The following is a 121,896-nucleotide window of genomic DNA, read 5'->3' as shown; positions in this document are numbered from 1 at the left end:
GAAACCCAATACAGTGTTGACAAGCTTTGCGCTGACAACAGGAGCGTGCACACTTCGAAATCCCATTTGTTTCTCTGCTGCATGCTAATCCCAGAGTTTATCTGTTTGAGTTTATTCCCTGAAGAAAACTCCAGACTTAAGATTTCATTCTTAATTCTTTAGAGAAAATTTCCATAGCCCGCACTAATAATCATAAAGAATTCAGCAGCAATGTCACCAAAAGCCCTCAGAAGATTGTTTTGTTCTCTCACATGGAGACAGGTTGGTAATGAACTGATAAATAGAACCTTGAAAAACCAAAATTTACAACACAATACTTGTCATTCAGACATGTTTCAATGTGATGGCTCTAATAATGTGCCTCCTAAGCATTTATTAGGATATAAATTTGGATTAAATAGACAAAGAAATATTTGGGTGAGAGAGAATCAGCTAAGTTTATCCAGACTCTCTCCTCTATCAGCAAACTCCAGGCTGTAAGGCTGGCTTCATGGCCACGAAACCCAGAAAACTGCTTTGGACCTTGTGTGCAGAAGGGCCCTGAGTCTGCTTTAAAGTTCTGCTGTCATCATCATGGGATTTTTACAATTTTACCTCTGAGCCTGTTTTTGTAAGTTAAATCTGAGGGAACAATGGAACTCGTCCCTGAGCAGAGCTATGTGCAGTGTGTATGTCTACTGTGCCTGGGTGCTCATCTGCGCACAGAACTTGGGATGCCCCATGAGCACAGAGTTCCAGTGGACCCACCATACGTGGAGCTCATGAGACTCAAAGGAATACGAGGTAGGTGGGTTACATGGATGACTGAGTAAGTGGGAATGCTGGCAGCCCCCAGCATGTTTTCCATTGGAACCAGAATTTGCTTCAAGCATAGAAAGAAGGCAGCGGCATTCTATGACATGAATGGCCAAGGAACCCAATCAAATGCTTTTTCACTCATGTCACTTCCTTCTATTAGCCAAACCCTTACAGAGAAATTCATGTCTTAAAAGAAAGAGAAAGATTGGGAAACCACAGTTCCTTTCCTTTTAGCTCTCCCTTACTCATCAATAAGCAGAGGTAGGGAATATTGGTAGAATGTGTGCATATTAAGAAGTTAAATTAAACAGTTGAATTAATTTGATGTGGCTTTGCCACTGTAATGGTAAGAACAAAATATATATGCATGTATGAGCTACAAAATATGACCTGTATAGTTTCAGTGGTTCTGCTGTTATTTTGCATTTAAACTGGCATCATCTATATATATATAAAATCCTAAGTGAACAACTGGTTGACTAGTCACTATGACACACACTGAGCACCAGGGGGAAGCTGCTCAATGCAGGAGCTTCCCCATGGTGGTCAGTGCACTACCACAGCCAACCTCCCACGGCTGGCCAACCTCCCATGGTCTCTCCCCCGAGCCAGCCACAGAGGGGGGCAGGCCAAGGGACTCCACCCATGCACAAATTTGTGCACCGGGCCTCTAGTATGATATAAAGATGAATTGTAGAAGATGGCTGCGCCCAGGTGAACACCTAGCCGCAGCCGCACACAACAATTTCAATAAAATACAACTAAAATATAAAACGGACATTGCCCAAAACTACAGGAAGGTTGACTGACTGGAAATTCTACAGCGAGAAGCAAGGAGAAAACCAGAAGGAGGCGCGGAGGAGCTGGAAAAGCCCAAGGTACGGAGACGTGGTGTGCGGAGAGGACGGAGCTGGAGAGGAGGGAGGCCGAGTGCCTGGCGGGCGTTCCCTAGCAGAAAGGAGATAAAACTCCGACTGTGCTGGGCCCCTGACTGCTCTGAAACCCAGTTCTGGGCCAGACCCCGGGGACTCAGGCTCAGCCATAGGGAGCCGGGCTGTAAGGCGAAGCCCCGGGGAGAGGCGAAAGGAGGTCCCGGAGGCGCGCACACTGCGCGCAGAGAAGGGATGGTCGGCTGTGCTGTGGGATTGCCCTGACGGGAAGGAGACCTGGGCTCCAGACTGCTCTGAACGCCACCTCCAACTCCACTTCCAACTGAACTGAACCCCAATACCGGGCTCATTGGGGGAGAGCATAGACTGTTTGGCAGCAGGCGAAAATCGAGGGCACCTTTCTCTCAGAGGCGCCGGCAGCAGCGAGCACTGAAGGACCCGCATAGGGCGGGGCTGACAGAAGCCAAAGCTGCAGGCTCCACCCTGAAACCCCGTCCCATCTGTAACTGCAAAATGCGACATCAAAATAGATCACAAACGAAAGAAATGGAGGACAAAAAGCGTCTGGATATAGAGTTCAAATCTACGCTTATAAGGTTTTTCAAGAATTTCCTAGAAAAGATGGATAAGGCCTATGAGGATATGAAAAGAGATCAACTAGAATTAATAAGGAGTCAACAAGAAATGATAAGGGATCAACAAGAAATAAAGAATACATTGTCTGAAATAAAAAATATTTTACTGAGTCCTAAAAACAGAAGGGAAGATCGCAAGAATCAAGTCAAAGATTTGGAACATAAAGAGCCAGAAGACACTCCTCCACAGAAGCTAGAAGGCAAGAGAATCCAGAAAATTGAAGATAATGTAAGAAACCTCTGGGACAACTTCAAACGAACCAACATCAGAATTATGGGGGTCCCAGAAGATGAGAGAGAGCAAGATATCGAAAACATACTGAAAGAAATAGTGACAGAAAACTTCCCCCACCTGGTGAAAGAATTAGACTTACAAGTCCAGGAAGCACACAGAACTCCAAACAAAAGGAATCCAAAGAGGACCACACCGAGACACATCATTATTAAAATTCCAAGAGCAAAAGACAAAGAGAGAATATTAAAAGCAGCAAGAGCAAAGAAGGTAGTAACCTATAAAGGAGCACCTATACGATTGTCAGCTGACTTCTCAACAGAAACCATGCAGGCCAGAAGGGAATGGCAAGAAATATTCAAGGTGATGAATAGCAAGAACCTACAGCCAAAAATAATCTACCCAGCAAAGCTATCACTCAGAATCGAAGGCCAGATAAAGAGCTTCACTAATAAAAAAAAGCTAAAGGAGTTCATCACTACCAAACCAGAATTATATGAATTGCTGAAGGGGGTTCTTTCAGAAGAGAAAGTAAACAAAGATAAAAATTATGAACAACAAATACGTAACTATCAACAAGTGAATCTAAAAACCAAGGAAATTAAAAAAATCTGATGAACAATATTAACTGTTGAACATAATAGAATCAGAGGTATGGAAGGGGAGTGAACTGACGATTCTTGGGGAAAAGGGGAGAGGGGGTGTTGGAAGAGACTGAACATAAACTGTGCACCTATGGATGAGGACAATGGGGAGAGGGGATAGGGCAGAGGGCGGGGTGGGAACCTGGTGGAGGAGAGCAATGGTGGTGGTGGTGGGGGAAAGGAACATTTGTAATAATATGAACAATAAAAACTTATTAAAAAAAAAGATGAATTGTAGAATGTATTCTAATAATTAAATTTTTCAAAATTTTTTAATTACAATGACATTACATCACAAATATAAAATACCATGACAAATAAAAAGAAAGACTGCAGGAGGAAAAAGCTTTATGTTTTAGTACCTTTAATGGCACATTTCCCTGCTCTTTGAACGAGGGGACCTGCATTAAAAAAATATAATTTTGCACTAGGCCCTGCAAATTATGTAGTTGGCCCTGCCTGGATGAGCCGGGTCTCCTCAGCCTGTTAGCAATGGTCAATTTCCTGCTCCTTCATTCTCCGTTCCAGTTGGCCATTCCTAGTTTTGCCCACTGCCTTATCTCTGGCTCTCTTGGTGGAGATTTGCCTCAGGATCCTGGAAGCATACAAAAGCTTCCCGATTAAGACAAAGTACTGGCTCAGCATTAAGAACTTTGAAGGATGCTAGTGCCCAGGATCAGACCACCAGATTTCTTGTTTCTGCCTTCCATTCCCAAAGGATTATGAATTTCTAATCCTTGCAGCCCCCCCCCCCCCCCCCAAGTTGTAAAATTGCTGCTTGCACTGACATTTGCTCTCAGGGTCTTCCTGTGTTCTACTTCTGCTGGGTCTGACCTTGAGGAGCAGCATATGCACCTACTCTGGACTGATCCTCTGACTCTAGATTCCAGGGTCTACCAGAACCAATGACTGCTTTACTTTTTAAAATTACTTTACTTTTTGAATAGGCCCTACATGCATATGGCACAAAAATCTAAAAAATATAAGAGTATATGATTAAAAGTAAAATTCCCTCTAAATCTTGTCTCTGACTCACTTGTGCTCATCTCTAAAGTCACTTATACATACTCTGATTAGTTTTTCATGCATAATCCAGGGATATTCTATGCCCATGTAAATGTGTGTTAATAAACACACACATATGTCTATACACATATACAGACAAATGTGTATATAAATATATATTAATATAGTATATGAATACACAGATATATTTGTTTTGAAAACCATGAATGCAGCATATGCACCTTATTTTTCTCAGTCAATAATATATCTTGAAGAGTTTTCCATATCAGTACATATTGGGTTAAATTATTCTTTTTATGCATTGCAGTTCATTGTACTCTTTGAAAGACATGTGGATTATTTCTAATATTTTGATATTTAAAAGAATGCTAAAATAAATTTCTTTTTTGCACATAATTCACACATTTGTGACTATTTCTTAGGTGTGGAATTTCAGGATCTAAGAGAATATAAAATTTTAATTTCAAGATATATCGACAAATTACTCTTCATAAGGTTTATCAACTTATATTTCCACCAACAAGGCATGCAAGTTTGTTTACTCCATTCCTTCACCAACACAGTGGGCCTTTAAACTTACTGATTTCTGTCACTCTGACAGGAGAAAAATAGATTTCCTAGGGTCTTTACTAATGACTGAACCTGCAGGATCATGGAGTGCTGATATAGCTGAATCTACTAGGTAATGTCAGTCTATAAGGTAGACTTCTATATCCTTATCAATACTTAGTACACTTAGACTTCTGATTCCAATAGATGAGAGAAAATAATGTTTCATTGTGGTTTAATTTGCATTTCTCTAATTACCCGCCTCTCTCTCTCTCTCTCTCTCTCTCTCTCTCTCTCTCTCTCTCTCTCTCTCTCTCTCTCTCTCTATATATATATATATATATATATATATATATATATATTTGAAAGAGAAATAGAAACATCAATAATGAAAGAGAATCATTGATCAGCTGTCTCCTGCATGCCCCACACTGGGAATCGAGCCTGCAACCCGGGTATATGCCCTGACCAGGAATTACACTGTGACCTCCATGCTGACTGGGCTTATCTTACTTTTAATGTTCTGACACTAGTCATTTATGAAATATGTGTGTTGTAAAAACTGTTCCTAACTTTGTAGCTTGTCTTTCTACTCTCCTTCAGATATCTTCCCATGAACACAAGTTCTTAATTTTAAATTTATTTAATATATCAACCCTAAACTTTATGATTTATGCTTTTTATGCTTATTTATAAAATTATTTTCTGCCCTATGTAATAATGGCAGATGCTTATACTACCTTTTAAGAAGTTTTATTGTTCTGACTTTCATATTGAAGTCTTTAATTTGCTTGGAATTGAATTTTTATATGGCAAGAGGTAGAAATCCCACTTCATATTTATGGATAAATAATTGTCTCATTATTTTTTATTGTGCAATTTATTGAATAATTTCCTCCTTTTCCCATGAATTTGCAATTCTCTTTCTATCATGAATTGCATATTCATATATGTGTGAGTCTGCTCTGGGCTATCTGTTCCCTTTTATTAGATAATTTGTCTCTACCTGCCCCAATACACACTATCTTAATTGCTATAATGTCATGTTAAATCTGTATAGCTCATAGGACCAGTTCCCATACACACCCTTCCTGCTATTCCATCCAAGAGGCTGTTGACTTTGCCTCTCAGATGGTGCCTCTTGCTTTATAGAATTATGCACTACTCTTGAGTTTGAGCTCTGTAGGTATCAGAATTTACTCCTAGCCTCTTTCAGCACCCATCTTGACCATCACTGCATCTGACTGTTCTTCCTTTAATGCTGTAGTTTGGGGTTATAGGCACCTCTTAGTTTCACTGAAGGTAGAATTTGTTTGTTTCTTCATTGTGCTTTTAGGTAACATTTTAGAAAAGAAGGGAAAAGTGCAACCTTGACTCAGCCATGTAAAACCTTCCCAATGGGCGTCTTACTTTGTCATTAGAACGGTCTCATCCTGGGCCTACCTCCTGCTCCACCCCACTTCCAGGCTTGTCTCCCTTGTTCTGGCTCAGCAAAGATTGTATTCCCAGCCCCTTGCCACCTGCATTGCTGACACTGACTGCTGGCTGGGGTTATGAAGAATGCCTCTGGGCATTGATCAGTGATGATAGATAATACCTTGCCCTTTGAAGGAAAAGTAAACGTGTCAGTACTTTTAGTTACTCTAGAGAAACCTAACAAATTACTGGAACATTCCTCTGGGATCTGAAAGCTCTGTATTTTTATTTTTATGTCCAGCAGTAGGAGAGCTTGCAGCTTTATCCTTGAGAAATGTTTAATCAGTTTCCAACCCCCTCGCTCACTTCATCCAGAGGCTCACACTCCAGGAAGTCCCTGTACTTCAAGACATCATATGCTAGCTGCAACACTCGGAATGGGTTCTCTAGTCATTTTCTCATGTGAATGCACGTCCATGGTTTCCTAAACTAGGACTAAGACAATCAAGACCATATTGTTATTATTTCTGTACGTAAACCACAGTCTAAATTTTAAAAAAGAATGAAAAGTTGCATAACTATAGCTGCTTAGCACTGTGGGCAGGACACTGGCCAGTCTGATAAGACTAGTCCATATTTCTTTCTTTGCCATGGTTATCTGCATGTCTTAATGGTCAATGGGGAAGGAAGGGTACTTTTCTCACATGTATCAGTGGTAGAATGCAGTGCTGAGGAGGACATGCTCAGGCGTCAGACTGTATTCAAACCCTGACATTGCTACCTAAAAAGTGAGTTTTTAAAAAATATATATTTTTATTGATTTGAAAGAGGAGGGGAGAGGGAGAGTGAGATAGAAACATTAATGATGAGAGAAAAATCACTGACTGGCTGCCCCCACTGTGGATTGAGCCCCAACTGTGACCTCCTGGTTCATAGGTTGAAGCTCAACCACTGAACCATGCCAGCTGGGTCAAAAAGTATGTTCTTAACTTCTCTATGCCGTGCTTTCTTCTGTAAAAAGGGGCTAAAGATGTCAACAATACTATCTCACAAGACGTTTTGGAGGAAGAAAGCAGATAATGGGTCTAGCAAGTAATACAGAGTAAACATATAGTAATGATAGGATGGGGCTGAATCCTGTCTTTTTAATGAAATATTAATGAGGAGGGTCCAGTTCTTAATAATGAGACTCAAGACAAGGGGATGTGGGGCAGAGGAACGTGCAGGTGCTGCCTCACTGAGGGCGCAGATCTCACAAACCTGCAGACTGTCTCAGTTGGCTGGCCTTGCTCAGGCAGCCAGTGTGCAAAGGCTCAGGCTGCCACCACACCAACATTAAAACTGCAGCTGCATCCATTATTGGCATAATTCTAGTAGTTTCTGAAGCACATTCTGATACATTTTTCTCTTTGCCCTTTCCAACAACCGCATGAGGAGAGCTTTGTCGTTCCCATTTTATAAATGAGACTTAAGTGACTCACCCAAGGTTGTGCTATTACTGGTAAGGAAGTGGAAGCTGTTCTCAAACTCAAGTCTTTTCCTTTTTAATGTGCTCACTTTATTAAACTGGCTGCTGAGTTATTTGGAGATTGAACATAATAGCCTCTAAAACACAATCTCCAGCGAGCCTCTCAAACTTCAGGGCTCGTAAAAATGACCGAGGGAACTTTTAAAAAATGTGGATTCTTAGGCCCCTGGCTAGAGAGTCCGAGGTTTAGGAAGGAGCCTGGGTATCAGCCATAGTAATGGGCCCAGGTGGCCAACAACATCTAGTACCCCCATCTGACCTTCACTGCATTTGGCTGCCCCTCCTCTAAGATTGTAGTTTGGGGTTATGTACCCAGAGTGAGGTGACAGTGTTCACAGATAGCCTGGGAAACTATACCTGCTGGGACTAGGGATGAGTAAGACAGACACAATCATTGCCCTCGTGGAGGTCGCAGACAGGTGTGAGAAACAGGCAGGAAACAATCCAGGGCCACACAGTGTGATAAGAGTGTTGTTTGTATTCACCTGGAGAATATGCCCATCTTGATCCTGCCTTTCTATGTTTTGGCTCGCATGTAGTTATATAAATATTCCCATATTGTCATTAGCACAATTTGGAAGAGACATCTAAATATATGCTTATGAAGACCTCATATTAGACTAGCCCAGATTTAAATTACATAAAATTCCTATGAACTTAACACATACCTATATGTGTTTACATGTGAAATTTTTTCTCTTCTGTGTATGTATATCATTTCCTTTACTTACTGTGAATAGTAGGAAATATTGTACTTCCCCACCATCATTTGGGAAGGTAAATACTAAGATCATATTTTTGATCAGTGAATTATTACTTGATTTTCACAACACTTTGATGAAATAGAAGAATACTACCTTTGTTTTACAGAGAGAAGGCAGTGGTTTGGGGAAGTTTTGGCTTGACCATTCATTATTACTGGGTCAATGGCAGACCTGGAAGCAAACCCTATCCTTCTGACTCACAACACAGGATTCTTTCAATTGCACTGCACAGCAAAACGAATCAGCAAGCTTTGAGCCCAGCTGCAGAGACTGGAAAATGCCTAACCTGGACAGGGCTTCTGCAACATAACTGTGGGAATCTGGTCATCCCCTTTTAGCAGTCCTCATCCATGACCTGCTCTGCTCGGTCCTTAAAGCTTGTTTTGAATATTAATGGCGGCAAGCTAGGCAAATTACAGGGCAGACAGCAGCAAATACACCAGGCCCATTAGGCATGAATGAAATGACCACTTTCAAAAGCTGTTATGAGCCTCAAAGGGAAACATACACATGGATAAAAGGAGCTCAAAATGTGCAGCTTAGAAATCCATCAAGAAAGCTTACCTCAGGCAAGGACTATGGCTTCTATCAGAGAGAGATTAAATGTCAGTATCTGTTTATCATTTTCTTGTCTTAATAGTTTTTTACCTTCCTTTCATAAGATAACAGTTAACACAAACATGTGGTTTGTTTTCTTTTTGAAAGTAAGCTAATTCTTTTCTTGCTCCATTTGATCATTTTTGTTTAGCTACCTTTGATATATATAAAATACTGGAGACAGTTAAAGCAAGGTTGATTGAATCGGTTAGCAATACATAGTTATTCATGGATAAATTCATTAGGGAATTTAAAGATAGTCCTGGAGTAAATGTCCAAAGCTGGCAATAAGCTCTGTGTGAATCTTCACATTACACCCAGGCAGCTGGAGAGCCAGAGTGCATGATTCCCTGGTTTAGAGGCAGCTTTATAGTAAAAAAAAAAAAAAAAAAAAAGCCGTTTTATAAAAATCAATAGAGTGACCACAGTTTCAAGTGCATTACTTCATTACTTCAAAGACACTAAGGGCCATAAATCAAACCCATCAGCTAGAAAATGATGATGACGTGACGCACAAACAGGAAAGCTTGGTATCCGCCGAGAAAGGGCCCGAGTCCTGATCGAAGGCTTCTGAGGAAAATGAGCAGTTGCTCTTTGTTCTTCTGCATCACTTTCAAGACAGTTTGTTCCAGTCTTATAAAGCAAAATATACAGTTTTGGAATCACTGACAGAGTTGGGAGGGAGAAGAATCCAATGATGCTGAAAGATTTGGCGAGAACTGTCTCCATTCAAACCAGCAGAGATTGGCTTGGCTGGGAGTGCGTTCACCAGCGCTGTACTTCCACACAGCACAAGAGCTGAGGGCATTCCAGAACTGTTAAGTAGCAAAGTTCCCCACGTGCTAATCAATTTAAATCTTGGAATGTCAGGGTTTAGAGAGTCTGCAGAAAACATCTAGCCTGACAGCTCACAACTCCCCTACAACACCATGTGATGCCTGCACGCTCATTCCCAGGAATTCTCTCTCCTCCAGGGCAGCCCACGCTGTTCTGAGGACAGAGCCCATTCCATTCCTGACTGGTAGGAAGTTCTGCAGCATAGTCCAGTTCCATTGCAGCCACGTGGCATCATCTCATGGTATCTGAAGATTGTCTTCATGTAGGTACCTCCCGCCAAGGTAAATATCATTTGTTTCTCCAACTGTTACTCAGCTTTCACGGTTTCCAACCCTTCACTTTTCTGTTTAGGTTTCACCAGACAAGCTCCAGTATTGTTCCTTTCACGAGGGTGGTGCTCACACTTGGACCATTCTGGTCAGCCTGACTATGCAGATCACAGTGGGACTAATACCTTCCTCATTCCCAGTATTTCATTTTGTGTTAATAATGAACAACTTTGGCTTCTAAATCCTACATATGATTCACATGAGTGAAATTACACTCATTTACTTATCCAATATGCATTGAGCACCCATGAAGTGTCAGGTGCTATGCTAGGTCCTGGGGATATATACAAGGACTCTATATTATTATAGGACAGGCTTCCATAAGTGCAGCTAATTAGAAATGGCATGAGAAGGGAGAGACAAAGGAGGGTTACCTAAGCCAGCCAGGGATAGTAGTAGCGGTAATAATGGTGGGACTGGAGGAAGCCCTGGAGGCTATGTGGTAGTTCTGGGAAAACATGGAGCTGGGCCTGGCTCCTGATGGCTGATGGGAGTAAGCAGGGAAGAGGAAGTGGGTGAGAATGGTGTTCTAGGTAGAGAAATTAGTAAGTGCCAAGACTCAGAGGCAAGAGAGAAAAATGAATAGCTGTAGGGGACTCTAAATATGTAAATATTAATGGTGGGGAGCACTGAGAGATGAAGGAAGAGGCTTATAGGCATGCCAAGGGGTTTGGACTTTATTCTGAGCACACTGGAAAAGCACTGGAGACTCTGTCCTACACAGGTATGGAAGGCCTGTAGGGGAACAGAAATGGAAAGCTCCCAGGCCCCTGTGTTGGCACAACAAGGATCATGAGTCTCAGGACACGGTCACTGGGCCTGGGTGCCTGGCTTCCTGGGAGCTTCCTTATCCAGCTTTATATGGTAATGCATGTAAGTTGTTTTGGGTGCTGCCCCCCCTGGGCATAGAAAGGGCAGTGAGCCTACCTTTCTTTGGTCCTCTAGCCTGTGGACTTCTCCTTCCACATGAGCTGCTAAGACCACATACTTCTGGTCTACCTCCATGCCATCAAAGAAAGGAAGTAGGGACTGTATCTGCCTGCATCCAAAAGACATTATCTGTATCTTTTGAACTGCTTGTTGGAATAAATAAAACTGAATCAAAGTCCTCATTCTTTTCCATTTACCACCGTAGACTTGACTCAGTGCCGTAGCCTAATCCAGAAGGGACGTGACAAATCTGACTTCCTGGATTGGAGACTGTAAACTTGTGACACATTTGCCTATGAACAATCAGGGGCCCAGATATGGGTGGGAAGAAGGCTGATGCTTTTCTTGACAGCAGAGAAGAACCAGAGAGGCAAAGGAATGTTGGTGAATGTTGTAGGCTGGAATAAAAAAGGCTCCTAAAAATATATTCACTTCCAAATCCCTGAAATCTGTCACTATTATCTTATATGGCAAAGATGTGGTTAAACTAAGGGTCTTGGAAGGAGATGCTTATCCTGGATTACAAGAGAAGCACCCTAAGTGCCATCACACGTGTCTCTGGCAGAGGAATCACTGACACACACCCACCACAGAAAGCGATATGGAGATGAAGGCAAGGAGTGTAGCGTTATAATTACAAGTCAAGGAAGGCCTGGAGCCACCAGAGACTAGGAGCACATCACTGAACAGATCCTTTCTCAGAGTCTGGAGGTGGTGTGGCCCTGCTGCTGTCCTGATTCCAGACATCTGCCTCAAGAATTATATGAAAATAAATCTAACTTATTCTAAGCCTCCAAGTGTATGGTAATTTGTCACAGCAGCCACATGAAACTAATACCGTGAGAGAATGGTTGCAGTGAGGGAACTGTCTTTTGAGCCTTAGGTACATGGAATGCAGGAAAATGAGCAACTTGTACTCAGGGGATCTGCTGGGGTAGAGAGGGACTATATCCTTGATAAATCCTGGCACCTTCGAGGACCACGACATAAACACCTTCATGATGGTACGGAGGCTAGAGGGGATTTGTTAACATGTCATGTGATAAATCAATTAATAGAACAAATAGTACCACTTGAAAACTACAACCAAGTCAGAACAAACCTGATGATGTGGTAATAAGAAAGCAACATTTCTGAAATCTGCACTTGTGCCTAAGGGACAGATGCACTTTCATACAGCTCAGTGTTATCTAGCTGCTCAGCCTCCTAGAGAATGATGAATTAGCTCCCTCAGTGATTTTAATCATGCACTGATTTTAGTCAGTTTGTATATATCAAATTTTAATAATCTTCAACAACTAATTTAGCAAGTTACTGTAAAACTTATTGGCGATACAAAGGAAGGTGTGTGGAATTGCTTGCCATTTATTTGTCTCTACGAGTCAAAGCAAGGACCTGTGGTTTGGGAGCAGTCTGAAGACGCGCAGGAGGTCTTTCATAATTCACAATAATTCTCCAGACTAATATTTTTGAATTAATTTGGAGTCTTTTGCTTTATCACTTCCATCCTTGTTGGGTCTGAGAGAGAATCATTGATCAACTACCTCCTTCATGTCCCACACTGGGGATCGAGCCGACAACTCGGGCATGTGCCTGACCTGGAATTGAACCTCGACCTCCTGACTCAAGTTACAAGTCACAAATTGTTTTTTGCCTATTCTTCGGTTCTCCATCTTGTCCACAAATATGTCATGAAAGACTGTTAGTTTCCTCAGGCATTATCAACTTGAGCTAATGTATTAATGACACCTAGTATTTATTAAGCACTGTACGTGGATACTTGTCCTTTGCTCTTTCAAACATCCCAGTTAGGAAGGTAACTTATGGGTGGAGATACTGTGAAGTTTAGGGGCCTGATAACTTGTATGAGGTCAGTTAGCAAGTAGAAGAGCCAGGCTTTGATCCTAGGCAGAAGGACTTCAGAAACCTTGTCCTTGCTCACTCTGCTGAATAAGGAGGAGAATAGGAAAGTGTGAGTCTGTCTTCATAACATTGACAGAGGAAAGGTGTTCCGTTCTTCCCTTTTGCACAACAAGGGCTTTCCAATGGGAGGCCCAGGCACCTCAGCCCAGCTGCGGTCTGCAGTCTGGCAGCAACTGCACAGCTCCTCAGCATGTGGGGACTTTCGGAACTCTCCAACAGTGCTTCTGCTCTCCCTGCGGAGTGGTTGCCTTCCTGGGCCTGGTGTGCCCCAAGCCCAAGATGCCAGGTCTGACACTTCCACTCAGAAAGACTCCACCTGCGTTTCCTGCGGCTGATCTGGTAGGGTCTTCCAGCTGTCACCTCAGGTTCTGGGGCTGGAAAACATCACATGGTCTCTTCCTTTCCAGAGAGCACTGTTCTTACACCCCTTTCCCCCATGGTTGAGGCTTCTATCTTCTTACCTTCTCCTGACTCTACGTCTACCTGTGCCCCCTCCCTATTCTCGTCTTTCTCAGTGTCTGCTTCTTTTTCCTTGTCCACTACCTGTCCCCCTCCCCATCCCATCCAGATTTGCTCCACTATTTTCTGGGGACCCTTGTTACACAGATACAATATTTGCACTAATATTTCATTTCCTTATCAGTCTAATAACTCAGTCTTCACAGCAAGTGTGGTCAGCCAGTCCATACTTGTTCTTACTATGAGTCTGTACAGATTCTAGTGATCCAGGCTTCCTTTTCTAAGCCTTCCCTTTTGAGAATTAATTTTATACTAAATCTTCAGTTTATAGGATTAATGTCTACAGTTTATAGAATTTCCACTTTTGACAAAAATCAGAACAACATTTGCCATCTTCATGCCTCTAGTCCGGTCAGTGGGTCAGGGGCATCATCTGTAGATTCTTTCCACGTTCTGGGAAGTTATTTTTATTTTATTATTTCAAAAAATATTTTTACTGACTTCAGAGAGGGAGGGAAAGGGAGATAGAAACATCAATGATGAGAGAGAATCATTGATAAGCTGCCTCCTGTATGTCCCACACTGGAGACTGAGCCCACAACTCTAGCATGTGCCTTGACCTGGAATTAAACCGTGACTTCCTGATTCATAGGACAATGTTTAACAATTGAGCCATGCCAGCCAGATGGGAAGTTATTAATGATGCCTCGAGACTTAACCTGTCTGGAGCAGATAGATCCTATCTGACAATCTCTACATCTACCTCATGCTCCTAATCCCTCTTTAAAACCACACATTTGTTCCATCCTTGTTGGGTCTGAAGACCATTCTCACTGACAGAGAAGACGAAGGCAGAATGACTGCTGGGGGCTGGCTCTGGTCATCCAGCTACACTGTGCCATGCATCCAAGTAAATAACTTGCATTTAGCGCCTGGGCTAAATTAACCCCTTTAGATTATAGCTGAGGTGACCAATAAGAACCAAAGCTAAAATTCAGGTTTCCTGTCTGCCAGTCTGTAGACTTTCCATTTTTGAATGAGGTTTTCCTAATGTAGACTCAAACTGAATAAACATAGACCAAACACATTTGGGACTTTAGATCTCAAAGCATTTTCCAGTTCTTTCTTATTTAAAGAACTTTATTTAGGGACAACCTGTCTCATACTATATAGAAAAACAATGCAATATTTAAATACTGGAAAACAGGAAAGATGATATATTAACATAAATCTAGGCATTATTGGGGTTTTAGCTATATCAACGGTCCCATTCTTGGAACTTATGAAGTAAATTGATAGGAAGCCCTCTAAAATCCTTTCTTTAAAATTCAGCTTAAAAAATAGCTAAATGCGGATATAAGAATTTATTTGATTATAAAAGCATGCACTTTAATAAACATGGTCATCTGCAAGACACTTCTGTCAGTATATGGGAGTAGTAAGGACTTTCTCAGTGGATGTGCCCTGGGGTTGATAGAAAACATGGACAAGTTACCAGTTATATGTGGGCTGATAGAGTTCCCAACAAAGACATTTTCTTATTGACTCCCATAAGAGGAACATTCAGGCTCATTGTGGCTGACGCTGTAGAGGACCTAGAGGTAGGTGGGGGAAGATTAAATCCTACTGGTGATAGCAAGGCTTCTGATCTCAGAGTCAGCAGGTAAGGGCTGCCCTACCATGACACCTCGGTTCAAATCAACCCCTTTCTTTGCAACCTATGGGTGAAAACTTCCATTGTGGTTGAATTTCATTCTTCAGTATTTATTGGCTCTTCAAGTAATGGGAGAGAACAATGGACTAGATTAAGAAATAAGCTGTGATTGCTGCAGCAGGTAGCATTTCTGTGAGGGATGCTCTCTGTTGCTGGGATGGAGGGGCCAAGAGACAAGGACTGAGAGCAACTTCTAAGAGTTGAGAAGTATTTCTTGGTTGACAATCAACAGGACAATGGAGACCTCAGTCCTACAAACTACTAGGAGTTAAATTATGCCAACAACCTGAGGGCACTTGGAAGAAATCATTCCTATTGGAGGCTAAAGATCAGGGCATATCTAGCTGACATCTTGATTTCAGCCTTATGAGACCCTGAGCAGAGGACCCAGCTAAAATGTGCCAGACAGCTGACCCCTGGACATAGGGTGATAATCAACTTGTATGGTAAGCTGCTAAATTTGTGGTAATTTGTTAAACAGCAATAGAAAACAAATGCAGTGTGTTCTAGGATTTTCCCTAAAGATAATTGGGTTTTACCAAGGTTCAGTTAACATTACTCTGAGCCCACTAGATGGATGAGGCACCTTTAAAGCATGGCTCAGTGACAGTGGAAAGCCGACCTGAGATTGAAAGTTGGTGAGAAAAACCGCGGAAAGCTTTAGCTATCACGACTGAATGAGTGTAGTTATTATGTGCATGGACATTGAATCTGGACTCCTTCACCTTGCTATCCATGGGGCATCAGTTAAGTTATTTAAGCACTTGTCCAAATAGGGATACAAATATTTTTCTTGCATCCTTGGTGTGCAGTTTTGTGAAATGCAGTGTTTAGCACAGTCCCTTGCACATAGCAAATATTTAATAAATGGTCAGTATTATCCTAATTAAAAAGTAAAGGCTTTGAGGATATTAAAGGACTGTGACAGCAAGAAGAAAAAAAGCAAGGCATGTACAGTGAAAAATGCATCTAAGCTTTGGCTCTGGGTCACCAGCTACTGCAGGTACTCAGCAACCAGATTTTATTCATGAGAAAACTTTCAAAGAGCCTGGAGATACAGCAAGTGGCTTCTTCTTCATCTTTTTTGCAATGAAATAGATTGCATCCCCAGGTTATGTGTCTATCACCCAAAGTCTATTCAGATTCTGTGCTTGTTTTGAATTTGATGCTCTGCCTATCTCAGTGACCCTGAGGCCATTCCAAAGGGAAGCTGAAACTACAGATGATCTAGAAGTAAAGGAACAGAGGCAAAGGGAGGTCAGTCATAAGACACGTCTTTCAAACCCCGTGGGCGGTCCTTCTGTTTGCCGGGCTGAGGAGAGCCAATGGCTCCCTGTTGCAAGGCTGTGGGCATCCTCACTAGCAATGAGAGCAGGTCTATCTCTTCGTAAGGGACTTTGGAAACAGAAAGGAGAGGGAAGAAAAAAAAACACACACTTGTTACCTATAGATTCTCCCCTAAATTTAGTTGGCCAAATGCATTCTATCTTCCCAACACTGGGAATGGGAAACTTACATCCATTAATATTTTATGTCCATATATTTCTAGATAAAATTTGGTTTTAATTTTGAATGAGATGTTTGAATGAGATTTAGTGAATTTTGTGTTCAATTTCCAAATAAAATATGCAAAAAGCATGTGTGTGTGTTTTAACTTATAAAAACTCTCTAAGATGTCAAATTATTCATTTCTGGCACTCAAAGACATTCGCTTTGTTCCAAGGGTATCTGTACGGTGGGTTGTATCTGTATGGATATCACATGCTAGTTTTTCTCTAACATCAACTAACAGGAATAGAATATAACATTTTCATCTTACACAGAATATTTATTGCATGGCGTCAGTCTTTAAATAACAAAACACATTGAGAACTGAGTATCCATCAATGACTAGTTTTTATTTTATTTGTCTCGTGTCTTCCCTAAGGCCTTGCTAGGGCCAGACACACAGTAGGGACCAATAAACATCTGTGGAAAAATGAAATATTTCAGACTCTCTTCTCCAAGCAGCAGGCTGGCCTGGTAGGAAGGGAACTGAACTGATCCAAGGCCTGGCTGCCAATGTCACGTGGCCTTGGCAAAGTCTTTTCCCCCTCTGGGCTGCAATTTCCTTGTGTGAAAAACAGGCTGGTTGGTCTATTCTCTTTCAGCTCTGATTATGGGATTTAACAAAGCAGGGAAAATCCCCTGAAGTAGGACAGCAATGCTTTTTATGAATATGCAAGAGAATAAACAGCCACACAACAAATAAGGCTTTTTTGGTGTGTGTGCGTGTGTGTGTGTGTGTGTGTGTGTGTAAAGGGGTGCTTTCCGTTGACAAATGCTTCGACGTTTTTGACAAAGTCTGCTTCAGAGATGTGAAAGAGCTATTGAAAGTGCTCCATTTAAAAATACCTCTTTTCTTCTCCCTGGAAAGCTGTCTGTTATCTACTGGCAATAATTTTATCTGTTATCTACTTAAGGGTACCATGTATTTGTGGGGATGTGAGTGTGTGTGTGTACATATGCATGCCATTACAATGCCTATTTGTATTGTTTTAATTATCATCAAGGGAATTGTCGCCATCAAATTCATGTGGCAACAGTTCACTCCTAGATCCTACCCCCCCCCCCCCACCATGTTTTATGCCTGAAAAGAAGGGATGTGGGAGAGGGGAAATGACTCATTTCCAGCTGCTTTTGTCCTCACGTAGAAAGCATAACAGGTTTCAAGAGCAAAAGAGGAATGTGAAGGGAAAGAGCAAAAGGAATCACTCTTTGAAAACTAATGGCAGGTGATAAAAATAAGTTACCAAAAGACAGGGCACCTTTTCATACCGAGCGAGCTTTGATTCCGACCGTGTGAGCTCTTGGAACAAGGGTAGAGAAACGAGGGCCTTGGTTATTTCAGCCTTTAACCACATACCCCAGGAAATCCTGCTGAACCCAATTACCAGGCATTTCACAGGTTTTTGTCACAGGCTCTGCCAAAGATGCCATCTACTCAGGTCCACCCAGCACTGACCTATTGGTTTCCTGACCTGCACAGGCACTCATAGGAGGCAGCCGCCTCCGCATCCACTCAGCTTGCCCGCCCCAGGCCCCAGGTTAGACTCACGGTGACACGGCTCAGATAGCTGACGGGTTAGCAGGACTGCAGTGCATCCTGAAAACGAGGTCACACAGGCTGCCGGCCCTCCTGCCTCTTTCGTGTAATAAGCCACTGGGAAATGCATTGAACGGGTCCACCTTTGAGAAGACACAGACAAATATATCATTTATTCACCAGCGTGGCTTGCACCTGGCCACGGAGAAGAGCTTTCAAAATGAAAAAGCATAAAACGTGATGCTGTGAAAGGGAACTATACGTCTCATGTTATTATATTTCGAATCAGGTCACTGGAAAGGGAGACCACGCTGCTTTCTTAGACAAACGGCTTGAGTGTAAAAGGGAGTCAGAAACTTGGAGGTGTTCCCCCCGCCTCTTGAGGCATCGATCCTTTCAGAGCCTTTGTTGGCTGGGGAGGATGAGAAGGACTCCTGTGAGGAATTCTGCAGCAGGGAAGGCCGATGAAGAGCACTCTGGGGATGGAGACAGGAGGCCTGGTGGACCTGCCGGACCTACGCATTACTAGCCCTGTCACCGGGAGCCGGCTTCTGGACCTCCATCTTGGCAGCCTCGTCTGTCAGGCAAAGGTGACAGCACCCTTCCTGCTCACCTCCCTCAATGTTTGGAAACTGAGGAGATAATACGTACAAAAGTCTTTGTGAACACTCCTCCCTACAACACTGCAGAGTGCGAACCAAGCACTGAACGCTGTTAGAACTACAAAGCCATTTGTGTATTATCACATTTTTGCATAACTCAGTGAAAGATTCTTAAAAAATAATATCCAGACTCTAGGACTAGCACTCAGAGAGACTGCAGTGACATTAATAAAGGCTCAGGTCCAACAAAACCATTTCCTTGCCTCATTCCAACCTTCCAGGAGGCGGAGGCTCGCAGTCTCTTGCCCCTGCTTGGGGCACTCACTGTACTCAGTGCTGTCAAGGGGACAAGTAAAGCTTCTCTTTCCTACGTCCACGTTTTGGACACTGACCTTGGAGATTTAGCTGGGCAATGTGTTCTTCAACCCCAGCCAGTAAGTTAACAGAAACATGCTCCAGGCTTTTAGGATTTGTTAGGATTATCATAATTGTCCTTTGCCTACAATCACTGGCCTCACAAAGCATAGTTTCATTTCCAAAATCGCCCTCCAGATTTCTAAGGCCTAATTTGGAGTGTCACGCAGATGTGCATTAAAAAAGAGACATTTTTGGAGGGAGTAGTATGAAATATGAAGTTTTATATGTTAACTCATTTTTTGAGCCATGAAACATTTGCAGAATGCTTAGATCCCTGTGAACTAAATGACAGTTTTCTATGTGCCTAATCCAGGCACTGAGTGTAGACATTGTGACTTGGGCAAAATAAAACATTGGCTAAAATAAAAGTCCTAGCCACGCTTTAAGAACATTCAAACTTAGGCGATAGAAAATGAAATTATAATAGTTTCAGAGGAACCTCACCATCTTTAAAGACAAGCCTTTTGAAACCAGAATTTAAATTTTTCTCATTAATAATTAAAAACAAAGTCTTATCTTCTGAAAATAGAAAATAAGCATATATAATTCCAAAGCCAGAAGCTTGAAAATATATGCTAGGAAAAAAAAGTTTCTTAAGAATCTGTTTTATAACAGATTCTTGGGTTGGGGGTAATCAACATTTGTTTTATTGACACTGTAGGAATTTAATTGCTTGCTATAGCCACTCTCCAAGGAATAATCAATTGGCCTTCTGTATTATTAAAATAGCTAATCTACATCCCAGCTTTGTCATCCTTTCTTGCCAATATGCTTAATAACATTTCTCCCGAAAGGAACATTTGCATACTCACAGTGTGTAAAGTATGGAAATTGGCACACAGAGCTATAGTTGGGGAAAAATATTACTTTGCCCCCTCCTTTGGAAGGGCTCCATTTGAGTGTAACTTGCATTAGTCTCTAGAATTACCCCCCGGTCACCCTCTGTGCCATCTGGAAAGCAGAGCACTCTGCTTTCTAATATGCGCACTGATGAATGTAGTTTCTTAGAAATTATCCCAGTCTCAGATAATTAAAGGGATTCCTCGCCTGGTCCCTCTGCTCATCTAAAAAACAGTTCTTAGTTGTAATTTGCAGAGCCCAAGTGGCTCCCTACAGTACTCACTGCCTAGCCCCTATGTCATACCAACGAGGAGACAAAGTATACCACCTGGGTGTGAAATGAGAAATCAGAGTTATGAGAGAATTCAGACCTTCTTTTAGGCCTTGTGCTAGCGAGTAGGTCACCTACACATTTAAGGCGGTAAGAGATCTAGATGTAGAATCACAGAGCTGGAGGGAAGCTTATAGAGTCCAATTCCTCACTTAAGGCCCCAAGTTAGGTGGCATGCTGGAGATCACAGGGAGGACATTGGTGGCTTTTTTTTTTTTTTTTTTCATGTAATGATTAACATTTCCTATTTTGAGACTTTAATAAGTATTTTTTTATTGATTTTAGAGAGGAAGGGAGAGGGAAGACAGAGAGAGAGAGAGAGAGAGAGAGAGAGAGAGAGAGAGAGAGAGAGAGAGAGAGAGAGAGAGAGAAATCAATGACGGGGGCAAATCACTGATCGGCTGCCTCCTGAATGCCCTCCACTGGGGATTGAGTCTGCAATCCAGGCATGTGCCCTAACTTGGAATTGAACTATGACCTCCTGGTTCATAGATTTACACTCAACCACTGAGCCACACCAGCCAGGATAGAGTCTTTGCTAATAAGTTACCATTAAGGAAGGAAAATATTCTATTTGAAACTCATCTAACCAATCAGCTCACCAAGCAACCAACCAACCAACCAACCAACCAACCATTCAACCAATCTGCAAACCTGCCCAAAGCTCCTGCTTATGCATATGGGGACATATTACATGTATCTCCACAGTCCTGTGTGCTTACAGAGAAGGGGTGAGTGTAGAGAGGCAGGGGGCTTTTCCTAATAATTTGTGTAAGTATCATGAGCATCATATAGGATACTAGTGAGCCGGTACATGAAATTCATGCACATTAAAAGGGAATTAATAAGAGGAAATATTTTAATATTGCTATTTGCCCTTTCTCTGTAATAGAAGTGTCAGAGATGAAAGAAAATTAGTAAAATGTATATGAAAATCTTCCTCCTGACAGAGTCTGGGGCATGCCATGGGAACCAGAGTCAAGTCCCCGCCCACCTACATGCACCTCAAAATCAAGCGAGACCCAGACCTGGCCAGCCCCACACCCATTGGGCTAGATCCAGACTCTGTCGACCCCAGCCCTATCAAGCCCCACTGGGTCGGGGGTATGGCCTCAGGTCACCTGGCCTGGTGCCAGGGTGGGGGGCACACCTTGAGGTCACCCATCAAGCCCCACATGGCAGGGGATGGGGGTGCGGCCTCAGGTCCCCTGGCCTGGCATGGGGCGAGGGCTCACCTTGAGGCCTGAGGTCCCCTAGCCCAGGCTGGGGCAGAGGGGTGAGCCGTGAGGTCCCTGTCAAGCCCCACCAGGCGGGGGGCACAGCCTCAGGTCCCCTGCCCAGCCCAGTGTCATGCAGCCTCAGGTGCCTGCTGATTACTCGTTAAGGCTTGTTACGGGAACTCGGCCTCCGCTGTGGGCACAGCCGAATTGTGTTACAGGATCCCTGCCTCCACTGTGGGTGCAGCCAGTTTTATTATAGCTGTCATGGTCAGTTTGCATATTCCCTCTTTATTAGATAGGATTACATTTCCTGCCAAGAGCATTCACTATTCATTAAGAATCAATTAACAATAAGTAGGTATAGAGAGCCAACAGAATAACTTTTCAAATGATTTTGAGATCTAGGTTTGCAGTTTCTATACATAGCTTTCATTCATGAATACCTGTCACCATTCCTAGCACTGCTATAAAGTTTTGCATTTCTATGTTTCAACTGGGTCTTTTGTTATAACTTATTCATTATAAGTAGGAACATAGAATTGGTAACAGATTAACACTTACAGTAACTATAATAATAACTGAATAAAGTCCATAAAAAGCACACATCTATGTATTTTCAATGACCAAAGTAAGAGTTGGTGCTCAAATTACCTATGATGTCATTATTGCACTTCAATATTTTTCAGTTTTGCACATATTGGATTATGCCCTGAAACAAAATGAAGCAAATCAACATTTGTTTCTCCTAGATGTATTCCTTCCCCCACTCCTTGTACCTCAAGGGATCACAAAATAACTTCTCTTAGTGTCTCTTTCAGTGTCTGTTAGTATCCATAGAAGTGCCATAGTGAAAACAACCTACTCCTTTCTATACCGTCTTTCTCACACAAACTGTTAACATTCTGTAAACTGGTTTAAATACTGGCACATATTTACCAAGTGCCTCTGTTTTCTCTAAGTTGGCACCAACTTCTTTGCTTGGTAGCCTTTATTTTCCTATCACGAACAAGAAGGCTAATAATAAATTTAAATAACAAAATATTCTTGAGAAGTCCAGTCTGCAACTGCTTAATTACTAGTCTTAAAATCACATCCCTACTGAGAATAAATGATGAATAAACAAATTACATATATAATCTGGCTTTCAAAAATAAACTTTAATGAGTTGTTTTTGGAAAAGCTATAAAACTCTGACCACCTCCCAAAGATACTGTTTTGTTGAGTATTTAGTGTTTGAAGTTAGCAAGTTTTGCAATAGAGATTTTTATAAAGCACTACATGTACAAGGATCAAAGACCACCTTAGCAAGACCATTGTAGTCAAAATCACAAATACTTTTGTGAGTCCCATTGCTCAGGAACTTTCATTATTCAAGTGTTTTCACTGATACATAATCATAAATAATTCATATGCTCTGGGGAGAAAACCCTGGGAAGAGGGAGGATGTTTCTCTCTTTCTGTATTTTTTTTTCCTCCCTGATCAGAGGATAGTGTAATTTAATCTGATATATTCTGGTTGTGGAGTGATTAATTTATGAAGAAATCAATAAATCCAAAATAGTCTGTCTTGAACAGCTGTCTGAACAGATGGAAGAATATGAGAGGGCCCTCTACTCTGCTCGTGGTTGTGGGGCTGAAGGGAAGAGAGAACAGGGAAGAAAGACAGCCACACCCTGGAAGGAATGAATATCTTGTGAATTCTAGTAGGAGCTCTGTGATTCTTTCCTCACTCTCCTCTGTTTTGCCCAAACAAACACTACTTTAACCTTCATTTCCTCTCTTTTTGAATTGGTATATTTACTAGGATAAAATAATTTTTTTTACACAATATAAAGCTATATAAGACATATTTAAGATTTAGAAAGTTTGTTTTGAATGCTGATTGCTCCATTATCTTCACAGTTTCTTTGTCTTGCTTTAAGGGGGAAATGCTGTCTCAAGCTGTAGAGATGGTAATGCAGGGGGTGAGGTGAAGATGATGTGCATACGGTTGTACTAATACCTTTCGAGCTTCCTACTGAAATTGTGTATGATGGTCTGGGGATCCTCAGGGATGCTCAAAGCCACCAGAGCCAGTGCACAAGGGTTCCTTTTTCTCCGCATCCTCTCCAGCACTTGTCATTTGTTGATTTATTGATGATAGCCATTCTGGCAGGTGTGAGATGGTACCTCATTATTGTTTTGATTTGCATCTCTGGGATGATTAGTGACTTTGAGCATGTTTTCTTGGCTTTCTGTATTTTTCCTTTTTTGAAAAGTGTCTACAGGTCCTTTGCCATTTTTTTTTTTAATTGGGTTGTTTATCTTCCTTTTGTTAAGTTGTATGAGTTCCTTGTAAATGTTGGCGATTAAATCCTTCTTGGAGATAACTTTGGCAAATATCTTCTCCTATGTAGTAGGTTTTCTTGTTATTTTGTTAATGGTTTCTTTTGCTGTGCAGAAGCTTTTTATTTTGATGTAGTTCCATTTGTTTATTTTCTCTTTAGTTTCCATTGCCCTAGGAGCTGTATCGGTAAAGGTATTGCTATGACAAATGTCTACTATTTTGTTGCCTATGGCTTCTTCTAAGATTTTTATGGTTTCCCATCTTTAAGTCCTTTATCTATTTTGAGTTTATTTTTGTGCATGGTGTAAGTTGGTCGTCTAGTCTCTTTCACTGCTAGTGGGAATGAAGACTGGTGCAGCCACTGTGGAAAAGAGTATGGCATTTCCTCAAAAAATTAAAAATGAAACTGCCATTTGACACAGTAATACCACTTCTAGGAATATATCCCAAAAAACAGAAACACCAATCTGAAAGGACATATGCACCCCTATGTTCACAGCAACACAATTTACAATAGCTAAGATTTGGTAATAGCCTAAATGCCCATCAGCAGATGAGTGAATTAGAAAAATGTGCTACATGTACACAATGGAATACTACACTGCTGTCAAAAGAAGGCATTCTTACCATTTGCAACAGCATGGATGGAACTGGAGAGCATTATGCTAAGTGAAATAAGCCAGTCAGTGAAAGATAAATACCACATAATCTCACTCATTTGTGGAATATAAAGAACATTATAAATAGATGAACAAAAATAGATACAAAGATGTATTGAACAGACTATCAAACTACAGCGGGAAGGCAGGGGGAAGGGTTGGGTGGGGGGAGATCAACTGGAGGACTTGTATACATGAACATAAGCATAATCAATGGATGCAAGACAGTGGAAGGGGGTGAGGGCATGTGCCAGGGAGTAGAGGAGGCCGGGAGAGGGGGAAAGTCAATGGGGCAGAAAAAAAGGAGACATATGTACTACTATTTGTAATACTTTAAACAATCCTATCTAATAAAAGAGTAATATGCAAATTGACCATCACCCCAATACACAAGATGGCTGCCCCCATGTGGACACAAGATGGCTGCCACAAGATGGCTGGCAGGGGAGGGAAGTTGAGGGCAACCAGGCCAGCAGGGGAGGGCAGTTGGGAGTACCCAGGCCTTCAGGGAAGGGCAGTTTGGGTGGATCAGGCTTATAGGGGAGAGCAGTTGAGAGGGACTAGATTGGCAGGGGAGGGCAGTTGGAAGGGAAGCAGGCCTGCAAGGGAGGGCAGTTGCAGGGGACCAGGCCTGCTAGGGAGGGCAATTGGGGGTAACCAGGCCATCAGGGGAGGGCAGTTAGGGGTAACCAGGCCATCATGGGAGTGCAGTTTGGAGAGACCAGGCATGCAAGGGAGGGCAGTTGGGGACAACCAGGCCAGCAGGGGAGAGCAGTTAGGGGTTACCAGGCCAGTAGGGGAGGGAAGTTGGGGGTGATCAGGCCTGCAGAGGGGGACAGTTAGAGGCAATCAGGCTGCCAGGGAAATGGTTAGGCATCGATCAGGCTGGCAGGGGAGTGGGTAGGAGGTGATCCAGCTGGCAGGCAGATGTAGTTAAGAGAAATCAGGAAGGAAGGCAGGCAAGCAGTTGGGAGCCTACAATCCTGGATTGTGAGAGGGATGTTGGACATCCCTCGAGGAGTCCCAGATTGGAGAGGGTGCAGCCTTGGCTGAGGGACACACAACTCCTCCACCCTTGAGCACAAATTTTGTGCACTGGACCTCTAGTAATAATAATAAAAAAAGATCCATCTGAGTCATTCTAGTCCACAAGATGAAAACAAAAATGACTGCTGGGTGGGGAGCAAGTGAAGGTGAACAATAAACCACACTTAGGTTCAAGAATAATGATGAAAGATAAATTTACTTGTGAGGTTTGGACTTACCTAATTCCTTGAAAATATTGACGACTCCTATTAGAAAGTATAATAGTGAGTCTATTTTCCCCTACTTTAGATATTAATCTTTCAGATGACACTATATTGAGATAAATGAGACTTCATAGGACTGGCTTATTGTATATTTATTACACCTAAATAATTGGTGAAATGCACTTCCACTCCTCAACTGAAACACACTAAATATTTTATATATTTTACATTTAAAATGGAAGGGTCCACTGGAGTTCTAGGAAAACGAACCCTGGATCATTTCCAAAAAGTGGTAATAACAACATTATGTGATCATTATAGTCATTTGTAAATATAAGTATGATAAATGCACCAGCTGCTTTAGGACTGGTGCATGAACTTAGGACTGTTGCATGTTATTAATGAGGGAAATGGTTCACTGAAGCACTTGGAATAATGTAAGATCTGCTTGGTTGTGACCTGTTAATTGATCAGAAAATCTAAGCAGAGTAAATCTAAATAATATCTTCCTACACAATAATTTAAAAACCACTTACTTGCGTCGCACATTAAGTTCCTTATTATTGATTTCAATACATAACAGAATGGGGAATCATTTAAGTGACTCTCCATTAAATGACATTAGCATCATGTAAGGTTTCAGGGTTCATCCAGAGGCATTATTCTCTGAAGACTATCTTGATGCCACAGCTGCCGGAGTGCACTTCCACACGGCAGTCAGATGTTTTTGCCACTTCCGTTTGTAACTTGATCTATTCATAGGGATGCATCATTATTCATTGTATTACTATAGTAATTTTAATTTAATAGTTTGGTCTGACCTTTGTTAGAACTTGCATGGAATAACTTATAGAACATTATAACAATAAAAATTGTAGATATTGTATTTCAGAATAATTAAAATTAGTGAAAGATATGTCAGGATTTTGTGTATTTTGAAAAGCCCAATAAAAAAATGGTTTTTCTTTTTTTCCAGAGTCAGTCAGGAAGCCACATCAATTCCTAATCTGAACATTAGCACCTGCAGTGCTAACAAGTCCAAACACTGACAGCACTGAGCGCTGAGAACAGATACCATAGATGGGCAGTCTAAGTATCTCCTACTTGGGCAACCAGATCTTTTCAGTCCTTCTGGGTCTAAAATATGAAGTTGTCTTCAGTCTTGTTTTAGCTTCCCCACTTAGTCTTTGCATATTGAGGCACATGGATGAAAAGATGATGGATTAGTTATTGTCTTAAATCATCTCTCTTCTTGGACTTCTTATACTCTCCATTTCAAACATGAGCAGTGGCCCCAGTCCCAGCTCTGTCACTTATTTGGTGATTGACTTTGAAGAAGATGCTTACTCTAACAGGCTCTCAATACCTTCCTCTGAAAATGAGGAATAAACGGGGGCATGAAGTGTCATATGGTCCCAATGTTTTTATGACTTTTTAAGTTTACTAGAAACCCAGTGCATGAAATTTGTGCACTTGGGGGGGTGGGTGGGGATCCTGCAGCCTGGTCTGCACTCTCTTGCAGTCCAGGAGCTCTGTGCTTGATTGCCCCATAGAGGGAGGTCCCAAACACCACCACTAGCTGGGTAGCCTGGGCTTCCCTCTTTGGGGCAATTGTGGGGCCTCCTGAGCAATCGCATCACACCCACCTTGGCAATGGTAGTCAGTGCTGGGTCACTGCAGTGCCCGAAACTCAGGAGGGACTGAGAGGTCAGCAGTTCAGCCTGCTCGCTAGTCCCCGCCCACCAGAGCCTGCTGTGTGCCCAGCCTGGCGTTTGGTAGTCCCTTCGGTTGTTTTGGACGTTACAGACCCTGGCTCATTATATATTAGGATAATTTACTAGAAGCCAGGTGCATGAAAATTCATGCACTGGAGGTGGGGTCTCTCAGCCTGGCCTGCCCCCTCTCACAGACCAGGAGCCCTCAGGGGTAGGAGGCAACCCAGTGATCAGGGGAAGGCAATGCCCCCATCCCACCTCTACTGCTGCCACTGCCAGCAGTGCAAGCCTTGGCAGGCCCTGGTTACCTGAACAACATCCAAAGCTTGCCTGCACCTCAGGTGTCAGCTGGGCAGCCACCATCTGAGGCTTGCCTGCACTTTGGGCTGTCTCTGGGTGGCTGGGGAAACTGAGGGGACTGGGGGACTCTGAGGCAGGTATGCGGAGTGGCCGGACCCATCTGGGGGCAGGCCCCGCCATGTTGCGTGCCTGCCACCCCAGTGGGGCTGAAGGGACTGGGCACTACCATCTTATGGTTGTGAGTGCCGCCATCTTTGAGGGAGTGGCAGTCAATTAGCATATTCCCTCTTTATTAGATAGGATGGGTTTTCACAATAATAAAATATTGAAAACTATTTGTTACAAAGAAATTGACTCCACTGTAGTTGTTCTCCAATCTCATCTCTTAAGAGGCTGAAGTTGGGAAGAATGTCTCCTGACACACCATCTCAATCCATTTGTTACTAGACTCCTCATCAGAGTTTCTTGAATTTTCTATTTCCAAGAGAAGCCTAGCCTGGAAACCAAGACAACTAAGCAATATGGACCCACTGGGTAAATATTCACCGCAAGGTACTCAACAACTGTACATATGCTAGTTTCTTGAGTGTTTATCATTGGTATAATTCCCAGTAAAACTGTGGGAGTTACATGTCACTATCTCCATTTTATAGATAATAAAGTGAGGCTCAAAAATATCAAGTGGATGAATTAAGGTGGTCATTAGACTACTCAAGCAATGCTGTTTCTATTTTACCAAAGGTGGTATTTATATATATATAAAACCCTTGTGTTGAGGGCTGCTCTGTTACATATGAAACACAAAGCTGGTAATTTTGTTTTAATGGGCCCAGCAACCATTCTCCCACCTCACCAGTTTCTAGCAATTGTGAATAAAATGTAATGCTAAGAACAGCAGAAAGAAATTGATAATCAACTAACAACTGAGATTTTGATCTGAATCTTCCTAATTACCTTTTAACACATTAAAAACAACATGAGCAGTGATGACCTCTCTGGAATGGAGGAAGCAATATTACTTTAGAAAAATTAAATGGTTTTACTTCAAATTGAATATTATGGCCACATATTGCATCTTCTCATTAAGTGTTAAGTGAACAACTGCTTTCATGGCTGTGAAAACAAGGAGGGTGCACAGTCGCTTTAATCAGAAGCTTGTATCTCTTCAGTGCTGAGCTCCCTTTGTCCTTTCATGCCAGCTCTCAGCTCTGGCTCTATTGTGCTCGGGACCAGCTTCCTGCAGCGTCTGATGCGCAGGCTGTCTGCTGAGTTCTCTATCCATCCTATGATGTATGTGCCATTGTGATCCCTGCTGTACATATGGGAAACCGAGGCACAGAGGAACAATGTCATTTGCCCAAAATCACAGAGGCAGTGAGAATTCAAGCCAACTTTTGACCCAGCAGTCTGGTTCCAGAGTTCAGATTCTTTTCTTTCTTTCTTTCTTTCTTTTTTTTTTTTTTTTTAATCCTCACCCGAGGATATTTTTCCATTGATTTTTAGAGAGAGTGGAAGAGAGAGGGAAAGACATAGAGAAATATCATTGTGAGAAAAACACATTGATTGGTGGCTTCCCGCACGAGGCCCGACCTGGCTCAGGCCGGGGAGGAGCCTGCAACCGAGGTATGTGCCCTTGACTGGAATTGAACCCGGGACCCTTTGGTCAGCAGGCCACCACTCTATTCAGAGCCAAACTGGCTAAGGACCAGAGTTTAGACTGTTAATTCTTCATTGTACTGTGCAGGCACATATGTACCTCTGATAGTTTCAAAAGATTTAAAAAAAAAAAAAAAAAGGCTTTAAATGTGAGGGAGAATTGATGTCAAATCCACTCTGACACTAAAATTGTAGGGTTATTTAAAAATGTGCAGAATGTTACAGAATCTTCTAAGGACTGTCATGCTCCTTGCTCCCAGTCACACTGTCTACAGATGCCACTCCATGGTCACGTGATGCCTCTAAGAATTTAAGCGTATGGTACACTTCACCTTAAACCTCTAGCTTTCAATCCTGAGTCAGTTCTTATAAAGAGATGGGAAATGGCTTCGAGGTCCCAGTGGAAGAAAAGGATGGTTCATTCTGCCTTCTCTTCTGAGTTTGTTTCTCTGCGAAGGTGACCAGCCATGACCCAAGGAGTGAAACTTCCATGGTCATCTATCTGGCAGGCACTCACAGTGGGCATGAGTGCAATTTGAATATAACTTGTGAAGTACAGTGAAAGAATATTCCTAGGGAAAAGGCTATGACACACATATATTTTTTATTTTAATGTTTAAAATTCAAGTTAACTCATAAAAACCAAGTATGGAAAAAACATATATTTTTCTGTCCTCACACCCTTGCCCCACTTGCTCAGTCCCCATCCTCTCCGGCCCAATCGCTGCTATTAGTTGCAATATACAGTCTTGCAGAGCTTTTCTTTGAAAATCCAAGCACATATTAATACTGCTTCTTATTGTATACCCATTTTTTATATAAATGGTAGCAGAGAAGACAGACTACTAAAATTTGCTTTTGTCACTCAGCAATAAATCTATAGTAGCTCTTTCCATATTAGTACATAAAGAACTTCCTTTCTTAAGATTATAATATCTATCTCTACATTTATACAGCTTCCCAGTGTTCTATTATGTGGGTACTCATCTACCATAATTTCTTTATTTAACCAAGTCCCTACAAATATGCATCTGTGTTTTTTTTTTTTAATCTTTTATCTTAAACAATAATAAATAACCTATATGCAGATAATTTCAGTGATGTTCAAATATATCGGCAGGGTAATTTCCCAAAGGTGGAGTTGCTGGACCAAAGACATATATATTTTTAATTTTGATAGATATTGCAAAATTGGTCTCCATAGGGATTTTACCAATTCACATATCCACTTGTGATGGTTGAGAGTGACTACATATTTTTCCACAGCCTCATCAAATAGCATCTCTGATGAACTTTTATATTTTTGCCAGTATAGCTAATGAAAATTGATAGATCAATTTAGGTTGCTCATCCTTTCATGTTAAGAGCTATTTGCATTTCCTTTTCTGTGAACTAGCTTTTCAGATTCTTTGCCTTTTGGCTCCTACTGAATTGAATTTTCCCTTGATCTTTATGTTAGCAAGTTGAGCTTTGTGTGTTATATTAGTAGCAAATATTTTTCTCAATTTATTTGCCTTGACTTTGCACCTTTTTTTTTTCTTTTGCTATGGAGATGTGCTCTCTTTTTTCTGTCTATCTAATAAAAATGCATCAATCTTTTATTTCATGGTATCATTAACTCCTCTTAATGTATGGTTACAAATATGAAAGAAACACCTGTGCAGAAGGTGGATACAAAATCATGAATTTTAACCTGCTCCAATATGTATTATATTTCCCCCCAAAGAAATTGATTTCTGCAGTGTGTGACTTGAAACTGCCAAGAAGGTTAATGCCCCAGGCTCTGGCTACAAAGTAGATTAAACCTGTGGAGTTATAAAGCCAAGGGATATTTATCATGGATTTTTGGAAGGTGCTACCCTCTCCCTGGAAGCCATTCTACATTCTGGCTAAGCTTTCAACCAAATGTTCATTTTGGGGAACAAAAAACAGGAGGAGAAGAAAAAGGCAGCTTACAGAGGAATTTGCCAACAGAAATGGAATCCTATTTTCTTTAACAAAAACCTTTGTGAGAGGTTTCAAGTAGGCTAGTCTTATTTTGACAAAACCAAGATTCCTCTTCAGATGATAATCATGGTAAAAGATGCTTTGCATATATTTAAAATGTAATCCTCACAACAACTTTAAGAGATAGGCACCACGAGAATCTCCATCCTGCAGACAAGATGAGGCTTGAAATGTTAAGTACTTACCCAAGGTTACATAGCTAATAGTGAGGGGCAAAGTGGAAAGACTCAAATCTCATCTTATTCCAAAGATCAGGGTCTTTTAAGTACAGTCCTAGTTGCCATAAAAAGGCTAGCCTAATTTACAAGGTAAAGCTGCCTTATCAGATAATTCAGCTTTTTTTTTTTTTTTTTTTTTTTTTTTTTGAGTTGGGAGACGTGACTATTTCTTTATCTACCAATGGTACAAAAAATCCCTGTGGTTAGTGTCTTCACTGGTTTTTTTTAACAGTAATGAAAAAAGGTGCTATTGTCACTGGTGGGGTGCCCTGTTCCCCCACTGGTTGCCAGTGGAAGTGAAGCTCTTGGGGTGCCACAGGAGTAAGAATTTCTGGAGTCTCGCACAGGAGGATGGAGTTTTCTGGAAAGTTTTATTTCTGTGGAATTAAACCCCAGAATTCCTAAGGTGCCATCTCCATCTGTTCCGCCAAGGAAAAAGTCTCATTTTTGTCTTTAGCAGAGTGAGCATTAAAGCCAGAGCCCCCGTTTGTTCCATGCTGAAGCACAGTCTAGCTGGCTTAGCTTGTGTCCCCGGCTGTAGTCCACTGCATGTGGGGTCCGCATGGCCATGGGCCATGGGGCCTCTAGGGCCACAGGGTTATGGAGGGGTAACAGACAAGTGCACGGAAGCAGGAGTGAAGCAAGAGGAGCAAGAGAGAGAGAATTTCTTTGTCTGGGGGATTTTCACTAGCAGCATAACCAACTAAACCTGCAGGATGTCTTGTGCTTGCAGTGGCTCTGTCCCCCTGGCCAATGATCTTTGTTTACAGGTTAGACTGACAGGCACCTTCCCTATATCACCCAGACTTTACTGATCATGCGCCCATGTCCCCCTTGGCTGGGCCTCTCCCATTGATCTGCAGGGAATGGGCCGGCAGTTCCCTGGGGAGTGTGAAGTTGCAGCTTCCTGGTAAAGATGCCCAGATGACCATTATTGTAATGTCTGGCCTTCCCTTTGCCTCTTTCCTATCATTAATATTAATAATGAGCTAGTTACAACGATGACACTATGAATGCATAAGCCGAAGCCCGAGTTACCTAGAGCTGTGGGGACAGCCACTGTTTTATCCACCTTTACGTCCCTGCCATCCAGTGCAGTGTCCGGTGCATACAGTCAATGATGTCTGATGAATGAACACTATAGGAATGAATGAATTCTCTCCCCAGTATCCTCTTATTTATCGAATGGATTGATTTTTAATTTACTTTTTGACTAGTTAATACATTTACATCGTTGAAAACCCAAAAGACACAAAAGAGTATACAGTAAACCCCCATTCCCACTATGCTCTATCTACCCAGTTTCCTTCTCCACAGGCGATCACATTATTGGTTTCTTGTGTATTCTTCCATAAATTTCAAGCAAAGGTAATAAAAAATTTTGTATATCCCTTTAACACAATCTGATTCTTAAAAACACGTATATTAATTTTAAAGATGTAAAAGCTTATTAAAATGTTTAACCATGTAGAAATGTAGGAAGAGAAATAACCTCTAAGATCTAAGTAATCCATTAGAAACATTTGGGGATATTTTCTTCTGTCTGATAGAATTATCAGGCACTCTTTAATTACTCTGTTCCCCCTGCTTCCCCCTAACTCCAGGTCTAATCCAGATGCTAGTAAGAAAGAACTAAGCAGCACGCTCTAAGAACGGTCTCTTATTGAATTGCTTTGAACTTTGGCCTCCGCAGTAGAGGAGCTTCTTCCTGGTGAGACACGGAGGCAACTATTACATGGTGACTTCCAGGACCCGAAGGTTCTTGCTTTCTGATACAAACTACGGCAGGGTAAGGACACAGATGACTGTTAGGTATTTTGTAGCAGATGTCCTGAGGGGCTCTTTCTGAAGAATCTATTCACCTTTTCAGAGATTCAGTCTGGAAGGGTGAAGACTGGAAGGGTGAAGAATTGAACAGCTGTAGGCAGAGACGGAGAACACTGTGCAGTTAGCCTGTCAGCCCTAAAAAAAAAAGAAAATCTGAGTCTGTGCGGAATAGCACAGTCCAGCTGGTGAGGAATGGAGAGAGGGATCAGTGCTGAACTCTGTATAATGACAGAGAATACTGACCAAAGCTGCGTCCTTAGCTTGTTTTTTGAACTAAGGGTTAGCTCAAGCTGGAGGCTCTCCTAGAGGCTCTAAAGGCCCCCTCGGGACTTCTGCTACAAAATACTTAACAGTCATCTGTGTCCTTACCCTGCCGTGGTTTGTGTCAGAAAGCAAGAACCTTCGGGTCCTGGAAGTCACCATGTAACAGTTGCCTCCATGTCTCACCAGGAAGAAGCTCCTCTACTGCAGAGGCCAAAGTTCAAAGCAATTCAATAAGAGACCGTGTTAGAGCGTGCTGACTAGTCCTTTCTTGCTAGCATCTGGATTGGAGTGACTCGTGATTTACATCCTCTGCCCTATGTAAATATGCTGGAATAGTGTATGCAGCTACTCTCTTTGAGAGTGTGTGAGTGTGTTTGTATTTAGACCACACATACAGACTTTTCATACAGTTAATATTTTCCATGACAAGTAGTGTTCAGCAGATTCCCAACTCATCACTTTTTTTTTTTCCCCCTTGGGCTGTTCTTTTTAAAAGATTTAAAATTTGATTTTTAGAGGGAGGGAGGGAGGTTGGGAGGGAGGGAGGGAGGTTGGGAGATATATAGAGAGATATCAATGTGAGCACAAAACATTGATTGGCTGCCTCCTACACACCCTCTATTGGGGATTAAGCCTGAAAGCCAGGCATGTATGCTGACTAGAAATCAAACTGGCAACCTTCCATTGCATGGGACGACACACAACCAACTGAACCATACCAGTCAGGACTGTTTGATTGTTTTTAAGAATGAGATTAAAAACCCATTTGTGTGTGGTTCACAAAGGTGTCTGGATCATAGAAATTTAAACACAATTGTGCTTCATGTAAGTGGACAGACCAGGTAAGTAGAAGCCCTTGCATATTACTAGTTACCCGGTGCACAGATTCGTGCACATTGAAAGAAAATTAATTAGAAGTTGGCTGGCTGGGTGGGACTGGGCGAGAGGGCTGGACACACCCTGGAACCTCCCATGGTCCCTACCCAGTGTCTGTGGAGTGAGCGGGTCCCTCTGGCAGGTGGAATCCCTTGACCTTGCCTGTGGAGATTGGGCAGAAATCGGCTCTCTGACATCTCCTGAGTGGTCCCAGAGTGCCAAAGGGCATTCTGCAAAGTTGCTGTGGTACCAGGTGTGGAATGCAAATGCGAGTGTGCAGTAAACCAGATTCAGGGCTGACAGTGCCCCAGCAACAACATAACCTATGGCCGAAGGTGGAATAAAGTGGTCCCATGAGGAACTGGGCTCCCTCTTCTTTGGTTTCAGGTTGTGTCACCTGAGAGCCACCACTGCCAAGTCACTGCACCTTGGCAGCTCCTGAGTTGCACATCTGCCCCCAGGTGCTCATCATAGCAACCTGTTGGATGGTGGGAGGGACACTTAGCATATTAGCGATATATATATATATATATATATATATATATATATATATATATATATATATAATCTTATGATAGTAGAGTCTGGTCTAGGCACACCACAAACCACACAAGCCTTCTCCAAGATTCTGTTTGGTAAGTCTTCTCTCTCTTAACTTTCAGCTTCAATGAACTGAGACTAATATGTTCAGTGAAAAGAGTTAAGACATTCTCCTTATTGTACGTTCGAGTGTAGAAAATACCCTTGCAGTAGATTCACAATGGGAATGTTACAAAGAAATTGCTTTCAATCTCCTCACCACTGCCCCAGCTCCCCTCAGAGCACAGTGATGGTTGATTTATTCCTCTGTCTGCCACCTTAGCCTATTAGAAATGTGACAAAGGCTGGAGACACACAGACTTACAAGGTGTCTGGCACATAGTAAGTGCTTACTTTTATACATTTGTTGAGTGAATATTGAATACATTTGCATTAAAAAAAAGAAATAGGACAGTGAAGAAATACAAATGTCACTCAGTGACCACATAGAAATGATGTTCTTTCTAGTCCATCCTCACCACCCTCACCCCTTGTCCTCTGGTCCTTTGAAATGAGATCCTCCTGGGGCTTCTGGTTTACTGTATTGAATTACTTCAAACTGTTCTAATTACCTCTGGAAGGTAATTATCTAATAATAACAGGTCTAATCACATTATTACTCTAAGAAAAAGATATTCTTCACCTAGCATCCAATATCCTCTGCAACGTACCCCACAAGTTTGTTTTCCCACTCTATGCTAAACTTGTGTCCTACAGTCCAATTAGGCTGCAATATTTCCCCATTTTCCAAGCAAATATCACATTTTCTGCATGCATCTATCCTCTATCATATCTATCTTTTTTTTCAACTTCTCTAGAGATAAGAATAATGTGAGGACCTCATTACCTGGAAATTCCAATTCAGTAAGTTTGGATTGGGTCTCAAGAACTTTTAAGAAATAAGTGGCATGGATGATTCCTAACATAAGATAAGTCTGGGAAACTTCCCTGAGCAAGCAGAGCCTCTTACACATAAGTGCTCAATAAATATCTGTTAAATAAATCCAATTTCCTGTGCAAGAATCAGCAGTTGGACAGACGAGAGGCAGTCACATATGTACAAGAAAACACTGTTCACCTTGACCACTAACAATACTGTCAGAGTAGTTTAATGACCCTCAATGAAGATAATAATTTGAATGTTAGAATAGTAATTCAACTTGGATGAATATATCCTTTTTACTATATAGCCTGTGAGCACAGTCATGAAAAACTGAGTAGGTACATTCAGAAATGTTCAAATAAAGTCATACATTTCCCTGTAAGATAACCAGTCCAATTCCATAGTGTATATATATAGCTTAAAAAGCAGAATCAATGTCACCTCAGAATGTTGTCTCATGATATGTGGGGAAGAGCTGAAGACAAGTTTAGGAAGAAGACCCACTGATCACACTGCCATTCGGTTTTGACCTACTGGATTTTATTCATCCTTCTTATGTACATACACTTGACCTTCTTTTCTTCAGATGTCTTTTCTTTACAACAGGAGTCTGCACACTGTCTTCTGTTCTTGTGTCCTCTGACTTCCACTCGCACCTAACAACTTCCAACTTTCTCCAAGTTACTGCACTCAAATTACTGTAAGAGGGACTTTAATAGGTCCATGTAATCCCCATTTCTTTTCTTTTGTTATTTAGGAAGAACTTTCATACTAGTCTTCTTTCTAGGTGGCTGGAACGCATACACTAACTATCCTTTACCAAGTGTCTTTGTGACTTTGAACATAGGGAGGGCTGTGTTCTAAGCATAGCCTTGAGGCCTTGGCCTCTACTCATCAATGATAACTCAAGGGACATTTTCTTGGCAAACATATTTCCCTACTGTATGTGTGTGTATAGATGTGTGTATTTTTTGAAGACACATGCAAATCCTTAAAGTACTTAAATCATTAACTAAAAATAATGTTAAATAAATAACATTATCAGGCCCACAGGTACATAGAGATAAGCAGGGCAGGCATCCATGAAGTATTCTGGATTTTACTGTTGTCTTTCTCTTACTTATTTCTTCCTGCCCTTTGAACATGATTGGGAGGACCCTCTCACATTATTGTTTGCAAGTCCAAGGCAGAGAATTGGTAGAGCACCACTAAGTGCATTTGAACTAAGTGCTTCAAAGACAGAGGAGTTTGAGACAGAGAAGGGAGAAGCATGGGGCTATGTTAGTTGACAATGGCTGCTGTGCCATGTTGAGGATGGGATCACATTGGCCACCAGATTACATCTCCTGGAAATCTGGTTGCACCTTGTCCAAACCCACTTCCTCAACTTTGTGAGTCTCGCTCAGAGTTGTCCCAGGGTTTCATCTTAGTTCTTTGTCATTCTCTCTATGCCTCCTCACTCCTACAGGTCTACAGGTGTTGCCTCAGTCTTGGCCACATTAGTTTAGATGCAAAGCCCAGTCCTTTAAACGGTTTTTGTTTTTACAATTCCTTTGATTTTAAACATTGCAGAAATTTTAGTAATTTTTATGAGAATTTCGTGGTTGCAGGGAGGGGTTTGAATCAGGGTGTGCTCAGCTGTCCACCATCTCCCTGGCTCTTCCCTTCCCATCTCTCTTTGGTGTAACTAGAAAGAAATTTTATCCCCTAGTCTCACGTGTTTTTTCCTACATTCAGGTCCCCTCAAAGGTGTATTCACATATCTCCTTGTGCGCTAGGGATGGTTTCACATTTGAGGTGGGATTGGACAGCAGCATCAACCTTCATGAGTTATTAATCAAATAATTCCTTTCCTACTAAGTCACCTTTAATTGCTACTAAATGATGGTCTGCGCAAATGTATAATAGAGATGAGGATGCAACAAAGATGAAACAATGCAAAAGGGTCTTGAAGTTAGAGTCAAATTAGCAAGTGAAAAAGGTAAGCATCAATGAAACTATTAAATAAAATATATAGTTATGAAAAGAGATAGATATGAAGAATATTGGGAGAAAAGGATATGATTTCATTGTATCATTGTCTCAATTAATTCTATAAACTAACATTTGTGCCCATCTCAGCTTTTTAATCATTTCCAAATCTCCTGTCATCTCTCTCTCTTTTTTTAAACTGGGTGTCTTTTCTCCTAGATAATGTTTTAAATGTGATAAATAAAATAATTTCTTATCATGTAAGCTTTCTGTATTTTTTAAAATGACAGTGAATGAATATCAACTTTGAAATAGTATACAATTTGATATCAAAAAGATTTGTTTTAGAATATCTTTGAAATAGTACACAATTCGATATCAAAAAGATTTGTTTTAGAATATAAGTTGAACAGATCTGGTAACAGATGGTACAGCATCAGCGAAAGGCATTAAATGCATCTTTAATTGGTATTAAATACCTCCCTTTTCTGCAGGGAGCAGAGGAAAAGGGAGATTCACAAACACTGCAATGACTTGATTGTCTGAGCATAGCCATGGTGCCTTTTTTGTTTATAGAGATGGCATATGTTTTTTCTCATCATTAAACGTCCACTAAATTGTGTTGAAACCTGAAAGAAGATTGTAAGCCAAAACCTGGAGTGTGAAGAAAATAGAAAATACACGTGAGTGGGAAAACCAGCTTGGTTTTCTGGTCCTAGCATTGTCACAGATGGCGTGAACTTTGCTAAAATAATACACTGGTCTCTGGGTACTTGAGTTTTTTCATCTCTAATGGGTAAAATCTCTGTCTCCTTATCACAGAGGGCAAATGAGAACTTGGAATGGTCAATACTAAGAGCTCTTTAGTTTACAAATTTTTCCCCTTAAAATTGGGCTATCACGAATCATCAAAATTCTGAAAAGCTGTGATATGAAAGGCAAATTCAGTAGCCCAAACAGAGTTAAACTCTGTGATGCTCTATGTTAGGGGTGTCGAACTCAATCAGAGAAGGGGCCAAAATCTAAAATCCAGCCTAAATCGCAGGCCGAATGGTTTACTGAACAGTCATAAACTGTCATTTTGATGGAAACGCAGCGGAGTGCAGTAATGACAGCACGGTGCGGGCCACATTGCAAGGCCTGGCGGGACGGATTTGGCCCGCGGGCCTTGTGTTTGACACATGTGCTCTAAGTTAACATAAAATGATGCAGATTTGGAATTTTAGTCATAAAATGTTCAAAATGACTTTATGGTCATAAATTTGAGATCAAATAAGGAAGTTTTAGAAAATGAAGTAGGCTAGCTCAGTTGGTTAGCAGGTACTCCCCATCCATATTCAATCCCCAGCCAGGATACATACAAGAATCAACCAATGAGTACATAAGTAAGTGGAACAACAAATCTCTCTCTCTCTCATTCTCTCTCCCTCTTTCTCAAGTCAATTAAAAAAAATAAATGAACTAGATTTTCAAATTATAGGTGTATGTTAGTTTTTCCTCTTTATTTTTAACTAAAAGCCCAGTGCACGAATTTGTGCACCAGTGGGGTCTGTTGGCCTGGCCTGTGGGATCGGACCAAAACCAGCTCTCTGACATCCCCTGAAGCGTTCTGGATTGCAAGAGGGTGCAGGCCAGGCCGAGAGACCCCACTGGTGCACAATTGGGGCCAGGGAAGGACTTGGGATGTTGGTCAGCCAGGGGAAAAGTCGTGTGAGGGTCCTAGGGCATGCCCAGCTCATCTCGCTCAATCCTGATTGGCCAGACCTTAGTAGCAAGCTAACCTACCAGTTGGAGTGTCTGCCTTTTGGTGGTCAGTGCACATCATAGCAGCTGCTTGATTGTCTGCCCCCTGTTGGTCAGTGCATGTCATAGTGAGTGGTTGAGCAGCCTTAACATGTCATTAGCATATTATGCTTTGGTTGGTTGAACAAATGACCAGACAACCAGACACTTAACATTTTAGGCTTTTATTATATAGGATGATCTCTGTACTCAACTTTTCCTTTCAGTAGTATTCCTAGGCTGCCAGGCCTTAAAGTTTCCTTTATATCTTTAAAAATATATATATATTTATTGATTTCAGAGAGAAAGGAAGAGGGAGGAAGAGATAGAAACATTAATGATGAGAGAGATCATTGATTGGCTGCCTCCTGCATGCCTTCTACTAGGGATCGAGCCCACAACCAACACATGTTCCCTGACCAGGAATTGAACCTTGACCTTCTGGTTCATAGGTCAGTGCTCAACCACTGAGCCATGCTGACTAGGCTTCTTTTAACCTTTTAAAAGGAACTAAAGGCAATTGAAAATTAGGGTTATAGATTCAGTGGTTTGGAAAGAACTTGGATTTATTTTCTTTGCCTTGGTAAAACCAAAATCTCAAATTAAACACAATGACTCATCATTATAATTATATTAAAAGGTCTAGTAGTTTTTTAACCTTCTGACTATCCAAATAAAACCAGAAATTTAAAAAAAAATCTCAGATATGGTTTCAGGAAAGAAATTCTCAGCAGAGATATTTTAATTAACACTAATCTGTAGAAAAGTAAATGACAAAAATGATTAATTAATATTCATGGACTATATTTCAGCTCATCTAAAATGATTACTGAGCAAGAATAGTGGAATTTGCTTTTATTTTTTTTTAAACAGGACATAATTTACCTTTTATTATTTAAAACTGCCTAACAGCATATCTGCAAATAAACAGTATGTATTGACCAGATGCTGGGTGCAAAGTAGCATTTCTGCAAATGTTAAACCACAGATTAGGACATGATCTTGAAAATTCTAGGGTCATTATTCTCTCATAAAATTATGTAAAAGAATTAAATTAGCATCTAATTTAAATGCAAATCAAAGAGTTTTAGTTATACCTGCCAAGATATAGGATTACAAAGGGAAGCATTTCCACTAAAGGGCTTATTATTTTCTATAGAAATCAATATGATCATAATTTACCTACAGACACTCTTTCAACTAAATCAAACAAAACAGGAGGTACACAGGTTAGTCCATAAGAACCACTCAGAACCATTTAAACAGTAACATTTTATTATGTCCAACCAGAAGATAAAATGTTCTCACCAAAGTAGAAAGGTTTGGGTTCTGACCCAAGTTTGGTCCTTCATTTCCCACTGTTTGTAATGAGGGTATGTATGCTCCTCAGAGCCCTTCAGTTCCCATAAAGTACGCACAAAGTGTAAACTGTCAAATCACAGAGCAGCAGAGGAAGCAGGGGCAGAGAAACCTACACACTATCATTAAGCCAAAAACGCTATATATTTAAGTGACTATCCCATGTATTTATTAAGTGAATATTATGTTTAGCTTCTTGTTCTTAAAGAACTGAGACAAGTAGGGCTTAATATAGCAGTAGTTATACATGGAATTTAGGGGCAATTATTTTTTTTCTAATCATGATTTCCTTTGAAGTTTAAAAATATATTTAAATATAAGCAAGACTCCTCATGAGCAAAATACACCAGGAGCACACTATCTCCTATGGAAGATAAAAATTTGCATGCTGCACTCTTTACTATGAATTCAAATCATATTAGGAAAATTCTTTGCTATTTCCTGAACTCATTTGGAAGAAACATATGTGCCCTATTTAAGTGGAATCCCACCTGAGATAATAGCTATTTATAATTTGTGTTTCTATGACACTTGCTTCAGAAGATGCAAGTTAAATGTGCTTTAGCATTTATGAGTAGAATTTCTCAGAATCATAGGGTGGATAGTAATAGAAATGAAAGCTTGAGGAAGGTTTAAGGATTAACTAGGGCAACACTCTTCTCCCCTCTTCCTCCTCCTCACTGAGGCTCAAAGGTATTAAAGGAATTAAGTGATTTTTCTCAAGATTACACAGGTTGTCAGGAGCAGAGCTGAAACTAGAACCAACGTTTTTCTCATTCTGAGGACAGGCACTTTTCCTTATGGCTCTCTGCTTCAGTAGTGCAGCTCCCAGGGCACCCAGCAGTACTTCTCAGCAGGACTTCTGCATGAATCACACATGATTGATTATACCTCTCCCCAAAGCGTGCAGAGCTGTTACTGGGAGATGAGGAGACCTCAATTCTTGTCTTCTTGAAGAAAAGATTTCAATCAAGAGACAAAGCGTAGAAAAGCAAGCAAGAATTCATTGACCACAGCAAAAATATACTTAGGACAGTGAAACAAGGAAGGGCATAGAAGAAGCAACAGGAAAGCCTAAACTGGGCTGCACTGCCTCACTGGGAAGTCAGAAAGAAGGGGGCCTGAGAGATAGGTTCAGGGGTTAGTCTGGGACAAGCTACCACTGTTCATTGCTGCCCTGGTTGCAAATCTCGTGGGGTCCCTTAGAGGTTAGGGGTTACATTTCTGGAAATGGCACAGGCATGCTTCCTGGAGAGAGTGAGGCGACCTTCATTTTCAGGGGTTTTAAAGCCTGAGCATCTGGGGGAGATCTTTGGGGCAGATCAACAATGTTCATCAGCGTTATGCTGAGATTTATTCTCTTAATTTGTCTGTCTTTGGGCATGGTTGGCAAATGGCACCAACTGGGTTTCTGTTATCCGTCTCCTTGAGTAGAGTGATTTAAGCTCGGGTTGGGGAGGAGAAGTGCAAATCATTTACTCTTAAATGTTCCTGGTTTAGAGAATATAAGATTTCCTAGATGGCTACAAACTGCTGATTAACTATCTGACTTAGTTTCTCTATTCCGTTTGTCCTGAAATTCCTAGCTTCTTACTATTCTATTTCTATTCCAGGGAAGATACATTTTCTTTTTTCATGGAGTGTCATTCAGAAGTTAGAAATCACGTGGGATCATCATGGGAATTGGCTGTGTGGCTTTACTCTTTTCTTTTCTCCTTAATCAGTGCTATTATTTTTTTTGGATGGCCAATGTTCTTGCCACATTACCTCAACATTTGAACTCATCTATATTCCATTTAAGGAGACAAGGCCACTGATCGTGAATTTGCCAATGCAGCAATGCCAACTTGCTATAAAAGTCTCTAAAAGTTTGCCCTTAATTTCTGTACTTAGAGTTTGCAAATCGGCCCTGGTCTATGGATCACTCTTTAGTACCACAGGTCTAAGAGATGCACCTGTAAATAAGTTGTCCCAAAATAACACAGCAGGGACTCCAGGATCCTTTACTCCCCTGGGCTTCTCCCCACTCCACCCTATGCCCAGCAGATGACACTTTCTCCCAAACAAAGCAGGAGCCATCTGGGACCAGGTCTCTGTTCACTCCCTCAAAGCAGGGCACTTAGCAGCACTATAGCCAGCCACTGAAACTGAATATGGGCTTCAAGATCCTGATTTTAGCATCTGTCAGCAGATTCCAGCTGTGCTGTTAGTGCAGCACAGGCAGAGAAGCCACAGGAGGCCCGGGAGCATGGCCCTCACTCTGGGAGAGGGAGTGGTTCTAACTCAGGGAAAAGTCACATGTTACAGGGTGGGGCCTCAGAGAGGTCCTCTGGGATGGGGATGGGGATGGGATGGATGGGATGGGATGAGGATGGGAATGGGGATGAGGATGGGGATGGGGATGGTGATGGGGATGAGGATGGGGATGGGGATGGGGATGGGGATGGGGATGGGGATGGGGATGGGGATGGGGATGGGGATGGGGATGGGGATGGGGAATGATGTCTGAAAAACTTCTCAACACTGTAACCAGAGAGATATGCACCACTGATATCTTCAGCTCCACCCTGAAAGTTGCTGGGGAGATTTCTGACTTCTTAGAAAGTCAGAGATGTGAGCAATCCACTATGTGAGCAGTGACTTTATTTATTTTACTTTTAAATAATTTTTGAGCAGCGACTTTTAGAGTGACTAGACAAGACACCAGCTCCTTGTCACGGAAGGTGAGTATCAGAGCGACTAATGCCTTTTGGAAGTCAAGGAGGTGAGGAGTGCGTAGGAAAAGTGGAGAGGAACATGTGGAATTTAAATCACAGCCTCTGCAACTGGACCCTGGGCTCCAGAGTGAAGAAAGCCAGCTGCATTAAGCACAGATCCCGCTAGACATGCTGGAGAAAACCAACAACCGGAGCGAGGTGTTAGGATCCGGCAGGATGGCCTCTTGGGCACCATCCGTAGCTTCAGGCAGAGTCTCCTCCCCAGTGACCCAGTCTGTTGGAATGAGAGTAAGACGGTTGGAGGCAGACAACTTTGTAGCTCACATCCTTGTTGTCCAACTAAAATGGGATTGAAATTTCAGAGGAATTGACTTGTTCCCTAAGGAAATCACTCTTATTTGGAGTCTTTGACTTGGTATTGCTTAGACCCATTTTAGAGACTCAGATTGTTTTGGACATATGTTTATCAGGATGGAGGCTTTCCTGGGAGTCCACAGTTGCACAGGCTGGGGCTGAGGAAGGGGAGCTTGATCACTGTCTGCCCTACACAACTGATGAGGACAGGGGCATGACTGATAATAAGTAAGGAAGAGTAGATGAGTCCTATCCCAACAGAACTCTGTTGAAGCTGTTTGCTGTTTTTCATTTCTTCTCATATTCCCGATTTTTCACTGGGAACATTTCCACTGTGCCTGAAAAAAGATCTTTTAGTATTTTATTTAATGCATGTCTGCTGAAGAGAAATTTTCTAGCCTTGTTTCTCTGAAAATGTTTAACTTTTACATTCATTTGTGAAATTTACTTTTATAGTATATAGAATTATAGGTTAGCAGTCATTTTCTTTTAGCACAAATATTTTGTTTTATTTTCTTTTGGCTTCTATTGCCAGTTCTTATAATAAGAACTAAACTGCCCGTCTAATTGTGACTTTTTGGAAAGTAATCAGTCTTTTCTCTCTGTTTTTGGGATTTTTTTTCCTTTGCATCTGACAGTTTTACTATGATGTGTTGAAAGAAATGTTTTTGTTTATTCTGTTTGGGATTTGCCATACTTCTTGAGTTTTTGGCTTGAGGTTTTTAATCAATTTTAGAACACTTAGTTGTCAACTTTTCAAATACTGTTTTTAACCCACTCTCCATTGTCTCTCCTCCATTTGCACATATGTTAGAACTTCTTATTGTGTCTTTTATGTCTCTTTCCTCTCTTGTATATTTTTTCATAATTTTTTAATTTCCATAGTTCATTCTGAATAATTTCTTACTTATTTCCTAGTTCATTAATTCCTTCTTCAAATGTGTTTAATCTGCTAAATCCATTCCTGATTTTTTTTTATTTTGGTTTTTATATTTTGCAGGCTAGAATTCCATTTTGTTCTTTCTTTGTATAGCTTCCAGAGCTCAAAAATTCTCAGTTTTATCTTTTATCTATTTCAAGAGAAAACCTTATTTGAAAGTGTATGATAACAAAAATATTTAATTCAAGCTTCTTTGAGTGAAAACATTGCATTTTTTTTGGCAGGAATTTAATTGTGTTGCTTTATCTCCTTGTAGAAATTGTTATATAAAAATATTGAAGTATAACATTTAAACAGAAAAGTGCAATATAGGTATATAGCATGTAAAATTTCCACAGACTAAACTTTACTACTTGATCAAGTAACTTTTACCTTGATTGAGAAACATCATTACCAACACTCCAGAAGCTGCCTTTGAACCTTTCTAGAAAGTACTTCTTCCTTCTCTCCTCCTCCATCCACCTAAGAATAACTACTATTCTGTCAGCTCATGGCACAGATGAGTTTTACCTGATTTTTAGACTTACATGAACAAAAAAGAAAATATTTTTTTCTGTTTTTTTTTCTTCTTCTTTACTTAACATTATGTTCGTGAGATTCATCCATACTATTTCATGTAGTAACTATGGTTTGTTCAGTCTCACTGCTATTTAGTATTTCCTTGTGTGATTATGCCACAATTTATTTAGCATTCTATTATTTATAGTGTTCATTTTGGATCTTTAACAAGCAGTGTGGCTCAGAACATCCTTGTATATATATTTTGGTGAATACTGCCTAGTTACTTTTGATCGAGTTCTAGAGAAAACTGTAGTAAAATATGACACTTAGGATGGTGTTATCTTTCTCTAGAGAAAAATGTGCATTTGCTCCTGCCTAGAACAATCTTAATCTTAATCTAAGAGATAGTGATGATTCTAAACAGAGTTTCAGTCAGTCCTTGTAAGGAAGGGCCTGTTTATGACTGGTTCTCTCCTGTTCTTATAGTGCTGGCCTTTGATTCTTATTCAAAGTTAGCCCCATTTCCCCCAGTCCTCATTCCCCTATCTTCTCACAGCAATTATGGCTCTGTTTGGGCTTTCTGGTTCTTAGCTCACCCCTCTGGAAGCAGCAAATGTCCCCAGGAGAAAAGTGGCCCCACATACTGACCTCAGCCATTGAGGTCTGTCTCCTTCCATATACTGATACGTGATTCTTCATTGTATTATTAGTTTTTTGATACATTCAAGAATTTTTTTGGTATATTTTCTAGTTACATTCATTAGGCTGATACATCTAATTTCCTGGTCCTCTCATTCGCTTTGCCACCTAGTATTTTTTTTTTTAATCTTTCTCTACTGAAACAGTTCTTGGCAATGTCACTAATAGCTCTCATTTGTCCAGTTCAATGGGAAATTTTCAGCCCTTACCTTACTAGATCTCTGTATGTTTGATCCCATAGATGCCTCCTTCTTTCTAAAACTCTATTTCTTGCTTTTTATTTCTCAAAGGCTCATTTCTGATTGCCTACTACTTTGCTGGTTACCATGTCTCAGCTCTCTCTTTCAATGCCGTCCCTTAAATATTTCATTCCTTAAAATCTCAACCTTCTACACTTTGTATGGGTGAGCCATTTTTATAACTTAAGCTGCCACCAATATGCTAATGTCCATAAGATCTATTCTTCCAAACTTCAGAGCAGTATGTCCTCCTTCTTATACATTCCCAGTAGATATCCTATTGCATTTCAAACTCAACATGTTCAAAACAAAGCTCATCACTTTCTTCAACTTCTTTAATAACATCCCCCATTTCAGGAAATGCCTCATTATCTTTTTAGCTGTTCAAACCCGAAGTCATCTTTTCCCCTTCCCATTTCCTTCATTCTACCAGTAAGTAATTCAGTAGATTCTATCTTCAAGTACACATATAGCTTGATAGTTCAAAAACATTTGAGCTCAAATATGTGTTTGATTGTGAGACTAAGAAGTTAATAAAACACATGAGAAGAGGCTCGGGAGGTATCCAGACTTTAAGGATAAAACTTTGTGAGAGTGCTATACACATGGGCTTTTTCACATTTTCTTTTTTTTTTCCCCTTTTCTTTTTTTCTCCCCCCCCCCCCACCCCGCCTCCATACTGAACAGCCCTCTTCAGTGCTCACAGACCAAGGATGAAAAGGCTGGGCAATGGTGTGAGGCTGCAACTTCCTCTGGCATGGGTCCATCACATTTTCTAAACATTTCAGGATGCTGCTCTTCAGTCTCCAAAGGTTAATATACTCCCCATGTCTGCCTGCCCACATACTTTAGCTAAATACATACTCATCTCTTAGGCATATATTAATTCTTACTGTTCACCCCATTTGAATCATTGACTCAGTTCTATGTATATTGAAAGCCTAAAAATACCAAGTTTGTGTATATCTCACAGGTATGTGTGCAAAAAGTATCTGTGCATTGATTAAGTCTCTTCCTTTTCCTTTATTAAATTCTTATATTGCGTCTACCACAGCATTCACCATGAATTGTATGGTGTCTTATGTTTGCTCCCTGATTGTTTCAAGTGCATCAACATCGTCTTCACAACTTGAGAATTAGCTTCCTGGGGGTAAAGACCTATATCTTCCAACCCATGTATCCCTTTGTGCCTAGCATGGGGCTGAACGGCAGAAGGCACCTGGTAACTATTTATTGTTTGACAGGATGAATGAATGTATGAGAAATTAAAATCATTGAAAACTTGTAGGATTATATCTGATTCATAAAGGAAGAAAAAACTTGCTGAAGTGGAAATTGCCTTCTCTGCATTTCTAAATAAGCACCAATAAACATGTCATGACCTCTTAGCAAAACCAAGCATTATCCACAGTTCTTGCTTTTAAGAACTTGTAAATGGGAGCAGAGGATGGCTACACATCAAAATGGTTACTGGTGTAAAATCAGTGTCTTCTAATATACTCACTCTTGTAAAGTGCCTTACAGCTTCCAACTGCTTTCATATTCATTATGAAAGTGATTATGTTTGGGGAGATATGATCACGTAAACAAGTAGTGACATGACTGCTTCTAAAAAATTCTTTTAAGCCAATTTAAGCCAATGAACACTGATTACCATAATATATGAAAGAAATCAAGCATTCACTGGAAATGGATTCTTTATCCATCATGTGGAATTCGTGTTAGGCCCATGGGCTGCCTGGTGCTAAAGAAGGAAGACTGAACCAGGAATCAGAACTCCTGGGCCACACCTCACCTCTACCAATTGCTATTATATCTTGAGTAAATCACTTAATATCCCTCCACCTTAGTTTTTTCATATGTTGCAAAGGATGATTAATAACATCACTGGCAAATTTTTAATCTTATTCATCCAATATGACACATATGAAAGAATTTCATAATCAGCCAAGCACCAGCAGTGCAAGAGAGTTATTGCTGGGAGACTAAATCAGCAGCAGGGCTATTTTATATATTTATTTATTTATTTTTTAAATCAGGAAGGCAGTCAGAGAAGGTGAATGTTTGTGAGGAAGGCCTGTGCGGCCACATGGCCTAGAAATGAATCCCAACTCTGCCACTTCTCAGCTGTGTGACCTTAACAACCTTCTCATTCTCATCTATAAAATGGAATTACAATGATAGGCCTTACCTCACGGAATTATTGTGAAGATAAGTAAGTGCATGCAAAGCAATCCCATTGCCTAGCACAGAGTAAGAGCTACATTGTCATTAGCTGTTATTATTCTTGCTAATTTCATGCATGATCTTACAAACAGGTAGTTGGAGATGTTATCACCTAGTTGAAGAATAAATAGCCCATTAAGCAATTCATTTTCTGATCTATTAGCTATGTTTCCAAGGACATAGGCTAAATCTTTGTCCACATGAACTTCTATTTTAATAGGATGGAGAGAGACAATGAAAAAACAAATAAATACATTAGAAAATGACTAAAACGACGGATTGGGAAGGTGCTATGAATGTAATGAACAGTGTGTGAGGCTGCGGTAGTTGTGTGGTCAGGGATGGCCACTCTGAGGAGAGGATGTTCATGCCAAGGCCTGAAGAATGGGAAAGAACCTGTCATTAGAATAAGTGGGAAGAGAATGCTGAGGCAGTGTTCCAGGGAGGGTAGGGGCTCTGAGACCTGGGAACAGAAAGGAGTGACATGGCTGAAAGGCAGTGTGGGTTGCAGAAAGCATTCAATAAGGCTGAAGAGAAGGGTTAGTTCACATGAGGCCTTTTGGGCGACGGCAAGGAGATGGATTTTAGTTCATGAATAGCAAGAAACCATTGGAGTATTTTGTTCAGGAAAGACATCAAAGAAAGCAATATAGAATATTGAAGTTTATACGCCAAAGGCCTTTGCAGAATTAAAAAGTGAGCATTTAAATGATGAGCAACGATTTTACAATAAATTATTTTGCTTGATTAGCAGGTTTTGATGACTTTACATCGGTTTTCAAAATAAATGTACAGCTGATTGAGACCAGGACCTTAATTGAAAGTAATATTTTGGATTGGTCCCTTATGGCCCCTAGATGGTTACTGCAGCTCCTGTCAATACATATACAATACAGGCAAGAAGAAAAGAGGAAGTAGAGAGGGGTGGTGCCAGCATCAGGGAATCAGAGACTTGTTTGGACACACATAGAAGTCTTTGGCTTGAACTATGTCAAAAGACTACATTAAATTTTTTTTTTTTAAGTCAGAAAGACCATCAGAGGGGTGAAATTTTTACTTTTAGCTCTTAGAGTGAAGGGAAAAAAGTAAAGTAAAAATGGGTTTGAGTGAGCCATCCTGTGTTATTTTTTTCACAGCAGGGTTCTTTCATAATTTCAGTTGTCCCTAGAGGTGACAAGATCTATGGCAGATTCCAGACTGCTGCAAGTTCTTGGCATAAAAAAATTACAACTGGCAATGGTTATCTTGGGAGATAGTTAAATAAATTTTCCAGCTGACTATGAAATCTAAAAGTGAAGGCAAACATCTGTATCAAGTAGTAAATAAAATTTAAGGATTGACTAACTTCCATAATTGATCCCAGGTTTATGTGATTAAAGTCACACATGCAGGTATCCATTTAAATGACCTTTCACTTGACAGGGTGAGACACTTGGCTTCACTTAGCTGAATAATAAAGCATCCCGAGGCACACGTACAATGGCTCAGAGTGAGCTGGGCCCGTTGCCTGAACCTCAGCTCGTGCATTTTCATGTAACTTCAGGGTATTGTCCCCGCAATTTATTCTTGTATAAAGAAGATGCAAACTCTCAGATTTATAGTGTCTGAAAAACACATTTAAAGGGAAAAGAAAAGCAGGTAAGGGGCGAGGAGAACTAGAATAATTATGAATCCTAGACAATGTCCTTATAGAACAATGAAGTGATTTGGCAGGAAGCTGATAAATACAACTTTAAAAACTCAAACTTGATTAGTCCGGGAGTACAGTGAACAGTGTAATGCAAAGATAGGAAATGAACTTGCACCACTTACTACTACTGTGTTCTCTTGGCAAGTCTCTTCAACTGTAAAACAAGGAAAATAAAAGGTCCTGTAACAGACAGTCACCATTTGGCCCCACAGTGACCCAATATCCGTTAAATTCTGAGGGTTTCCTAAAAAAGGTGAGAAACATGGTCTCTTTCCCCCATGAAAAATATTTCCTATCTTTATCTCATGGAAGCCAGAACCCCAGGCAGCAAAGAGATTTTGCAGAAAATAATTGCTGATTGCTTCACAAGAGTACTGCTAGTTCTTGAGGGAGAGGCCTAAAGAAGTGGACAGTAGTTTTGAAAGGGGTTGAGTTCAGGGCGTGTCTAGTGGTGACTATCTACGGAGGTTTGAAATGGGGACAGGGAGTGTGAAAAGAAAGAAGGAGGGAGGGAGGGAGGGAGGGAGGGAGGGAGGGAGGGAGGGAGAGAGGGAGAGAGAGAGAGAGAGAGAGAGAGAGAGAGAGAGAGAGAGAGAGACCAATTGGTTGCCTCCCATGTGGGTGATTGAACTTCCCCAGAACTTGGGTATATGCTCAGACCAGGATCGAACCCGCCATCTTTTGGTGTACAGGATGATGCTCCAACCGAGTCACACCAGCCAGGGCTAAGGAGGTGGTTTTGAGAGTGGGGTCTTGGCCATGCCTTTGCTCACTTTGTTCCTCTTGATCCTGCTTCTTTGTTCTTCCTTTAGATTTCTTCAAAAAATCCACTTGCTGTCTGAGTTAACTGGTGAGTTTTCGATATTTGTAACAGGAAAGTCTAATTCACACTGGAAGGCTGTAGTGGATGTGGTGACTGTGACGCTGACAGGGCCAGGAGAGATGGCGGCCCTGCCTGCTGCTCTTTCCGGGCTGCCTCAGCAGCGGGGAGCAGCTCCTGCTGGATGGTTGCCAAATCTCTGCTTCCTCTTGTGCTTCGCACCATTCACACACTCGTACTGGTAAACGTTTTAAAAAACCTATCTCTTTGGGATGTTCATTCTTACAAGCATTTAACAATGTTGCTTGGGAATCTTTAGTCACTCCATTAAAAGGCTCCTTTTGGATGTGCTTCAGTTGTCTGGGTTAACGATAGTGATTCTTTAGAGTGCTTTTAACTACCACAAAGTTCATCTTTATTGTGTATAAAGCTGGTATTTCTTCAGGCAATGAACTAGCACAGTTATTGAAAATATAAAAAGTGAAATTAGATTAGCCTTAGCTAATCTTTCTTAAGTTTGAATAACTAGGCCTTGTACTTTTAATTTATTTTAATTTATTTATTTATTGATTGATTGATTGATTGATTGTTTGATTGATTGATTTTATTGATTTTTCACAGAGAGGAAGAGAGAGGGATAGAGAGTTAGAAACATCGATGAGAGAGAATCATTGATCAGCTGCCTCTTGCACACTTCCTACTGAGGATGTGCCCGCAACCAAGGTACATGCCCTTGCCCGGAATCGAACCCAGGACCTTTCAGTCCGCAGGCCGACGCTCTATCCACTGAGCCAAACCGGTCCCAGCTAGGCTTTGTACTTTTTAAAATTCAATACCTATTTGGCGATTACATCCATCTCAAATTTATGGGGAAGGGAAAATAGCATATATTGAGCTCCTACAATACACCAGGCACTGTGCCATGCACTTTCACATCCTCTTAAAATTTTCTTTTATTGAGGCACCATTGACATATAACATTATATTAATTTCAGGTGTATAACTCATATACGCTTCACAGAATCCTGAAGATTATACAGCACTATCTTCATTTTATAGCCTGTAATCTGAGATTATATTATATGAATAATAAAATTAGCTTAAGGTCACCCAGCTAAGAAATAGTGACAAAGGGATGCTACTCTCATTTGTCTAATTCTAAAACCCATGTCTTTCATTCATCTCATCATTAAATATTCAGTATGTACCTAATCTATACCAGGGATATGGCTAAATTATGAGTAGATATCTCTTCTATCAAACAACTCATTGACTAGAAAGGGAGATGGACCCATTTCACTTGCATCGCGGGTGAAATGCCAATAATATACCATATACAATACAGTGTGAGTAAATAGAAAGGTATAGGGGAGGGGCTTAGCTGAAATGGTGGCCACGGAGGACTTTACTAATAAGTAAAGACTGAACTGAGGCTAGAAGGAAGATTAGGGGCTGGCCAGGTAGAAAAGGGAAAGTGATGAATCTACCTTCCTAACTATCTGTCTACCTACCTACCTACTACCTACCTGTTCTGACTAAATGTTTGTGTTGTTCCAGATTCATATGTTGAAGCCCTAAGCCCCAGTGTGGTTGTAATTGGAGACAGAGCCTCGAAAGAGGTAATTAGGTTAAATGAGGTCAGAGAATTATCAGATTCAGAGCTGGAATTGGCTTCACTTATCATGTAATTAAATGGTCTCACTTTACAGCTGAAGAGACTGAGGCCCATAATGTTCAATGATTTGTTTAAAGTTGCTCAGTAATTACAGACTGAGACCCAACTAGAAGCCATGCTTCTCTGAGCCATGCCAGCACAGCCAAGGGTTCAGCAAGCCTGAGCAGGGGCGAGGAAGGATGGAGAAATGATAGACAAGGAGAAAAGGCTGGATCTAGGTGAATCTTCTGTGCCTGGCTGAGGCCACAGAACAGATCCAGACTGCAAAGCTGATGCTTTATTTATAATCAGGGACAAACAAGGTAATTTACAATGTTGTTGTAAGTTTCACTTGTTTTGGCAGCACTTGCTGCCCCTCCCACAGCCCACTAGCTCCCCAGGAAAGATCTAGGGAGCAGTCATAAGATCAAGCTTAATTATGCTTAGAGGACTGTGCCCTCCAAGTTGGGACTTGTTTTCGACTTTGCCAGCAGGACAGTCTGAGGCTTAACCCTATAACTGCTTCCTACAATTCTCTGACTCTTAACTCAGTATTTTCTGGATCACACGGTGGAGATGTCTTGATCCAGGCCACATATGCTTACACTATAGAATACAGTTTCCCATCTCTGTGCAGCAGTTAGAAAGAAAACACATTTGTTTGTTCAAAGCTTAATGGAAAATGATATTCCTCATGCTGAAAACGCTTATGCTAGAGATGTTTTTACAAAATATATGTCTCTTTTATGATTCTGTGCTTGTTTCTGACTTTGAAAACAATATATTTAACTAAGGGACACATTATTTTTACTTGCAATCTTTCCATAAATTTTCTTTGCAAGCATACTTTTAGTGTAGACAGTTCCATTTTTTCTTCAAAAAGTATTACTGTTATCTCTTATTTTTCCTAGCCTCATATACATTAACAGGAGGGTCTGCTCTTAGAAAAACTTAATTTATTCATTTGCATTGCAGATGAAATGCCACTTTATGTCGAACCAGTTTCTCCCCCAAAGATTCTGTTTACATGATATCCCTTATTTCATGTGCTATTTCCTCATGATCAAGAGAAAAAGAAAATAAGTTGCAGTTGCCATAAAATCTGTTAAACTCACCACATGCATGCCAAACTCAACACATGCATGCCCAGCAAGCCACATCCTCTGGCAATTTGTAGCTAATATGAAATGTAAGTGGTATCCTCACGCATTACTAACGTTATAGAGGATGAAGTAACTAAAAGCAAGCAAAGAAGATGGTAGTTTAGTGGGGAGGAAATCCATCAAGTGTCGGCCAGGGAGAAAAGATTTGAATTCCAAAGTGAGATATAGTAAGTAAGGGATGAAGAATTTTCCTGGACCCCACAAGACCTTTGTTGAACGAATCTGTCACAGCAGAAATTGAGAGTGACTGGGGAAACTGAAAAAAACAATTGAAAGGGGAAAACAGAAGCTGCAAATTGGCTTCTCTTGGCTCTTCACATGGGGTTGTCCCCTTGTGCACTGCATCTGTATTACCTGTACTTCTTCATAACACCTACCGCACTCCGGAGCAATTGTTTAACGTCTGCCTTTCCCTGCCTTAGTTCAAACCCCTTCTCTGCACTTTACTAGTCATGCGATTTTGGCTGAGTGACTTAAGAGCCTTGACTCCTCAGTTTCCCCATATTACATAAGAGTATTTACATCATAAGGTTAGTATGTGTAGAAGCTCAGCGCATAGCCTGGCCCAGGGTTAGACCACACAGGACAAGGACTGCTCCTGTCTTAGGTCCCACTTTATTTGTAGTGTTTTAGCAGCATGCCTGGCTCATTATAGAGCCTTGATAAATATTATTCACTCACAGGCCCTGGGCCCAGCAGCTTTCTAAAATAGTTTCAGGCCGAAACCGGTTTGGCTCAATGGATAGAGCGTCAGTCTGCGGACTGGAAGGTCCCAGGTTCGATTCCAGTCAAGGGCATGTACCTTGGTTGTGGGCACATCCCCAGTAGGGGGTGTGCAAGAGGCAGCTGATCAATGAGTCTCCCTCATTGATGTTTCCAACTTTCTATCCCTCTCTCTTCCTCTCTGTAAATAATAAAATATATTTAAAAAATAAAATAGCTTTATTCTCCGCTGTCCCCTAGATAAACTCAGGAAGCGGTCAGCCTCTGTGGAACTTCGGTTTTCAACTCAAGGAACCTTTAAGTGGATGGTGTTCTTCGATTGAAAGTGGGTTCCCACACACATGTGCAAGATACAGATCTTGAAACATAGAAATCCATACTTGAAACCTATATAATCCTATTAATCCGTGTTACCCCAATAGATATATAAAAACACTAAAGAATAAAATAATTACTATCTGACCCAGCAATCCTACTCCTAGATACATACCCAAAAGAAATGAAAATTAAACAACCTTATATGCAAATGTTTATAGTTGCACTACTTATAACTGCCGAAAGGTGCCCATCAACGAAAGTCAGGATAACCAAAATGTGGTATTATGTGGTAATGGAATATTATTCAGGAATTAAAAAAATAGATTATTGATACATGCTACAAATGGATGGATCTGAAAACATGACAGTGAGAGAAAGAAACCAGACACAAAATTCTGTATGATTCCATCTCCATTCCATTTCCATAACAGACACATCTATAGAGACAAAAGATTAGTGATCGCCTGGGTCTGGAGAAGTGGAAAGTGGGGGGAGGAGGGGTTGCAGAAATGTACAGGTTTTCTTTTTGGTGAAAATAATCTAAGATTGATTATGGAGGTAGTTGCACAAGTCTGTGCATGTGCTGGAAACCTCTGGATTGTATACATACAATGCAATGTTATTTAGCCATGCAAAGAAGTGAAAGTCTTTTAAAAAAGAATAAATGAAAATGAGTCCCAAGGGCTGGCTTGACTGTCTCCAAACACCTCCCCTGGGTGGTGTGTGTATGTGTGTGTATGTGTGTGTGTGTGTGTGTGTGTGTGTGTAATCTCTGCTATTCAGGTGAAGGTGACAGTTTATGTTCACCTTGTCTACAGGGGACCATTTGAATTTCTGCACCACACTGGGAGTTTCTCTCTGCCTCATGAGCATATCCCCACTTAAAGTATTTAAAGAATTTTAAATTTTTATTTTATTGCTTAAAGTATTACAAAGAGTAGTACTTATTTCTACTCTTTTCCCCCCTCATTTACCTTCCCTTGGTTTTCCCTACCCCCCCCCCCCCCCAGTATCTTGCATCCCCCTCCCCCCGCAATGCTCCCCAGCCTTCCTGCTGTATTTTGACAGTCTGTTCGATGCTGCTCTGCCTCTGATCTATTTTTGTTCACCAGTTTATAATGTTCTTTATTTAAGTGATACAGTAATAAGCTAAATTGCACAGGAAGAATTCTGATGCAAGTTTCCTGCCCCACTTTCCTTACTCCACATCCTGATTTATAGAAGTAACCATGTTCTTCGCCAATTTCCTTTTCTTGTTTTTTTAAAAAATGTGTTTTTATTTATATTTCAGAGAGGAAGAGAAAGATAGAAACATCAATGATGAGAGATCATTGATTGGCATCCCACACTGGGGATCAAGTCTGCAAACCTGGCTTGTGCCCTGATCAGGAATCAGACCACGGCCTTCTGGTTTATAGGTTGATGCTCAACCACTGAGCAACACCAGCTGGGCTTTACTAATTTTCTTTTTTAGTAATCATTCCTATAACAACACATTCCACATAAAGCTCGCTTGATGTTTTTTGTTTTTGACTTTAGGCAATACTTGCTGATTCCCTACTATAAAGATAAGGCTTTGCGTTCCTTATACTAAAGTTCTTTATTACCATCTCAGTGTTTGGTAGTTTTATTTTATTTATTTATTTAAAATATATTTTTATTTTATTTTTTAAAGTATATTTTTATTGATTTCAGAGAGGAAGGGAGAAGGAGGGAGAGAAAGAAACATCAATGATGAGAGAGAATCATTAATTGGCTGCCTTCTGCACACTCCCTACTGGGGATCGAGCCCACAACCCAGGCATGTGCCCTTGACTGGAATTCAATCTAGCAACCCTTCAGACCACAGGCTAATGCTCTATCCACAAAGCCAAAGCAGATAGTAATTTTAGTTTTTAAGTGCACTTCTATTCCCTGAAAAATGTTTCTACAGGGTCAGTTTTTAAATAATATATATATAATTTACCTTGGTCTTTCTCTTGTATGAATGTTAATACCAGGTAATTCTCGCCACTTACGTGTCACACCTGCTTTGTGACAGTAGGTGAGTGTCCTATAGGGCACTGCTCTGGGCACACTGTGTGCACGCTGGTCACTGGGGTGCAGTCAGGGTGCTGTGCAGGAAGGACACTGGATGAAAACGTCAAGTTGTCCAAACGCCAGAGTAAGAACAGCTTTCCTGTGAAGGCCCCAAAACCCACACCTGAAGCCATAAGCTTTCCCAAATGATTGATTCTATTTCTGTAGAAAGGAGCCCTCTCTTTCCATAGGGGTCAAATGTGCCCTCCGTGCTCTTAGTGCTGCAGGGGGAATGAGGCACAAAGGATGAGGACTGGGTTGGGGAATCTGAAGTGCACTTAAAAATTAAAACTACCTATAGCAACCTTCAGTGACACCCCCTCTCTCCCCGCATTTCAGCCATCTCTCACTCTTGTTATGCAGCAATAGAGAACTAACATGTGTTCAAAAGTTTACGCATGGCCCAAAAGCTAATGTAACCCCTGTGAGTGATGGAGTGAATAACTGAGCTGGAAAACAATATCAGGCTCATTAGAGTATAGTTAGTAGGTAGAACCAGACTCACAACCAGACTCACAGCCAGTGAAATATGAGGTTTGCAGGTATAGGCCAAGGAATATGTACTTCTGAATGTGCTGAAAAGAGTCAAGTTTAAAAATCATTATAAATGGAAGCATAAAGACATGAGCATGATAAGCTATCACACTGAGGCTTTAGTTAAAGAAGTTAGATTGGGATCAACAGAATATTACATGGCCATTACTGACAACCACCACCTTCAACCCTGGAGCTGTGAGAAACACAGAGCCCATTTAGTTAGACCCTTTCCTGCACAGAGAGAAAGATGAGACATAAAGGGGTTAGTGTTGCCAACCTCAAAGCCACATCTTAATCCCACTAAGCCCATTAGACTGTAAATGCAGACAGCCCGAAATCATTTTACAGCATCTCTGCTCCAGCCTTCCTCGTTACACGTTTGATTCATTTCTAAGGACGAAAGTGTAAATGTGCTTTCAGGGTGTTGATTGTTCAATAATTTATGTAAGGCTGTAAACACATTTCAGCACATTTGAGAAACAGGTTTTACTTAATATATTTTTTTTCTGTAGCATAGTCTCTAAACAATTCTGGCCAATTAAAATCTCTTGTGATCAATAGTCTTGCCATTTCCAGCTTTTATCATTTTCAGAAAAACCTATCCTACAATGTACTTCTTACCATGTCATCATGACTAAGAATTATCTTTCTACTATTTTTGTCCATATTGCAAAATATGCCAAAACCATTTCCTTTTGTCAGCTAGAACTCTATAAGACCACCATTTCTCTTATAAAATATTATGTCTTCCATCATCATTAATGTCATCTATCTCCTCTTTATGGTGTTTATGCTTTCTTATAAACAGAGTTCTTTGATATTTTGAATCCTCTCTGCTACCATTTCCTTATTTTAACTATGTCTCTGTAATATCAAGGATATAGCACATTTTTTGTGTGTTTCCTTTGGAGAGATACCTCAGAGGAATCAATCTTAATACATTCCTCTAGCAATGGCTAGTGTAATAGACATTTCATTTTGGAGTTTCCCTTTTTTCTCTTATCTCAGCATTACTTTTTATTTTTCCCTTTTGCATTTGCCTGTAGTTATATTCCTGGCATCTGGGCTCTGTTTTTCTGTATTTCTTCTCTTTCTGTCATTAATCTAAATAAAGTCAACAAAGTTATGTCCTAGATTAATCACAGGATTCCAAGGTTAAAGGGATGATAAAGGTCATCCAGCTCATAACCAATCGGAAGCTTGAATTTCCTTGACAATATCTGTCAAATGTTTGTACCAGCTGTGTTTGAACAATCACCAATTCCCAAGTTTATTCCCATACGTGCAGCTCAAGTTTTAGAAAATCCTTCCTTATCCTGGGTCAGATCTGTACTGTATCAAATTACCTTTTTACTTTGCCTTACTGGTAGCCTTTCCTCAATATTGAATACACAATGGTGCTATTTTCACGTTTCCTTTTTCTTTTGGCTCTTGCAATAGGCTTCTTCACTATTTAAAAATCTACCTGCTACTCTTTCCTCTTTAACGAACATGGTTTAATTCGCATGTTATAACTTGTTATTTTATAACTAATTAGAAGGGTTATAAATGAAAATTATATAAAAACATATCTGTTTAAGTTATTATTTTTTAAAGAAATGATCGTATGCCCTGAATGAACTAAGATTTGTGATGGAGGGACAGAACAGCCTCGTTACAAACTGTCTAGTTTTCCTCTACTATTATAGTGTTTATTGGTGCGATTACACATTATCACACACATAGCCGCTTAAACATCACAAATTTGTTATCTCGCAGTTCTGTAGGTCATAGACCTCCTGGGGCTAAAATCAAGATGTCAGCGGGGTGATCTTCCTTCACGTAGGCTCTGTGTCCTTGCCTTTTCCAGCGGGTAGAGGCTGCCTCCATTCCCTAGCTCTAGGCTCCTCCCTCCATCTTCAAAGCAGTAGCTGCAGGTCCTCACACCACATCACTCTCATCTGCTTTCTGCAGCCCGTTTACACTTTGAAAGGACCTGTGTGATTAGACTGACCCCACCTGGATAATTCAGGATAATCTCCCATCTCAAACTGAGTCAGATCTGCAAAGTCCCTTTTTTCATGTAGATAATATATTCACAGATCATGGGGATTAGGACACAAACATCCTTGGGGGCCATTACTATGCTGCTATAGCCACTTTACCTGAAATTTTTGTGATTGCCACCAATAGACCTAGACGTGCCTTATTTGACTTTTAAACTCACTGAACTAATAGCTCTTGTGCACTTACTGATTAAAAGGTATTATGTTAAATACCAGAGGCCTGGTGCATGAAAATTTATGCACTGGAGGTGAGGAGTCCTTCATCCCAAACTACTCCTTCTCATAGTCCGGGAGCCTTCAGGGGTGGGAGGCGACCTGGTGATCAGGGGAAAGGCAATGCCCCCATCACACCTTTGCTACTGCCACTGCCAGCAGCACGAGCCTTGTCCAGCCCTGGTTACCTGAGCCTCAGGCGGCTTTGGGCGGCTGGGCAGCCACCATCTGAAGCTGCACCTCAGATGTCAGCTGGGCAGCTGCCATTCAAAGCTTGCCTGCACCTCAGGCCGGCCTTGGGCAGCTAGGGGGCTGAGGGTCCTAGGGGATTCTGGAGGTAGGCAGGTGGAGTGGCTGGACCCATCTGGGGGCGGGCCCAGCTGTGCTGCGTGCCTGCCACCTTGATTGGGCTGAGAGGACTGGTGCTGCCATATTGTGACTATGGGCACTGCCACCTTTGAGTGCATGGCAGTCAATTAGCATATTCCCTTCTTTTTGGCTGTGGGCGCTGCCATCTTGTGAGGGTGTGATGGTCAATTAGCATATTCCCTCTTTATTAGATAGGATTATGAGAAATGCCAGGAGAAATAAAAGTTATGTTGTGTAAACCATCTCTATTGGACACAAATCTTGCACACCCTCTCCAGATTTCCTAATGATGCCCCTTCCCTCTCTCCTGCACTGGCTGGCCCTCTACTTTCGGACTGTAGGAAGTGGGTCTGACAGTCACGAATAGGAGCTGAGCATTTACTAATGAAACCCTAAAGTTCATGGGAAGGAGCCTCCCGTGGGGGGTAAACCTTGATAAAGGGGAAAAGGAAGATGGAAAGCTGTGACTGACAATCCCCTCTCCTTAGCCTGGCACGTGGACTACTCCTAGCAGTTTCTTCTAGACAACTCTCTGGAGCAGTTCTGCTTGCAGAGTGAGCGCATCTGCTGAGCAACTTCTGTGTTTGTTTCTCCACAGCCAGTTGTGAAGCAGCTGCCAGGGCAGTAACACTTTGCATCATGTTCTCCTTTGCTTTCTTTTCTTTTCTTTTCTTTTCTCTTTACTTTCCTCTCCTCTCCTCTCCTCTCCTCTCCTCTCCTCTCCTCTCCTCTCCTCTTTTTTTTTTCTTTTCTCTTCTTTTCTTTTCCCTTTTCTTTTCTTTTCTTTTCTTTTCTTTTCTTTTCTTTTCTTTTCTTTTCTTTTCTTTTCTTTTCTTTTCTTTTCTTTTCTTCTTTTTCCTTTAAACTCACTGCCCTTGGCTTGCACTTCTGAAATAAATTGTTAGTAACTTAAACCTCATTAAGGCTCTGCTTTCTAGAAGACCAGGACAAGGCACTATTGAACCAGGCTTTCCCTAAGTATCATGAAATATGAGACAAATTTTCCAAACCCAAGAATGCCCATTTAAATTAAATGATAGCCTTACAGTACAATAGTTCTCCCTTATCTTCAGGGGATATTTTCTAAGACCCCCAGGGGATGCCTGCCCAGTTAATAGTATTGAACCCTATGTATATACTATGTTTCTTTCCTATACACACATAACTTTTCACTTAAGAGAAGCACTTGACGGCTTCTCTTTGGCATAACGGAATTGCAGCATCACTACTGTTGTGCTTTGGGTCCGCTATCAAGTAAAACAAGTGTTACTTGAACACTGAGGAGTGGAAAATTACTGACCTTGCCTGGAGGGTAGAAAGTTACTACTCCCTCCCCCTCCTGGACCTGAAGACCAAATCAACAGTCTGGGTTAGTCAAGGCTGAAGGCCAAATCAACAGTCTGGATTAGTCAAGGCTAAAATAACAGAACGAACCAAGAGATTAGGCCACCTGGCCGATGCATGCAACCACAAGGTTAAGCAATATAGAAACTAATCAGCTTCAGCCCCGTGGACCTCCACCCCCTTGTTTGAAATGTGCATAAAAAAGCTGGATTTGTAACTGCTTGCTGCTGTTGTTGCCTGCTCCTTCCTGGCGGCAGCAGCCCAGATTCGAATCTGAAATAAAATTCTTTTGCCTCCTCAAATTGGACCACTGAGGAGTTTGTTCCGGAATTACTCGAGTTGGGTGGGCATCCGCGTGCGGGTGGTCTCCACTTCACAACAAACACAAGCACTGTCACCACAACAGGACCTCTGATATCAGAGACAGCTACTAAGTGACTGACAGGTGGGTAGCGTATACACAGTGGATATGCTGGACAAAGGGGTGATTCACATCCCAGCGGGCAAGGGGTGGGGAAGTGGGAGATTTCATCAGTTAAAAATGTATGAGTTATTTATTTCCCCTCTTCTCTATTTAATATTTTCAGACCGAGGTTGACTGTGGGTAACTGAAACTGTGGAAAGCGAAGCCTAGGGTGAGGGGAGACTACTGTACTGGTAAGAATTAGTCTAAAAGGTAAACTGTAAGAGATATACATTGAGGGAAAGTTTTTAAAGAAACCCTATAGACATGCCTTCTTTTTCATAGATTTTGCTCTCGCTGAACCTCGTGTGTTATGAATCACTACTTCCCCTTGGCTTTTCATGAGGATGACATTCTATTATAATCCCTCCTGTTCTAAAACAATGATAACAAATGCACTCACTTCTGCAGGCAGCAGGCTTGCTGAAATCCCTATTTTTTTTTCAAACAATGCAAGAATCCTGAATTTGGAATGAGGATTTGAGTCCTGGCTGCTTAGTTTACTGGATGTATAAAATGCACAAATTGCTTTCAGAAAAGGTGAGGAAATGAAGGCTCAGAGAGAATTAACTAGTGTAAAATAACATCAAAATGTAGACTTTTTGCCTAGTATCAAATAAATGGCTTTTATCAGATTTTCTTACAAAGCCTGTCCTGGTGTCTACAAATGTCACCCTGCATATGCCTCCTTTGACTAATTGATTATCAGCTCTCTTCAGTGTCTCTCTTGTCTTCCCAACCAGTTTGTCGGAGCTTGTGGGCAGGTTCGCTTAGCCTTTGTGATTTTTCCCACAGCGTCCATCAGGGTGTCTTTTATAAAGCAGACATCTGGGAATGGTTGATTTATTATTGGAGATGACTTGCATAGTCAATACTGAAACTCACTGAGAAACCTTTAATGTCCTTTCTATGTCTGCATAGTGATCAGAGAACGAGCTATTCAACAACACAAAGAAGTTCTCTGCAGCCTGACTTTGACACATTTCTATTCAGTTCTGAAGATCCCCTGGACATGACCAAGTGGGGGATCATAGGATATAGTTATATATCCTATAGTTATATAGTTATATATCCTATAGGTTATATAGTCATGTTCTGCATGTTCAAATGTCACCTGTGCCCAGTAGAAAGGGAGAGCAGAATAAGTACACAGGTTGCCTGAGGGATGTTCCTTGTCTTATTATACGACACAAACTCTTCCGGAGCACTTCTTCCTTTCACTTTATAAAAGTTGATCTGAGAGCCTACAGAACTGAAAAGAATATGTATTTGCCATTTTTTTAAATTTCTCAAAAATAGTAATTCAAATCATATTAATCTCAGGTGATATTTACCTTGGTTAAAGTGTGCATGTTAAAGCAGATGGTTTTCTTCTAGTCAAAGTGGGATTGATAGATAAGTTTTAAAAATAGTCAGATCAGCCTATACTGCACATCAAGCTATAAAAATAGAAGCCAGGTCTATGCTTGACAGATTCCAAAGATAGTCTTCGGTATGATTAGCTGTAATACTCACAGTCTTGCAGGTCTCTTTAATATTAATGAACCACTGATGTCAATGTGAGAAACTGTGTAATGAGCATGGGAACTTTTAAGTATAATCACCCAGGCAGCAGTAAGATTTACACTTCGGGTTTTTCAGTAATTAGAGAAATACTCATGAATAAGCATATGTTAAAATACAACCATTTTATAGGACATAGTGTTGCATGTAGGCTAGCACAAGACAGATAGATGACTGTTCCAAATCTGGAGTTGTTACTTTCCCTGAACTTGTTCCTTGGTCAATAGATTGAGAGCATATCTATCTCTACTGCAAGGCATCCAATAACTTCTATATCAAGTGCCCACAAGTGGTGAAGTCTGTTACTCTCTGCATTACATCCAGGGTTAGCCTTTCAAGCCACGTGGCAGCATACATTATTGGATTATGATGTTCTAAGTATTCACTGCTGATGAAGAGTCAGAAAGAATGAGATTCATTTGGATTGTATATTCTCTTCATTTCTGTCTTACTCCCACTCTCATACATCAGGGTTGCTTGGAGGCCTACATCAGAAGTTGCTTAAAGACATTCTCCTCCTTGATTTTGAGGAAGGCTAAATTATTTGAGTGTTTTGTTAGGAGTCTCCTAGGAGGGAGGGAGAGTGGCAAAGCCCACAAGGCTAGTTCAGGCACCTTCTGAGCAGCCCTACTGTATGCTCCAACCAACTAAGCCACCCAGCCAAAGCTATACATATTTTTAATGAAAATATCATCTTGGTCCCTGGCTGGGTAGCTCTGTTGGTTAGAGTGTTGTCCCATTATGCCAAGGTTTTGGGTTCAGTCCTGGTCAGGGTACATACAGGAAACAACTAATGAATGCATAAATAGGTGGCACAACAAATCAGAGTTTCTTTTTTTTCTCTCTCTCTTTCTCCCCTTCCTCTCTCTAAAATTAAAAGAAAATCATCTTTCTGTCAAAACTAGTTTGGCTCAGTGGATAGAGCGTTGGCCTGCGGACTGAAAGGTCACAGGTTCGATTCCAGTCAAGGGCATGCATGTACCTTGGTTGCGGGCACATCCCCAGTAGTAGGTGTGCAAGAGATGGCTGATCGATGATTCTCTCTCATTGATGTTTCTAACTCTCTATCCCTCTCCCTCTCTGTAAAAAAAAATTAATAAAATATATTAAAAAAAGAAAATCATCTTTCTTTACAAATTGTTTTCACACCTGTTTTGTTTCTCTTAACCTATTGTGATCATCTTTCTTTGTGAATAAATAAGCCTATTTGTACATCATAATTTGTAATGATTAAATGGCATTCCATCATATGGATATAAAATATTATAATTATTATAATAAATGTATTTATAATAATATATTCTTTATAATAACATGTTTATTATAAAGGTATTTATGAATTGATACACATCTGCATATTTGTCTGATTATCTATAATAATAAAAGCATAATATGCTAATTAGACTGAATCTCCTTCCAGATGTCCTTCCAGATGACCTTCTGGATGAAGCCAGGGCTTTGAGGGAAGCCCAGGTCCCAGGTGTCAGAGGGAAGCTGGTGCAGGCAGCCAGGGGAAGGGAGGCCTATTCTTGCATGGATTTTGTGCATCGGGCCTCTAGTCTTAAAATAATTGTAAAGAATGTAAAAATAATAATTTTAAAAATAATTTTAAAATTAAAATAACAGTCGAAACCGGTTTGGCTCAATGGATAGAGCGTCGGCTTGGGGACTGAAGGGTCCCGGGTTCAATTCCGGTCAAGGGCATGTACCTTGGTTGCGGGCATATCCCCAGTAGGGGGTGTGCAAGAGGCAGCTGATTGATGACTCTCTCTCATCGATGTTTCTAACTCTCTATCTCTCTCCCTTTCTCTCTGTACAAAATCAATAAAATATATTTAAAAAAATAAAATTAAATTAAAATAACATTATTATCTTAAAGTAAATTTATGGCTGTGGTCTTTGCTCATAAAGATACATGTTTTGATATATATTGCTCAAAATTTGTCTAGAAAATCCACCTGTGCATATTCAACTCCCAAATGTATAAATTTACCTACTTCTCCACATTATTAGCTTTAACTGGGTATATTCTTTATATATTTTCCAAACTGGTAAAAAAAAAAAAGGTACCTCTTGGTTTAACTTATCTTTCTTACTTACTAGTGAGGTTGATCCTATTTTATCAAGCTTTTGGGACAAATGTGGGTTAAATTTTAAAGTTTGGTTGATTTTTGAGTGATGCAGGCTAAAGCAGTAGACTCCACCAGTTCTAAGGAGGCTACCTATACCTCTCCTAATTGCAGTCTATTATCCCCCAAACCCCCTTCACAAAGGTAACTGCTTTCATCATTTCTATGGTAATTGGTATCTTGCTCTTTTTGTGGTTATACCACAAAAAGTATATACCACTTCTGTGGACATTCATAAACAGAGAATTCTTTGCTTGCATTTGAGCTATACATGAAAAAACAACAACAACACACACACACACACACACACACACACACACACACACACACACAAATGCATGCTTCCTTCTGTGGCTAGCCTAGCCTGTTTGGCTCAATATTGTGCGTATTGGCTCACTGGTAGAACCACTGCCCATGAAGGAGAAAGGGAGACAACTTTGGTGAGTGTGAGGACTCCCTACTGGCTTAGCAAACACTTTCCTGCAACTGCACCGAAGTCAGTGATTCTTCTGCCAATTTCTTCCTGCCTGTCTTCTTCATGCAGTTTGATCTGCATGGTGGTCCAAAGGTTCTCCCCACTTGTATTCATTTCCTAGGGCTTCTGTAACAAATCACCACAAAGGTGGTTGCCTCAAACAACAGAAATTTATTGTGTCACAGCTCTGGAGGCTGAAAGTCTGAAACCAAGGTGTCAGTAGAGCTGTTCCCCCTCCTAAGACGCTAGGGGGACAATCTTCTCTTGTTTCTGTCACCTTCTGATGGCTCCACAAGTTCCCTAGTTTTTTTCCTACATAATTCTAATTTTTGTCTTTGTCTTCACATGCCCTTCTCCTTCTCTCCCCCCCCCCCCCAAACTCCTTTGTCTTTTTCTTATAAAGATACCTGTCATTGAATTTAGTTAGGGATAGCCTGGAAGAGGTAGGGTCATTTCAAGATCCTTAACTTAATTACATCTGCAAAGACTCTTATTTCAAATAAGGATTCTGAGGCATGGACATATTCTTTTGGGGCCCCAGTGAAGTCATCATTCAATCACCTTCCTTGGGTCCCTCCCCTTTATCCTTTATGTGTGGTACCCTAATATATCTATGCATGTCTATTCTCATTTTAGCATCTGCTTATTTATTTATTTTTTAATCCTAACCTGAAGATATTTTTCCACTGATTTTTTTTTTTTTAAGAGAGAGTGGAGGAGAGGAAGGAGGGAGGGTGGGAGAGAGAGGAAGACATCACTATGAGAGAGACTCATTGATTGGTTGCCTCCTGAAAGCATTCTGATTGGGCCAGGGATTGAACCTGCAATTGAGGTATGTGCTCTTAACTGAGAATCGAACATATGACCTTTTGGTCTGCAGGCTGACACTCTAATCACTGTGCCATACTGGCTAAGGTACACTTGCTTCTTGAAAGACCTGAACCAGCACAAATTACTGAGCACAACAAACAACTATTGCATTTAGGAAAGGCCTTAGGGAGTGATGTACTTAGACTGATTCAGATCAGACCCCATGAGGGAGAGGAGGCAAGAAGTTAGAATGGGTAGGAAGAATTTTACACTGAGGTGATTGCCCATTAAAGGAATTCTGAGCCTCACAGGCAGATGCTGGTGTAGTACAGCAGCTGGGCTCAGTCATTAGCCGGGTGTAGCAGCCTAAAGCAAGGGTGGCCTAGGCAAGAGTGTGTGCAGTATCTGGTATGGCCTATTAAGCATGCTCTCTGCAGCAAAATATCCGAGAAGCTCCTTATCACAGTCTACCCCTTGCAACGTGCAGATCTATTTTCTACCCAGCAGAGACTTAAGAGGGGCAGATTATCTCTTAAGGGCAGACCAGAGTAAGCCCCTGTCTCTGAAGCTGGTCTCAGGGCCACATCTGGTACTCATCCCCCTCTCCTATCCATTCTAAAGTCCCATCATCCTCTGCTGTCATCTCAGCAGGTCCCAATGGGTGGCCTATCTTTGGAAGGTATGATTCAAACCTTTATTCCTGAGGGAGCTGAGCCCTTGGTGATCATACCCTTCTCAGACCAGGATCTCAGCACAAATGCATTCATAATATAATGGTGCAAGAAAGAATTGCCCTTCACTTGGCTCCCAGACCCATGTATTCTGCCTGTGGGGACAGAGTACCATATCGGAGGCCTCTGATCTACTGTATCATGAAGGATCGATACCGCAACTTTCAGAGTGTTGCCTCTGAGCTGGCACTTTAGCCTTGTCCTTAAAATGTCATTCTTGTTCTCTTTGAGGCTGGTTGGCCTGGTGTGTGCTACAGCCAATGGTGATGGGCATACACTCCTATTTCATTGTCAAGAAGGTAAGTGTGCAATAGTCTCCATTTACTCACCCTTCATGATTTATTGTCTGCTTTCTGCGCCTTAATCTATGTCACAGGAAGTAAACCATTTGGTATGACATCACCAGGTTGGATTCAGGCAATGGGAATGATGTGGGTGGGGAGAAGCAGCATGAAGTTGAAGGGAAAGTGAAGAAAACACTTAGAATACATTTTTTTCCCTGCCAGAATCTCCTGCTTTGGTATAAAAATTATGCACGACTGTGTCCCTCTATATGCTTTCATAGCTCCCGCTCTCATCAGATTCCAATTTCACTATTTCTTCAGGATGGCAACTCTTTCCCTCAATGCTTTTCTTAAGCTTGTCCATAATTGGACACCATGCTGTGTGGGTTCCATGACAGGAAAGGCAAAACCATCCATGTAATAGGTAGTTGTCCCTGTGAGGGCGAACCAAGGACATTTCCAGAATGGGAGGGGTCCAAACTACTAGTCAACTTGCCATCTAGTGACCAGTTGGTCTCTTTTAGGGATATACCATATTAGGGGTTCAAATTGGTTTCTGTTGCTAGCAGATTGGGCATTCAGAGGCAGCAATAACTAGGATGACTTTGGTAATTGAAAGTCTATTGGGCCCACATGCATCTTCCACTCCATTTGTGGCCCATTATGTCAGTTCTGAGGTGGTTGATGATGTCATGGGCTGGGTCATTTTGTATTTGTGGTTATTTACTGCCTCTTCTCTCTGGGGTGTGTCAACACGTGGCACAAAAACCTCCACACTTTGTGCCCACTGCCATATGCCCAGCCCTATGCTTCTTTCCCAGTCCTTCTTGCTTGAAGAATGTAGTAAAATAGCATCCATTTGGATGAGCTGTAAGGTCAGGCCTGTTTCTAACTGCCCAGGAAACGGCCAAGAAATTGCAATCTCAACCTTATGTTTGCATTTCCCCAGGCCAATTTGCCAATTTCCCCAGGCCACCTGCGTGTGGTTTCTGCCTATAAAAGCTTGTAACTAACCTCTGTTCAGGGCTCTCAAGCGGCAGTCTTTTTCTGGACTGCTGCTTGTGGGTCCCTGCGCAGCGCTTGGAATAAACCTCCTGCTCTTTGCATCAAGACTCGGGCTCTGCGTTTGATTTGGGGTCGCCGCTCATCCTTTGGACCGGGGGTCTTTCAGGCCTTACAGAGCAAAGGTTAAAAAAAAGAAAATTCTAGTCTTAAACAAAGTTGAATAGTTCAAGAGACTATTACGAACACAATAACAAAGGTTGGTAAGTTTGATTAAAGTTGTGATTACTAGTACTTAAGATTTAGAAATCTCTCTCTCTCTCTCTCTCTCTCTCTCTCTCTCTCTCTCTCTCTCTCTCTCTCTTTCCTTAGAAAGCATTGCCAACCTTATGTCAACAGAGAAAGAAAGAGACGGGAAATATTTCCTGGGTAGTTACTAGGCTTGAATCCTCGTTCTAGCTAGTCATTGTCAACCTAGGCACAGGAATGAATAAGACAAAACCAGAGCAGAGTACGAAGCTCTAAGAAATGTGTGAAGCCACAGAAGATATGACCTGAATTTGAGGCAAAGAGCTCTCAGTGGTAACTGCAAAATGAAAGCAAGAAGGATTAGCCCACTGTTTTAAACCTCTCTCTGCTTACCAGCTAGAATAGAAGCCTTCTGTGCTTTTGGAATATGGAAGCTTCTGGTTTGAGGAATATGCCATAGGGATCCTGCTAAAGGCCTTATGAAAAGGCACAGTTGGAGCAAAGAGCCTGCTGACAGCTGAGATTTGAATTTCAAATGTAGGAATTTCGGAAAGAAAAACAGTCTTAGCGCAACATAAATTGCTTCCAAACACTCAAAGACACAGCAGAAAGGGCAACAGAAAACCCCATGAGGTAAAATAATTTTGATAAGCCGTTACAAAATTCTATTCTCTTGTTTGCATCCCTCATGTCCCCACTCCAACCCCCTTCAAGTAACCAAAAGAAGCAGTGAAATTAATTGAAACTGTGTGGGAAGTTTCACGAAACTCTGAGCAAGGAGGTGCATTTGAAAACTAGATGCCATGAGTTAATTAAGTCTCCATTGGGGAAATATCCCCTAGGGAGAGAGAAGTTGGTAATTGAGTGTGAAGTCAGGCAGTCAACCGGTATATATAATACTTAACTTATAAAGGTGGAAGCTGTGTCCTGTTACGCATAGCTTTAAAATTACGCCTAAAGGTCAAATAAGGTGCATGCATAGCAATGAATCACCCCATGTTTTGTCATCAGAACCTTCACTTTAAGCCTGAAAAAAGAATCCACTGGGGCCTCTGTGTGGCTGAGGTCTGAGAAATGTCACTGTGTGTGTATATTTACATATACATTTGCATTTTCATTTACCGGTACATCTTCATCTACATCTACATCTATCTCTACCTCTACTTCTACATTTTCATCGACATCTCTTAGGGGCAGAAACAGAATATTGGAAACTAATTATAATTAAGAAACTAGAGGCCTGATGCACAGCCCCCATAGCCCCGGCTTTGTCCGGAAGGTTGTCTGGAAGAATGTCTGGAAGGTCGTTCCACTGTTTGGCCATGCGGTCTAATTAGCATATGATGCTTTTTATTATATTAGATATTAATCATGTTTTGTTACCCATGATGCTCTGTTCTGATCAGAAAGCACATTTTCACTTGGCTGGGAGTTGTATGCCCTGGGACATGGGAGCTAACATTGGAATGCAGTCCATCCTCCTGTCCTGAGAACTGCCTATCATTATGGAAAGATTTACAGCTTCGTGGCTGAGACATTCTAGTCCTGGAGACACCTGCTCTTTACCACTCCCAGCCCTTATTAACTGTAATGTGGTACTTGGGCACCTGTGCCCCCTGGCACCCCCCCTCCCCACATCTGCTCTCTGTAACCCCACTCCCACCCCCAACCTTCATTACTTGCAACCTGTAATGATTATCCAGTGCTCACTTTCCCATAACTGTAATTCCTACTTTCCCACGCAATCTTTGTCCTTGTACCTGATACAAGCAGCTGGCTTATAGTGGGGTGCAGAGCAGATTTTTGTGGACAACCACTACTCTCCCATACTGCCGGCATTATGGGGATAAACGCTCATATATGATTCAACCCTGACTCTGCTCAATTGGCTGAAGTAGTGACAGGCAGCCTGGACCCCTTACTTGTCTGGTTACACTTATTCCTATACCAATATCTATACTTCACATGTTTCAAAACCATCGGAAAGTTAGTTCTTTTTATAGAAAGGGAAATACAATTTTGTGAGCCACATCTGAGGAACCAAGTAAAATGAGTTTGCTTTAGAATAGATTTGAAATGCCCAGGCAGATCGCTGCTTTTCCAGGCCTGTTTTCTTTGCACTTAATGTATCCTACTGGTGACACAGTCAAAGAGCAAGTGTTGGGTTCCTGGATTTCAGGCTGCAGACCTATTATTCTACCAGTGGGAAATAGGTTTTCATAGTCTTATTACAGAAGCCAAATTGCTTCATCCCCAGAAGCCAGAAGATTTCACCAGCTAGCAGTGGGGAGTCCATACAAAGTTGTGATTTGCAATCTGAATCTAATTTCAAACCTCATCTCAAAAATGATAATTAATGTATTGAAGAAACTCCCTATACCATTAGTTAGCTTTCTCCCAAATTCTTTAGAATTTACGTGTAGTCAATTTCATAAAGAAGATTAGAGTTTAACCACTATTTCACACATTCTTTTATTTTGAAAATACTAACCATGGTAAATACTGGTGAAGGTCCACTGTGCATATTAAGAAACAATTCATCACATTATCCAAAGGAATGAGTACTTTTAGAATTTTACCAGCTTAAGAAAAAAATTGTGCCTTTTAATAAAAGTGGAAAATTTGTGTGAATTCATCCTTAAAACAGACTGGTAGGAGAGCACTGTACCAAAGTGAGATTGAATTTAGGGGCTGTCACTCCCGTCGAAGGAGAGAACGACGTGTATGAGAAAGGTCACACGGATCTAAGCTTTGGCTCTGCTCATCCACATACACCCCTTCCTAAAGCTGAATTAATGAGCTGGCTACTGTCTCCAGCTTCCCAACCGTAACAAGCTCACAGCAGAGCAAAGGAAAAGAGCAAGGGAATTCACAACTTAGAAATGTCCTCCTGCAACTTGAAAGGAGCTCCGTAGGCAAGACAAGGTCAGGATTATTATTAGACAAATAAACACACCTCCCTTCAGCAATGGAGCTTGGAAGTGAGGGTATAGGGCTAGCCTCCTCAAAAAGAAAGTGGCAAGCACTTCTTCTTTTCAACTTCTGCACTTCCTGTTTGATTTCTGGAGCTGTTAACAAATGAGAATTGGTCAGCTTGTGTGTGTGTTTTTTTCTCCTGCCACATCTTCCCAGCCTCTGCTGAAAGTAAAAGCAAAAAAGCTGAAAAATAATCACAAGTTGAACAGAAGGCAGGAATTGAGTCTGAATAATTTACCAGCTGTTATCCAGTCTGGATAACAAAAGCCTGAAGGACACAAACCATGGTAGAGATCTTGGGGGGTCTGAAACTTACTAGTACACAACTTGTGAGGGTGGGGGGTGTTCTTTTAGGAAAAGAAACCCACTTATCCTACCTTATAAAAGAGTAATATGCAAATTAACCATCACTCCTCTCAAGCCACGCCCACCAGCCACACCCACCAGAGGATCATAGCGAGTATGCAAATTAACCCCAACCAAGATGGCTGCAGTTGAGAGGCTTGGGTTTCCCCAGCAACGAAAGCCAAGCTTTCCACCTGCCTTAGCTGGCCTAGGCCTCCACTCAAGGATATAAAGTTTCAATTATAGAAGATACATAAAACCAAACAGAAATGGCAGCAGCTGGAGTGAACAGGGGGCTTGGCTTCACTCCAGGCTACAAAGTTTCAATTGTAGAAGGTTAATAAATTCCAGATACCAGGGCCTCCACTTGGGTCACCAGGGGGCGTGGCTGGCCTGCAAACCACCACAGGCCCCTTGCCCAGGCCGCCCCACACCCCAAGGGAACCCCACCCTGATCCGAGGTACCCTTCAGGGCAAACCAGCTGGCTCCCAACCATGCACCAGGCCTCTATCCTATCTAATAAAAGAGTAATGTGCAGATTGACCATCACTCCAACACACAATAGCTGCCCCTATGTGTTCAAAGATCCTGCCCCCATGTGGACACAAGATGGCCTCCACAAGATGGCCAGCAGGGGAGGGCAGTTGGGAGGCACCAGGCCTGCAAGGGAGGCAGTTGGAGGTGATCAACCCTGCAGGGGAGGACAGTTAGGGGTGACCAGGCTGGAAGAGAAGGAAAGTTGGGGGCAAACAGGCTGGTAGAGGAGCAGTTAGACATCAATCAGGCTGGCATGGGAGTGGTTAGGGAGTGATCAGGCTGGCAGGCAGAAGCAGTTAGGGGCAATCAGGCAGGCAGGCAGGTGAGCAGTTAGGAGGCAGCAGTCCTGGATTGAGAGAGGGATGTCCGACTGCCTGTATAGACCCGATCGCACTAGTGATCCCACTAGGACCCTTGAGGGGTCCCGGATTGGAGAGGGTGCAGGCTGGGCTGAGGGACACTCTCCCAGCTTGTGCACAAATTTTGTGCACAGAGCCTCTAGTGAAATCAATAATAAGTATGAAAGTGCCTATTGAGAATGAGAAATCACAGGAATTACAATTTTTAAAAGTTGAGAAATACTTTTGCATCTATGGCTGGTCATTTTTCTGTTCAATTCTTGTCTGCTCTCACCAGCAGCAGAGAGGCTGTTGTGAGGACGAGCTATATAATTTGCCAGACCCAGTGCAAAATGACACTCCACAGTCCCTTCATCAAAAATTAAAGAATTTCAAGATGACAACGGCAGGCATTAAACCAAGCTCTGGGCCCTTCTGAGTGTTGGGCCCTATGTGATTACACATAGCATATACTCATGACACTGGTCCTACCTGCATCACAAATTACAGGAAAATGGTATAAATAATACACTATTTTTATTAATTATGGACCTACCTCTATGATATGTTCTTTCTACGTTTATTTCGCTGCAAACTCTTTGATGGACACTTCATAAAATGACTGTTTTGTAGTATCTTTTTCAATAGAGAGACATAAAAAATAATTATGTCTTCCTGTTAGCATGTTTGATTGAAATTTGCCTTTTTTTTATTGTCAGCTTAGAATAGTTTATTTCAGCATCACAATTCATTACTGTTTGTATTTTAGAATTGTTGTCAAGTTGGGGGAAATCACTGCTAAATTTATTCCCCACAAGAACTGTGAGATTTGTTTTCCACCGATAGACTCTGAGCCACCTCACGCTTCTGGTGCCAGACTCTCCAGGACACGTTCACATCACTGTATAACCTTCTCTCTGTCATGACCCTGGGAAAGCTGGCACAGAAGTGGGTGGTGGGAGATTCCGCGAAGCCATTCCTTCACAAGAACAGCTAGCAATAATATGGAAGTGCCACCTCAAACTAAGTGATGCCTAAACTTAAGTTTCTCTTGCTTGGAGTCCAAAGATACCCAAGGCCCCAACACCAACAGAGAGGAGGGAAAATATGATGGAGTTTCAGCAAGGGTGGAAAGTCAAGGTGGAAAAAGAAAGAACTCAGAGCTGATCATTGTTAAAATATCTCACTTTTACAAATTTTATAACATGTGACATGGATAGGGCCTGTGTGAGCTTAACCCTCATTAGCCTCTTAGTAAATCTACTTCTAATGGTAAAACACACCACATGGACAACTGGCAATCTACCCAGTCGGAACAAAACATTATGCCAGCCACAGAGGAGAGCAATGGAGCTGGCAATGACACAGGCTGGGCAAATGGTGACTATTATCTTCGCTGGAGAACAGGTGACTTTTAAATTCTGCTCACTTCTGTGTTTTTAGGTGCATGTTGCCACTTAGGTAAGAAAGCAGACAGCAGTGGCCTGATGGATAATGAAACTCATTGTAAAGTAAGACAGATGAAAAGAGGCTATTCACTGATTTGAAGTAAATGGCCACTTCTGGACAGATCATTTGGCATTATTTCTAAAAAGGTGCTTGTACATTTATGATAAAAAGTGCTTCCCAGAAAACAAAAGTTCTGTTCTGAAAGGAAACATTTTATTCACACCTTTATTGGGCTGAAAGTATAATAACCAACATTGCTTCTTGGAAAAATACCTAATTTGGCAATGCCCACTTCATGTCAGTTAGACAATAGGTATTTTATAGAGCTGAAGAGTCAACGTGGGTCGCAAACTTTGGTTTCATAATCCAAGTTCCAGAGACAAACAAGACAATAGGCCATAAAACAGAGGGAAGAGACTAGGCTAATATGCAGCAGTGCTGACTGTGTCTTTAGAGTCAACTTTCAATTCTTTATGCCAAAGAGAGGAGCAGTGACAAAGAAAATGGAAACTGGATATATGTCCAGATGGTCAGCACCAAAGCCTCACTCTCTGGGGTAAGTCTGATGGCCTCTTTTTCATGCTCATCCTTCGTGATCTCTCAGACACCTTTGAGACTGCTGAACTTCTTCAGCTTTCTGTCTTCGACTTTGCTGTCCCCACACTCACTTTAACTCCTCTGTTGGCGAGCTTCCTGTTCCCTCCTCTCCCTCTGCTCTCCTCTATGCCTTTTCCTTGGCTCTTTCACTTTTCTCTTAACATCCTCAACACCGGATTCTCTCCCTCCAGCCCTCATCTCTTCCCCACTCTAGTCTCATCTGACTGGCCCACTGGCTTTTCACACCCCAGCATGCCTGAAGTCTTCCTTCTGCTATTGCCATCCCCATCCTCTTAGTCCCCCCTTTTCAAAGCCTTCTCTGACTCTTCCAATTTCGACTTCTGAAATCTCCCTCTCATCTCTCTTTTTCTCTCCATCTCCAATAGCATCATCTTAGTTTAGTCCCTCATCACTGTCTCACTGATTATTTTTTTAAAAAACCACACCCAATCTCCTAATTCATTCTCTCTGCTTTAATAGCCATCCTTTAAAACTATTTATTTTAAAATAACAAGATTAAATTAATCTTTTAGATATTTCCTCTAAGTACACCTAGAATATTAGACTCCACTGCTCAAATGCTTCCCACAGCTCACCACTGCCACATTTCATATAGTATCAAATTCCTTGGTACAACCTTTGGGGCTTTTCATAATTTGACTTCAACCCCCCTTTCCAGCATTGTGTCACAACTCTTCCTCACTCACACCTTGACTTAGTGAAGGAGGAAGAAAGAAAAAATGTACAACACAAGTGCCCATGGGGACAATTGAGGCCTGACCAAATTTTGTATTTCCTCCTCAAGCACCAACAAATGTTTTGATGAGAGATTTAATGAGAAAGGACATGTAGCTAAGTTAATGGCTAAGGAAATAAACAGAGGGGCAGGGCCAGCAATGAGCACAGATGCTCTTCAATGGAATGAGCTGGATACACAGGCTGTCCTCACCAATGGAATGTTTAAAGCCCTTGGAAAAAGCAATACTTCAGTTAGTGAAGGCAGACTTTGCAAATGTCCCTCGTTCTTGGAATACCAAGATCTTATACAAAGTATGATTAGTGGACTAACAATTTCTGCCTTTCTTTAGGAAAGACAGAAAAATGCTCGAGAATACCTACCCTGACAAGCTTTCCCTAGATCTCTATTATCTCCTTTGCACTGATATTTTATGTCATCTCTTATGGAAAGCTAATTTTAAGGCCGTTTTCACCACATTACTTTTTTTTTCTCAGAAGGAGCTCTGATCATTTGGGGACATAAAAGGAAGTGAGGAAAATGCATTAGGCAAAACTAAGGCTAGGATATTAGAAAAAAAATGGCACTATAATACAACACAGATAAAAGTCTCTCTTCTTAAATTATTTTTCCTGTTAACTTATTGAAGAAGAGATATAAGTTAATATGTATTCTATTCTTAAATACTCAAACTCTATTTTGTTTTACCTGATCTATTATATCAATTACATTCATTTAATAAATGAAATGTTTTTGCCGAAGCCGGTTTGGCTCAGTGGTAGAGCATCGGCCTGCGGACTGGAAGGTCCCGGGTTCGATTCCAGTCAAGGGCATATGCGTTGGTTGCGGGCACATCCCCGGTAGGGGGTGTGCAAGAGGCAGCTGGTCGATGTTTCTCTCCCATTGACGTTTCTAGCTGTCTATCTGTCCCCTTCCTCTCTGTAAAAAATCAATAAAATATATTTTTTTAAAAAATAAATAAATGAAATGTTTTTAATAAACACTGTCTTTATAATTATTCAGAGTGTGCATACATTTTTGGGAGACACCTTATACATATTCACACATTTTCATACCATTCAAAGGAATAAGATGAATGAGGACAATTTATTTTTTTTATTTTTATTTTTTTAAATATATATATTTTATTGATTTTGTACAGAGAGGAAGGAAGAGAGTCAGAGAGTTAGAAACATCGATGAGAGAGAGTCATCGATCAGCTGCCTCTTGCACATCCCTACTGGGGATATGCCCTCAACCAAGGTACATGCCCTTGACCGGAATCGAACCTGGGTCCCTTCAGTCCCCAAGCTGACGCTCTATCCACTGAGCCAAACCGGTTTTGGCAAATGAAGACAATTTAAAGTTATTTAAAATCTACTGATATATATTTTCCACTGACAATAACTTCTCTTAGTTTTAGATACATTGGATAAAATATATTAAATAAAATAAAAAGTGATAACAAAACAATGGATACATGTAATAAATGAGGTACAAATAATTTTAGGAGAGGACATTTTGGTGTAATTTAATTGAATGAAAGATATTTTATCATTTTGAAAAGCCATATATATGCTTTAAAAGTTAAAATATAATGTTATTAATTGAATTAAAATAAAGCCCATTAAAATGTTTTCAGATTTAATCATTTAAACATCTTAAAATAATTTCAAAATTAAGAACACTAAAGTAGTATATAATTATTTAGACCTTTTAACCACAGCAAATTAGTTTACCAATATTAATTAAGTCTCCTATTGCCATTAGAAGTAAATTAAGAATATTATTAAATTGGTTTTACAAATGGATAAATTGAGACAGAGAAATATCAAGTGAATTTCTCAAGATTACAGTCAAGTCAATGGAAACTGGAGCCTGTGGATTTTAACTTATACTTGTATCTTCCTAATGATCATTAAAGAGTGTCTTCTCCCAAGCATACCTGTTAATGATATTAGTGACATAAAAATTTTAAAAGATATATTACTTTTGAGAATCATGTTTCTTCTGATTAACTTTTACAAAATAGTTCAGAAGAGGAAAAAATACTATATCTCTCATGCAAAGTAATAAAAATATTTATAAAATCATTTAGATACATAAAATAGCTTTTATGATAGAGAGGATAGAAAATACTGACTAGTATAAGAATAGGTAAAAGTGAAGACAAAAATTAAGGAAAGCCATGAATCATTTCCTTTTGATTCTCTCTGTCCCTGAATATCATCAGCTCATGCTTATCCAGGCTTTGAGTTCTTTTATAGTTTCTGATCACTTGGGGATTCCTTTTCTGTCTTTCTGCCCAATGCATGAAATTTGTCAAGAGTAGGCCTTCCTTCCTCTGGCTGCCAGCACCTGGGACCTGGGCTTCCCTTGCAGCCCCGGCTTTGTCCAGAAGGCTGTCTGATCTAATTAGTATATTATGCTTTTGTTATTATAGATTATTATGGATGTCTTTTGCAAATATTTTCTCCCATTCTGTAGCTTGTCTTTTTATTCTACTGACAGTATCATTTGCAGAGCAATAATTTTTAATTTTAAGAAGTCCAACTTATCAGTCATTTCTTTCATAGACCAAGTTTCCAAGTTTTTCTATGTTTCTTGTTTTGTGACCTTTAAAAAAAGAAATATGCTCTAATGCTTTGCTTTGATATTCAGAAATGAAGGCAAATTATACCTGTTTTAGTCATAAGGTAAGTGCATACTATCAGAGCTTACTAGTAGGAAGGTGAAAAGATGTGAGAGGTGGCAAAGATCCTGAAACAAAAAAGGGAGAGGGACTAGCTAGATAACCAGGAGGAAGAGGTTGACATTGCCTCCAGGCTAAGCCACTCAGACCATCCAAGCAAAAGCAACTCTTCTTCATATGTACATGTAGCTATGCACTGACTCATCATGTTGCTTAGTGATCAATACAAGGGAAAAGACAAGGGAAGGAAGTTAAGTAGATCTTATTTATCTTAGATTTCTAAAATATTTAAACTTTTAAATCCATATAAATGCAGAAGATTTCAGGGTGAATTAACCTTATGTGTTTTCATAGTTAAGTTTATTTTTAAGTGTCTAAATAGTGTTGAGCAGAATTAGGAAGTTTTATATATTTGAACACTTGTAACTTGGCATATAAATCTATGACCAAAACAAAAGATGCCATCCTTAACTGTTGACAATAATGCTGTTTCTGCAATATGTAAATTTACGCCATTATATATGAGTTATGCTTCTCTCTTTTTTAAAAATTATAGTTTACATTCAATATTATTTTATATTTGCTTCAGTTTCCCAGAAGTTATGCCTCTCTCTGATGCTTTGTCAAAACCAAGATTACTTCTCATAATGAATAATTTATTATCAAAACAAGAGGTGATTTTTTTTTAGTATCCATTCTTTACACGATGTTTAAGCATGTTTTTTAAATGTGGCAGGTATTTAAAAAATATAAATGGTACAGATTTGAAGAAGAGTCTCAAGAAAGAGATCTTATCGCTACTATTCTATACCATGATTCTTTACTTAAAGGCTTAAGCTTACATAAAGGTGAAGAGAGCACCTCTCTATTGATTTTAGGAAGGAACAGAGAAGGAGACACAGAAACATCAATGACAGATGGCAGAGTATCATTGATCAGCTGCCTCCCACACGCCTCACACTGTGGATCATGCCAGGAACCTGTGTACGTGTGTGACCTGGTTCACAGGTCGATGCTTAACCACTGAGCCATGCCAGTTGGGAAAGAAAGCACCTGACTTTTAAAATAATTTTCTTTGGGAGGGGGTGCAGCATAATATAACCCTAAATTGAGCAAATTCAAATTCACCAGGATGTTAGACCTTTGAAAAACAAACAAAACAAGAAAAGCCACTAAGACTATATTTGCATTCCACAGCACTGTCTCCCTGGAAACCTAGAAGATAAAACGGTCTTTGTTCTCCCTCTCAGCTCAGATCAAGTTCCTCTGGGTACCCATTTTTATAACACCCTGGACCTTTGCCTTATGGCACTTAAGCACAGTTGCAATGATAAACTTATGATATTAATGTTTAATGCACCTTTAGACTAAAAAACCCATGAGCACAAAGATGGTGGTTTGTTTTGCCTTTGGTTGTATTTCCAGCACATAGCCTAGTGCCTGGCTCTTAGTAGGTACACAATAGATATTTTTGAAAGAACATATGAATATATTATAGAATTATAAATTGGTTGCACTATATCATGCAGTAATACTTATAACTGAGACAACTTCTGACACAAATATAAGAAATACAGCAACTTTTAGAATACAAAATTATTGACTATTACCTCATAATCTTCATAGTTGATTTGAGATCCTTTGTGGGAACCAATTTGGCAAGGGCAATGACTGTCAACGGTTTTTGTTTTTTTTTAATGTATTAATTCGACTCTTTCTGCATTGTGTCTTTGCTTACTTTTCTCTGTATTCAAAGTCTATTATTTATTTTCTCTAAAGATAACAATGCAATAGCTTCATGCAAATAACACCTTTAAGTTACTAAGCTTTTGGTGAACAAATACAGAAAAAAGAAACTAAAAGAAAAAATCTATTGTACATTCTTTTTTTAAATTTGGGTATGAAATCTTTTTTTTTTTTAATTTTCTTTTAACATGTGAAGCACTGTAGGTGCTATTTACAATTATGTATTTAACAATTTAATCTCTGCAAAATAATTTTCTTTGAGACATTTACCTAGCACAAAATTATGTTTAATCTATATAAATTTGTCTATTGAAGCATAGCTTAATTCAATATCTATCCCTGAAAGTATTTAAATTTAAACCTTGGATTTACTGTGCCATTATAGTCTCTTCATCACTATCAATAAGAACCTGCACAATTCAAAAAATATATTTAGAGAGAGTTCTATGGAAAAAACAAACAAACATGTTTTCAAATGACTTCCAAAATCTTACATTTGAAGAAAAATATGGAAGCTGAGATGAAAAAAAAAAAGAACACTGTCAGGTTGTAACATGCTGGACAGATGAAAACAACATCCACTGCAATGGATAAAAATCATAACATGGAGGTTTTGGGCCCAAGGATTTAACCCAGATAATTACACAATGTAAGAAAGAAGATATATTAAAAAAAAAAAAAAAGCCTACAAACAACAAAAAGATATTTTGAAAAAACTGATACTCGACCTGATATGCAGGCTTGATACTTCCTGGAGAGAATCATCTTCATCCTTCTCTGGATCTCAGAAATGTGTCACACTATGAAGAAAGATGCAAAGAAGCTTAATTTGCTCAAAATTTAAATTTAAAAATTATTTAGGTCCGTTACTCGGGAAAGCACAATATAAATTTCTTGAATGTTTTATTTTAGGGAATTAAGTGACTTCAGGTTGCTATTTGTTTCCTAGGTTTCCATCATCACTGGCCAAATCATCCTAGTGGGGCTAGGGTTGAGCACTTTTATCCTGAGGTCCTTGTAGTAGGTAGCCTTTCAACAGATAGGACCAGATCATCAGCAGAAGGAGTTAGAGCAGGCTGCCCATACCGGATGCTTTGTCTCATGGCTTATTACCTTGAGAAGTTGCTTGGCTAGCTTTGAAGAGATCCGAAGTTTACATAAACCCTAATAGCCTAATTTCATTATTAAAGTTGGATAGAATACAGGTGGTCTCTGGGGCCTGAATAAACTGGTTACAGAAGTAGGGCTTACTATTTGGGTTCTTGTGGGGATGGCAAAGACACTCTCAAATCTTTGGGTCAAAATAGTATGGGTCTCAGAAATGCAGTTTGCTCCAGGGCTCTCTGAGGGGAAATAACTCTCCAGGAGAGTTTGGGGTGTGGCAGCAATGTGTCAAGTACATGTTTCTTAGGTCAAGGAATGTTGTTAAGGCAATTATATGACATCTTTTTATAAAAGGAAGAAAGATTGGGGAATTATACATATCTCACAAGGATTGGATGATGACAATTTAATAGCTTTTGCAAGTGCTTTCAAAAGTGTCCAAGATACAGGATGTCCAGCTGCAAGATTTTTGTTGTTATTATTAATAGCTAAGATTTTTAATGAATGAATTTTGAAAATGGGCTATAAAAGAAAAATATACCTCTAGTATAATTTTTATAAAAGAGGGATGGAATACAATACCTGGATTCGACCCTTGGCTTTATATAAAATCAGAAAAATAGTGAAAATAATATTATATTATCCTTAAAAATAATAGATTTTTATGAAAAAGAAAACATACTGGGGAAGAAATTAGTAGCACAGAACATCCATATTACATTCAGGAGATCCCTTTGTTCTGTGTAAACAGCTGGCCTTTCATTCATTTGCAGATCTTGGACTAGAGAGATGTTTAGTATGCAATTAGTTAAAAATGACCAGGTTTTTAAAAAATTCAATTGACTTTCTACTGGTGGACACTGCCCAGCATCATTAAAGCCTCCTGCAGTTGTAATTTCACTGTCTCCCCATGAGCCCAAACAGCTGCAGAAGCTCTTCATCAGAGCTTTGAGCTTTGAAACAACTATGAGAGTCTGAGGAGCAACGGGGAAGCTCACAGACTGTGTGTTGATGAGAGATCCAAACACCAAGTGCTATAGAGGCTTTGGATCAGCGGAGGAGGTGGATGCAGCCATGAATGCAAGGTTGCACGAGGCGGATGGAAGAATTGTGGAATCAGACAGGCTGTCTCAAGAGAAGATTCTCAAAGACCTGGTGCCCACTAAACTGTGAAAAAGATTTTAGACTGTGGTGTTAAGAAAAGACAATGGAGAATATCAGCTAATGGATTATTTTGAACAGTAAGGGCAAATGGAAATGATTGAAATTAGGACTCACTGAGGCAGTGGCAAAAAGAGAGGTTTTGCTTTTGTAACATTTTATGACCGTGACTCTGTAGACAAGATTGTCACTCAGAAATACCATACTGTGGATGGACACAACTGGGAAGTAAGGAAAGCCCTATCTAAGCAGGAGACGGCCAGTGTTTCGTCCAGCCAAAGAGGGTGAAGTGTTTCTAGAAACTTTGAAGGTGGTCGTAGAGGTGGCTTTAGTGGGAATGACAATTTTGCTCATAGAGAAAATCTCAGTGGTCAAGGTGGCTTTGTTGGCAGCCACGATGGAGATGGATATGGTGGCAGTAGGGGTGACTATAATGGATGTAGTAATGATGGAAACAATTTGGGGCCTATGAAAGGAGGAAGCTTCGGAGGCAGAAGCTCGGGCCCCTATTGTGATGGAGGCCAATACTTTGCCAAACCACAAAACCAAGGTGGCTATGGCGGTTCCAGCAGTAGCAGTAACCATATCAGTAGCAGAAGGTTTTAATTACTTCCAGGAAACAAAGCTTAGCAGGAGAGGAGAGCCAGAGAGTGACAGGGAAGCTACAGGTTACAATAGATTGTGAACTAAGCCAGGCACAGTGGTGAAAGGGCCTGGCAGCTACAAATAAGGAGGATGTTGAATTTCATGTGCTCTCTAATCCCCTTCTTCTCTAAATACTTTGTCATTCCAGATCTCTGGATTAGGATGATTATGATGCATCTCAAGTGCTTCTAAGGAGCCGTATGAGTGTGGGAGCAATTAATTAGTTGTCAAATATATATGGCAGCAAGAATTGTTAATCTGAGTTTCACAGAAATTGTATTGCCCTAGACACCTTACAAAATTAGATAAACCCAAGCACTGAAATAATGATGTTGTTCATTCAAAGAAGCTTTTAAAACACTTTTATTGCAGACCAAAATGGTTAAAATTCAGACCTGGTTTCTAATTTAGGAGTAGGGAGAGGGTTTCTTAGAAAATGGGAATGACTAGGTAGTAATAACACTTTTTTCTAAGTAAAAGTCAAATCATCATAGTGATGAGTTCATAAACATCTCAGGGTGTCCCAGGGAGGTTTGATAAAATGAAGTATTACCCCCAAAGTGAATTATACAGTATAATTAATATTGAATAAGAAAATGCAATATAAAATTTTTAATCAAATAGAGGTTCCAAACATTTTTTAAAGGAGCCACAAAATGTTTTTCAGGTAAAGAAGAATTTTTGGATCTAGATAAGTCATAATACCTATATATTTGTGAAAAATTAAGTTTTCATGCTTGTGGTATTAATAAGCCTCTAAAAAAGATGAGTTGAACATTACTGAACCCTTAGTAAATGTAACTAATAAAACTGAAACATGAGAACTGTCCTAAATGAGCAATTTTCCCATCAAGTACAGTATAATCAGATTCCCACTCGTGTGTGTCATTGCCTGTGCCAGACCATTGCACAGCCCTCAGTGGAAAGTTAATATCAAACGAAAACATTTGCTCTCTCTGTACTCATGACTTCTATTTAGTTTCTTGGAAAAATATACATTTTTTTCCTTCTAGATCTCATGATAGGTTTATCTACCAATCTACGCTCCCCTCCCCTCCAATTCTTTTAATCAATTGGTTTACAGGTATGTTAGTGACATAAAGACACATGTATTGATATTATGCCAAGTTCTCATTCTCTCCTTACAACCAAATAATAAAAGAAAACTAACAGTGCCTGGTAGTAAGTCTACTTGAAAACCAAACCCCCCTGCTACTTCTATGGCTCCAGTGAATCAAACACCCAATTTGATGGATGGGCATTTGTTCTTGGTGACTCAGAGATCACTTTGAGGCTTTAGAGCTGGCGAGAATCAGAGAGATCATATAGATGAGTGGTTCCCAAAACTGACTGTTTCAGAGTTATAAGAGGAACTTTTAAAAAATCCACATTAGAGCTCATTCCATATCTACTGGAGTCCCTAGGCTTGAAACTGGCAATTTTCCATGGTGATTTGGGGACCGGTGATCTTGTTTCACATATTTATATAAAAGGGGTCTAGAAAGATTGGGGTTGTGTATCATGAGCAAATTTAGAGTAAACTGAGTTAAATGATTCATCCTAGGGTTGGTTAGTAACAGAACTAAGACCAGAGTCCAAATATCCTTGATTCCCATTTAATTTTCACTCCACTAAGCATTTCTATGGCCAATATAGCACAAAATTTGTACTTATTTGTGAATAGAAGTGTCCAGAAACAGACACACACACACACACACACACACACACACACACACACCATATCTTTAGGGATTTCTAATAGCCTTTGGCACACCTTTGTTCAGTTACACCCCTCAACATTTTAATCACCACCTTGACAGAGTTCCATGAACTCCATCTTCTTTTTGGCTGTGAAACTCAGTTTCCTTTTAAGGATTCCAAAGACCATTCATCTGTTTTCACTCATTTTCTGCCAAGGCTGTTAATCACCGGAGGGCTGATCATTATGTTGCCTCACCACCTTCTGTTCTGTTCCTTTCTTCTAATCTGGTGATATTTACATCTCCTCTACGTACTTTCCAAGTGGTTTATTTTTCCGCTTATTATTTTTATATCCTTACATGTTCACTTGACCTTTGAGATATTTCTTCAATTTGATTTTGCATTTCACGGATTTAGTTCCCCCTAGGGACATTTTTTTTGTCCTTCTGAATATCATACACACACACACACACACACACACACACACACACACACACACACACATATATATATATATATACATATATATATATATATATATATATATATATATATATATATATATATATATTCTTTATGCTATAAAGAATTGGTTCATGTGATTATGGAGACTGAGAAGTCTTAAATCTGCAGTTGGCAAACTGGAGACCCCAGGTGCTGGATCTGAAGGCTCACCTACCAGGAGAGCCAATAAGTAAGTTCCAGTCCAAGTGTGAAAGCAAGAGAAGACTGATGTTATGGCTTGAGAGTAGTCAGGCAGACAGAAATAATTCATTCTTATTCAGTCTCTTATTTTAATCAGGTCTTCAAAGCATTGCATGAGGCCTACCTATATTGGGGAGGGCAATCTTCCTTACTCAGATTTTGATTCCAATGTTAACCTCTCACAGAAATACCTTCACAAACATACCCAGAATAATGCTTAACCACACATGGCCCAATCCAATTGACAGGTAAAAGTAGCCATCACAAGTCCACTCCTGGTCAACTTGGAACTCATATGCATCTATCTGTACTCAATCTCAGTCTACTTATACCCTTAACTTGTCTATGCTCAATCTCTACATAAAGACAGTAACAGGGTCATCATTCTGCCTTGCATGATACAACCAGACTGTGTTCAACTGGACACACACTAAGCCCTTCCACAGAGGAGTCTGCTTCCTTCCCAGCCTATGCTTTACTAGGGATGAAAATGGAGAGTGCCAATAGCTGCTTTTGAACACAGAATTTGATTCTTTTACTATAGGGTAGTGACTGTAATAGATATGCTGTTAGTATTCACTCTAAATACAATGAAAAAAAAAGTGGTTACAGAGTTTACTAGGTCAGTATGCCGTCAATTCAAATATAGGCTGTCGTCACCCTTTGGCTGTTCTTTCACAAGTACCTCTTTACTGTATCCCCATTAATTGCCAATGTTTACAATCACCTGGTCCAAGTAGGACTGCTTCCCCTGTGTGGAGCCCCCACAAGCTGACAGTGGCAGCAGCTAAGACTGACTGTGTGTCTGTCACAGTAAGATGACCTCTACTGTGCAGTGGGGAGGTCAATATAAACAGCACCCGGGGTGGTTCCAGCAGAATCAGTGGGGCTGCATGCTCCCCAACACACACAGTCAATAAGAGTGTGCCATGTATTGGATCCCAGCTGGATGACAGTGCTGATTCAGTGAGGACTCCTGAGTTCCACCTATGCCCCTTCTTATTTCTTCTGTCCCTCCACTACATTTGCAACCAATTCTCTGTTACAATTGTGTTTTAACATTTTTATTACTAATCACTCCATTTGAAATAACCAGAGATCTGTCTCTTTCCCTGGCGGAAAACTGACTGATGGTATTCAGGTAATAAAACTTTTAGAAAATAATCTTGTTTATAAATAGACTCTGTTAAGATAGGAAAATGAGAAGACTCTTCATAAATTCATCAAACAGAACTACGGGTCTTTAGAGCCATGTTTGATAGAAATTCCTCCACAAGCTGATTCTTTTTTTCTGTGGCCCAGTTTAATTGTAAACTCACCCTGTGGAAGACAGTTGTGCAGTTCTTCAAATTGCATATTTTCCCTGTGTTCCTTTCCCCCCAACTTGGTAACTGCCTTTACCTCGCATTAAGGCTGTTCAGTGTGAGATCACTGCCTAGCTGACAGCCTGCACTCCAAAAAATGCAATATAATAAAAGCCTAATATGCAAATTGTCCCCTTGACTGGGAATTCAACTGGGAGTTCATCCACTCACTATGACATATGCTGACCCTCAGGGGGCAGCATGGAACATGGCAGGCATCAGAAACATGACACTGGCAGCAGGTGGGCATTGCTGGCCCAATGGGCCCCGATAAGAGTGGGACCATGATGGGATGGTATAGCAGGTGACCAGCAGTGGCAGTGGGGGCAGGGCTACCACCCCCCAGGTGCTGAGGGAGCTGGGTGGGGCCTGATGACTCAAGCAGAGGGGGCGCATGAGGGTCTGGGGGCCCAGGTGCTACCCAGGGCCCAGAGGTCAGCTGGGACCTGTCCTTCCATGCCAGATGCTTATGCTTCAATTGCCGGCCAGGCCTAGGGATTGCACCCATGCACGAATTTTGTGCACCGGGCCTCTAATAATGAAATAACAGAAAACACAGAATCAGTCATTTACACCCATCTATCACTTATTGATATAGCAATGACCTTTATAGCATGGTAATCTTCACTAGTTATTTTCTTTATAAGCATTTAATTTCTAACTTGGAATTAAAACGTTTTCGCATTAAAGGCCTTTTAGGCATCAAGATATTTTTCATCCGTGCACCCTCCAGTGGATCCCTCCAATGGTACTACATGAGTTACTGGCAATGTAACTGCTTTTGTGTTTGTGGCCCCTGATATCCCAGAGAAGACTGAAAAGGTGCTAATGGTGCCTTTTTCTTAACCATTCATTCATTGATTTATTCATTCATGGAAACAAATATTTATTTATTTATTTAAATATGTTTTATTAATTTTTTATGAAGAGGACGGGAGAGGGATAGAGAATTAGAAACATCATAAGAGAAAAACATGGATCAGCTGCCTCCTGAAGACCCCCTCACTGGGTATGTGCCCACAACCAAGGTACATGCCCTTGACCAGAATCGAACCTGGGACCCTTCAGTCCATCAGCTGACGCTCAATCCACTGAGCCAAACCAGCTAGGGCAACAAATATTTATTGATTATATATAACTAGAGGCCTGGTGTACAAAATTCATGCATGGCGGGGGGTAATCCCCTCAGCCCAGCCTGCTTTCTCTCCAATCTGGGACTCCTTGGGGGATGTCCGACTGTCGGTTTAGGCTTAATCCTGGGAATCGGGCCTAAACCGGCAGTTGGACACCCCACCCCTCTCACAATCCTGGACTGCTGGATCCTAGTCACTCACCTGCCTGCCTGCCTATCACCCTTAACTGTTCCCCCCGACTGATTGGTCACCCCTAACTGTGCCATCTGCCGGCCTGATCACCCCTCACTGCCTCTGTGTACCAGCCTGATTGCCCCTAATTGCACCCCCCTGGTAGCCCCTAACTGCCCCCACCCCCTGTCGGCCTGGTCATCCCTTACTGCCCTCCCTGCCAACCTGGCCGCCCCCAACTGACCTCCCCCCGCCAACCTGGTTGCCTCCAACTTGCCCCCCTGCCAGTCTGGTCACCTCTCATGGCGCCCCCCTCCCCTGCTGGCCTGGTCACCTCATGCAGCTTGCTGTTCAGTCATTTGGTCATCCCTCACTAATCACCCTTCTGGCTGGTTGTAAGCCATCTTATGAGGGTGTGAGGGTTAATTTGCATATCGCCTCTTTATGATTTAGGATAGGTACTGTGCCAGGCACTCTAAAGATAACTGTGATTAAAATAAAATAAATGACACAGAGTGCAGGGTGAGGCAAAAGTAGGTTTACACTTGTATGTATGAAAAAATGATACAATAATCTATAATAATAAAAGCATAATATGCTAATTAGACCAGAAGCCCTTCCTTCTGGATGAAGCCACAATGGGCAGGGGCTGAGCCCCTTGCATAAATTTTATGCATCTGGCCTCTGGTCAATAAATAATAATATAAGAATAAACTCGCCGAAACCGGTTTGGCTCAGTGGATAGAGCGTCGGTCTGCGGACTGAAAGGTCCCAGGTTCGATTCTGGTCAAGGGCATGTACCTTGGTTGTGGGCACATCCCCAGTGGGGGGTGTGCAGGAGGCAGCTGGTCGATGTTTCTCTCTCATCGACGTTTCTAGCTCTCTATCCCTCTCCCTTCCTCTCTGTGGAAAATCAATAAAATATATTTAAAAAAAAAAAAAGAATAAACTGTTCAGCTCATGTGGCTCAGTGGCTGGTCATTGACTTATGAACCAAGAGGTTACAATTCAATTCCCAGTCAGGGCACATACCCAGAATGAGGGCTCAACCCCCAGTTGGAGGTGGGGGGGGGCAGTTGCAAAAGGCAGCCAATTAATGGTTCTCTCTCATCATTTAATGTTTCATCTCATAAAAAGATGTTTCTATCTTTTTTTCCCTCTCCTTTCCTCTCTGAAATCAATAAAAATGTATTAAAAATAAAAGAATACTCTCAACTGTAAATCTACTTCTGCCTAACCCTGTATAATAGCCACAAAGCAGTAGATCTGCCACTTGAAGCTTTAGGAGCTTGAACAAGTGACCTCATCTATCGTGCGAGGGAAACTAGTACGTACTGCAGTGAAGTGTGCCCAATTCTCCAAATTGCTATGGGCACAGCATTTTATATTCCTTTATGCCCTACCTTGACTCAATATTGAACTGCTTAGTAAACCCAGAATTGAACACAATTCCTTCTTTATCTCTCTCAGATTCAGAGTGTCTTAATCCTTCATTGTATTTTTCATATACAGAGATTTCTGAGCTTCAAGATGCATTTTGTATTTTTTATATATTTAAGATTATATGCAGTTCTATTTAATGATGTTTTTCTTTATTCTTTGTCTTTAAAGATTTTTAAATTGATATTTAGAGAGAGAGAGAGGAAGGGAGGAGAGAGTGAAACAGATGCGACAGCAAAAGATTGACCAGCTGCCTACAGGGGATCAAGTCTGACACCTGGGCATATATTCTGACTGGGAATCAAACCGTCAACCTTTCAGTGCATGGGTCTCCTTCCAACCAACTAAGCCACACTGGCCAGGGCTAACAATATTTTTCTAACACAAAGATTCTTGTCCTTATATCTTAGACCTCATCCCTATGCTTTTCTGTATAATTTCTACCTATGATACTAAAGTTTTTTACAAAGCTGTGTCAAACACATTCTCTTCGATAACAAAGATATTCCTGTATAAAAATCAGTTTGCCAAGATAATAAGATAATGCTAATAACCAGAGAATCTTCATAATAAAATGTCATCTTTAACATGTGTCAATACAAAATACAAGCTAAAACAGTCTTTATATCTGGTATAAACTCAACTTTCTGCCTTATCACCCAATTTACCACATCTTAGATTTAATATATAATTGCCAACTAGGATCTGGGGAAATGTAGGTGGCAGCTGTATATTCAAAGCTTCCCAAAATAGCCTTAAAATAATAAAGGAATGAAATAAAGTTTAACTGCTTCTGGGGATATTTACATAACACTTCTCATTTTCTAAATTAAAATAAATGTCTCCTCTGTAGTACAGACCACAGTTATGGATTTTTATAGATATTTGACATCACGTTGATATGCCAAAATAGACTCTGTTTCCCTGTATTTGGATTTGTGCTTTCAGGCTATTATAGTCAGGGAGCCACTGAAAGCCGAGCCTGAGAAAAAGGCTTGTGTTCAAGTAATTTATGTGGGAAGGGAGCTTGGAAGTGAAATGGGAAAGGAAGGAAAACCCAGGCGAATATACATCCCTGAGTCAGCACTGCTGTGGGTGGCTGAAGCTTAGTGCCGCTGGGACCTTTTGGGCAGCATGTAAGATGCTTCCCAGATTTACTGCTCCAGGGGCGAATGGGAGAAGCAGTTGTCCATGTCGGCCTTCATTGGCTGAGGTTGCCCATGTGGTGCTCAGTGCCCTGTGGGATCCTCATGAGCGTAAGTGCAGCTGAGCGGGCACCCATGCAGGGCGCAGGCTGAAGGCTGGAGGGAGAGAAGCCAGCCCTGAAGAGCTGTCACCGGGGCTGGGGTTGCATTCAAAAGAGGCCTCGGAGGCCGTGGGGCCAGGTACCAGAGTGTTCAAACACGCTGCCAGCATTGAGTTGAGAAAAGGATTTAGGTCAAATAGGACAGAAATTGTTCTTAAGAAAAATGATCCCATTTGAAGACTGCGCACTTTCCCTGACTGCTAATATCTGTATTCCATGCTTGGTATGAAGACAACTTATCAGAGCTGCAGTTATCATTGGGTTACTTAATTAAATATCATAAATCTGATTTTTAGCACTGGGTAGGGTGATTAATTCTGTATTCCTGAATCTAGCCTTGCTTGAAATACACCCCTGGGGCACCTTATTCTTACATTTGTAAATTATAAACTCAATGAATCTAATATTTTGCTGATAATGGGTATACAATACACAAAGACTTTCTTGCTTGGATATTGTCCTTAATAGCAATTAGGCTGGGGGAAATGTCCTTTGTTATGGTCCAGGCTTACTAGTATAGTTCAGCTTAGTAATCATAGAGTTATGAGAGTAATATAAATGCAAACCTTTATAAATGTGAAGAAAACAATTATAAAAATGAAGAGTGAAAACTGGAATAAAAAGATATGGTGAGGAAAATGATCATTTTCCAAGAGATATATAAAAGAGTGAATTTAGAGGAAAGCATACAGAGTAAACCCTTGCACTGACACATCACGAAGATAGTCTGTGTTACTTTGACTTTTATGCCACTCAAAGTCCTCAATGGCTGCCTGTGTTTTTTTTAAGACCAAGCCCAAAGCAATTCCATAAGTGGGCCCCAGTCTACCTTTCAAACATGTTTTCAGAACTCACCTACAGGACTACTCTACTCCAGACTACCTGGTCTGAGCATGTCACAAAAACTAATGCATTTAATCCGCATGAAATGCCTATGAGGTGCACACAGGTAAGGCTTGCTCCAGCTCATCAGCTAATAAGTGGTAGAACGAACATTCAAACCAAGTCTGTCTCCCGAGTCTGGGTTCCTCTCCATCAAATGCATGGCTGGCTGGCTGCTCTCCAAACGTGCCTAGCTACTACTACACTGAAGCTTGGCTTTCTCTCGTGTAGAATGTGCGCCTCCCTCTTCTCTCCCTCTTCCCTCCCTCTTTAAGTGCCACTGTTCCTTTACGGTGGAAACCAAGTCCCATTTCCCACCAAAAAAACCTTCCATGACTATAATGGTCCCAACCATCTCTTCTTTGGATTTATAGAATATTTTTAGTTGGAAGAATTCATTTGGCACCTGTCACCTATTACCTTCACTGCAAATTACCTCTGTGTGTATGCACAGGGGTACATTTATCCCTTGTCTAGATATACCATCATGGAAGACAGGCCAGACCAATTGTTGGCAGAGTTGAAAAGCAGACCAATCCTTCAGAGCAGAACCTCAAAGAGGACAGGGACATCGGTATGATTACCTCTTGGGTTTCTTGTAGTACCTCTTGCCATGTACACTTTGTGCATAGTTATATTCCCTGACTTGAATTAAAATCGAGAAATGCAATGATTTGAGCTGCCATGGTTTCATTTCTAATATTTGTTAAAGTGAAAGTTTAATATGTGTTTCATATTCAAAATAAATGCAGATTGGCAATTTTAATACCAGATATGACAGGTAATTTTAAAAGTGCTGAGAATTGCAGGGTGGTAGTAGAAATGTTTTTCTATTCTCCTTTTACATATAGAAACTGCACTTTCACAGCAACCTTTCAGTGTCCACTAAAATAGCATTAGTTATATGTATGCAGGCATAAGTATTATATAAATAAAAAACACATACACATTTTCAGACACAGCCTTTCGGTGATTTTCGGAGGGAAAGGTAGAGAGCAATTGTGGAAATAAGCAAAAATGGTATCTCTTGCCTGTTTCCTACCTGATACTCTTGGTCCCAAAGCTAGTTTGTTTCTCTTTGCTCTTGGAATCAGCATTTCCAAGGGAAGGGAAGGCAGGTGACCTTGGGAAAGGGGCAGTGGATTTGGGAGGATGCTCTCCTCACATCAAATCACTGGTCTGAATCTCAGCCCCTTCCTGTTTTCCTGAAGCTTAAATGTACTGATTGAGCCCCATCTGTTGAGAATGACAACGGAAAGCACAGGGACCACAGTCCGTGCTCCTGTCCTTTGTCTTTGAGTTGCATTTCCTTTCTCCTTCACTGGGCAACTTCCTGGGCAGAGGGCCAACCAACCCATAGGACCCTGGTAGCAGCTACAGTTAACTTCTACTTTGCTAAGAAATGGCTCCCTCTATGGTAGTTTCCAGACGTCACAAATAAATATGTGGCAGAATCTTTAGGGTTTTCTATGTACAGTATCATGTCATCTGCAAATAATGACAATTTTATGTCTTCTATTCCAATTTGTCTAATTGCTAGTGCTAGGAGTAGTGAAAGTGGGCATCCCTGTCTCATTCCTATTCTTAGGTGAAATGGTTTTAGCTTTTGCCCATTGAGCATGATGTTGGCTACAGTTTGTCATATAAGGCTTTTATTATGTTGAGGTATTTTTTTTTTCATAAAAAAAAAGGGTGTTGTCAAATGATTTTTCTGCATCAATTGATATGACTGTGATTTTTGTTTCCAATTTGTTTATGTGATGTATGACGTTTATTGATTTTCGGATATTGTACCATCCTTGCATCCCCGGGATAAATCCTACTTGGTCATAGTGTATGATCTTTCTGATGTACTGCTGGGTCTGATTTGCTAGAATTTTGTTGAGGATTTTGGCATCTATGTTCATGAGGAATATTGGCCTGTAATTATCTTTCTTTGTGTTGTCTTTATCTGATTTTGGTATTAGGGTAATGTTGGCTTTGGAAATAGCCTAAGTGCCCATCAGCAGATGAGTGGATTAAAAAACTGTGGAACATCTACACAATAGAATAATACACTGCTGCAAAAAAGAAGGAACTCCTACCATTTGCAACAGTATAGATTTGAGAGCATTATGCTAAACAAAATAAGTCAGTCAGAGAAAGATAAATATCACATGATCTCACTCATTTGTGGAATATAATGAACATAAACTGATGAACAAAAACAGATCCAGAGATAGAGAAGCATCTATCAGATGCTCAAACCTTAGAGGGAAGGCAGGGGAGGGAGGGGATAAGAGAGAGAGATCAACCAAAGGACTTGTATGCATGCATATAAGCTTAATCAATGGACACAAACACAAGGGGAGCGAGGGTATGAGTGGGGGTGGGTGGGAGTAGGGACACATATGTAATACCTTAACCAAAGAGAGAAAAATGAATAAATATGTGGCAAAGACTCCTTTCCTCAACTGATGTTAGATTATGTTCCTTTTCTTTTAGTAGTTCCTCTCAAATTATATAACCTCTTAGGTAAAATAAAAAATAAACACTCCTGAGCACAGGGTCTGAGCATCCACATTTTCCCCACATGTCCTCTTGTAGGAGAAGCTGGTCTAGAGAGAGAATGGTCTTGTAGCTGCATGGGATGAAACAAATGTAATTCCAGATCTTTAAATGTCAAGTACCATCAAAGGAGTAAGAGAATTTACTAGCTTTGCACACATTTGATAACTTGTAGGAAATTAAGTTATTGTGAAAGCTTTTTAAAATTTTTGGTCAGGCCCTAACCAGTGGATAGAGCATTGGCCTGTGGACTGAAGGGTCCCAGGTTTGTTTCTGGTTAAGGGCATGTACCTTGATTGTGGGCACATCCCGAGTAGGGAGTGTGCAGGAGGCAGCTGATTGATGTTTCTCTCTCACCGATGTTTCTAACTCTCTATCTCTTTCCCTTCCTCTCTAAAAAATTAATAAAATATATTTAAAATTTGGGGGGTCAGGATTTTTCTTTGGGGGGATGGGGAGGATCAAAATTATTGACTTTAGCTCAGCCATTGTAACAGGAAGGGTATCACAAGGAAGATGTTGTACACTTGTTACTGGGTGTGTGCATGTGCACACACGCATGTGTGTGTGCATGTGTGTGCGCGCGTGCGTGTGTGTGTGTGTGTGTGTGTGTGTGTGTGTGTGTGTGTTGGAGGCTATGGGCTGTGGAGATATCTCCTGCATCCCTTAATCCCAACTACTGACAGATACCTGCTCTGTTCATATGTAAGATTTGCATGAGACTCCCAGAAGATCAGATGTTTCAAAAGATATTTCTTTTTTATTTTTATTTTATTTTATTGATTTGTACAGAGAGGAAGGGAGAAAGATAGAGAGCTAGAAACACTGATGAGAGAAAGAGTCATTGATCAGCTGCCTCTTGCACACCCCCTACTGGAGATGTGCCCACAACCAAGGTACATGCCCCTGACAGGAATCGAACCCCGAGACCTTTCAGTCCCCAAGCCGACGCTCTATCCATTGAGCCAAACCGATTTCGGCTCAAAAGATATTTCTATCAGCAAAAAGATTAAATCACAAATGGAAATAAGAGAGCAAGGAGAAGAAGAGGAGCTAAAGTCTGACCAGCAACATCTAGGGCATTTAAGGACCATGATTTTGGGGCCAGAGTTGTAGGGGAACAGGTAAAACATGAAGCCCATTTATCCCATCTTGATTATGCCATTTTAAAATTTAATGGGGATTCTTTTCCTGACTTTGCTTTCAAGTTTTAGAAAAAGGTTAATAGGCTGTAGTCTACCTGAGATAGATTCAGGTATGTCTCTTGATCTTAGTTGTTTTATACCTACACTGGAGGTGTTTTTCAATTTGCTCCCGTTTCTTACCTCACGGGCACTGATTGATCAAGTTTCTGTTTTGAAATTGTGCTAATAAGAATTAAATGGGCTTCCAGATTCCAAGTAGTTTTGTTTTGACTTGATAGCTTCATTTAAAATTGAGAGTTTTACTGAAAGTTTTTGTTTGTCCAATGGTTTTGTCTCTTGGATCAAGACCACTCCCCAGATAATGAATTTAGAACTCAAGGAAAGCAGGCTAGGTCTCTGGTTGTTTTCTATTCTTCTTCTTCGTGTGTGTGTGTGTGTGTGTGTGTGTGTGTGTGTGTGTGTGTATGTGTGTGTGTGTGTGTATGTGGCTTTTTCACATAGTGGAATGTATTTTTTTTTTCATTTCATACAGCATTTTATTTTAGGAAACACTATTATCCACTGCCTCATTGTAGATGTTCATCATGGACATAGTTCCTTATTAACCAAAATTGAGCCACTATATTATTTTTTAAAAATCCTTTATTGTTTAAAGTATTACGTGAGTCTTCTTTCCCACATTGACCTCTTCCTTCTTTTTATTTTGTTGTCACTTATACTTTGAATTGTCTCCTTCCATAATGTTGTGGAGGAAGATAACATTTTATAGGTATATTTGGGCAGATGTGAAGTCTGAAAAAACAGTTTGCTAGTCTTATCCTAGATCAATCTTGCAAATACATTTATGTAGGAGTAAAATGTAATAGCAGAGAAAGCCTGCTATTGGCAAATGTGAGAGACACAGGCAAATCTGGTAGTTCAAATCAAGCTGTTCCAGCTTCAACGATTTTTGTGTGAATCAGGATTTACTAGGCCACCATAATAAAGAATTGGAGAGAATCATTTTTTGTTTGGAGTAGATTCAAATTCCAAATTAAGGGACTCAAATCTTTCTTCCTCTGACATCTCTCCTTCCTCAGCCCCTATTGGTATCTGTTCTATATACATGCATGTGCATATGCTGCTTTGCCTTTAATACAAATCATTTTATAGACGGTTTGAATTTAGAGATCTATGGCAATACTTTAATGACATAGCACATTATACTTACATAATGAAAGGTGGAAAGAAAAGTAATGGTGTATGTATTTACTATGATGGGCTGAATCTCACTCCATCAATTCAGGTGAGAAATATATATAACTTTATATTCTATAATTCAACTTAATTTTTTCCTTTCAAGCTTCTGGTCAGCTATGAGTGAGCAGAAAATTCTTGACATTAGCTCTTCCTGGAGTCGTGACATTATCCCTTCCCCCTTGTCCCCACTGTCCTCCATGGTGTTGTTCCTTAATTCTAAGATCCTACCCAGTTTTTAAAAAAATGATTTTACTGATTTTAAAGACAGAGAAAAGGAGAGTGAGAGAGAGGGGACAAGAGAAGGAGAAAGAGGGAGAGGGAGAGAGGGGGAGAGAGAGAGAGAGAGGGAGAGAGAGAGAGAGAGAGAGAGAGAGAGAGAGAGAGAGAGAGAGAGAGAGAGAGATGGAAGAGAAGTATTTATCAGCTGCATTCTGCATGCCTCTACTGGGGATTGAGTCTGCAACCGGGCATGTGCCCTGATTGAGTATTGAACCAGAGACCTCTTGGTGCATGGGATGATGCTCAACCCTGAGCCACACTGGCTGAGCCCTACCCAGCTTTAAGATGTTGAGGTACCATAAAGAGAATGGTCACTGGTCCCCACATCACCATTGTTTAGAGTCCTGGTGCCCATGGTTTATTTAGATCTGACTTTGTGCAGTTTGGATTACCCTTGGGGCCTGGAAATCTTTCCCTGGCTACTCTTTAGTCCTGTCTCCTTAGAAATACAAAACAGCTGATATATCTGGGATCTGGCCATCTCCTTCTTTTCCTGGTCTTTTTTTTTTTTTTTAATCTTTATTGTTCAAATTATTACAGATGTCCTTCTTCCCCTCACCCATAGCTCCCCTCCACCTGGTTACCACCCCACCCCATGCCCTCACCACCCCACTGTCTGTGTCCATAAGTACTGCATACATAGCAGTACTGGGTTCCCCAGAGTCTTGCCCGGTACTCATAGAAGATCTTTATCCAATCTCTTCCCGCAACCCCCACATGCACCCTTCCCCCCCCCCCCCCAGAACTGTCAGTCCACTTCACTTCCATGCACCTGATTCTATTACAGTCACCAGTTTATTCTGTTTATCAGATTTTTTATTCACTTGATTTTTAGATTAACTTGTTGATAGATATGTATTTGTTGTTCATAATTTTTATCTTTACATTTTTCTTCTTCCTTCTCTTCTTAAAGAATACCCTTCAGCAATTCATATAATACTGGTTTAGTTGTGATAAACTCCTTTAGCTTTTTCTCATCTGTGAAGCTGTTTATTTGACCTTCAATTCTAAATGATAGCTTATCTGGGTAGAGTAATTTTGGTTGTAGATTCTTGCTATTTATTCATCACTTTGAATATTTCTTGCCACTCCCTTCTGACCTGCATAGTTTCTGTTTAGAGATCACTTGATAGTCCTGTGGGTACTTCCTTGAAGGTAACTGTTTTTCTCTTGCTGCTTTTAAGATTCTCTCTTTGTCTTTTGCCTTTGGCATTTTGATTAGAATATATTTTGGCATGGTCCTCTTTGGATTCCTCTTGTTTGAGGTTCTGTGTGCCTCCTGGACTTGTAATTCTATTTCTTTCACCATATAGGGGAAGTTTTCTGTCATTATTTCTTCAAATAGGTTTTTAGTATCTTGCTCTCTCTCTCCTTCTGGCACCCCCATAATTTGGATGTTGGTACGCTTGAAGTTGTCCCAAAGACTCCTTACACTATCTCATATTTTTGGATTCTTTTTTCTTTTTGTTTTTCTAGTTGGGTGTTTTTTGCTTCCTTGTATTTCAAAATTTTGAGTTGATTCTTGGGATCATCTATCTACTAGAATTTCTGTATATTATTCTTTATTTCAGTCAGTGTATGCTTAATTTCTGACTGGTCCTTTTCCTTTTTTTTTTTTTTTTTTTTTTTTTTTTTGGCATTCTCACTAAGATCCTTGAAGGTCTCACTAAGTTACTCAGAGGTTTCTAGAAGATTTTTGAGTAATCTTGTAACTGTGGTTTTGAAATCTATATCCAGTAGTTTGCTTTCTTCCACTTCTTTCATTTGTGACATATTTCTTTGTCTCTGCATTTTGGCTGCTTCCCTGTGTTTGTTTCTGTGTGCTGGGTAGCTACTAAGTCTCCTTGAATTGATAGAGTGAACTTGTGTAGTATGTGTCCTATAGGGCCCAGTAGCTCAGCCTCTCCAATCACCTGAGGTGGACACCTTTGTTGGCTGTGTGCACAGTCCTGTTGTAATTAAGCCTTGATTGCTGTTGGTATTACTAGGAGGAATCTCCAATCATCTGAGGTGGACACCAATTGGCTGTGAGGGCCAGTTGTGTCTATAATGGAAGAGCTGCTGTGCTGGAGACAGCCTTATGTGGCAGAACTTGCTTCAGTGGGGCTTTGGTGCTCACTGAGTCTGCCCCTTGAGTGTGTCACTTACGGATGTGAAGAGTTGTAATCTGGTATGGTCTCACACTGACCACCAGTTACACTGGCTCTTGGATCTCCAAAGAAATGCAAAGTCAGCCATTGCCTAGGGCCACCCAGCAGGAGCTACAGAGAGATCTGCAGATTTTTCCTCTTTTTTATCAGGTTTGAAAATGCCCAGACGAGGCCCAGCTATGAAGCAAGGCTGGGGCTGGTGCTGGCATTGGGCCTTCTTTTGATAGCTCTGAAGCTTCCTGACCCAGCTGCAGCTTGTTTGACAGATTTTAGGCTGAGAAAGGACAGTCCATTCATATGCAAAAGCCAATGTGCACAGCTTGAGTGGGGTTGTAAATTGGGTGGGGTCTCAGGGAATCTCCAGGGCAAAGCAAACAGCAATGGCTGCCAGTTAGCCCTACACTGGGAAGGTCCTAGCACAGGAACAATGACCTCTTTGAGCACCTCCACCCAGAAGAAAGCTGTCCATGCATTCCTGCCCTGATGCCAGACAGTCCAGTTTCTCCCCATATGTGTCTGGGTTCCCCAGAGTCTTGCCCGGCACTGCAGCTCAGAGCAAGTGGGAGCTTGTATCTCCCTCCTGATTAAAAAAGCGGCACATTTGGGTGCCAGCCGTTCCGTGCCTCCGCACCTCCTATCTGTCTCCATGTGCTTTCTTTACTTCTCTAGTTGTAATAGTTCCACTCATCCAGCTTTTCTGCAGCTCTGGATGATAATTATTATGCATTTTAGTTGTAATTTTGATGTGGTTGTGGGGGCAGCAAGTACAGTTATTTACCTATGCTTCCATCTTGGTTTTCTTCTCTTTTCCTGGTTTTACTGAAATCTACCTTTCTTCATGTTTGTGCTCGCTCAATGCTCTCCTCATAGGCTTTGGAAACTAAAGCTGGGTTTCCGCTGGAGAACAAATTCATGCCCTTCCCCGAGGCACTGAACAAGGACCTGAATGGGAAGGGCAGGGAGTTGGTGGGAAAGAGGTATTGAGGGCAATATCAAATAGAAGAATAACACCTCAGAGTATCATCTCTGTACAATTCTGGGATTTAGTTAGGAATATTACATTTTGTAATAACTATTCCAGAACACTGGGCTGATGGCCCTCCCTCCAGTTGCAGAGTCTGCAAGCAACAATGAACCATCCACTCCTTGTCACTTATCAAATAGGCCATTTGGTGGAAGAGACAAATTGTAAGCGGTGCGGTGAAATTACCTTTCTATTGTAAGTTTCTCAGGACAATTACTTTTAGGTGACTGGCAAATATACTGTGAAAAGAAGTGGATTGTTGAGTAGCTATGTGAGGCCAAGCTTTTTTTTTCTCCTAACAAGGCACTTAAAATCTTACCTTTTAAATATACTTCTTGATTAATGTGAATTATAACTGCAGCATAACAAATATTTTTCAAAACAAAAAAATTTCATGGAGGCAAATCAAATCAGAATTAAATGGATGGGCATGAAATTCTTTCATTGGTACAATAATAGGATAATTTATGTAATACCTCAAGCATCCAAATCTTTTAATGGCTTTTTTGAAATCTAAAAGAATGAAAAAAAAAAATCAGTTATGCCTATTCGGCTCCATCTAGGAGTGTTTATTTGAAAAAACTCCTGTTCAGTTAATATTTTCTTTAAAAAAATAACAGCAACTCTGTCTGGAATGGAGGAAAAACCTGGATTCTTAGTGGTTTTCTTCTCAGAAATTTCTATAGTAGTTTTGGGGGAAATGTTTTCCCAGTGATAAAGTTAATCCTTTATTTTTTCTTCCAGTATTCTGATAACAGCTTATGATGTTACACCCTACTTCGAATTTTAGCACTATTTTCAATATGATGTTCAAACCTTCATCAGATTTCATTATTCTCTTTTAGATTAACCACTTCCGAGCCCACATCCCTCTCCTCCAGATATCCATGGTAGCCTTGTAGAGCGGAGCTTCTCAAACAATCTGTGGCCAAGGACATGTTTTCTAAATCTGAACTCTCTATTCCTGTACCAATTTCCTCACCGACTGGAAACAAGCAGCTGGCAGACAGGCACTGGTCTGCAGGCCATCCTCAAGGTGTTCTGAGGTCCTAGTCTGGAGTCCACTGCCTGTGCTCCAGCCCTATGCCACCCTGGATTCCTCCCTAAAGTACTGCTTCCTGAAGTGAAATCCCTACTCATCACGTCAGAGCTCAAGATCCTACAACACTCAACAACACGTGGTCTGTCCTAAACCCATCCCAACCTTCTCTGGGTTCTTCCCCTTGGCAGGAAAGCAATTCTTCATCCCTAGTCAGAATGAAAGCTTTGTCTATTACCCTGGATGCATAGATTTCCAGATTGTATGTAACAAAATGAACCAACACTTATCACTAATTGCCTTATTTTTTCCCCCCAGATGGATTTCTTATTTTAATGAATAATGATTGAGCAACAAGAAACATGGAATATTTCTCCATTTCTATTCGAGGGGGGCGGGACCAGAGAACAAACCACCATGCATATGAGGAATGGGTGATGGTTTAAGGAGGGACAGGACTTTAGGACTGCCTAAGTTGAGAATCTTAGGGACAGTCAAGAGTCAGGACTCGAAGAGGTGTGTGTGGGTGTGCAGTATGTTGTGGAGAAAAGGACTACAACAGGTGTGTGATCTTTTAAAATTGAATTTTCATTGAGAAGGTTGTCTATTTACAGCTAGGTGTAAGCAGTAATACAGAGAGATCCCATATACTATTTATTCAGCTTTCTCCCACTGTGATACAGAGGTATCCTCTCGTATCACAACCAAAATGTTGAGATTGATTCAAACTAATAATCTTATTCAGATTTCTCTGGTTTTATGTGTACTCGTTTGTGTGTGTGTGTGTGTGTGTGTGTGTGTGTGTGTATTTAGTTCTAGGAAAGTTTATCAAATGTGTAAGCTTGTGTACCCATGATCATAGTCAAGATATAGACTTGCCCTGTTGCCATTTTATAACCATTCTTACTTCATTCTTCTAGCCTTACCCTGATCCTAAGCCCTTGTAACTGCTAGCCTGTCTTCCATTTCTAAATTTTGTCATTTCAAAAATGTCACATAAATGGAAACATGCATTTCAAGATTGGCTTTGGCTTTTTCCCCTCAGCGTCTCTGGAGATTTATCCTAGTTATATATATCAATGGTTCCTTTTTATTGTTTATGGATACCTCAGAGTTTATTTAACCATTCACCTACTGGCGGACCTTGGGTTGATTACAGTTTTAGGCTTCCACAAATAAAACTGGTAGAGTATTCATAAATAGGTTTTTGTGTGAACACATGTTTTAATTTTTCTGGGATAAATGCCCAAGAGTGCAATTGCTGGGTCATATGTTAATTGCATGTTTTGTTAAATTTTTAATTCATTATTTAAAAGTTTTTCCTGGTATCTAGATATTTTTTACATTTTTATTGATATCAGAAAGGAAGGGAGAGAGAGATAGAAACATGAATGATAAGAATCATTAATCAGCTGCCTCCTGCACGCCCCCTACTGGGGATCAAACCAGCAACCCAGGCATGTTCCCTTGACCAGAACTGAACCCGGGACCCCTCAATCTGCAGGCTGACACTCTATCCAGTAAGCCAAATCGGAGAGGGCTGTTAGTTTATATTTTTATATCATGACACAAACTCTTTGTTGCATTTACACACACACACACACACACACACACACGCACACACACACACACAAACACACACAGGGTGATAAATCCCCATATAATTACCTTGTATTTCCCCTGTGTTTTACAAGGACTTACAATACTCCAACTAGAAGAGAGGTTTAGAGAATAATTCTTGGCTAATATTGGTATAAAAGTTGGCTTGAAAAAAGATATTCTCTCTTACAGGATAGAAACTTGGTTTTCTTTACCACTTAAGTCAGAACTTGATTTTCTTTACCACAAACTCTTCCAGATTATAGACTTATTTAATAAAATTAGCTAACCTTTGATAACAAAACATTACAAGGGCAGTACAAAAAGTTAGAAATTAGAGGACTTTCTCAAGATCACACATTTAGAAAGAGCAGAAGCCAAGACCCAATTCCAAATTGTGTGAAACCCAATAACGTGCTTTCCCTGAAATCTTGCCCTGATTCTCTGTGGGTTATTTTCAAAGTGGCATATGGTGGTTAGATTGATTTCATTAGTATGGTAGCAAACTATATATGCCAGAGCTTCCATGCAGAGATTATTTAAGCTACAGCAAAGAAGACGGGGGAAGACAGACTGACTCTGCAAATACTGGAAGGCTTGCCACAGGAAAGGGAGAAGGTGTTTCTCTCTTACAGCACAGGGCAACACTAAAACCAAAGTCTGGCCAGTGGGAGGAGGGGAAGTGGTTCACCCCAAGGAAAACATTTCCAAAGCAAGCTGCCCAGGAATGAAAGAACAGCCTAACATGGTCTGGAGCCACCCAAAGGAAGAAGTGTACACTGACTCACTGGAGAGACAATTCTTTGATTCGAACAAAGTTCTTTAAGATCTTTTCCAAATCCAAGTTCCTAGGAATCTTACCACTAAATGACTTATTTTTGTTAGTCATTTATTGCTGCCAATTCTGCCCACGCACCCTATTTCCTTGCCATCTGTTTAGAATTAAATAATATATTTATAATTGATATTTTAACTACCATAATTTTTATTCAAGTAGACATAATTTGTCAAAAACTAGGCTGAAGCAATATGTATCTTTCTCTCATAATATTTTGAATTGGGTCATAAACCAATTAACTCATATTGTGGAATGGGATAGAATGAGATGAAATGAGAAATTCAGGGTTATCGATGTGAAACGGAGACCTGATGATAATCCTTAGGAAGTAGGCAGGGGAAATTCCAACAGAGAAAGGAGAAGTGATTTGCTCAAGGTCTTGGAGCTAATAAGGGATCACACAGCTAATATATGTTCACAGAGCTAATGAATCCTGAGCCTGTTAATGCTCTTTGGCGACTCCTTGAATAAATATTAAACTTTCCACAGGAGAATATGCCTGAAGGGAAACTAGGAGAATATGCCTGAAGGGAAACTTCTGACTTATAATGAGAGCATTTTCAAGAAGTTATGAGTCCAACTGAGACTGACTTATTATTTACACAATAAAAACCTCTCGTACTTTGTTTACCAATGTGTTGCTTTTTTTTTTTTTTTTTTTTTTTAAAGAAGATGCTCCCCACTTTTATGGTTTCTTTTCCTGAGAAAGAAAAGAAACTGCTTTATAGATAGATATGTCTATTCCAAAAGCAAAATCTTCTAAATCATAAGATTTTACCTCATGGTCTTAGATTTCAAACCCCTCTATAAGAGATATTGAGATTCATGTCAAGTGCTGTCAGGAAAAAGTGTGAGTATAAGTAAGAAGTTAAAGTAATTCAGTGTCAACTAGGCAACAATACTTCTGTTTCTTGTGCTCTTACACAATTTCCATCTTATCTTGTATTTGCAATCAAATCCCTGTCCTTTGCACTAGAGAAAAGAGTGGATGTCGGGTCTAGCATCTGACAGATGTTATTTACAATATCTCTGGGCCTAAAGTAATAGAAAGTTTGGTTAGCTTCAGATTTAGAAAGTTCTAAAGATTTGATTTGAAAAAACATGGGACAGAGAGGTGAGGGAGTTGGTAAAGTGAGAGTGAGAGTGACTACTGTATTTGTAGGAACTGATCAGAGAGAGGGTTGACCGGACGATGGTGAGAACTGTATTTTCTTCCAGCATTCTGGTAACAGCTGCTGCTGAGGCTCCCTGGACATTTTGACATGTATGAAAGTGAAGAAGGATGGAGGAGGGGAGGATCTGGAAAGGAAGCCTCTGCTGCAGTTGTTTGAGCTGGTCTTCCCGGTAAACTAACCACTGCTGTGGCATAGCAGGTCTGGGCCTCTGCAGATTCATAGCCCTACAGAGCGAGTGGAGAAATTTTCAGAAATTGTTCTTGGGGCTTAAGTCTCTGAGAGGTTTAAGAAATCCCACATGCTGCCAGCAGCCCCAAGAAGCTATTTATATAGATCCCAATTGACATAACTTATCAAGAACTGAGTTTAATAGATTAACGCTGAGAGCCTGGCAGAAATCTTTTGTTTGTGGCAAATGTTTATACTACAACTGGAAGGAGAAGAGCGGGTTCTGTGTCTTTGGACGGAGAGGTAGCTGAGCTCCTTTGCTCTCCTTGCCCCTTCAGGCGAAGCTCGAGAAGTAATTTCCATGTCACACTCCTGAAGAGGAATTTTGATGATTAAAGATGGAGCAAAAATAGGTGCTTATGTTACATTCTTTGTCTTTATCCAGAAATGTTATCTAAGTTATAAAAGTTACAGTTAATTTTTAAAGTCTTGATCATTTTTGTAGTCTCTAGTTTAGTCTAGTTTATTCATTTATTTAAATTGATTTTTTAAAATTCACATGCAGTAGTAAAAAATAAAACAGAGAGATCCTCAATTTCCTCTGATGGTAACATTGCAAAACTATAGTGGAATATCACAACCAGTTTATTGACATTGATACTGCCAATATATAGAATATTTCCATCATGACTAAGATCTCTCATACTTCTCTTCTATAGCCATGCCCACTTCCTTTCTACCTCATCTCTTCCTGAAAACCACTAGCCTGCTCTCAATTTCCATAATTTTGTCATTATTAAGAATGTTATATAAATGGAATAATGTTATGTAACCTTTGGGACTGACTTTTTTACTTTAAAATTCTCTGAGGATTCATCAGGCTTTGCATATATCAATAGTTTATTAATTTTTATTGCATGATGCAGCATTGCTAGCAATAGCCAAGATATGAAGCAACCTAGATACCCATCAATAGATGATGGATAAAAAACATGTGAGATATATATATATATATATATATATATATATATATATATATATATATAAAATGAACTATTATTCAACAATAAAAAGAAGTGAAATCTCGCCATTTGTGACAACATGGATGGACCTAGAGGATATCATGCAAGTGAAATTGTCAGACAGAGAAAGCCAAATACTCTATGATTTCACTTATATGTAGAATATAAAAAAATATAAATACACAAAACAAAAGAGAAACAGACTCATAGGGAATAAGTTGATGATTGTCAAAGAAGAGATGAGGCAATGGGAATTAAAAAAAAAAAAAGAGGTAATCACAGGCTGAATTACAGACTACCTTGAGTATGGATTTAATTCTGAGAAGACATGAGTTTTTGAGCTAACAAAACACAACAACATTCAGATCATTATTCCTCTAAAACTGTGGTTGGCAAACTGTGGCTCTAGAGCCACATGTGGCTCTTCCACAAAATACCACAGCTTGGGCTAATCTATTTTGAAGAAGTGGCATTAGAAGAAGTTTAAGTTTAAAAAATTTGGCTCTCAAAAGAAATTTCTTTTCTTTTTTTAAATATATTTTATTGATTTTCCATAGAGAGGAAGGGAGAGAGATAGAGAGCTAGAAACATCGATGAGAGAGAGTCACTGATCAGCTGCCTCTTGCACACCCCCTACTGGGGATATGCCCGAAACCAAGGTACATGCCCTTGACCGGAATCAAACCTGGAACCCTTCAGTACCCAAGCCAACGCTCTATCCACTGAGCCAAACTGGTGTCGGCTCAAAAGAAATTTCAATCGTTGTATTGTTGATATTTGGCTCTGTTGACCAATGAGTTTGCCAACCACTGCTCTAAAACAAGCAAAAAAAATCTTATCTATAAAAATAAAATAAAACAATGAAAAAGAAGTTGATCACTTTGTTAAGATCACAGAGAAAGGTAGAGAGAATATCTTGTGGTCAGGAAGAACATGGGGATTTTGAATGCTTGGGAGAAGCATATCTGAGACTCAGTTTCCCCTCTCTAGCACAGCAGTGAGGCCAAATGTTCCATCTGCATTATAAGCCTTTGTGTGGATTTAGGATGATAATAAATGGAAAATTGTGTTGGGTATTGCAAAAGTTTTACAAATGGAAGGTGTTGTGAAAGGCAAATAATGAGTTTTGTGATTGAGGTTACCTGCAGTTTACAGAACAGTAGGTTGAAACAATAACTAGAGATGCACACAGCTGAAGCCATTTATAAAGGGAAAAACACACCATTTCAGAAGATAACGAAATTTAAATATTTTATCCAAAACCTTGTCTCTGCTTTCTCTTTTCTGTTGTCTTTTTATACAAGAAGGGAAAGCATCGGACACTAATTTAAAAATTCAGTCATGAGGCTTTCCAGGTAAATAAAGTTTAAAGAAAAGATTGGCCAATTTAAGTTAAGACCTATTCATTGCCAGTCTATTTTCAGTAAAAAAATCTCTTAGTCTTATTCAATTAAATAAAATGAAAACTGATGACCTAGATGTGAAAATCTATATATCCTCCTACTTAGTTTAATATGTCATTCAGTTCTCATTCCTTTATGAATTCATATAATCCTTCACCAATGAATTCATGAATAATATTCTTCTAAGTGGGTTCCTTTATGAATAGACTTGTTGTGTATAGCTTATTAAATCCTTGTTATGACCTATGATTTACCATATTAATGAAAGCACTAAACTTATGCCCTTGAAATGTAGAAAAAAGTTACAAGATTATTATTACTATCATTATTTATTGTTTTTAAATGCTCTTTCTCCCCTCTTCAAATGCCTTTTAAAATTGATTTTTTAGAGAGAGAGGAAGGGAGAGAAATATCCATGTGAGAGAGAAACATAGATCAATTGCTTCTTACACGCCCCCTACTGGGGTTTGAGTCCATAACCCGGGCATATGCCCTGACTGGGAATCAGACCAGTTCCTTTAGGTGCTCAGGATGATGCCCAAACACCTAAGCCACCACACAAGCCAGGGCAAAGTTATTACTTCAATATTCAATAATTTTTCTTGCAAAAGCACCATGCTACAATATCCTTCTGAAAATAATGGATAATACAAGTCTTCTCCATCAAGCTGTTAGGAACTTGTCTTAATGGGCAAAGAAACCTTTGAAATCCTCATAATTATCACTGTTTTCTGACAGTCTTTTCAATGTAAGAAATAGAACTAAAATGCAATAAAGAGGACCTAGCCTAAAAGGAATGAGTCAGAGCCTGAAACATTTCACATTGATGTGATTTGAAATGATAGTGAAAAATCTCTGATTAGCAGGGCTACAGGACAAAAGTCCGAATCGACCTTGCATGGTGTGATGCAGCTCAGCATCACTGCAGTACAGGGTACCGCATCAGGATGAGGATGGGCGTGTCTTCTCCCCATCACACAGCCATGTCCGCCTAGGATCCCAGGTTATTTCAGCTTAATATTCCAGGTTCTTTGAAGATGGAACTTCAGTACCAAATGTTTGATCTGGAAGAATCATGCTAGAAAATAGCTAAGAATCATCTGACCTTTGCCTCAGATACCCCTTTTTCTTTCTCTACCTACTTCATTTTCACTTAACTTTCTGGTTCTTGTCTTAAATGTCTCTGACAATGCAAAGCAGTTCTACACTCTGTGGTTTAAGTCAGGTTCCCCTTTCTGTGCTTCTAGGTCACCCTGTCACTATATAGAGCACTTACACAATTTCCCTTTATATTTGACCCCTTAATTCCCACTCAAACACAATCAGCACTGTCCAGTAGGACTTCCTGCAGTGATGAAATGGCCTAATCTGTACTGTCCAATATGGTAACCACTATCCACATGTGGCTATTTAGCACTCAAAATGTGGCAAGTGTGAATGAAATACTGAATTTCAAATTTTATTTCATTTATTTAAATATTATTCATATTTAAATTTAGATGATAAAGTATATATACATTCTCTATGTAAATTACAAATAAAGTATTTTAAGTGAATTATTTATCAGAAATATTTAGATTTAGCCCAGGTGATATGGCTTCGTGGTTGAGCATCAACCTATGAACCAGTAGGTCACAGTTCAATTTCTGGTTAGTGCAAATACCAAGGTTGTAGTCTCAATTCCCATGAGGGGTGTGCAGAGAGCAGCTAATTCTTTGTCATCATTGATGTTCCTATCTCTCTCTCCCTTTCCCTTCCTCTCTGAACTCAATACAAATATATTTTTAAAAAATTATTTAGATTAAAATTTTTAGCCACAGGGTGAATTTTGACTACCATATTAGACAGCACAATAATAAGATTGATAGCAGGGAATGAATCTTATTAACTTTATATTTCCAGTACCAGAGGACAGAATCCAGCACCTTCTACTCAAGAAAAACTTGTTGATGGATGAACATTTGTGTCTCATCCTATTCTACTTCCACATTTTGTTTGGAATGTAGCTGAGACTCAGAAGCCAGCTTACATTCTGGTTCCATCACTTAACATTCATGTCAAGGTGACAATCCCTCTGTGCCACATTTCCTCATTTTTAAAATGACATATCATTAGTACACATCTTATAGGGTTGTAATGAGCACTAAATGAATATATTAATTAATTAGTTAATTAATTAATTTAATAAATACATTTATTAGCACTAAGTGCAATAGTGGCAGATAGTAAGTTCTACTAGATCCCAGCTGTCGGATTGATTTTTCAGTGTTGTCTTTTGTTGAGAGAATGAAAGAAAGAGAAAGAAGACAATGGGAGAAAAACACTATTTTGTTGGAAAGTATTGAATTTTGTACAAGATCATTTAAACTAAACACTTTAGGGATCGTTTGTACATACATTATTTTATTTGAGATTTTTTACCATCAAAAGGGCTGCTATGCCCTAACTGGTTTGGCTCAGTGGATAGAGCTTCAGCCTGCGGACTGAAAGGTTCCAGGTTCGATTCTGGTCAAGGGCATGTACCTTAGTTGCGGGCACATCCCCAGTAGGAGGTGTGCAGGAGGCAGCTGATCAATGTTTCTCTCTCATCGATGTTTCTAACTCTCTATCCCTCTCCCTTCCTTGCTGTAAAAAAATCAATAAAACATATTTTTAACAATAAAAAAGGGCTGCTACTCTGATATGTCCCATATTGAATGACCACTACATATTGTGCATGGTTGTGATAGCACAATAATCAATAGCAAAAAAATGAAGTAATTTGGAACACAGTTGGAGAGACAATTTTTAAAACAATAATCTCACTGTAGTTTATAATATAAATTACATTTAAAGCAATTCTAGCAAACTGTCTTATAAAGCCTGTCAGTAGGATGCTGACAGGAAGGACTTTATGGGAGAGCAGACTTCCACTGCTGTCAGCTGAGCGGGCATGGCTGGCACCAGGCTCAGTCTGTCCTCTGCAGTGACAAAATAAATCACATTTTTTCTTCCGTAGTTTGACGTCTTTTTGAATACACAGTTGATGAGAGAAATTAAAAAATGTCTTAACCCTGAAAACAATTTCCTTCTTTATATTCAGATTATTATTTTGATTTATTGATATGTCTCTCCACTTGGGAAAGGAAAATCAGATGGTGGCATGCTTTGGATTACTCAGGCCATGCTCTCCCCATTTTGGAGGAAGCTTGGGCAAAACTAAATCTCAGAGTGATGCTATTTGCCCAAAGCCACATGGCTTATAGCAAATAATAGGACTGGAAGTAGAGCCTGGATTTTGCAACTTCTAGTCCAATGAGTTTCCAACAAGTTTTAAGTTTCAAAGACTGTAGAAAAAAACACCAAAGGGATAAAATGAGGAATATCCATCAGCAGGCTCTACTTATTTCAGTGGAATTTAGCCTTTTATTAATCCTAGTGAGAATATGATGTAAGCTACTAATCCTCTCCTCAGAAAAATGCAGGTATATATTTTTTTCCTGACAAATTTGAGCAACAATAGTCTCTGAAATTTGCTGATGGGCCCTTATTAAGAAATAAATAGCGCGGAAAGAGTCTAGTCAAGGAATTATAAATGCTGCCTCAAAATCCCTGCACACATGGTAATGCGTGTTCTGAAACATCTGGGGGCAAAAGGCACTGTCCTGGGATGAGGAGAGATTTGGACAGGTTTTATTCTCTGTTATTGAAAACAATAGTTGTAGATTGTGAAGTTTCTCCTTTCACATTTGATATGGTCATGCTGACAAGCTATGGAGTTAGAATGTAATGCCATTTTTATTTAATAAGGAAACATTGTAACATGTCCCTTCCTACCAACAGCCTTTGAAAGTTAGGTAATGTTACCAATTATTACCAAGGTGTGTGTGTGTGTGTGTGTGTGTGTGTGTGTGTGTGTGTGTGTGTGTTTGCTTCCTAGGAATTAAAATACTCCAACCCCAAGAAGAGTAGAAGATATATTAGCTATTTTGTGCTTTCAAGTTTATAAAATTGAATTAGAAAAAAGGAAAGACTGAAAAATATTTGCGATGCTTTTCATGAAACTGGTATTTTAAGAATTTAAGTAAGTTGCTAAAAGAAATAAAGACACTGCGTTAGGTCATCAGAGATCTCTTTTAATGTTAAACATGTGATCCACTAACTGCAAGTTGCTGATAGGGACAGTATAAAAAGTTGTAGGAAGTCATGGTGAAAAAATGTGTCTTCAATATTGTTTAGAAAATACAGTAAGCTATGCATTTATTTATTTTATATCATCCAAAATATATAGGAAATGGCTCTAAGACAATTTGGATGAAATTTATCTTATCTGTCATTTTAGGTTCTTCCTAGTGATTTTAAATAGAAACTGTTTCAAAAACAGTGTTAGGTTCTTCCGAAGAATTTCATTTTCATTAATAAGCTCAGACTATCTTTCCTTGAAGGACAGCTATTTTCATGCTGAGGAGAAAGACTGAACATTCAGTTCTCATGCAAGTATGTTCTTGTTGTTGTATATAATGCAGCACCAATAGTGCCCTTCCTTACGAACAAATCTGTAACCAGAATTGTCCATTATCTCGAAGGAAGGCCAAAAGTCTGGCTACTTCTGATTATGGTCTAGCACTCTTTTTACAGCCTGATTTGATTTTAAGCAAACAACTTCCAAAGGACACTAGAAAGCCAGATGGACTCACATGTGAAAATATCTGGAAAGACTTTAATTGCAGTGGTTTCGTTCCTCCAAAAGAATAGGGAAAAACCATGTCCTTTTACTCCAGCTTTTCTCAGAGTCTAATATAATCAGTGCAATTGCCAGATCAGTTCAATACCTATTTGTTGGGTGCTTTTAATTAATTAATTAATGTTAAATATCTCTATTGATTTTGAGAAAGAGAGGAATGGAGAGGGAAAGAAATAAACATTGATGTGAGAACAAAGCATAAGCGAGCTGCCTCCTGCATGTCCCCCTATTGGGCATAGCACCCACCCAGATATGTGCCCTGACCAGAATAGAACCAGCAACCTCTCAATGCATGGGACAATGCCCAACCAACTGACCCACCCTGGCCAGGGCTATTTATTTATTTTTAAAAATTCTCACTCTGGGATATGTTCTTGTTGATTTTAGAGAGAGAGAGGAAGTAGAGGGGGGAAGAGACATCAATGTGAGAGAGAAACATCAATTGATTGCCTCCCATATATGCCCTAACTATAACCTGGATTATGTGCCTTGACTAGGAATCAAACCCTCAACCTTTCTGTGTATGGGATGATGCTCCAACCAACTGAGCCACCCAGCCAGGGCTGTTGAGAGATTTTTACACGGCAGACCCTGTGCTTGGTGCTGGGAATACCAAGACAAATAAGACCCAACATCTGTCCTCAGAAACGTCACAGATGAAGAATGAGAACTGATTCATAAGGATACGGTTTTTGATGCATTGCAGTCAATGCTCTGAGAGATGTGTGAATACAGTAGAGTCAATATGAGAAGGCACAGAGTGCAGCCTGGAGAAACAGGAATGCTTAGTCAAAGCAAAGGATGCAGTGGATGGGTGAGGGTAGTATAAGCATACAAGCCAACAGGAGTAAAGGCACAGAAACAGCATAGTATGCTTGGGAGTTACTAGAATCAGAAAGAGCGGTGTAGCAAGTTTCATATCCTATTCCAAGGAGGACCTCATACGCCATGCTAAGAAACCAGGATTTTATTGCGTCTTTATTTGCTTATAAGAAACATGTGGGAGAGGTCTAGAACAGAATTAGAGATCTGGGAGTCATAGAAATTTAGGTAGAAATTGTAAATTGAGTGGGATCATTCAAGGAGGGTTTATAAGAGGTGAGACTGGAGAGCCCTGGAGAATCCTGTCATTTAGGAAAGTCCTTGAAAGAGGACAAGAAGGTCAAGGGGTAGGGGGACAATAGGACAGCATCATGTTGTAGAATAGGGGTGTCGAACTCAATCAGAGAAGGGGCCAAAATCTAAAATCCAGCCTAAATCGCGGGCCGAATGGTTTACTGAACAGTCATAAACTGTCATTGTGATGGAAACGCAGCGGAGTACAGTGATGACAGTGCGGTGCAGGCCACATTGCAAGGCCTGGCGGGACGGATTTGGCCCACGGGCCTTGTGTTTGACACATGTGTTGTAGAAGCTGTGAAGACCATTAGAAAAGTCCAATGAGATTAAAACCAGAAACTGTATCTAACCATTAGGAGATAATACTGAGTGAATTTAAAACTTTAGTGGGTTTGGAACAAGAGCCATATTGCAGTAATTGAGAAGTGAACAATAGGAGTTAAGTATAACCAACTCATAAAAAACTAGAGGCCTAAAATACGGATTCATGCACTGGTGTGGTCCCTTGGCCTTCCCTGCACCCTCTTGCAATCTGGACCCCTCTGGAATGTCAGACTGCTGGTTTTTGCCCGATCCCCACAGGTCAGGCCAAGGGACCCCATGGTGCACTAATCTGTACACCAAGCCTCTAGTATGCATATAAGATCTTTGGTTAATCTCTTCCTGCCCTCCTCCTTCCCCTATTCCCTCTGAAATTCACCAGTCTGTTCCATGTTTCCATACCTATGTGTTGAGCATCTGCCTCCTGGTGGTCAGTGTACATCATAGCTACTAGTTGAATGGTCTAATGCAGCGTTTTTCAACCGCTGTTCCGCGGCACACTAGTGTGCCGGGAGATGTTGCCTGGTGTGCCGTAGGTGCAGACAAGACAAGAATTTTATAATTTTTCACTATTTTGTTTACTTAATATTTCATAATAAAGTAATTATAAAATACTTTCTTTGTGTTTATTTGATTCCTATTCAAGAGAATTACTTTATATATAGTCAATATAGGCACAGAGTTAAATTTTTTAACATTTTCTAATGGTGGTGTGCCTCGTGATTTTTTTCATGAAACAAGTGTGCCTTTGCCCAAAAAAGGTTGAAAAACACTGGTCTAATGGTCACTTAGGCTTTTATATATATAGATTTGGATAAGTATGAATGGATAGGCTGCTTCAGGAAGTTTGTTTTCAGGAAGGGAAGTCCAAAACATATTTAAAGGCTGATGGTGATTGTCAGTAGAAATGAAGGAAAAAGGAAATATTGCTGAAACCATGTCCATGCAAATTTAGGAGGGAATGGCATAAATATTCTATTTTGATAAGTTGTATTTCAACCAGAGGAGAGACATATCTTCCTCTGAAACTAAATACAAGGAAGCAAGATATATTAGAGAAAATTTATAAATAATATAAGTATTTTATATTTTGAGTAGATAATACTATCTCATGGTTCAAAATGTGAAAGGTATAAAAGGTTACATGCTAAAAAATGTTCTTCCCATCTCTGCTTCTCATTTGCTACTATCTTAGAAAACACTTTAACACTTTATTGAATATCCACAATATACAGGTACTGTTTGCTATGCTGGAGACATAATAGTGAACAACATGGGAGAAGTTCCTGTTGATATGGTTCGTTCTCTCTCTCTCTCTCTCTCTCTCTCTCTCTCTCTCTCTCTCTCCTCTCTCTCTTTCTTTCTCTCTCTTTCTCTCTCTCTCTTTCCCTTTCCCTTTCCCTTTCCCTTTCCCTTTCTCTCTCTCTTGTATGTGAAAGAGAGATGAGATTGACAATAAACAAAAAACAAACAGTTGAATAATATGAAATATAGAATAGGATGGGATATATAAAAGTTCTTTGAAGAGAGGAAAGCAGGGAATAGTTATGGGGAGGTAGGAAGTTCTGTCTTTATGCAGGGAGACCAAAAAAGGCCCTCTGAGAAATGAGTGAGATGTGCATGTGGTATATAAATGAGTTGTGAGGTTATCTGATAGAAGATTGCCCCAGGCACTAGGTACAAGAAGTAAAAAGGCCCTAAGTGAGAACATTGCGCTATGTTCAAGCCTGAATGGACCTAAGGGAAGAAGTGGGAGAGGTAAGTGGTGGTTTCAGAGGCAATGGAGGCAGTGTGTGGCAATTTTGGACACTTCAGAATGGAGCCTAAGTATGAGTAGTTTGTTTGAAAATGGGTTTATGATGTGAATGTCAGACACTGAAAGATCTTGTTAAAAATGCAGATTCTGACTAAGTAGCTCTCAGGTGAGGCATGATATTCTGTATTCCCAACAGACTAAACTTGGAGTGCCATAGTTTGAAAGCAATTACTCCACTCCAGACCATGTGGACTTGGGGGTGTGAGAGAACAATAGTTAGCACCTATGAGGTATGAATACACAGATGTCTGGCAGGTTTCAGTCAAAACAAGAAGGTGCAGGAGCATTCTGAGTGGAGGTTGAGGATATAGGCAATTTTGCTGATATATAGCTGAGTTACCAAGGGCACAATGAAAGTATACTGGGTAAGTATGTGGGGTTAGGTCAGATAAGGGTGTGCTGAATCTATGAAAAAGATACAAATCATGAGAACAACCTAGCACCTTACACTGCTCCTAGTGACTGAGATAAGCAAGGATGTCAGGATGAGAAGTTTATTCCTAATGATCTTTAGGAGAAAATGTAGCATTAGTTCCAATTTTAGCCTTCATAAGATTATTAGTATCTTGAGCAGACTGTTGTGGAGAGGCTGATAGTGTTGAGTGTCAGGGTTGAGGTTTTTTTCCAGGCCCACGAGGAGGTCCGGGGGTCTCTTTTAATGGCAGGGTCCTGGCCTGAGTTGGGAGTACCGCATTATTTGGAATGTATGGAGCTCTGAGGGCCCCATTTGCAACCATCCATGGTTACCTGGTTCCATTCCTCAAAGCAACCAGTGTTACTAGTCTCTTGCGTATGCATTCAGAGTGATTTTTATGCAATGAAAAACTCAATGAGGATATATTTCAACAACAAAATTAACAAGCTTGATCTAATAGAAATTAAGTAGACTATTACACCATCAACTGCAGAATACACTTTTCTCCTTTCAAAGACCTGTGGAACATCTTCACAAATTGTTCCATACTTGGCCATGAAATAAATTTCAAAGAATTTTTATCATAGAGACCTAATTATGAAGAAATATATATATATATATATATATATATATATATATATATATATATATATATTTGAAACTGAAGAACTACAACTTCCAAATAATTTTTATCACAAAGATTACATTATGACTGTATTAGAATTCAGTAACAAAGAAAAAAGTCTATATATTTGAAAATGAAGAAACACAGTTTGAAATAATGTATAGGTCCAGATATATCACACCAGGAAAGTGAAGAGAATAGCATCAGAAGTACAGAATGGGGAGCTATCAGGAAAGTTGGTGGGTTGTTACCAAAAATAGACTTCACTTCTTTACAATTTTGACACTCTTGCTCTAACATTATAAAGTGTGTGAAAGAAATGATATCTCAACCTTTTAAGTTTGTTTATTGAAACAGTTATTAAACCCTTTTAATGTACAGGTATACTGAGCTAGGAAATTAAAAAGTATGTGCTGAGGATCCTATGAAGAAGGCAGCAGCATCTCACCCAAATACCCTATACAACACACAGAACAGCTAGGATAGAAAAATGACAGGCCACATACAATCTTCATTAAACTATGTGACAGAATATTCCCACAAACTCCAAATTATAAGCAAATAATAACAAATCACCAACACCAACAGGACCTCTTGGGTATTAGCATCTGTCCAAGAGGAAGCAGAGCGAAGCATTGGGGTGTCTAACAAACGTGATAACTTCAAAATAACAAACAAGCATTTACCTGTAAAACCCAGCAAGCCATGCTGAAGACAGCAACTGAAATTGGGAGTGAATGTCTGTGGTGAGGCACAGTCTGTGGTAAAAATGAAGGGACTTGAATAGTCTGAGCTCCTTTCAGTCTCAAAGCAACAAAATAAAGGTCCCTCTCAGGGCAAAGCTGGGGCAATCTGAGAATCAAATGCTGAAAAAAGAATCTAAATTAAACAGGCAACAGTAGAGACCAAAGAAACATAGTGGAGAATAGAACCAGAATGGAGAATATGATAGAATCAGAAACCTTAGAATTTAAGTATTCATATTGCTCAGTACTCTACAAAAACACCCAGAAGAGAGTGGCCTAGAGACATTAAAATTGGGAAAACTAAGTCAAGCCCCCTTTATAAAAGTTCAGAGAATCTAATTCTATGTAAAAATGAATAACAAAAAGAATAGAGTTTAAATCGCATTTACTACAAGATGAAAAAGAATAAATAAGGAGTATCTATAGATAATATATTCTTAAAAAATGACAATTATAACCTAATATTTTAAAAATGAGGTTAAAAAGACAAGATGTCAAAGATAAATCATACTAAAGAAAACTCAGTAATGAAGTGATAGAACTCCAGAAAAAATTAGACATAAAAGAAAAAAATCATTTTGGAAATTAAGACTCACTAGAAGATTAACACAAGAGCAAACATACACAACAGGTAATGATTTTCAAAAATGGAAGATGAAAGGGAGGGAAAAAATTAAAGATCCAAAAGAAATGAAGATGTCAGGGGCTTTGGGAAGAGGGGCCCCCTGAGCAGCTATTGTTTGATGAGTACAGAGTTTCAGTTTTGCAAGATGAAAAGAGTTGTGGAGAGGGATGGTGGTGATGACTGCATAACAATGGGAACCTGTTTAATGCCACTAAACTGTACACTTAAAAATGGCCAAGATGGTAAATTTTCTGTTACTAACTACATAAAATTAAAAGGAAAAATAAGAAAATGAAGAAAGAGATGAAGAGTGTTAGCAAGAGTGTGATAAATTCAGAAAGCAGGCAGAGAAGATCTGACGTGCATATAAATATATCTGGAATACATGAATTAGAAATCATAATAAGTTAGAAGTCCCTAATTATTATTTCACAATTCAATAAAAATTTGCTGAAATAAAGCATTTTGAGATTATGTACAGAAAGAGCACATTGCATACCTGGGGATACTGATCAGAATACCCATGTAATGGAGGGAAGGAGGCGGGGGGAAGAAACTGCCATTAGGCTTTTCAATAAGAAGGCCTTACACCAGAGGAAAATAAAGCAACATATTGAAGATGATGATGGAAAGAAACCATGAGCTGAGGATTTTATACTCAACCAAACTGACTTTTAGGTAAGTAGTGGAGTTTACATCTTTGTGACCTTAAGAAAGTCACCTAACCTCTGTGCCTTAGTTTTTTTTACCAATAAAATGTGGATATGTAATATTAACTAATTCTTATGATCCGTGTTAATATATACATCTAAAGTGCCTTGAAGAGTGTCTAGCCCTTAATAAATACTATGTAAGTGTTAATATTATTAATACTGAAGAGTTTATTATATCCCACATATATAATTTATTTGGTTGTTCCTGATTTGCCTGTTTGGGCCTTGGGTTAGGGGCAGCAGTGATGATGGTCCCACTTTTAAGGAATTTTACTTTTTTTTTTTTTTGCAAAGACAAGGCTATAGATAGCCCACACTGAGCATACATCAAAATAACTGTATAACCAAGTCAGTGCTTGCTGGGACAATGGGAGATACTGGGCTTTAAAGGTGATTCAGGACAAGGTCAGTCAGAAAACAGGTGTGCGTAGGGAGGGGGCAGGTATGGAGTATAGAGCCATGGGAGGGGCCTGTGTGCTAAGCTTTTCCAAACCAGAAGCATTTTGATAAAGAGAAGAGGAGGTCAGTGGAGAAGGTGAGAACTGTGTGAGCAGGGGAAGGGAAGTGGAAAGACATGTGAGAGACATTACCCAAGAGGGCTGTCTCTGAATCTCTTTTGATTTGAGACTACACATCTGGAAGAATAATGGAATTCTCAGGTGGAGTGATGGTGTACCTCTTACCAAGACAGCAACGCCAGAAGGCAGAGGCTGGCTTTGAGAGGTCAGCCCATTTTAGTGTTTCCCAATGTGGTTGTTGGGAGGAATGAATGAGACACTCCATGCAAATCACTTAGCACAGTGCCTGGCACAAAGTCAGCATTCAATATACATGAGCGACTATCATCTATGCACTCCAGAGGTGGCATTGCTGTAATTTAAGTGCAATGCTAAGAAATGCTGGCCAAAATATATAAAATGTATATATTATACATTTTAACTTTTATTGGTACACGGGGTCCTTTTTCCTGAAATAAATAACATATATTTTACAGCTGCAATCTTCAACATGAATTCTCACCAGGATTTTAGCTGTGATTAGAGAAACTGGGGTAATAAAACGGTCACACCATAGGCGAGAATTTCCTAAGGCCTTAGGAAGGCAAATTAGCCAACACTGTCACTGTTTCCTCTGACTCCAAGTCTCCCTTCATGTCATTTCCCCCTGCCTAGAATGAAGGAAAAAGAAAAGGGAAATCTTAAGAGCCTTTGGTTGAGAAACAGTCGATGGCACTCCTAGAACAGGCACGTTCATTGTGCGCTCTAAAGCTTGCTGAGAGTGCTGATGGCGGGTATGGAGCCCTGTGGGGACCCGCCAAAGGATCCTGTTTGCCTTAGATTCCTGCATATACGTTGCAGTGAGTTTAATTTGAGAAAAATAAATTTAGTAATTTGTTGACTTTTGTCTTCTTCCTAGACTCACTCAGTTGCATTTTACTTAAAAAAAAAAAAAAAAAAAAAAAAAAAAAAAAAGCATTTACTTCAATGCTGCATGAACACTGAAAGCAAGCATTGAAACTTAAGCTTCACACCGGTGACTGCAAAATTGCAAGCTGAGAAAGAAGAGCTGTAAAGGAGCAGGCAATTAACGCTATTTGTTTTAAGATGTTTTCACTGAGAGCTGTATCCTCTTTAAAAACGGTACATCAGCTGTGTGCTTGTCTTTTTTCACTGTCAAAGCAAACAGATTCTAGGCTCAAAGAATGCTTGAGCCTAGAAGTGGTTTGGCAACCCCACACTTGATAGATGAGGACACTGAGGGGTTACGTAACTTATTCAAGGACACAGCAGAGCGCAGAATCAGGATGGGAACCTGGATCCTGTTGCCTGCTTCCTCCTTCCCCATACCTCTGATGTCACTGAATGCTCCTTACTGTTACTGGGAGAGGATCCTTTACAGCAGGGGTCAGGAACGTCCCAGCCCACAGCCCATGGGCCACGTAAGGCCCGTGAAATCATTTGGTCTGGCCCTGCCTAGGCATTAGGGGTGAGTCAATTAAATGTTTGACCCACTATAGCAGGCTAATTTTTAAGTTGGTAGTTTTGTATGGCCGGCAAAAGTTATAAATATCCAAATGGCCCTTAGCAGAAAAAAGATTCCCCACCCCTACTTGAAAGCATGAAAAGATTCCAGAAGTGGAAGGGGCTTTTGAGGACATCGGCCTCAATCCTGTCAAGCTCTGGGGCTTGCTCAAGGTTGAGAATAGGGGTGAGCTAGGAGGGCCTGGACCCAGCTTTCCCTGAGTCCTGGGTCATTTGCGTGTCTTTAAACCAGTCCAGATCCAGTGCACCGATGATTTGGAGAGTTCCTGTCCAAGTACCTGTGACAGGACCTGACACGTGTGCTCCAAGCTTCCACTCA

General features: G+C 40.3%; 1 pseudogene; it reads left to right on the top strand.

Moving 5' to 3' along the window:
* Positions 1-632: 632 nt before the first annotated feature.
* LOC118705993 lies at positions 633-84,084 on the top strand (annotated as a pseudogene).
* The last annotated feature ends 37,812 nt before the right edge of the window (positions 84,085-121,896 follow it).

This window comes from Pipistrellus kuhlii, unplaced genomic scaffold, assembly GCF_014108245.1.
Source record: "Pipistrellus kuhlii isolate mPipKuh1 unplaced genomic scaffold, mPipKuh1.p scaffold_m20_p_5, whole genome shotgun sequence".
NCBI lineage: Eukaryota > Metazoa > Chordata > Mammalia > Chiroptera > Vespertilionidae > Pipistrellus > Pipistrellus kuhlii.
The sequence above is the reverse complement of the archived record's forward strand: the minus strand, read 5'-3'. Positions and strand labels throughout refer to the sequence as shown.